Below are 121,896 nucleotides of genomic sequence, written 5' to 3'. Positions count from 1 at the left end.
AGGTTTCGTTAAAGACCTAAGCATATAAATCTGCAAAATACTGCTTATGTGTATTCAGAAAGTATAAACAAATCTAAATTCTACAGCCACCAAAAGTTCAAAAACTTAAAAATGAGAAAAATGGGATAAAGCAGAAACATTTTTCACGCATGTGATATCACTGTAAAAGATTCAACATTCAGATGAGATGCCTGACAGATTAAGGTGTCAGGGTTGGATGGGTGTAAAAAAAATTTCCACCAAACGCAGAGAATCTCATTTGTATTTTAGGGTTCTTTAGCATCCTGTCAAGAATATGAATTAACATCTATCTTCCATTCAATTGAAAAAATACTTTACCACTCCTAAAAGGACATTAAATGTTGTTGTAACTCGTATTATTGAAGATTTGCCGTAGAATGTGACAGCTGTGGGCAGGAAGGCTCTCCTGTAGCAGTCTGTGCTACAGGAACTCTGAAAAAGCCGCTGATTGAAGACGTTCTTTTGATGTATAACAGTGTCTTTGAGAGGATGGTGATCGGTGGGAAAAATGCTATAATTTTATTTTTAATTTTAAAAAAAAACTATAGTTTTTTAAATTACTGTAAAGTGGTAAGATGACGCTCTTGAGCCAACGCTTGCTAGCAGTTAATAAAGTTATTGCATTTCATTGCAAATTTACAGAAATAAATAATCCAATCCCACAAAGGACATTCATTGTTTCTGTGCTTAAGAAGTTCATGAGAACTAATCAGTTTTTTTTTCCGCCTCGAGGTTTCTCTCTGCTGCCCTCTGGCGGCCGCTCTCCATAGTTGTCTCCCATTTAAATCCTTGGTGAAAGGCAACACACCAGGTGAGGTGCACCCACAATGAGGAATCCTCAGATAGCATAAAGCTGATGGATATTAATTATGACAGGCGGAAGTGAGGGGCACTCCTTTACTCCATTACTGAACAACCCCTGCCTACCCAACCCACTCTACTCTCACTGAGGGACGCGCCTTTACACACACAAGGAGAAAGAGAGAGGAGAGGAGAGATAGATGCAGGTATTAGCAGGAGGTGGGGAGGGCGGCGCTGAGACACGGCCGTCCAGTGGGACAAGGAGAACCACTAGTGTGGATGTGTTGCGGAGCTGCTGTCTTTCCCCAAGCACATTTACGGCGCTACTTAATCGGAACGCAGGTGTGCCCTCCTCCCCTTCCTCCTCCACAGAGCTACTACCGCCTATCCCAGTTTCCCACGCGCCGGGGCAGGAACAACAAGAGCACGGTTAGATGAGCGCGCGCGCTGCTTCTCTGATCCCGTGCGCCGCTGTGAATGTGACGCCGGGTCCTCAGCCGGCGCAGATGACCTAAAGGCACGCCGCTCTCCCTGCTCCATAAAGAGAAGGCTTTTATTGACCACCATGGCTGACCAGGTAAGAGGCGACGCACGTTTCCCACCCGCACTCTCACCACAGCTCTTGACACACACGCACACCCCGTGCGCTCTGCGCTGGGGCCGAGAATAGACGCACAGGTGGACAACACACACAGCTTCTCTCACATTATTTTTCCTGAAACACATTCTGCTATATCTCACGTGCTCACTTAAACAACCCGTGCTAAAGTGTCAGGCATTTGTAAACCGTAACAAATGGACTTTGAACTAACTATAGCATTTAAACAGTCACATTTTCCTTCCCAATTATTCCTCATAATTTATGCTCTGTTTCTGTGAGCATGCCAAGAATTGCCGCATAACGAACAGAAGCCACTACTCTGAAACAGAGTACGGGAGGAGAGAACACAAACATTGCCCGTGGTATTAATTTTGCATTGTCTGCCGTTGTTTGCCCCAGTTTCTCCCTGCAAGCCTGGTGAGGAGCAGATTAACCCCTGACACACTGCCTCGGCCCGCCCGGTCACGGCTTCCTGTCTCTGCTGCAGACACTCGAGGCATGCCTAATTGATTAGCTCGTTCAATTAGCCTAATTGAGGAACCCCCGCTGATTCCGTGAGAGTGATTGGGGTGCGCAAGCGTGTGTGTGGGTTTGCGTAAGAGATAGTGCAAAGGTGCTGTAGCTGCCACACCTCAGCTGGCATCTTTATAGACATAAAAGCGCTACAGTATACTTAAGTATATGCAATATTATGCTATATTGTTCAGTGAATCAGTAGACTGCGTGGCCTTAGTCGACATTACAACTATTTGTTGTACCCTCCTAATAAAATAATTGTAAGTAAGCTATAGTATAACAATATTACACACTAAATCCTGCTGTATTGTTGCAGGATTTAGTGCAACTACGACGTCAGTATTTGCATCTTTTTTTGGCTGAAAAACAAAAATCTATTCCTTCTCAGTTTGCTTTGCTAAGCTGCATTTATACTACACAAAGTGGGGCATTAATTGTGAAGGAAAATCACATGGCTTACAAAGTTTTCACATTTGCCGTATTTGTGTTATATCCATTTTACTTTGTGATACCACTCAGCAGATCCAAACACTTTTTACCTGCAGCGACGTAAGTATGATCGGTATGAAGAGATAGGAATTTATTTCCTATTTTTCATTCCAAAATAGGTCCAACTCATTCAGCTAGATAATAAGAAGTCCCTAAAAACATAAATTTTCAATTGTTGCCACTAGTTTGGTTTCATTCAGCCAGTTGCCTGAATAATTCTAACACATGAATCTGATTTGTTTTAAACTACTGCATTGCAGCTTCAGTTGAAAAGCAAAACCACTCCGCAGTTTCAAGTCTTTTCTTAACACCTGTTCATCCAGGATTGCTCTGTGTTAGGCATCAAGCAACTTCCTGTCAACTTGGACCAGCTTTCTTGTTTTACTGAAAAAAAAAGAACATCCCCATCTCAACTGAGGATTCAATCATTCGGATATTGTTTCATAACCTAACCATCTTTCTCTATAGCATGTCTGCTGTTTTGGTCTTCATGATGCGGTTTCCTCACTAAACCTCTGAACTTTTCACAGGGCGGCTGTATTTACACCAACATTTAGTCGCAAGTTATGGACGCTGTTTACTAATTTGGTAACTTCTGATGACAATTGCAGTGGATTTATTTAGATGGCATGAAGAATAATCCAATTTTTTACCCTGTACATTTCTACTGCGTACAACAGCGCACCACAATCACCGTATTTCACAGCTATAATCCACTCCAACACATAGTTACAAACAATATATGCATATCTGTTAACTATACATGACATAATATATTAAATTACACATCGGTTTATCCTTGGTTTATACTGTGTATTAAAGGTAGCACGTGGAGCAGTCACAGACTTGTCTCTCAGGCTAACAGGATCCAGGTTAGGGTGATTGATGAATCTAATTTAAGTTGTAGGTGTGAGAGAGCAGAGCTGCCTCTCTGTGTTAGCAAAGTGATGGACAGGCGACCTGTCCGCGATGTACTCTACTTCTTACTCACTGTCAGCAGCTGTAGGATCCACACTTCTGTGCATATATACATTATACATATAAACCTGATTGCTCCCTGCATCACCAGACATACTGGTGAGGGCAATGTGTTCCTTTATACAGTTTTTAACTAGCTAGAGGAAAATGTTTGACATGATAGAGATAAGCTTGCAACTAATGATTCATATAGTAATCAATTCATTTATCCATTATCTTGATTATAAATCAATTAATCTGATAAAATAAATTTGCACATATTTTACAGTCAGCCCCTTAATTTCTTTTATGCAATATTAGAAATATAGTAGAAGATACATTTTAGGCATTAAATTGTTTGCTAAAGCTAAAAAAAAATACTTTTGACATAAATATTTTATCTATGAACTGATTAATAATTGGACAGCAAAATGTACTTAATAGGAGATTTTTATTGTATTTTTTTTTTTACAAAATTTTAACTAGGTGTAGAACATATTTACAGACAAAGAAGGTTTTTGTTCATCTTAAATGCCAAATGAAGAAAGTTTTCAGGCATTGCTGGTGGCTGTGACCTGTGACCAGTCTGCAACAGTGCTTCCTGCCAGCCGAATGCAAACAGATGCAGGTGTATTGTTGCTCCTTACCGCTTGTGTTGACAGCATTATCCCAAGGACTGGGAACTAAATCTTGCTTCAAACTCTTAAGATGGCCTTAACTGATGGAGAAGATAAGCAAAAAGATTTACTGAGGTTCAAAAAGACCTTTCCAGAACAAAGTGCCAGTGTTTTATATCTCTTAGTGTTGTGTTCCTTTTATTTGCTGGGGGGAGAATGACGTGGTTGTTCCCCCATTACACAACATGGTCTGTGAAATAAATACTATATGACACTGAAAAATATTTTCAGGCTTTGTATGGTATTGCATTATTTATTATAACATACAACCACTGCTTGATTTTACAGTACACTACAACATTATGCAGTGCACTTAAATTATTTATGCACTATTTCACACTTAATGCTTCTTGCTATGCTGTGCTATTGACACACAAGCAATTTTACAACTGTGGGATATGTTTTCATTTATTCTAACCTTTGTCGTATTTTATTAATTTTAAGGCCAGTAAGGAAGCGCCGAGGTCCTATTGTGTACTCAGGGGATGCGAAACATAGACAAAGTTCTCACTTCATTTACACCAGAGCAGTCAGTCATTCTAATGCAGCCCAGCTCAGCTTCCCTGAGGTTAAGCCCAATGTTTCCTGCTTCTGTCTACTGTATCAACCACCCAACAAAAGGTCTTTACCTTCAGGAATTGTAAAGTCTGCCTCCGACAGAGCTGTGGTAGAGGAAATGTATTAACCTGAAACAATTGGACGAGTTCAGGTTTGGTATCGATCGCTGCCGTCTACTTTTGTACCTGTGTGGCTTACTTATTTATGGAACATGGTTCAACACAGACATTAAACCAGGTGGAATCCGGGCCGCATTAGTTGCAGTGTAACAATACTTTTAGCTCATGAGACAAGATGGTTCACAACATAAAGTTTGCAAAAGCAAGACATGATGTCCTTTTTAAAAAAGAAATATGATCAATCCATACAGTCTGAAAAAGTGGTAGTATCTTTAAAGCTTGGGTAAATTTTTTTTAGTATATTTGGTAAAGCTGTCACCATGTTGTGACAATATAATATGAGAGTCTGAAAAAATTGGGTTCCTCTGCCGTCTCCCTGTGCTTCCCCTGCTAACTATAGAAGTACAGCCTTCAGAAACAACCAATCAGCCAGGAGGATGGTCTTAGCGCTGTCAATTATGCTCGTGTATGTGCCTCACCCTTGCTCTCTGCAAGTTGTTTAACAGAAGCTGCAGCTTCTGTTAAATTTGTAGTGGAGGCACAAAACTCTGAACCAGATGCCAACTTTTCAATTCTTACCAGCTAATAGTTAGCTAGTCATGGTATTCCTTAAGTACTTTCAAATAATTTTAATCTGACTCAACTTGTGTTTTTTTATTCCTGAACACATCAACACAACAGGGCAGCTTATTTCAAAATAAAAGAGTCATCCATTGTCATTGTTGAACATAGTTCACAAGACCAAGTCACGAGTTCATGGCAAAGTGCTTCTCAAGACAGACTGGCTAATGTCAACAGATCTGGTGACATGAGATCTCATTCCAGCTTTCTCATTAGTAAACCTGAGCTTGTTTTATTATTTCATGCCAGAATCAAATTCTAATGAAACAGGTGTGTTGTATTTTACTGAACTGTTTATTTTTTTTTTTTTACGTTATCTTCCTCTTTTCTCATTTTCTGTGTCATTGCCCTTTGTTTAATTGCTGGTGGTGTTTGTTGAATTTGCCAGCCACAGACGCTGAGCCACAGACACTGGGTGGTGCTTCTGGAGCTGGATTAATAGCTGTATTAATATTGATGAGGGTCATCTACTGTGGACGTGCTGCAGTTACATATGCATGTGTGCAGAACCATAGATTCATCATGTTGACTCTCTGGCACACCACTGTTCAGTTATGCTCCACAGTGTAGAAATTGCATTTTCACTTGATTTCATGCTGCAGTCGCCATGAACAGTGTATAGTCGCCGGCGCCTCCGGATCACGCTTATACCTTTTGTTACACCGAGCAGAAGCCTCTCTGTCTCTGTCTGTCCCTTGTGATACTTCTCTTTTCTCAGGTCTCCACCTTATTCATTGTCTTTATCAGCCTGCTGTCTCTTACAATCCCTCAGCCCCTCCGCATGTCCAACTCATCTCACTGCCCAGCAAGCCAGCCTTACTACCTCTCATTTCTGTTTTGTCCTTTGACTCTGTTCTTGTCTATCAGGATCATCTTCCTCACCCTGGAACCTCACCTTCAGTGTTATCACCTCCCTCTTCTTTGCGCACACACAGGCACCATGTGAAGGCATCCCTTCAGCAAATTTTCCGCCGAGAACATTTACTAGAACAGACAGTGCTTAGCGATCTGACAGGTAGATGTGCTTCAGAAGCATTTTAAAGCTCGTTCTCCATCCAAAGAAACCATATGCCATCGACTTGCTCCCCTCCTTCCTCGTACTTGCTCTTACGTTTTCTGTCTGTCTGTGTTTAATTGTAGTACAGTATGTTTCTCACCACGGCGCCACCCCTCCGGCGAGGGAGCACGCCTCTACCCGTCAAGCACCAGCTGCGGCGAGAGGAGGCCGTATCCGACGACTGCGATTGGATATCGGGCCTGGAGGAGCCCACCACGTTGCCTATCAGTGACACAGCGGTGCCTCGAGACGACTCCTTCAGCCAGTTGGCGGCATCCCAGCCGACGTACCAGAGCCATGGAGGGGCGCTGAGGATAGTGCTGCTGGGACAGAACGGCGTGGGCAAGTCGTCACTTGCCTTATCCCTGGCCGGACAGTCGGACAGATCGCTCTCTATAGACTCTGAGACACAAGCTTGTGGTAATGCATTGAACATTGAGTGGGAGATCTTTATTAAAAATGCAGCACCTTTTGGATTTGTGGGCAAAGAAAATGTCAGATACATAATACATTTATATTTTGTCATTATAATCCCATCTTTAATTTCAGTACATTTATTATGTGAGAATACTGTTTTAACAAGAACATTGGTACCACAATTATTGGCACTGCCGCTATCAGTACTTCGTACATTCTCCTTTAAACCGTAGCACATCACCTAATTTTCTTCCATAAAGGTTCACAAGGGTAAAGCAAACAAATAGAGGTACCTTTGAACTTTCCTCTTTGCACAATATCTCTAGCTCATCCAGAGTCCTGGATCATGATGTACTTTTCTCTTCAGCATACCCTAAAGGTTTTCTATAGCAGCGGTCCCCGACCTTTTTAGTCACGCGGACCGGTCACCCCTTCGCAATTTTGCTGCGGGGGGCGTTGTAAGTATACTCATTCTGCTGCAAGTTGGCTCAATTTTGACGCGCAAGACGTAACCGGTAAAATCCGGTTTAGGATTTTCAAAATAAAAGATCCGGAAGTAGTTCATTATTTCTTGCGCGGCCCGGTACCAATTGGACAACACACAGCGGCCCGGTGGTTGGGGACCACTGTTCTATAGGATGATTGCAATGCCATGTCGACTACCTGTCCAAGACAGAGACCAGACTGCTGATGATGTTTTAGTTTATACACATAACTTTGCATAAATTTGGTCCAGATTCTAAATGTCAGTTTTGTAATTTCAGGCAGACTGAGTAGATGTTGAAATTAAGCTTTATTATCACAAATTGTACTTTTTTATTAAAAAGAAAAGTCAGTTGCTCCAGAAAAAGGCTTTTTGCTAACATCACTCCCAAATAAACAGTCGCCATTTAGACATTGTCTAATGATAGCAGGGGTAGGGATGTGTCCTGTAAGTGGCGAGTGGCTGGTTTGAAAACCCTGCTCCATTGGTTTCACTTGTTGTGTCCTTTGGCAAGGCACTTCACTTGCCTAGCCTGCTGCTGGTGGTCAGAGGTGGTGTGGATTAAACAGCAGTCTCACTTCTGTCAGTCAATCTCAGGGCAGGTGTGGCTAAACTGAAACTTACCATCATCAGTGTGTAAATGACTTAGTGCTTTATAGTTCTCAGACTTGATAAAACAAAATACAAATATAGTCTACTTACCATTTAATGGCTGCAATGGAAAATCGGAGGATCCCAGGATTCCTCTGTTTGTTTGCTTCAAGTCTCTATCAGTTAGTTTTGAAGAGATTTCTTCCCATTTCTATCCACAGTGCATAGTGGTGAGATTATTCTTAACCGCTCTTTAGACAAATGATGTTCATGGACATCTTTTTATGGCTATTTGAAATTGTCCAGTTATTTTGCTTAGGCAAGAAAAAATATCTTTTTTTTTTTTTTTTTGCTCATAGGTCTTACTAAAATACAACCTAAACATTAATACTGGCTGCTTTGTTCATCAATTCAATTACAAATATTTTTGGCCTACATTTAGAAACCACAGGGAGTAAGTGGAAGGGTGTGTTTTTACATCTCTTTTACGGATAATTTCCTCAGGTGGTAAAAGAAATGGGTCTTTGTGGCACCAGGTGTGAAGTATGTTGGAGATTAAAGCTTTGTTAGAACATACACTTTTGAAAAATATTCTAGCAAGATCAACTTATTTCTTCTCTGAGCCACAAAGTCAGTCATCTTGGTTAATCAGCCACTTCCTGCCCTAATGGGATTTAGATTAGGAGACTGCTTTCACATTTGGCATGGTGTGCATACCAAATAATCAACTAAATCCAACAGAATCTAAAAGTCTAAGCAAATAAACAAACATATAATAGACAAGATCATATGAATCAATGTCTTAATACCCTTTATTTTTTGTGGTCCTTCATTTTTGTTTTTGTGTTCCAGTTTTGAGCAGCTTCATATTTTCTTATCCAGCAGAGAGACATGTTAGTGGTCTGGATCTTGTCATCAGCTTATTTTAGACAATTGGCAGTCTTGCTTATGTTATTCTTCTTTAGACCGCCTGTCTAAAGCTGGCTGTTGTGCTTTTATTGAGCCTAAAGTGTCTTGTTTAAAAAGATTTGGAAGCAAAATCTTGTGGTAAGAGCAGCTGTGTCCACTCCAGAGCCAGATGTGTGTGTTAATGGGAGCAGAGAGCAGGCCTGGTGAAATACATCTCTGCAGTCACAAACCCTGATTCTACAGTACGCTATATCAGAGAATACACACTGGTATAGTCCTATAATACCTTACAAAAGTTTTATTTTTTTTGTTATTATTATTTTTTTTACAATTTCTGATGTAACAACAATGTGAAAAAAATTTATTGTGTAGTTTTTTTTCAAAAGCTTTCTGCAAGTAACGAATCGAGGCTTTGAACTACATTTCCCAACAATTAAAGCCGCAAGACTCTTAGTGTATCTCTATCACCTCTGAACATTTAGAAACTGAATTTGTTTCGTCTTGTTTTTAAAAGTCATGAAGCTGAACAGCAGTTATCAAGGCAACATTTTGATTGGGCCATTCGTAAATGAATATGCATGTAGCTCTAGCTTTTTGTTTGAGATTATGGTGGTGCTGAGAGGACCTCAGCTTCAACCCTTTTTGCTGCATCTAATGCTGCACTCCAGTCGTAATTGGAACTGGGAACTTCCCAGTTAAAGCAATCAACTGGAACACCCTGTGAATCTGGATTTCACACTGGGAAGCTGGGAACAACTCCGACTATCGCCCAATTACAAATTGTAAGGCAGACTTTGCTTTTCAGTATGGCCACTCTTTGCATCAACAATTGAAAAATGTGGTAGAAACATATTTATTTTACAAGGCACACAAACAAGAGTGCGTTGAAAATCAAGATTCAGTTGTGGTTGCAAGCCGCAGCTTGAAGAAGCTCTTTTTCACCCACAATGTGTGTCATTTTTGTGTGAAAGAACGCCTCGCTTCTTTCCTTTTAAGCGTATGTCACGTTAAAGCAGCCAAAGTTGGACTTTTCATTGCGCTCCGGTGTGGCATCTGTCAGTCAGCGGATCTGCTGACACACAGCTCAGTGTAACACCAGGGCTAATCAGCCGCGGCCCTCGACTCTTCAGCCAGCTAGTCGATCAGTCCTTGTCACCCCGAGGTGACAGCCAACATGCTCCTGGCCCACACTGGAAAGCATTCATTACATCAGCTCCTGTTGTGCTCTTGGATCACCGCACCATATTCAGAAAGAAGAAGGCACTTTCTAGTAATAGTTTCTTGTTTTTTTTTGCTACGCGTTCTCATATTCTAAATTAACTTAAAATTTGAAGTCAACAAACCTTATTTAGCTTCAAAATCTTTGAAAACTTTTGTATCAGTGCAAAGTTGAGAAAACGTCTTTTCAAATATGTAAGTGACAGTGTTTATAGCCGTCACTTCTTGGGATTTTTAGGAGAGATACGCTGTTGAAGATGTTCTGTCCAAGGCATTTATAGATACCTACAGTACTAGAGTAAAATTAACAAAATCAGTTCCACATATATGCTTAAAGAGCTAGTGGATTTAACGTGGTGTACTGTAACACACTTACATTTCAACAGTATTACACAGTCAGGTCATTACCAAAGTTTTTAATTATCTAGAGTTGCACAATTAATGGAATCACATTCGCCATTGGAATGCCAGTGTTTGCTTTATCAAAATGGCAAAGGACGACTCAGAGATAATATTGCCAAGGCCTTTATATTTTCAGTATGGATTCCACGATCTACTTGCCAATAATCTAATTGGCCATATGGATGGACCTTTGCTACCCTTGATACAAATACCTGATGTTTATTTTTAGTTGCTGAGAAGCTACAGGTCACAGGGTGTGAGCGCCATATTCAGCAATAGGACTGTACTTGCATGTTTAAGCATCACTTAAAGCTTGCACAGCCTTGGAATTTGTCTATAAAGATTCAGTCGAGCCCAGATATTATTCATAACCCTGGTTGATTTCGAGCTAAAGTAATGTAACTTTACCAACATGCTCCTTCTGACTGGAAAATAACACTGATGTAATGCCAATATAGACAATTGTTTGTTGAGTATATTTAACATGTATATATTTTTTGTTAAATAATAAAAAAAAGAAATTACTTTTATTCCGATAACCATTATACTTTGTCTTCTAATCGTTTGGAGGATGCCTGTGTCATTTTCAATCAGAAAAAAAAAACTTCTTGGTGGCATGAAACTGTAAATCTAAACCTGAAGGGACTGTGAATAATTTTGAGGCTCAGCTGTAGATCTGACTCGACACAAACGGGTGCAGAATGTCCGACTTTTTAATCGCCCACAGGGACGTGATGAGGGTATCTGAGCAGAATGTGCAGAACCTGCTGGACCTTCCTTTTCAACCTAAGTATTTTTGTTTTTGCTGAAAGATACTTAAAAGATCAAGAAAACCCCCTGTTTCTTATTGTGGGCCATAATACAGTTTAGCTAGTTAAATACAAGTAAAAATAAGTCATAACAGATATTAATCATTGGACAATGATTTGATATTTCTGTTAGAATGGGAACATGCCATACACAATATAGTAATTAAGAATACAGTAGTCAATTTCTTACATTTGCAATGTTTGATCAGTGTGACTAGAAAAGCTCTATATAAATTCACTTCATTACCCACTTGGATTTCTACTGCTTCCACTAATAAGACTTACATAGTTTCAGCAGTTTTAAAGATATCTGTGAAGGAATGTCATCTGGCCTCACTTATTTAAAAAATCCTCCTGACACTTGGATTCACTTTCAGGTCCAAGTGAAGGAACATTTGATAAAAATGGCATTAACCTGCTGCCACTCTAAGACTGTGCCTGGAAATCTGCAGACACTTCCTCCTTTAGCGAATACTGCTCTGCTTTCTGCAATACGATCTAGATATTTTCCCACTTTGTTGGTGAAAGGATGATTTTGTCACAACACATTTACGGCCCAGGAGTTGTGTTGTTTCTGAAGTGGTGGCGAAGCCGTGCTGATGGATGTGACACTGATGTCTGTTTGCAGGTGAGGGCTATGAGTGCACAGTGACGGTGGACGACGAGGACAGCAAAGTCATCATTTTTGACAACTGGAAACAGGTGAGTCACTGACAATTCAGCTGGTTTATTTCTTGCTCCTCACGTTGATTTTGAGCTTTTTGAGGTGAACATTTTCTCTGAGAGTTTGAGATGTGAATAGTCAAACTACTGTGGGCATTGTCTGTGTGTTTAGACTACAGTAACTAAATGGGAAGCAGATTTTATCTTAGTCTTCTGATCAATTCGCTTAACATAATGTCATAATTCACTTAATTTTTATAATACATTCAAACTTTTTGATGATATATTGTATTAGTAAAGAAGGACATAAATTACATTCATGGACTGCAGCATTTTAAGCAACTTTCTGCATGTTTACATGGGGTCTTGCATACCTAATTCAGTTCTGGGAGGCTTTTGCATAGATCGATGTAGATTTCGGAATTTAACAGCTGAACTTTTGAGCTTACCTTATTTTTAACCGCATTCACTTCATATGTAGTAATTGCGGCAATGATTCTAAGCCCTTAAGCTGAAATTTTGTTTACATGAACAGCTTACAGCTGCGATTATGTTGATTATGTTGCAGGGCAGGAACGATTTGTCTCACACTTTACATGTTTGGACAATTGTACCCTCTGGTTTTGGACGCTGTGCAACTGCAACTTTTTGGTTGTTCTATTTTACTTTCCACTTTTGCTTAAGTACTTTTTCAGTGTAAGTTGTTTTAAGTTTAAACTCATACTCAAAACCAGCTAAAATAGGCGCCCCTCCTGACAAGTTTGGTGTTGACCAAAAACATTGACAAAACACATCCTCCAATTTTCCAGATAACAATAATCGGACAGTATTTATTTGTGACAATGCTTGATTCCAAAAATGTCTTGAGATTTTACCCTGAATGTTATCTTTGACAAATTACCTACCTCATTCAGTGATTAGATTAAATGTTTCTGAACTGACTTCTAACGTTCCTTTTCGAAACGTGACATCTGTTAGCGTGGAGCCGAAAAAGTCTGACTCTCAGGATAACCCCAGATTGATATTTCTATTCCAAGGTAAAGTTAGAAGAGAAAGTTTCAAGGCTAACCCCAGTTGGCTGACTGACAGAAAACATTAATGTGAACACCGAGGCAAGGAGAACGTCAAGCCTGATGCTAAAGAACCCGCGGTTCCTCCAATGTCGGCCATCCTTTGCCTGCGCTAATGAAACGGGGAAGGCTATTTGCTCCATTTCTCTGATGGCCATTCGTGTGCTTCCGAGTGGAAGAGTTACAGGAGCGGCTGCACTCGCACTTTTCAAACTCTTTAAAGTTTTCTCATTTGTAAAACTGGAAAGCTCTATCTTTTAAAAATCCAATTCTAAATCCATGCTAAAAGCATGTTTGTTTTTTGGGGGTATTTTTTTGTTATTGCTCTGCTTCATAATTATACTGCAAATCTGGAGTGGTGGAAAATTGAGCCACAACAGGCAGTGAGGGGGGGGAGCAGCAAAAGCTTGTGAAAACTGCACCTTATGACATTATACCGGCTCAAACAGCATGTGGTTATTTATGGATATTAACGAGATAATCGGGCAGTAGAGCACTCTAATTACTCTGCAGGGAATATCATCCTATTCCTGATGTCCACTGGGCCAGCAGGAGCCCTTTTTCTTCTTCTTCTTCTTCAGGTTGAATTATTCACATGGAGGTACATTGAACTCTGAAGAACCCCGGAGAAAAACCTGCTCATTTCTCACCAGTAATCTAGCTGTCCTTCCGTCCTGCAGCTGTCATCGCTCTTAAGTGCCCCAGATGGCTTCATGTTTGTTCTTGCAGCGTTTATGTAGAGACCCCCCACCCTCCCACCCCCGCCTCACTTTTAGTTAATTACATCTGTTACTCTTTGCATGTTAAAAAAAAAAAAGAGAAAAAAAAGTGAGGCAGGGCATAAGGGATGAAGCAACAGCGGTGCACGTAAGTTTGGAATGACTCCAGAGAGGACTGGACGGCTTCCCGTTCCTGATGTTTCTTTCGTTTGTGTGTTTCTGGAGATTGTGTTGAAAGATTAAAGTCATGCACACAAAACATCCAACAGTTAAAAAAAAAATAAAATCCAGAAAATCAGGTATGAAGTCAGTGCCAGAAACCAGCTTGCGATGGCACTGGATGCTCTGCCAGCACTCGCAGTCCCCGAGAGGTAGGGCTTCCGGCCTCGAGTGTGCTCCACAGGGCAGCCCGACCTACACCCCGGTTACCACGGCAACATGCACAGACACGAGCACACGAGACGTGCACGCACAAGGGCAGGATTAATCACTCATTCACGCATGGCATCATGCTAGAATGGTCAGCATGCGGCACTGCTGGCGGTGGAGGGGGCGGGTGGGGGGTCGCTCTCTCACCGCAACAAAATCAGCGCCTTACCCCGCGACACAAACTGGGGGAAAACGTTGAAAAAGCTGTTATGCTCAGCAGTTGCTTCTTTTGCGTTTCAACCCAGCTGATTGACGGCGAGGTCGAGCAGTCGAAGGAGGAATTTTCACCGGACACAACAAATCCCAAGTGGACTAAACTGGGAAGGCCAGATTTCCACACAGAGCTGTGAAAAAAGTATTTGTCCTCACAGATTTGTTTAATAGTTGTTTTTTCTTTTTTTTTGGGTCGCATTTACGTGTTTCAGATAACCAAGCAATTTTTAAACAGAAGAAAAAGAGAAACAGAGTCCGTACACAGTGGATTTTTTAAATTGTTAATTCAGTTATTAAAGGAAAGAAGTGACCCAAACCAACGTGCAAGATTTCATTTATATTGCTGCCCCATTCTTCTGTTCAGAATTGCTTTGATTCAGTCTCTTTGGAGGCCTGTACAAGGTCATTCCACTGCAAGTCCAGAATTTCTTTGAGACATTCAGATGGGGGACTTGGAGGTGTGCTTTGGATCATTGCACTGTTGGATGAGGTTTCCTTCTGTATAAAACATGCCAAGGTCCTAAAGCAGCCACACTACCACCACAGTGTTTCTGTCAAGATGATGCTCTATTCCTGAAATACCATTTAGTTTTAGCTTTACATCAAATGACACATGAGTTATGACATTATCCAGTGTTTTGTTCTGGGTCCGTTTTAGGGTAGACCTGATCCAATATCGAAAATCGGTCAATATCAGACAAAAAATGAATATCGGATTATATCAGCCGGCACCTAAATCAGACCTATTGATTAACAACAAATGGGTCAGTTGTTCTTATTATTGTATTCTACTTGAGTAGCATCACTTGATCAAGCCTTTTCTAACACTCCACACAACAAAATAAGTAATAAAATCATATATGATTCGTGCTGATATCATATCGGGTCGATATAGTACCAGCCAATTCTTACAGCTACGTTATCTGTATCGTATCAGAAGTGAATAAGTTGTATTGGGACACCCAATATAACTTGGATGTAATTTTTAGTGGCTAGCCATTCTCTCCACCTGTGTATTTGGTTGGCATCTCACTGAGAAAAGCCTCAAATATTAGTGATAAAAGTTTCTGAATTCCTTCAAATAAGATTCAGATGTTTTGCTGTTTGAGATTTAATAGCCAAAATTGTGTTTTCAGAGATGTTCCAGTCGCAATTATTAATATTTAATTAATATATTTTTTAATTTTAATTCTACAAACAGGCATATGAAACTGAACTCAGCTTTCCAAGAAATTATAATTTACAATTTACACTTTAATTTTGACTTACGGTAGTTACTTTACATACATTACTAACATGGATGAGATTGCCTTTTTTTTTTTTTACTCTTAATAAATGAATTCGTCATCTAAAAACTGCTTTTGTATTTACTTGGGTGGTTTTTGATAGTGAAATTTGTTGGAGCCAAGCAGATGTGTATGTGTTCATCTCCAGCGTACATGCACAGAAGGCAGAGAGTCTGTTCAGGCAGACGCCGGGGCGTTGTGAGTGTTGTGGGTGTCATGAAACGTAGGATGGTTTAAATAAGTCATCCATGCACCAGAAATAGAAACGCTGACATACTTGGCCTTGACCTAGCTGGTCTGTGATGTCCTCTGCATTAGATCGACAAGAATGTCTTAAACAGCTCGTTGTTTACGGAGAGGCCCTGTCATCATTCTCTTTATTGCGTTTGGGTGAATTCATATCAAGCTTGAATCACTTTTAGCCTTTTCATTATTATTTGATAACTTGAAATTAAAATATTTATCATAGGCAGCAGATTGGTGCTGCCAGAGGCCTGGGAAAATGTAAGATGCACATGCATGCGGTTATGAAAGTGAGCTGCTGACCTTTTTAAAAACTTGGATGCCCTATTATGTTTTGGGAGGTTAGAGAAGAAAAAATTAAGGATGTAATTTAGAGGGCAGCAATTGCTTTGCAGCTACATTTTGTTGTTCACTTAGAAGAGGGAAGCAAAAATCACTTTGCCAGTTCTTGGAACTGAGATAGGCTGATGTTGAATCCAGCCCAAGGAAGGAAGTTTCTCGACATTTAATCTTCTTCCTGTCAGTGCTGTACTGCGCTGTTTGTATTGCTTGCTAGGCAGTTTAGTTTGTTCTCTTTTTTTTTTTTCTTTTTGTGGGCTCTAGTGTCCGTCACACGACAGTAGACCGACAGGAAACGGGGAAGGAGAGGGGGAAGACACTCGGCAAATATCCTCGGGTCCGGGAGTCGAACCCGCAACGTCCGTGTTGAGGACCCAAGGCCTCCAAACATGGGTCGCGCCAACCACCACGCCACCACGGCACGCCCCAGTTTGTTCTCTTTTTGCTGTGTACCAAACTCAAATTGGTAGAAAATCCAGTTCAAAGTTCCAGCGTTTACACCATTCAACAGAAATATTTAGTTGTAATAAATAATGTTGTTGGACTTCTGTGCTCGTCATGGATTGTCCATAACGAACACCATGTTCAAGCATAAGGGTGTCCTTATGTGCACTTGGCACCAGGACACCCTAGGACGCAGTTCGATGATCGACTTTGTCATCGTTTCATCGGATCTGCGGCCGTATGTCTTGGACACTCGGGTGAAGAGAGGTGCGGAGCTGTCCACTGACCACTACCTGGTGGTGAGTTGGCTCCAGTGGTGGGGGAGGAAGCCGGTCAGACCTGGCAGGCCCAAACGTGTTGTGAGGGTCTGCTGGGAACGTCTGGCGGAATCCCCAGTGAGACGGAGTTTTAATTCTCATCTCCGGCAAAACTTCGAACACGTCCCGGGGGATGTGAGGGACATGGAGTCTGAGTGGACCGAGTTCCGTGCCTCCATTGTCGAGGCGGCCGATCGGAGCTGTGGCCGCAAGGTTGTCGGTGCCTGTCGCGGCGGCAACCCGTTGGTGGACACCTTCGGTGAGGGATGCCGTCAGGCTGAAGAAGGAGTCCTATCGGGCCTTTTTGGCCTGTGGGACCCCAGAAGCAGCTGATGGGTACCGGTGGGCGAAGCGGCATGCAGCTCGGGTGGTTGCTGAGGCAAAAACTCGGGCATGGGAGGAGTTTGGAGAGGCCATGGAGAAAGACTTCCGTACGGCTTCGAGGTGATTCTGGTCCACCATCCGGCGTCTCAGGGGGGGGAAGCGGTGCAACACCAACACTGTTTATAGTGGGGATGGTGTGCTGCTGACCTCTACTCGGGACGTTGTGGGCCGGTGGGCAGAATATTTCGAAGACCTCCTCAATCCCACCAACATGCCTTCCATTGAGGAAGCGGAGCCTGGGGACTCTGGGTTGGGCTCTCCAATCTCTGGGGACGAGGTCGCCGAGGTGGCTAAAAAGCTCCTCGGTGGCAAGGCCCCGGGGGTGGATGAGATCCGCCTGGAGTTCCTTAAGGCTCTGGATGTTGTAGGGTTGTGTTGGCTGACGCGACTATCGCATGGACATCGGGGGCAGTTCCCCTGGATTGGCAGACTGGGGTGATGGTCCCCCTGTTCAAAAAGGGGGACCGGAGGGTGTGCTCCAGTTATAGAGGGGTCACACTCTTAAGCCTCCCTGGCAAGGTCTATTCAGGGGTCCTGGAGAGGAGGGTCCGTCGGATAGTCGAACCTCGGATTCAGGAAGAGCAGTGTGGTTTTTGTCCTGATCGTGGAACACTGGACCAGCTCTACACCCTCGGCAGGGTCCTGGAGGGTGCATGGGAGTTCGCCCAACCAGTCTACATGTTTTTTGTGGACCTGGAGAAGGCGTTCGACCGTGTTCCTCGGGGAGCCCTGTGGGGGGTTCTCCAGGAGTATGGGGTACCGGGCCCTTTGATACGGGCTGTCAGGTCCCTGTATGACCGGTGTCAGAGTCTGGTCCGCATTGCCGGCAGTAAGTCGGGCTCATTTCCGGTGAGAGTTGGACTCCGCCAGGGCTGCCCTTTGTCACCGATTCTGTTCATCACTTTCATGGACAGAATTTCAATTTATGATATTATGGGAAGATTTCTTACTTGGCCTCACTAAAATCATGCTTAACAATTCTGAGTTTCTCATAAATCCTTTATTGTCACTAGCTAAATATCATATTCATTGTTCCAGGTAGAGAAAGTCATGCCTTGCTGCATTTTACAATGAAGTTAAGTTTTATATCCTGACTATGAAAGACTCTGACAAAAAATAGCCACTAAAATAATTTAAATCTGTATTGCTTTGAGTTGGGAATCGAAGCCCCTTAGCTTTTTCTTGAATATGTTTATCTGTATTTGTTTTTCTTGAGGCATAACAAATGTTTCACTCTGTCGTTATACAGGGTATCTGAGAATAAAGTTTAAAAAAAAACATCCCCCCCCCCCACCCCTCTCCCCCCGCCCACGCAACAGACTTCTTGTGGCTTTGATGTGAAGCAGTGATGTCACTCATCCTGTCTGTGACATCACTGGTCACTGTCTCTGTATTCCCAGATTCCACAGAAAAATTCATTTGCGGTTTTAGGTTCGACAGAAGAGACAAGTATCATGGCAGAGATGAATTGTTTTTCGGCAGGAATAAAAACCACTGCAACAGGAGAAAACGATTTCCTGTTGGCAGGAACAGACATTTTTGAGAGGAACTGCATAAAGTACAAGCGTGAAAACAAGCAGCTTAAAGAGATGGTGGCAACGTTGATGAAGAAAATCGAGCGTCTTCAACGTAACCAGAACACCAGCGACGTGAAAAGCTATGAAACAGTGAATGAGATGCTTCGAAGTCGCAATGAAGATTGCAAACAAAAAATCAGACGTCTCAATTCAGATTTGGACGAAGCTAGGAATACGGCACAGCGATTACAAACTGACTACGACTCCATGGTGAGAGCCAATGTGCTCCTGGAACGGACACAGAAAACTATAAGAGAAAACACACAGGATTCGCTGAGAAAGATGAGAGAAAAGATTGAATTTCTGGAAGCAGAAAATGATCAACTTAACAAAGAGATTGTTGTTTTAAAAGTGAAGCTGGACAGAGTCAAATCCAGGATGGCAAAAAAATCAGAAGATGAGACGCTGATGCTGGAGGAAACGCCAAAGAGAACAATGTTTCAGAGAATCGGGCGCACTTTTCTGGAAATATACGAGTCGGGAACGATTGGAAACTGGTTCTCATCATGGATCTTTTAATTTTTAAAGTCTTCTGTGTCCGTTCCAGGAGCACATTGGTTCTCACCGTGGCCTGATTCAATTAGTACGACTGGTTCATTATTGTCATTCAACCATGTTTCTGTCAGAAACATAACATTGATGTTAAGCACATTGATGAAATCATTAATTAATAGAGCTTTAGCACAGAGAAATCTGGTATTTAAAAGAGCTAGTTTAAGTGCCTTTTGAGGCCAAAAGTTCTTCAGTCTGAGGTTCCTTTAGGCAGGGGAACAGTCTGATGTTTGAATTAGGACAGTTTTATTTTATATTTCTGATTTTTGTAAATTTTCTTGTAGTGATACGGACAGGTAATGTCCTGTTTTGCTGTGCCGGGGGGCCAGACAGATTCTGGAGGAAGATATGTGTAAAGATAAAATCTGGACCCCGGCCTCAGACCTCAGAAACACAGAGTGGTGGATCCTCTGGGAAGTTAGAGATTCTTGTCACCGATTCTGTTCATCACTTCCATGGACAGAATTTCTAGGCGCAGCCAAGGTGTTGAGGGGATCCGATTTGGTGGCCTTGGGATCTCATCTCTGCTTTGTGCGGACGATGTGGTCCTTTTGGGTTCATCAGGTCGTGATCTACAGCTCTCGCTGGAGCGGTTCGCAGCCGAGTGTGAAGCGGCCGGGATGAGAATCAGTGCCTCCAAATCCGAGGCCATGGTCTTGAGCCGGAAAAGGGTAGAGTGCCTTCTCCGGGCCAGGGGGGGTGTCCTGCCCCAAGTGGAGGAGTTCAAGTATCTTGGGATCTTGTTCTAGCTTTTCGGGGTGGATGTGTTGGTCTTGCCTCATTGTTGATGTTTGAAGGCGAGGTTTCACTCAGAGGCTCAGGCTGGAGTGCAGAAAATCTGTTTTTCAGTGGGATTCCCATGGAGTCAGAATGTTTTGAGGCCCGGGCTGGTCGCTCTGTCCTTGGGAGCGGGGTCTGTGGAACTGTTTTGGTTGCAGCTGCTTGTTTGTTTGTTTTTCTTTGGTGGAGCAGGTGTTGAGGTTGAAGGTGGGTTTCGGCTCAGAGCCGGCCACGCTGATTCGTCCAGGTGAGGGATTTCTCCCTGTTAGTCGTCTCATCGGATCTGCAGTGTGAGGCTTTTGTTTCGGCTTGGCACCCAGAGTGTTCCAGGGTGAGCTGCTTGATGCGAGGCGTACGATTTACTGCATCGATTACGATCCGTTGATTTGAGGAAGAGTTGTCTCATTTCCACAGGTAGCGTTGATTTCAAAGTTCACCTCCAGCAGTTTGATTTTCATTTCTATAGACTGAAGTCATTGTATAATACTGCTAATGTCCCTTGGGGTTAGCTGGAGGCATTTTGTCCTGGTTCTACTTGGAGATGAAGAAAAGTAAGGTAAAAATAAAAGTAAGAAAAAACCCCAGTCCTTAGGTTTGAAGTAATCCAGTTAAGATGTCGATAATGTAAATATAACTATAAAAACTGTCACTTTAAAAGTAACATAAATTCAATCAGTGAATCTGTGTTTATTTCTTAAATACCTTTTCTCGCTGAGACTTAGTTACATCTTCTATCACTGGAAATTAAAGGCAATTAATTATTAAGGTCATAAATCACTCCATTGATTAAATTTTGACATAAGGGTGACTCTATATTGTTCACTTATTTATGTTGTTGAAGCCTGATCCTAATGCTATGAAGCATTATATTTAGTATCTGGGTTAAGGTGTAGATTAAGTTTAGACTGAGGTTAGGAGTAGTTTTGTGTTCTGGTAACGTCAAGGTTTGGGGTTGTCTAATGGTGCGTTCACACCAAATGCGTTACGTCAAAAACGTGCCCAAAGCTTCAAGTTCAACGCGTGTTCACTTTGCTGCGTTCACACCAAACTCGTTTTGAGCGTCAGGCGCGTCTGGTTTACAGTCAAAGTCTATGTGGAGGCTCGTCGAAGGCCGTTGTGCGTTTTGAATCGTTTGACGCGTCAAGAGCGTCCAACGGAAAACAACGACTAGAGCTGACGTGCCCTCGACGCGCCTCCACAGTCTTTTAATGTACACCAGATGCACCAAATGCTAGTTGTCAAGCATTTCACGTCAAGCGTCTGCATTCAAAGTGCACAGGCGTCGACCTTGAAGCATCGGAGGAAACTGGTTGTCATCATGGTTCTTTTAATTTCTAAAGTCTTCTGTGTCCGTTCCAGGAGCACATTGGTTCTCACCGTGGCCTGATTCTATTAGTACGATTGGTTCATTATTGTCATTCAACCATGTTTCTGTCAGAAACATAACATTGATGAAATCATTAATTAATAGAGCTTTAGCACAGAGAAATCTGGTATTTAAAAGAGCTAGTTTAAGTGACTTTTGAGGCCAAAAGTTCTTCAGTCTGAGGTTCCTTTAGGCAGGGGAACAGTTTGATGTTTGAATTAGGACAGCTGTATTTTATATTTCTGATTTTTGTAAATTTTCTTGTAGTGATACGGACAGGTAATGTCCTGTTTTGCTGTGCCGGGGGGCCAGACACATTCTGGAGGAAGATATGTGTAAAGATAAAATCTGGACCCCGGCCTCAGACCTCAGAAACGCAGGGTGGTGGATCCTCTGGGAAGTTAGAGTCAGGTGGCTTAAATGAAGAGAGGTCTGCTACGTGAGCACTAAGGAAAGACGTGCCGAGGAGAACCTGCTGATTCATTCCACCTGTAAATTTAAGAAACTCCGGTCCAGAAGACATTTCTTCATAGGTATCTTGTGAATCCTGTGAATGAGTAGAGGAGCAGAGAGGGGCGGGTAGGGGGGAAGGAAAAAGGGAACCAGTCTCTCTGTCTCCAGTCGATGTATCAGCTTGTTTTTTAACGGGTTGCTCCTGATATGCAGAGGGTTCCATATAGTCAGAACTCCTTGATCCTGCCCTTCTGAAGCTGCTACCCCCGCGACCCGACCCCGGATAAGCGGAAGAAGATGGATGGATGGATAAATAATGTTTACTTTTTTATTCACCTTTTTTCTCCATTAGGAGCATTTTGCTTGATTTGTTTGGAGGTTTAAAGCCTCCTTTTATTTCTAATACTGTGAATATTCTGTTTTGTGATTCATTTGAAGCAGCTAATAGCAGTGTTTTTGCATGTTGAATTATAATTTTAAGACCATTTTTGAAATTTTTATTTTTAAAATTAGGCCTACTCTACTGCAATGCAGTGTTATAGGCAGAGTAAATTTTATAAGCAAATTGGTATATCACTTGTTGGTGGTAAGAGACTTGACTTGGACTTTGTGTTAAAAGACTTAATGGCTGAACTTGCCCTCTCTAAGGGTTAGAGACTAAAACTGGAATTGGAAAAACCGTGCTTGAAATCGAGTCACCGCTTGAAACGACCATCTATCATCCATCTATAGCCACTGTTTCAAAAAGGAGGTACTGAACCAGAACCAGTTGAAGCGTGTCCACAAAATGGTTCAATGCTCATCCATGGCTTTATTTCTTTATTTGTAATTCTTGCACAATCGTGGAAAAAGATGTGAGCATTGTCTTTGTCAGCTTCCCATCTGCTTAGCTTCTCCATGGTTCTTCGTTTATACGCTATGAAGTACAAGATATTAATGGAACCGCTGGGTAAAAGCGCATGCCATTGTTGATCAATGAGGAATCTATTGTACCCTTAGGCTAAGCAGTGAGCAACCATTTCTATCCAATAGGAATGCCTTCAGATAAAAACAAAAACCCATAGGTGTCATCTCTTTTCTTTAGAGTTTTGTCTGAAATGTGTTGCTTCACCTTGCTTGTTTTCATAGTTCAGTGGGTATTTGGCAAAATATTATAACTTACATATTCTGCATATTTAATCAGCTGCACTGAATCAAGCTCTTTCAACAACACTTTCAATAGCGCTTCAAGAAATATCTGAATAGCTAAGGTTTCAACCAGCAATTAAACTTTGGAAATTTTTATCTTAACATACTTCCAAACCTTTGCATGCTGCTTTTCTTTTCTTAATTTTCATATCTTTATATATGTAATATAAAGCTTTAGTTTATTTTCAAAAATAAACTAGCATTATAGCATGTTGCTGTCCTTATAGCATTTGAGCTAACATTTAAAAACAATACATTCATTTGTTTTGGCTTTTTTGAAAGAACATATTATTAAAACAATCACTGTGATTAACTAGGGATAATACATCTAGATTTAAACTGTCAAATAAAATTAAGTTACAGCAGTATAATTTAGCCTTGTTTGCTGAATAACAGTCATGTGGAAAAATGTGGATCCACTACAACATTCTGTAGTTTTAAAAACGACTGCCATTGTTCCTCAGTCTTACAAAGTTCACCCCAAGAGCAAACCACAATTTAATAATAGAAATTGTGTGACTTCCTGCACACTATTTGTCAATATAATTTGCTTAGTAAATAAAATATGTATCATTTGTGTTGTTAATCAGCAATTAATCAGAGATATGTAATGTGATAATTACAATTTAAGGAAGTCTGGTAATTTTTCCACGACTGTCAGATGAATATTCATAAAGGTGAATTTCAGGACAGGTTTGCAAAGTTACTGACGAACAATTGTGCAGATAGAAGGAAAGTACTCAAGAGACACAACACCGTATGGCTGACAACTCTAAAGCCCATTGTGGATGTTTAGGCAGATGGATTGGAGAGCTGGAAAACAGAGGAGGATGGGAGAGTTTGGCACATAGGGTAAGGTTAGAACAACTCAGAGGTACAAAGGAGTTGGATTATGGAGCTTGTCACGTGAGGAGGAGATATTTAACAGGACGAGGAGGAGGTGTTTAAGGATTGTAGTATTGTGTTGAGTGAAACAGGTTCTGGTGATAACGTGAGTGGCTGAGTTCTGAACCAGTGGAGGTTTGTGGGATAAACCACAGGAAGAGACCAACAGCTGTGATGATCAATACAACAATGACAAGAATCTGGTGTGAGAAATTAACAAAGGGTGGCGTGAAAATGAAAGTATGAGGAGAAAGAACGAGTACTGATACATTTTTCAAAATACTGGGCGCTGTCAAGGATTACACCTACATTCTCAACATGAAGTGATGGATGAATAGTTACTGCCCATACAGCTTCTTAGAAAGAGTCGACCAAGAGCAGAAATGTTCTTTTTCATCTGTGTTTACTTTGACAAAATTTTCATCAAATTCTATCTTAATTTAATCTAAACAACCAGACAAAACAGGCAGGAACAAAAGAGTTGGCCATGGCAAATGGGTACAGCTGTGTGTCATCTGCATAGCAGTTAAACTGAAGATTAATAATTTATAGACTGGGCCCTTGGACTGAGCTCTGTGGAACACCGCTGGTTAACAGTAAGGGTTTCTGACTCAATGCAGCTGTAAATAAATAATGTGAACCAACAATCAGAATGATTGCGGTACTCGTGTGACCAACAAGACATTTGGTACCTTAATTGAAGTGCTTTTGTGGTGTAGGGGGGATGAAAACTAATGAAATAGCTTCTCATATTTATTATTGATTACTATGAATCTGATTCGCTGCTGTCTTTTTCATTATTAATCTAGACAATACAAAATTGGGAGTGAGTCAAAAGTGATTTTAATCATTTGGATGAACATTAGCATCTGTTGCAGAAAATTGCAGAAAAAACACAACTGCATATGTTAAATAATAAAGACCAGAATTATTGAATCAGCTTTCAGTTCGCATATGCTTGGTTTCCAGCAGCTTGATGTTTTATTCATTCCCTCTGACATAAGGAGGGAAACAAAGCAGCTGTACTTGTGTGCTCATCATGTTTACATTTATTGATTTTATGGAGAGATATTGTAACAACAAAGTAGACAGAAATTAAATGGATAAATGCACTTAATTATTATAGCACTGTAGACCACTCACTGAAATTTGTACCATAGCCCACCTCCACACATACACACTGCTACAGCTTTCTTTAGTCGATATTATGTTCTGTTGAAGTGCTTTTGTTGGTATTAAACAAGAGAATAAGGTATAATAGCTTCCATCTTCTTTTGTTGGTATGTGTAAGGACACATATTTTCCCTGAATCCACAACCTGCGAAAAAGAAAAAAAATTGTAAGATAAACTCACTAACTCCAAGATTACTTGCCAAAAATGTTGCAGTATATTTAATTTAATGTTCCCATAATGCTTTTTCTACTTATACTACATTGTTGCCAAGACACAAATCCTCTTTCATCCTCCCCCTAAATATGAAGGTCAGAGGTCGGGCGTGAACAGCATGACTAGTGCGCAGGGATTCAGGGATTTGCTAATGGACAGGCTGGAGGCTCCACATGCCAACATACTGTATGAAGGCTCAAATCTGGGTCATACAGAAACACTCACTATTACGCCGTGCCTTAGAGTGTGCACCATGCGACTGTGTGAGGAGGTGGTCTGACACGTCGTGCAACAGCGTGTATTGTCGTACAGTACATTGCTTTGAGGTCGGTTGAATTCAGCAATCGCTGGCCTCTGAAGGTTGGCGTATGTGTATTAATGCACGAGCAGATGTGTGTTTTGCCATTGCAGCGTATGCAGCTATGACCTTAGTAATGCATTTCCTGTGGGGCGCTTCTCCTCTTTGTAGGAAAACATGGAAAAAAGAGGAAAAGTACCAGCTCAGCGCTCCGTCTTCATGGAGCTTCGTCATGCTGTCGTCAGGTTTTTGCCTTTGCCACATAGCGACATTCTCTGCCTCCTTTTTATATCTCTACTCTCTCTCTCTGCTTGCTTCCTTTTCCTGTCCTTTTTCAATCCCTCCATTCATCACCCCTGTGTCTTTATCAATCTCCCCGGTCCTTCATTCCGCTCAGACAGCCAGTCGGACTTGCAGATAGATCGCAAACCAAAGCACCAGACGTGTGCAAAGTGTACATATTTGCTTTTGATAAAGCCAAATGGCAGCAGGAGCGCCTATGCATTTATCGGTGCATACAAGCTCGTGTTTGTGAAGGCAGGTGGAGATACGCGTGACCTTTTGTGTTCCATGTAAAGGCCCTGAGCTGCTTTACTCTTGTATCTTGTTTTGCAAAGCAAACAGCTTAAAAGCCAATAGATTGCAATCAGTTTGGCTCTGTTTCCCAGACAGAGAGGAGTATGTTGTATAATGACGGATGCATGCTACACATGCGCGCTCAAGCACTTCTCCAAAAAGGGTCAGAATGTGCTCTGGTGTTTGTTTTTTGTGGGGGTTTTTTTTTCCCACAATCAGACAGAATAATAGTTTGAGCGCTATTACAGCCACAGCTTATTATGCAAATTATGTCTCATAGGTGATTCATTGCCCTTAATGTTAATGGTTTCAAATGTTGTGTTGGACTCCAACAGCTAAGTGTTTTTTTCTGGATACACACTAATGTATGTGAGCAATGCAGTTATATGAAAGCATCTTGGGGCCCAGGAATGACTGGCTTCTATGTCCAATAATCTGCAAATGAGGACAAGAAGTCAGTCACTCAGCAAAAATGCAGCAAAGAAAACTCTTTACACTGACTACAGCTTTATTTGAAGAGAGACAGTTAGAAGCAATAAAGAAGAGAACCCTCGGTTGTTTTTTTTATGTGAAGTGTAGAGTGTTGGATTGAAATATCATGGAGATTTAAATGGTTCATTGAGGTTTCTCTTTGAGTGCGTCCAATAAAAACTCCTGGGTTATGTTTACTCAAAGTTATTGGGTCTGTAATGCCAATCCCAAACCCAATGCACACAATCAAGCACAGAAAACGTGTTGTTTCCTAGTGCATTAAAGATTATGGTTGTAACGTTACTAAATTTGAAAAGGTTTCAAAGCACACATCAGCCTTTCATTTCTTTATCTCAGCATTTGTGTTTTGTTATACTTGCAGTAAACTGCATTCTACCTCAGTCTTATTTTTTCCTTGCATGTCAAATTTGTGCAATTTTGTCTGATTTTGACATCCAAAGCCGCAGGATGGGCCAGAGGTTTTCAGACTTTCTTTTTGCATCAAACATGATGCACTTAAGCTGAATTTGCTTGGGGTAGCCCACACTCGACAAATTCCCAGTCGTTTGATATCAGAAGAAAAAATGGAAGATTTTGCTCAGGACCTTTTAAAAAGTCCGTCTTTTAAAAATATTATTTCTGTTCCCCTAATCCCAGAAACAGTTTTGATGTGTGTGCTTTTGAAGCTTTTATGAAAGGATTTGAAAGCACCCATATAATTTTGCTGCAGATGAATGTTTTGATTGTCTGAAAGTCAACAGTAGAGACAAGATAGATAAGTGATGAGCAGAAGCATGAAGCATATGGTGGAGTTATTTTGGGATGCGGCCCCAAGCAGCAGTCATCTGCCAAATTTAAATACATGATTTTAATACAGAGTCATGATTGAGTTCCTACAGATGCACATTGGCATTCAGTGTCCACTTGTTAAAGTATTGTCAAGAGTTTGCAATATTTTATTTTAATTATGCCTAATTGAGAGATTCAGAATTCTAAAGTTTTCTTCATTACAATGCAACAGTCTCAGCAATGCAAGGGACTGCTTGGACTGCAATGAATGGGTCGGCTATTTCATTTCCAAGTATCATACTGTATGCTCTTGCCAGTAATATATCTGGCGAAACAGATGGACCCTTCCTGCCCTTGATGCCCAATCCTGATTTAGATAAAACTTGTGGGAATTCAGTTGTACTGTCACAGCGACGGATTCCTAATATGGTGCAACCCTTGTTAGGATGGGAAGTTTAACAGCGCGTTCACGGTGAAACATCTGCTGGAAATAACTTTTACGATCTGTCCAAAACCTCAGTAGTTTAAAGGGTTTACTGTTTCTAGCTTCAAGTTAGCTATAAAAAATATGCAACTCAAGTGGAAAGAAATTTCCCACAATGTTGCTAAGTAATTTTAGATCTTCACCCTTTCCTTATTTTTCCTAACTTGTTAAACAAAGATACAAAAATGCACCAGAAATGAGAGAATACACTTTTTGTTTCAAAATCCTGAGCCTGAGAGGTACCACTGTGTCATTATTGGCCAAAAATTGGTCAGTGTATTGTGCAAAACTGTCCAAGGTAATTTTATTTTATTTTATTTAAAAAGCATTCAATAGTAAATCTAAAAAACCCACATTTTCAGCTGTCAGACTCTACACAAACTGATTTTTATTTCTCACCATGTGCTGTAACTCCAACAGGAAGATATCCATCCTCGTAATTTTCTGCTTCTCTTTTCACCTCTCTCACTAAGACGTGTCCTCTGTGATTTTAAGGGACTGTTTGGATTTATTCAAGTGAAGTTCTTTGACGTTATCGTGAGTAATAACTCCATCTACAACCCTTACCTGTTGCAGATGGACGTCATGTCTCTGTGAGTTAGTCAGACGGTTTTAGCTGAGTTTGGCGATTTAAAACAGAAGAAATTCGTATGCACGGGAATCCACCAGTGTATTTGTGGATGTTATTCAGCGCATACATTTTCATAGGAGACCGCAACCAACCCAGCCAGCTATATATATTTCTACTCCATCAGCTCATCTACCATTCAACTGACTATAAGTTTTCTGGGGTAATTTTAAGACATATATAAGTCCTGTAAAAGGACATCTTCAATGTTGTGTGTCAAATAAGGATTTGATAATAAATTAAAACCTTTACTCCACTCTTAGTTAACTTAAAGTGGGCCGACATTGCAGCTGATTGGATGGATTGATACAGTTGGTGGTGAAGTGAGGGTTAAAAGGGTTAAGGCCCCTGACATACTTCATCGGTTCTCATTGACGTAGACATGCAACAAAGATTCCATCTATTTTGATAGCTCTGTGCGATTCTGATTGATCACAAGTTTGTTCCTGTGCTTTTATATGGAAATGCGTTCGGATAACATTGTTGATACTTCTCTTCACTAGGGTCTGGGTTTTGTATCTCCAGGAGACATGAATACTTGTGAAGAATGTTTATCTGACGCTGTGAGGAATTATCTACATTTGTATGATTCTTCACTATCTCACTATCATAGTAATCCTGGAAAGTGGTCTATAAGTCCTGGATAACAATTGCAATGTTGTTGTTCGCAGAAAAGTGTGGCGTTAGCTCCTTGATCTCTTCGTCAAAAGCAAAACAGAGGATTTAGGGTCTGTGCTGTTGTATGAACAGTGTTTGCAAAGGCAAACAGTCCACAACCACATGACTGTTTGGCTTCGGACAAAGCATGTGGGAGCCTTGAGGATCAGGAGTTAGCCTAACCCAACCCGAACAAATTGCTACCACCAATTGGTTGCTGACAAACCCAATAGATTGAATGACGGGTGCCATTATGTCAATGGTTATTGTTCTAGTAAAAATACGGCACCTAGAGAAAACATTGAGGACACCCAATGAAATATGAAGTTGCTTGGCCAGTGCATCCCACGCTTTGAGAACCACCATCATCTATGTGGTCGAGTCAGTCGAGTGTAAATTTTGGCAGATTCATCATTTCAACAATCAGTGCATCTCTGAGACTGAAAACGTAAAATCAAAGGCTAAATAATACTAAGCTTCTCTACTCTAGTGATTGAAAAAGCCAACTTAGCAAGGAAATTTACATAAGAACAATTTCTAACTTTTGTTTATAAGTATCGACAAACCAAGAACTAAGGAACCTACCTCAAATCAAGCAAAACAACCAGCGACTGCAGGAGCACCAAAGTATTTCATATTTGTAATTTCAGCCAATCACTTCTGTATTTAGCAACTGTGGGACAGTAAAGCCTGTGTTCATGGTGAACTGAGTCTAAAATAACACAGCCCTAATCAGCATGGAGTCTTTCCTTATTAAAGTATTTCACTGTTATTCTCCTGATTGCTCAGTGATGACTGACTGTATTTACAGATGATTTAAATTATTCTGCGTGTGTGGGCCCCGGTGGCTCTGTGTTTGTGTGCGTCTGCGCGTCAGAGGGGTATGTATTGACAGATGGCCTGCTCTCCATGAGCTGAGCAGAGCTGCTTAATCGAGAGAAAAAAGAAGTGGAGAGGGAGCATTAGTTGGCTCTGTCCTGAGTTGCTTTGCCTTCGATAGACAAGGAGACATATTAACTCGGTCGCAGCGTTTCTCCTGAAGCACTACGTTGTGATCCTAATTGATGTCTGTGTCTTTACTTGTTTGTTTACAATGATTTATGTGTCCCCTCAATCCCTCTCCGTGCATTCTTAACCTCCATCCCTCTTCCTCCTCCACCTCCTCATCATCTTTCCCCCCATCTCGGAGGGTGACAGGTGGTCGGTAGCTCCCTCTCCTGCTGCCTTCTCGTCTCACTCCCTATTTCCTGCGCTCCATCAGACATAGAGAGTGCGGAGGTCTTGCTGTGGGAGCCTTGTGAATTTTTCAGCTGTCTGAAAATCTCAGGAGGGCAGAAATTTACAGTACCGTCAGGGCAGCGGAGCGGGGACAGGGGCATCCACACATTTACACACGGAGACACACGCGGTCAGCGAATTTGCGGAGATCTTGCCGTCTTACAACACGCGTTCAAAACACACTTCAGACCCACAGCAGACAGACGGGATTATTTGTGCTATTGTATTGATCCACTCAGAAGTGTTTATGGCTCCAGAGCCGTACCTCCTCTGGAAATACAATTTGCATTGAGTGGATGTGGATTTCTGACAGGTTTATAGAAAATACAGTAGGAAGCTGTAAATATGAGCTCACTGCAATCCTTATTCTATAACAACGTCAATTTGCACATCTGTAAACCTCAAATTGTTTCCTCAGGTGTACTTTTTCTGGCATTGCCTTTACGGGAGGACATAAGTACGTTGGGTATTAGATGTGAAGTTTCCAGGTGGCTTTTTTGTGCTGCTTTCCTACAGAAAAAAACATCTAGATCTTCAACTGTTGCTCAAATGTGCATTTTACTTTCAGAATGTTTCACAGTAAGATTTTGGAAACTTTCATTGTTTCTGTTTTGAACCAACTGGGCATCTGTGACACTAGATTAGTTACAGGAAGGATGACCTTGATTAATAAAACATCACAGTTGCATAGTATAAGTTAAACATAAGACTGTATAACATGTAACATGTTACATGTCACCTATACCAACCACTTGATATCAATTTCTCTGGAAACTGTAGCATAACAAAATGCATGAGTGTTCAAAATATTGTTTTCTTGCCTTCCTGTCAGGACCTATTAATTATATATACGAGAAGCAGAGACGTGTCACACCTTATGTGCGAGTAGCCACAGTAAAACATTGATGCGGATAACAAGGGCAAAACAACTTTAAATAGTTCTTAGCATCTTATAGTAGCCATTAGCAAGGCTAAAATTGTTAGTATTATTAAAACAACTGTATTCCCTAGACACTACAGATTATTTCTTTATCTTTTCCAAAGAGTTAACAAAATGTCAAAATCTTGTATTTTGTATGATAGATAGAATTAGAAAGCTAAAAAGAATAAAACAGAGCATGTTTGCTGTACCGTGTTCAGCCTTCCTGTCATCTGCTGAAAGTATTGCTCTCTCTAGCTCTCTTGCAGCCTGAATGACCCACAGACATTTTTCAACATATATATCAAAATAATATTTTCTTTTCAGTTATTTCTTATCTTTCTGTGCTTCATTTGAGTTCATTTTAAACACCTCTCTGATACAGAAAATCATAACAGCGAGTTTGCTTTCCAACTTAATTGTTTCCACACTAAACTGTTGGTTTCTCTGAAGACCTGAAAGCTCTCAAATATTTGCAGTTGAATTCTTGGTGCACCTTTAGCTAAAGAAAATACAAAATATTTAGATGGATAGTTTACCTTTATGGAACAACACAAGTACAACAAGCTGATTTTAGCTGGGTCTACTTTAATTTAAAAACAGCAGTGCCTTAAGAGTAATGGGTGCTACTCCTTTAGTTCCCAAGCAACAGCTGTCAGTGATTCTCACAAATAGAAATATTTCTAACTAGCCAAATTATTTTTTGTTATAGGTTAGGGAAATGTGTGGGAGTCTTTTTTTTGGCCGCTAACTGGCAATGTACAGCAATAGAAGTTTTTGCCTTTTTTTAAACCTACTGGTAATTGACCCTTGTCTAACCTGGATCATTTCCTGGATGACCAAAGTCTCAGAGGAAATGCGGGAGGCAAAAATTCAGACGCTTCTACTCTGTGTTTGGTGTAAAACATTGTCACCAGAGAACTTTTCAAACTCACAAACGATTCTGTAAATTTATGCATGGAGAATCCATTTGAAAATGTTCTCACTTTTTCAAATTTTTCATGGATTTTCACTTTTTTGTTTGTCAAAATTATCCTTGTTCTTTAGCCCTGAAAGTCCTAAATGGAGCGCCGGCGATCCAGTCAAATTTGCAGTACCATAATTCCCACACTTTGTGCTATCTGAATATTCCAGTGGTTTCTGAAAGGGGAGATGTTGCGCTTTCCAGCCAATATTGGGCTATTACGGTAATTTCACCCCCGCCGTAGCAGGGGCACTCTTTTAATAGACAGTAAATTGCGAAAATAACTTGCTAAATATTGAAAGTTCCAGTTTTTATGTATAAATGGGCAAATATATTTACTCATAGGACATTTAAAGAACTGCGTACAATTAAAATAAGCAAAAATATCCAGAAGATTTTTAATTTAGGACATAAAGGATTAATCCATATTTAAAATATAAATATCTACTAAAACTCTTTGTCATCAAATATTTTTTTGTTTTCTCCACCAGGCTTTTGTTTACATCTGCTTTAAACTGAGACCGGTCTGTTCACATGAAGTTTTTTTTAACATTGCACATACCACCTTTAATGAATGTTTAACCAACATTTAAAGGAGGTCACAGGTTTATCCACAATCGCTTTGCATTTAATTGCAAGCACAGGACTCTCAGCTTGTTGAACTCTTAATCCTTCGGTATTTGCCACATATTAGATTTTTTTGACTAAACCAGATTAAGGAGGTAATATGATTTAGGGACTGTGATGAACAACCAGGTCAGCAAGTCGTCAGCTGGTCTGCAGGTGATCTCTAGATATGATTACTTCTTTTGTTTTTTGTTTTTTAAGATCTGCTGCATAATCTTTGACTAAGTCAGACAAACACAGAAGCAAACTCAGAAATGCACAAATCTCCTCATGACCCAATTCGCCCTGATAAACTTCATTCAGTCCAATCTGAACTCAGCTGTCTGAACCAGACAGGGAGAGCTGGGGAGCACAGAGATGCTTGAAGGCAGTTTCTGAACTGCTGTTTCTGACAGAGCCACTCACATTAATTGAGCCTCTGTGACAGAAAGTGCCAGTGGGCTCTTAGTGGTCATTGTTAAGAGGGTCAGGAGAATCAAAGTGAAGCATGACACGCATGCAGTCATGTTAACCAGAGCTTCCACGGCGTCCTCATGGGACGGTGCTAAAAACTTGAGTGCTGCCTGCTTGGCAGTAGCTCCAGTGTTGGGGAGAGAGAAATGTTCAAGGACGAATTTTTAATCCATTAATGGCATGTAAGAGATCCTGTGTCGCATGTAGCGTCTACCTGACATTCCACACCTGGCCTGGTGTAAGTTGATCCCTACTCAGTGTGTGCAAACTATTCTTGTCCAGCAGAGTCTTGCAAGCATTATACATTCGTGTATGTGTTTGTGTGTGCTTTGCGATCCCCAGGACCTGTCCACTCTGCAGTGTGATGTGTGTATCTTGGTGTTCTCAGTGACCGACAGGCGAAGTTTCCACCGCACCGCCCAGCTCCGCCTCCTTCTCAGGGAGTCCCAGCCACAAACGCCCATCATCCTGGTGGGCAACAAGAGCGACCTCGTCCGGTCCCGTGAAATCAGCTCAGAGGGTAGGTAGAGCTCGGATCTTTAAAGTTGTACGCACCCACATCTGCTGATGACTTTGAAAATGCTTCACGGCTCAAGCTAAACGTGAAGTTTGATATTTCTCCATACTCACCTAAACACTTTTCAGGGGAGTCTTGTGTTTCTGATGTCTGCCCTGCACTCCATGAAGGTCAGGACTCAATGTAAAACAAACCTCGAAAGTTTTTTATGACATACCTTTCCTACAGTTTGATGTTCCTTTAAAAAGACATCTTAGAAAGTTTTAGAGAGTTCAGTTTTTGTCCCAATTGTATAAAGCAGTTGCTTGGCCCTCACTTCCCTTTTTTACCGCTTCACCGGTTCCCAATACAGTTCAGTTGTTTACAAGACAGGAAGTTGGCTCTTTGAAAGGTCATAGTGCCTCCCATTATTGTTACCAAGGTAATGTTTCCTTTAAAAAGCACGATTAGCATTTTAAGGGTCTGTAGCCGCAGGTCTGTTACACAGCAAACTGCAGGCTTGCTAACAGATTCTATAGCCCAGCTAATAGCAGCTTGTTAGATTCCCAGAGTTACTCTACAAAATAACAAAGTGACAGGAAGCAATTGTATTCTGCACAAAAAGCCAACTTATTAACTAGTACTAGAGTCAGAGGCTGTCGTGTTTTCTGGCTTTGTGAATCAAAAGTCAAATGACAATATCATAACTACAACAATCAGCACAATATTTTCTTTCACAATGTAATGATAGTTGCTCTAATGTTGTATATAAAAACAATCACATCATGGTCTGCCTCTATGTCTGCATTTCTTGTTTTGTTTTTATTGTTACATGAAACACTTTAAACCATGGTTCAGTTTCCATTTTGGTCATGATTCTGTCAATCCTGTAAAGTGGTCATTTTGAGAGAAAGCAGACCCAGCCATCATACTATAAATGTCTGATCTTCTCTCTAAAGGCTGTACAGCTAAGATAAACACTGTTTCTGAGCTAAATCACTGCATTAGTGCCATGCATTCATGAATCTATATTTGATAGAAATTATAGCTAATCCATGCTGTGAAAACCCAATTTGCTGTATATGCAATAGTATCCTATGCCAGGGTTACCTTTATTCTTTTAGAAGGTTTTAATAGTCCGCCTTTAACCAGGGAATAGATAGAATATTCAAAATAATTGGTTTGCCCCCTTTAATATCTCACTTTAACTTCTTTCCACAATGTCACCTTCTACTCAGCAGAGGGCACTCTTACAGATTGCAGATAGGATTTGGCCTTAGTGCCATCAAATGAGTTCTTTAGTTGACTCTCATTGTTAAATGTGTCTGTTGTTGGGTGTAAAACATGATTCCTACCATCTGTTTCTCAGGCTGCCCAGTAATATAGATTAAAGAGCAAGGGATTTGTGCTGTTTTTGGAAACAATGCAAAGAAAACATTGATTTAAAGCCTTTGTACCACAGAGATTTTTGATTGGCCATGGAGGTGAGGATTAATTAACAGAAAAGGTAAATGCAGACACCTATAGTATATTTTATTTGAACATATCTGTTTTTTATTGTAAATATCCATATTGTGGTTTGTGTCATGGTTTATAAAGATTGCTTGCATAATGTGAGTTGTGCTAATGGTATGCTACGGTGTTTCCCCTGTTTAATAGAAAAGCTGGCAGCTCTATTCATTGGTTGCAATAAATTGAAAAATTGCAAACCATGCAAAGAAAATCACTTTCTCCACAATACTCATTAAAGAAATTTTGTTACCATCTGCATAATCCTTGCTAATGATGTTTCTGTAGCTCATGTAACTGGTGTTTATTGACACTGACCATGAATATTTATTAAACAAACTGCATTAGTGGTTTTTTAAATTATTTTTTAAAAGGGGACTACTTTGTGAATATGAAAATTATAGCGTGCTACCAAGCATTAAATAATTTATTTTTTGGTCTGCTTAAGAGGGTGGTTGAATAAATTATTTTACAAGCTTATAACTAAATATTATAATAGTCACAAAAGAGGGTAAGAAATATCAATGCTGCAAATGTTATATTGTGGATTTACTGTACAGTGTGTAACTTTTTTTTCTTACTTAATCTTTCTTTTTTAAATGTGTCCACAAATCAAGTTCTAAATTAAGTCATTATTATATGGCTGTATTATCCCAGTTAAAACTTAATTTAAAATCATACTTTTTTACAGACTGCAAAACAAATACAAATCCGAGATCCACTGTCAATTACCTTAAATTCAGTGATATGTTTTATGGGACTTACACTTAAATCTTTCTTAAATGCATGAATGCATTAAATTAATTTGTTCATGCAGTGTTGTAAAACACATTCATTTCAATGCAAAAAAGTCTGCACGAAAATCAGAACGTATGGAAAGTGTTTTTAACATTGGTTGTTAGAATCACAGCAGCTTTATAGTAAATTTGGCTAAATATGGTATATATTACAAAATGAATCATCAATTAAACAACTGGAATGATGTGTGTTGTTTTACTTTATTTTAAGGTTAGAGTTTTTCACAAACATGCACGGCATTGATTTTATACATTGCATTGGATTAGGACTGTCATCGGCCAAAGACCTAATCTTATACCATTCTAGCAAAAAATCCCGACTGAATCTATGCCGAGTGGCAGAGTGTGAACAATCTCCAAAAATTATACTCTGTATTGCTTTGAAATACTGACAACTGTGGTTAGAGCAAGAGGTACAATCATGTAGTTGTTTTAAGTTGATTTTACTAGTGTATTATCATGGTGGGGTAACAGTTTGACAGGTGCCCCGACCTTAAACCTCTGCACCTCAAAAGGGTGCAAAGGCTTAAGGTTTGCCCCAACCAGAATTTCACAGGTTACTGTGTGAAGAACGCAAGATAAAAAATTTAAAGCAGTCTTTGTTTCTTTGTGTTGCCTTCAAGCAGTTCTTCAAATGGAATATCTTGAATGGAACATCTCTTGTAATTATAGTTATCTATCCTGACATTTTTGCTGCTGTTTTCAATAAGGAGTGCCTAAAAGCCCAGAATAGAAGTGTGCAAATAATACATGCCCTCTCTCCCACACATAACACACACAGACATATCCGTTTTCCAAAAAAACAAACCTTGGTTACTAGCCATGTACCAGACTCTGTCTTTGAGCAATAAAATTTATGTGGTTAACTTTTGGCAAAACAAAAAATGTCATGATTTTGTAAAATATAGAAATACATATTTGTTTTTCAGGCATTATGGGTTGTTAAACCCATAATGTGTAAGACTGAAGCAACATGACTTTAACAGCATCTAGATCTGAATTGTTTTATGAATCACTGCATTAAATAAACAACAATCTAGTTTTTACCAACAGTAATACACGTCTTATGTCTATTTATTGATTCATTGACTCTATAATTGACATTTATTTGAATTATAAAGCTGCTTATTCTCAGGTATTTATAGTTGAGAATGGGAATAAATGAATCACAACTTACTGTATGTAATTTTTTAAAATGAAGTACCACAACTATACATAATGCACACTAATTCCTCAGAGTGAATAAAATTCAATGTCTGCTGCCTTGTTTATGCATTCCAACTGAGAGCTTTATCGCTTAAATTCCCCAAATCTTGTTTTGTTCAAAAACATATTTGAGCAACACTTATTGTTGTTATTTGCATGTTATTTGTTATTGTTATTTGCAAAACAGGGATGCAAAGATGGGCAGTGTTATGTCTACAGTTTAAGCTTAACTGACTGTTCAAATATTTACATGTTTAATAGATTTTGCATCATTTTGCAAAAAAGCATCATTTTTATTATTTGTACAAAATAAAAAAAAAACTCAAAAACCTGGCGGGCATGAGAGTCACAGTCAATAAAAATGATAAATCATATTAATAAGACATTTAAACATTGTATAAATAATGAATTTTTTTTATTAAGAAGTGACACACTCAAAGTATTTTAAGATTTTATTTAAGTTTTGAACTATGGCACTTTTGGCCTTCCATAGACTAGTGCGTGTCACTTCTGCTATCCTGCTGTCTTGTTGTTGTCACTGTTGTGGCATTTTAGTTGACTGTTAATTCTAAATAATGACGGCTATATTGCTGTCTTCAAAGCTTTCCCATCAGCCTCAGCTGCACGCTGCTACATCATCCAGGTCGTTGTGAGCTCGTGACAGCAGAATATATTCCTTTGTTTATGCGCAATGTAGTTTCACTGTTATGAATCAATCAGAAATGAACTCAATAGAATCATCTGATGGGATGTTTCTGAGTAAATTCATTGGGCTCTTCGGTGAATGTTTCATGGCGTGCTGCCAGGCCGAGCTATTTTCTAGATTTCATTAATGTTTAGAATAGAAATTAGTTCACAGGGGAGTCCAGTGGGAGGAAAACGATTGACCTTGATTACAATTTGAAATCAGTGTGCGCACACAGAGATGGAAGAACCTGAAACATCCGCCGTAATCTCAGCAATTTCAGCCGCATGTCAAGTTAGCAAAAGCAAGTGCTGTCGCTTTGTCCCCTTTGGGTTTTTCCACTTTTTTTGTTTTGTTTTGCTTTCCAGATGGCAGGTCTCTATTTGCATTATCTGCCTCTAGCAGGACCACAGCTCCTGCTATCTTTATGTTCTTTTGGAGCCACCATATGTGCACGAGCGGCTGCACGTCCACAGACACATTCGATGTGCTAACGAGCGTTCCCACCATCTCTCTCCCCATCTACTCGCTGCCTGATGTCGGCGGGGCTGTTGTAAAGCGAGGGCTGTGATAAGAAGGATGAGAGGAAGAGGAGTGACACAGGGAAGGACGGGTGTACGAGAGTGATATGTGTGTGTGTGCGAGTCTCTGAGTGGGAACCTCATCTTTAAAGGAGATGTGTGTGATGCATTGTGCGAATGTCTGGTGGGAGAGAGTGAGGCCTATTCTGCTGTCCTTGAAAGAGTCACAATGAGTTCCTAAACCCTCAGACTGAGCGCAGTTTAGCACAGGAAGGCGATGGGAGAGTTTTGCAGCCACGCTATGCTTATGGCTAACCTGATTTTACATTCTCAGCTATTGTGTCCAGCAGACTTTTGTATTTTGTGGCATATATTTGGAACAATATGCCTGACTAGCCCGCCAAGTTCACTGAAAATGTTCTTGTTTTTCATTATACCTCCATGAACGAGAGTTGAATTGTAGAATTTCTGCTGTGATTTTTAAAAAGAGTCATAAAAGGAATCTAAATTACAGAAACAAATGCAGATTCAAACTTAAAGTGAGGTTCTGTATCATATTTCAGCTGCTCTTATTTTGTCAGTTGCATCTTACCATTTCTTCATTAATAGTCAAACGATCTCATATCCTCGCTGTTTCAAAATGGATGACCCTCACCAGAGTGGGTGATGATAAACATTCCCTTAGAAAACGCTCTCTTTGATCTGCCTTGGCACACACTGTTAATCATTTACATTTATTTTCTTATTTTTTTCTACAAAGGCTCTACTTGATTTTAAACAGCAAATTAACATTTCTGTTATTGCGCTAATAAATTCTGCATTAAAATGTATTACATGTATTCATATGAATAAAGTGTAGTTATTGTTTTTCTATACATACATATATGTAGAATATAAATATACAGTATAATATTGTAAATTGGCATTTGATTTATTATTAAGTATCTTTAATTCGTTGCTCTTCTGCTCTTTATCCATCTTATAACCCATGATGCCTCACATAAACTTCATCAAAATCCACTACATGCATGATACGGATGAAAAATGTTAGAGTATCAAAGTTTACTCTTTAAATTGGATAATTTAATCACGTCTTTTGTCCAAGATTGGGAGGATGACCTGAAGAAATGGTCACTGATGATGTGAAACATTATATTTATCTGCCACATCAACTTCACTGCTGCGGACAGAGAACGAATGTAAAGCTATAATAGAATTTGATATTGTCCTGTTGTTTTCTGTGCTCTTAGCTTTTGTGTTTTGCAGTGAAGCAATTTAATTAGCATTTGTCTAATATCTTTGTACACTTAAAATAAGTAAGAATTAGCCTAAAGGTAACTTCTAATATAATATTAAGGAATGATTTACTTTAAAAAAGCTCCTATATTTATTGAAAAGTTACTTGTAAGTTAGTTTTCTCTTATTTCAAATGTACTAAGATATCTGCACTAGAAACTAGTCAAAAAAAATACTTGCTAAGATTTCGTTTTTGCAGTGTGGAAGCTTTTAGTTGTGCAACAAAATGACACTCAAAGGGATGGATGAATGGATGGAAAAGCATGTTCATGATTTAAAGTGGATATTATCATTACTCTCATTCAAGAGATAAATTTAAATTTAAAAGTGGGGACCTGTGAAAATGCTATGTGCAGTAGATGCAGTCCTAATGGACAAAATTTGTAAAAAGATGTCCTCATAGTTGAGGAAGGCTAATTGCTAATCAGACCTTAGCCCCCGTATGGAGTAATTTCTATGCATATAAAACAACTTGCACTCAAAATTCTCATGAAAAGTTATATTAGCTAATCATAAACCTCATTTGCATGAGACCATTGTTTAGTTTGGCGTCGGCTTACTTTGAGTCATAATGACCCAACTGATTAACATTCGTGATTATAGGCCTCAGGCTGTGAGCTTCGTCATTCCACAGATGTTTCAAACCAGACGTTAAAAAAAATAGAGAGAGGGAAAAATGAAAGATTAAGCTAGAAAGGGACCCTGTTAGTGTGGTTAATTCCACAGAGAACACAGTACTTGATGGTGCTGATGGGATAACGGTTTCCCCTGGCATCACATCTAGAGTGTTGTCGCTGCCACGAGAGGAACTTGACAAGGACACAACTTCATGATGCATTTAGCACGGACAACAGAGCTTTCCTGTCCACATTAATTGTTTCCATTTGTCCTCATTTCTGGTGTTTTAATGACATTATACAATTCCACAAAAGTGGAAAAAACATATGAAAATTGTCCAAAATCAGCTCTGGTCCCGATCGAGTTATACTGGCAGAGCAACTATTCTCAGCTGATTAGGAGAGATACAAAAAAGCAGTTTCAGCACACAAAATTGAGCATGTAAAATGAATGCTGCTCAGTTGAACAGCAACAAACTACACAGTGCTCTCATGGGGAGCCCACACTGGCATCGCTGCACTGCGTTGTGCTAATTGGTGCAGTGCAACTGGCTGGGGTTGTCAAAATAATCTACATTTAATTGATAATCAATGACAAAAAAAAGGATTTCTTCCAAAATACCCATATTCATTCAAATTTATATGAACAAAGATATTTTCTTCGTCCAGATTCTGAACTTTTCGGAGTTGCAATATGTACACACTACTTCCTAAACTAAAGCAACTTAAAGACGCCAATTAACCTAGCATACATGTTTTTGTAATGAGGGAAAGAGCTGAGGTATGGGGGGATTTTGCTGCAATAAGTCAACAGCTTATATTTTCAATCTGAAAGTATAAGCTCTATTTTGCTCTGTTTCAAAACTTGTAATTCTTTGAGCTTAAATTTTCAATTTGAAAGCATCACCTTGAGAGAAATCGCATATGCACTATGAGAACATGCAATCTGTATGCAGACCAAATGCCAAAAGACACAAACGCTGGTTCTCCTTGCTGCAGAGCAGCGCTGTAAGAACAGTCACCACTTTATCCTTTTTTTTTATTTAAAGTGTACATAAAAGCTGACAAAAGTCCACTAGAATCTATTCAAAATGCAACCTATGTAAAACTACCAGAAACAGAAATTTAACAGAGCTGCTACTGAATATATTCACATGAGCCAGATCCTTTTCTTAGCCTGTACTATAATTACTTGTTCGGCTTTATTCAAGGTACATTCTTCACCTTGAATAAGGTGAAGTGCATACTTCACCTTGAAGATGACAAACATCGACAGCAATGACTGTCATCTTGTCCACTTTCTTGTTAAACAGGAAAGTCGGTATGTTTTTGCTAAGTGACAGTTTTTCTTATTTGTTTGGAACTAATTATGAAAACAAAATTGTCATACTGTTAAATATGAACATGTTTTCTGATATACATATAAGAACCCTATTGCTTTATTAATGGGATACTGAGAATTTTAACTTTATTATTCATTTTTTGTCTTTATAATATTTCATAAAACATGCATGGATGCAACATGGGAAGGAATATTTTAGCTTTCAAACTAAACTCAGACATAAATGTACCTTTTTAATGCGTTATACCAGATAGTAGATTTCAAATTCTGATCAGAATAATAAAGACGTGAATTGAGTTTCTTAAAAAATATATATCTCGTATGATGCAAAAGCATATAGCAATTTCATATCTGCTAAAGTACCATCCATGTACAAAAGTATTTAAAAAAAATAGCATTTCTGTCAGAAATGGATAAATCTGAGTATTTCTTCTTTTTGTTGTGTTGTGAAAAATCCCTTCCTCTTCTGCACTTTCAGTTACTGCTGACTACTATCCACTGGAGGAAAGGTAGTGACTACTGATAACTAATTCATTCAAAAGAATATCAAGCACAGCATAACTATGGGTGTGGCTTAAAATTAAGATTAGCATGTTGCTCGGGTCATTCCAGTCTGGATCCAGACAGCAAATGTCTTCCACTCTGCCCAGTTTAGGCAGCTTTGCCGTTCCTTCAATTACCCCTTACCTTGCCAGCCTCTTTGAAACCCAACTGCACCTTCACTTTCTCCTTTTCATCCTGTTGGAGTGAATCGATCTTGGCACTGTTGCTCTCATGCTGCTCTGCTGTTCACCGACGGAGAGGTGTTCCTTTTCATCTTTTCCGAGCAACATGAAGGTCTTAGAGAATATAAACAGTGCTGAACAGAATAGGAGAGGAGGCTTTTGGCACAGCAAACATCCGGCATTTGCCTTTTTGCTGCATGATAATGAGGGTGCGGAATAAGGAGTAGGAATACTAAACAGGAATTTGAGCGCGTTTATAAAATCTGACGTTTTAAAAATCTGAATGGGCAAGTTGTTTCTCAATATTGCCTCTTGATAGACAGAAGTAGGTTTGTTACATCTTATTACATTTTACATATTACAAATTACATCTTGTTGTAATTTGCCTTTTGAAGTATTTTCTAAAGGAGTAACAAATCTTTTTCCATTGTAGGATTTATGTAGACAAACGCTTAAAAAAAGGAAAAAAGAATCAACATCTGTTTCTCCTTATCCTTAAGCTATGGTTGCTTTTTTTTCTCCTCTGGAATCTATAGATTTACAGAGACTTTCCAAAGTATTTATATCCCTCCTTTTGATATCTTAAGCTACACTTTACTACAATTATCGATACATTTCATTTCGTGGTAGGTCTCCACAAGTTTTGTTTATCTATAGACTGAAAATTTTGCCCAATCTTCTTTGCAGAATAGCTCAAGAACATGTTTTTTTTTTCTGAGTGATGGCTATTGTGTACAGTTGGACATTAGTGGATGGGGAAAGTCATCCACTGACAAAGTCAGTCAGAAGTCTAACAAAAAAAAACTTGTTTGTTTTCCTTTTTTTCTAACCGTGTCCTCAGGTTTTCTTCGATACAAAATTCTGTTGCCAATTTCCGATTGGCAACTGTCGGAAATTGGCCTTCTGATTCTAAATTTTAATGATTTCTCATTAAGGAAGACATAAAAGCAGTCTTCAAAATATCTTTTGAGCATCATCAATTATTTTGCACCAGAAGCAGAAGTGCTGTCACACCATGTGAGAGAGTAACAAAGTCATTTACTATAACAAAGGCAAAGACAATAGAGAGTTGAGATTTAAAACCGTCTTCTATGTCTGCAGCGTCCATTGTAGAGAAAATACAACTGTACTCTGAAATATGCAAAAGAGAAACTAATTTGAAATCCATCCTCTTCAATTTCTAGCAGAGGTTTAAAGTAGTAAAGTAATAAAACGTGTGAGCAACCTCATTGTCAGTCTTCCTGTCTCAAATCCTGGAGGATGTGCAATAATGTCTCAAAATGCAGTGAAAAATACTGTTTTCTTATAAATAGCTTCTTCCACCTCAGTTCATCCTCTGATATCACTTGAGACACATTGCTAAGATTGTAGATAACCAACTATAGGTCTCTTTTCTTCAGGAACATCTAGGTGTGTTGTGATAACAAATTTTGCTGGATGATAAATTGTTCATCCAGCAATAATGCAATATTGCAATAAAATAATCATTTCTGATTATTGCAATCAGAAATGATTGCAATAAACGATAATATCGTTGTTTTGAGACCATTTTCAAGTACCATATCATCACCTTCCTAAAATAATGGCCTAATTAATTTTTTTTTTCCTTAAAGTAATTTTGGAAGGAAAAAAAAACAGTTTGGAAAACAATGTCTTATGCCTTTATTTTAGGCGACAATGTTGATAATGGTACTATAATTCAAGCTTGCCCTCTCAAAGACCAATAAACTCACATTTTTTAAAGAGCACAATGCTGGAACCGAAAGATGCTTTAAATATTCAAAATAAAACACAAAAGACAAAAACATTAAACAAAAAAACCAAACATTTTATCATGAATTAAATGGATTATGAAGTGTCTGCAAACAAAATGACTCTTCAAGAAATATTAATTGTCAGCGTGGAAATGATTGAGCTCATTTTAATTTATCATGCGATTAATTGCTTATTGTGACAGGCCTAGCAGCAGTATCTCTAAAAGACTGTTCTTGTCGTTTGAACCTGGCTGCGTCTAGTACGGCACGAACTAGATACGATTTTTGACATCCCATCTGGCCGGTCAACAGTCGGGTTTGTTGTCAGCGCATCTCTAATTCATACGCTGGTTCTCTCCTTTCACCCGGTGCCGTGTTTTCACTCTTCTCCTGCCCTCACTTTCTCCTCTTTTCTGATATTGCACAGCATTAACTCCATCTTCCGTTTTTATTTCCCCTTGCTTGTCTTCTTGCCTGTCTCTTCAATTCACTTTCCCAAGTGCTCTTGACAGATCATTCAATCAGCTGCTGCTGGTATTGGGGCGAATCCATTTGCTGATCCAGTTTGGGATTTGCTTTATTTCCTCCCACCATTACTTCTGCCGTTATTATGTGCCAGAGCAGCGGTTCGACAGCTGCTGAGGTCGGATTAGTACACCCAGATCAAATCTGTGCCTGTTTTTGTGTCTGTGCCTTTCGTACTGAATGCTCATGCCATCAAAAATCAGGTAGATAAAGCGCTTGCAATGCTCAAGGATATGAACATTGATAGATACAGGGTTAAAGTTCAGACTGTCCTGTTAGACCAGGGTCACAGAACTGATACCAGCTTTCTTTTAAAACTGCATTGAAATCCAAAGAAACCTGACTGTTATTTCCTAATGTACAAAAAATAACTTTATTATTTCCCAAATCAAATAATAAGATCGATAAAGAAGGACTTTTTAAGAGAGAACATCTATTAATGTTCATTGGATCTCCTTCAGAATGCATCAAACATGCAGTGTGTATTATTTTTGAAATTTCCAAAAGAGAAAAAGAACCATTTTTTTTTTGCCTCTGCTTCCCATTTCTCCACTTTGACTCTCATTTTAATATTTTTTCAGCTCATAACTGCCTTTTTAGCTCCCCTAAGCTCACAGGCTATTCCAGTAACCATTCAGTTTCTTGCTTATATGTTGCATCATACATTTGTATCATGTAGATTACACTTCAGCTGCTTAAGGAAAATAGATGAAAGAAGCAAGTTGTATGACTGGATTATTTGGTATTTCTAATCTAATTAATAATGATTGCGCCTCAGACAGTTTTACTCTTCATAATAAATGAACATGGGTCCAGGATCTTTGGGTGTTTGTAAGATTATAAGGTGAGCATATGCACAAATTACAAGCCATTGGCAACATGGGAATGTGAATTGACCAAGTGTATCATACTTGTGTAGTATAATGCAACGTTGCTAAAAACAAGCTAAATAAGTTTTGTGTTACAGTACATATTCAAATGTTATTGCAATTCACAAAGTTATTCTCCATTTTCAAAACTTCATTATTTGATTTAACGACAAGGATTTATTTATATAAATTCCACCTCGTAAAATTTTCAAGAATATTGTCAGATGGCTCTGGCATTCGGTGCATGAAACTGGGTATAGTCAATGATGGCATAGTTACTTTGAAAAAGTAACTTTAATCGGATTACTGATCACTCCTTGAAAAGGTAACTTAGTTAGATTACTGATTACTTGATTTGGAAAGTAACTAAGTTACGTTCAAAGTGACTTTTTTAGTTTCAGCAGCTGCTAACAACAACGCTCTGCCACCTGTGAAAATTACATTGAGCTTTGCCAAAACTTCATTGCAAGTTATTTTATAAAGGTAACATCAACAATGTGTTTCTACTTATAAGGTTGAACTGAAGGGGAGATTGTTTAATGGCTACAACAGTACAAAAAAAACTTTAGTAATTTGTGTGTGTTTTTGTGTGTTCAACTACTGTCTGGAAAACTCTAAGTAGTCCCCCCCTCTCTGCCCCAGCGTCCAGGTTCTGCGTTACGGCCCTGCGTTGCTGTCAGAGCGCAGCGCACAGAGCTCCTCCTGCGGCTCCACAACTCAGATGGCTGCTGCACAGATTTGTGACATTTATCTTAATATTAATAATTATAATGGCGTTTAGTTGCGCAACTTTACGGACACGTTCATTCGTGGTTGTTTTCACGTTTATTGCGAGGTTCATATTAGTCTCGATGTTTGCAGTTTGTTGTAGCGCAACGCGAAGCTCGACGTCATTCACAGCAAATATATTAACTTGACATTAACAAAAACACAGCAGGACGGATCATCCGGGAAACGATGGACAGGGAGAGTCTGACTAAAACTAATTGGAGGTCAGACAAGTTCTGGGGTTTATGTTTGCTTATTTCCAAGCCCAAAAACCGCAACCAGCGACTCATTACATCTGCAAGCGACTTTAGAAAAAAAAAAAACAAGCCGAAAGTTGCTTATAATAATCAGACTTGGCGACGGAAACTCAAAATAGTTTCTGTTTTTCCAGCAACAAAATGCCCATCTCCCTCCATTGTTTACATTTCTGTCGCTGCTGATACTGTTGCATAGAAACGGCGATCACTGGACAAGACACGTAGAGGAAATTAAATTAAATTGCAAAAGAAAATAGTAATGCAAAGTGATTTTGATAAGTAACTTTAGTCTGACTATTGGATTTGAAATAGTAACGCGTTAGATTACTCGTTATTGAAAATAGTGGTCCGATGTCAGTAACTGACATCACTGGGTATAGTTTACAAGTTGTGTATTTTTATGAAGAAAAGCGCATTTTTAATCTCCCAGTATGATACCAGACAACACGTTCGTAGAAAGATTGAACAGCAGCTGGGAGGTAATGGACATTTCAGGATTGCTCAACATTTTTAAATATGTTCAGAGTAAAGTGACAACTACACTCCACCCCCACCCCCACCACCCCCCCCCCCACCCCCGCCGCTCATAATTGGTGCTTTCAAATACTTATTTAATATACTTCCTTTTTTGCTGTTCTGTTTTTATTCCATTTGAGTGCTTCATGGATTAACACAAAAAATGGTCTCTTTATAACACCCACCCACAGTTCATGTAGGGTTGACCTGGTCCATCTGCCACCCAAGTGTTACCCTCTTACATTCTTATACCTCATAGTCACTGTGAATTGGAAAACTAATAATAATAGTACTCAGTACAAAGCAGCTCTCCTCCCCCCCTCTCTGTTTAGAGCAGCGGTGAACTTAAAAGCACACGACAAAAAAAAAAAGCAGAAAAAAAACAGTCATTTGTCGTGACAGTGTAGCCCATTTGTTGCGAGATGATCTGTATCTGTCAGCTTTCCTTATCGTGGTGGTTTGTTTGACCAGGCTCAAAAAGCCTCTTCCAGCTCAGATACACGGGATTGTCAACAAAACCCTCCGTCACCTGACCTCATCCTCCGTTTACACAGGAACCATTTTCCCTATCTGAGGCGCAGCAAATAGATTTCACCTTATGCAACACATACAGGCAACATTAACCCTGTGCAATACTGACTGCTTTGCTTTTTTGTTGTTGTTTTTTGATATTTATGTCTATATGTGATTAATGCAACGGGGTGTAGAGATGCATCCAGCTCACAAGATTGGAACGATGGACAATATTATAGTCACGAAAACAATGATGCTAAGTCTAATGTGCTTGTCTAATATTTTTGATATAATCATAAAAAAGATAATTAGACATTGCGATGTCAACTTTTCTTTTGAAAAAAAATTATATTTGTCTTTTTTTTCTGATATATTGACACTGATCCTGTTTTAGCACTAAACTTCAGCCTCTTCACTCAATGCATGCTCTCTGAAAGAAAGGCAACAAGCCAAAACACCCAAATCTTTGTAGTATGATTTTAATTTTTTTTAATTATTATTAAAATGAAAAATAAAGAAAGGCTTGAAACTGAGCCTTATTGGACTCCTTTTTAAAGTCTTTAGGAAATTTGATTCATGACCATTTGCGAAACTAATCTTACTTTTTTTTAACAAACCAATTATAAATAAGTAAATACATTAGCAACAGTGGTTTACGGAATATGCTCAGATCATAAATAATGAAAAAATATTGTTTGTCATATACTGGGCAGAGGTAAGCTCAACTTTATCAGCTTAGTTGAGTTCACGACATTTACACCAGAATTTGGGAGTCAAACTTCCACGAAAAAGACTCATCCTTTCCTTCAAAGTTTCTACTTTAAACTTCAGATGCACAATACACAGTTCGATTTTTTCTCAAGAATCAAAAACCTCATTCTTGCAGAAAAAAGAAAAAGCTGTTACGAGACTCTATTTGTTACAATGAGGTGTGACAGAAGTGACAGATACTTCTGTGGAGATTGAGTCTGGCAAGCAGCAGCTGATCTGAAGGTGTTACCAAGCGGTAATGTATATCACACAGCGGGGAGGAACATTTATGTGCCACCTTCATGATCCTAACATTTGTTTGATTTCCAACTGCTGTCTCTAATTGGCATCTGCAGCTGCTGCTGCGAGAAACTTTGTCTTAATGAGCAGCAGGTTTCTAAAACGAGATCCGTCCTCCTCTCTTTGGTTTTCTTCCCCCTCCAGAGGCCCAATCCAGCGCCATGATGTTCGACTGCGTCTACCTGGAGCTCTCCGCCTCTTTGGAACACGGCACGAACGAGCTGCTGGAGGCGGCGGTGCGGAGCGCGAGAGGGGACTGCGTGGGCCCCGGGTGGACGGACGGCGACCCGGCGGCGGGACGCCGAGAGAGCCTGACGAGTCGCGCCAAGCGCTTTCTGGCCGGGCTGGTGCCTCGCTCGTACGGGCGCGACCGGGAGCGTGGCCGCTACCGGGAAATGAGCCGCCACCGGGGCAGCAAGATCTTCCGGCAGAAGTCCCGGTCCTGCCATGACCTCAGCGCACTGTGACCCGCAAACACAGACAGAGACGAAAGCACACTCCACATTAACACAAAAATATAACAAACTGAAAGACTTTTTTTCTTTAGGAGGCGGGTGGGGGTTTGTAAAAGACAGAGCAGACAGGTGAGAAGAAGAAATCGGACGATGTGCAAGAGGTTTGATTACAGGGTGAAACGCGGGATGACAAGGGCGAGAAAGATGAGAGGTGAATGGTTACAGCACATAGCCTCGGATGGCAGTGAACCATCAGCGAAGGCAATTTTGGGACAAACGGATGAGGAGGTGGGCTGTCTTTCAGCTCCAGGTTTCGGTGAATCAGCGAACGCTCATTACCTGAACGGATCGAGAGAAAGAAAATCAGCAGCAGAATCAAGGTGCCGATTTTAAAGCCTAATCAGACCGACGGACGGTTGAATGGCGTCACAAACACACACCCAGGTAGCACGCACTAATGTAGAGACTTACAGAATTTTATTATATTTACCTGTTAAAAACAATGTTTTATAGCATGCGTATTAGCAGAAGCTAACCCTATAGGTTTTACAGTGCCCAGTTTCGTGACTTTACAGTACCTCAGTGGCCAATAGCACATGCACAATCCCAAAAGTGTTTGAAAGGCAAGACTATTATTACATGTCCACATGTAATCCACCATTTTTCTGTCCGCACTGCTGTTGAGGGTTTGTTTGTTACCAAACCACAACAGTTACTGCAATCAGTGAGTTCATCTCAGACTTTTATATACCAGGCTAACACATCAGCACTCAAGCCATATTGTTACTGAATGCACAGCGGGCAGCCAGCACAGCGAACCCTTTACTGCAAGACGCGAGGCGAACGATGAAAGAAAAGGCAATAGTGACTCTTTGAATGACGCTGAGTCACGGGCCACAGGGAGGCTCTTGGAGGATAAACGCGCAAAACAAATCTACCTGTGGCTGTTTGATGTTCTCTCCCTATTTTATTGTTTTGATTTTGCTTTTTTTTTTTTTTTTAAGTTACCTGTTGGAACTTCTAAATGTGACTAATTTCTTCAGGGGTTTAGGTCCAGAGGACGCTGTGTGAACGATGCCGAGACATCTCGAGTGTGCCGGCGTCACCGACACACATCCCCGCTCGTTTGTCACCGTCCACTGAGCACGCTCATCCCCTCCACTGGGAATAAATACAGTTTGGTTTGACATCTTTATGAGCGTTTCTGTGATGTTTTTCAAAGGGTGTATTATGAAGCGACAGCAGCCGTTTTACCCAGGTGAAGGAATTAAACGCCTTTGAGGTCCGGTGAGACCTCAAAGGACCTCACCGCTCTTATGTAGGTCAGAGCAGCAAAAAGATGCAGTGTCAACACAATGTGGGCTGACTTAAATTGTATACTGGTTCAGGAGGGGCGGAAATATGAATGAGTTTATATCCCGACTTCAAGATAAGCAGTGAAATAAATGACCTATTTATTTGTGGAAATTCTTTTATCTACTTTGGTGAGATTCTCCACTTTTTCCTTAAGACCCTGACCTTAAGCTTTTTAAATTCAGCTGATTTTTAAGCTTGAAGTTTTTCATAAAGTATTGATTTTAAAGTTCTACGATAAGGAGCAAGTTTAAGTGTCCATAAGATGTTGTTTAGAAGTTCTAAAAAAAAGGGGCTTTCACAAATTAATCTGGTTGAAGTGAACAAGCATTGCTTTGAACACCAGTATAGGTACTTAAACCAGTTTAACAGTTTGCTATGTTCTAAACACAAACTTGAATACATATTGTGGATTGTTTATTATCATCACAAAATAGTGCATGGTCATGAAGTTGGAAAAAAAAAAAGGTTTTAAAATATTTAAATAAAAATCTGAAAAGTGTGGTGTGGATCTGTCAGAGTCAATACCTAGTAGGACCACCTTTTGCTGCAATTTAGACATATTTTGGCCTATGTCTCTACCAGCTATTGGCTATTCTGTTTTGCAAAATAACTAATGGGATGGAAAGCATGTGAATATAAATGTTCAAGTCTTGCCACATTTTTCAATTACATTTTGGTCTATTGACTGGACTTTTATCTAAACGGTTCCACTGTAGCTCAGGCTGAATATTAAGCTTTTCCTCCCGAATTTCTTTTTCGACCTCTAACAACTTTTCATTCCAAATGGCTCTGAATTTAGCCCTATTCACTACGCCATCACCTCTGAACTTTTATTTTGTTTGTTCTCTTTCAAGAGCTTTCCAGATTGGTTTGCTCTTTTTACTGATCGAATGATCGGCTTATGAAGGAAATGGTCTACACTAGATTTCATTTCGCGTCAGACTCGGCTTTGTTGGCCAGGTTGGCGTGCACACGCAAGAAATTTCTCTTCGGCTTCACACATCCACAGCATCCCGGTTATGTATACATTTACAAGATGTAGAAGACCCGCATCACTTTTTGAATTTTCATTCGTACATTTTAATATCCTTAAATATCCACAGTAGGTCCCGACCCAAACTTTGGAAACCATTTTGCTCCTAAGCTACAGAGCATCAATCTAACCACACAAAGTGTGAATCACATAGCCACTATGTTAGAGTAACCAATGCCGTCTCCTTTGAAGCTATTTTCATGTCCTGCAGATATGGATGGAACGACAAGTTCTGCCTTTGGCAGAGCATGCTAAGCTGGTGAACCTGTCTTGTTAGCGTCTTGCTAGCTTAGCATCAGTTATCTGACCGAGCAGTTCGATTCCCTCCCAGCTTTACTCTGTTTCTAACAGATATGGCTGTATAACTCTGACATTGTGAAGATTTTTAAAAAGCAGGGATCTATAAAGATGTTACGGGTATCGGATAGTCGATAACTTGCTAGCAGAATGTCACTGCTAGCATGTGAACTCCAGCTAGTTTCTTGTGAGCGCAGGACCAACACAAAATCAGATTCCTGCCATTTTAAAGCTACTTTTGGTAATGCAGACCATTTCTAAATATTTAAGCTGATCTGTAAAGTTTAAACGATCAGTGGAGGGGGAGGGGTCACTAATGTGACGCCAATTAAAGCTGAGGCAGCTTTTTAGTACAAGTAAGAAAGTTCCTTAGGGACCCGCTACACCAGGCGGGACCCCAAGTTCACACATCATCCAAATCCCATCACAAAGACAATAATCTACAGATAATTTACCTGCTGGTAATCTCTCAACAAAAGTTCAACTTGAACTATCTGAGGGAAGAGTCTGGATGTGTATACTCTATTTTTTCTCTCTCTCTCTCTCTCTGAGATGAGATTTGTAGCAATCGCCACGGTTATTACTCACTTCACTGCACACATATGAAGTTTTCTTGTAAAATTACTTTTCCTTATTTCGCTGGCTTTTTGTTGATGTGGGCTCTTGGCAAGAATCACAGTTGTGATCCATTTATTAATTGCTTTTTTTCCCTTTCTCTCTCAAATGACCTTTTAATATAAAAGCATCACACGAGGAGAAAAAGTATGATCAATAACATGAGATTTTTTTAACTTGACCAACACAACGGCATCAAAATACTTCCCTACACTGCAATAAAGGCTGGGAGTAAGGTAATAACATTGCTTCGCTTGTGTGCCTTTTTTAGTACGACAGTCGAAAAGCTAGATAGTTAAATAGAAGTACTCATGCAAGGTGACAGAGATTGATGGTAGAGAGCTGACGGGAAAGAGGATGAAGCTAAGACCTCGTTCACATGGAAACAATTTTAGGTGTATCCACAAATGTTTTTTTTTTTTTGTCATTTTGGTGCATCCACATAGAAATTGCCATCTTGGCAGAGAAGCTATTCATTTTGAATTCCAGAGTGGATCAAATTCAGAATGCCGGTTTTATGTTTCACTTTCACAAATAAACATGGCTCCCTTTGGTGTTTTTTGTTGTTGTTGTTGTTGTTGTTCTCTGGCAACAGCAAAGATGTAACATGCTCCTCTCAGTTTGTCTAAACTCAATGGTGTCAAACTCATTTTGATTTTGGGCCAAATCAAAATCATGGATGCTCTTAAAGGGCCGGCTGTGCCAGGATGTATTGATAAAACTTGATCACAAACTCTTAAAATATCAATTAATTCTTAAAATTAAATGATACTGCTCAACGTCTTTCTAGTCCTTCCAGGATTTCGTGATCCTTTTTGTGATTTTTTTGCAATAAAATTCAAAGTGTTTGTGGTACTAATCTGGGTATATTCACGGTAAATGTGACTTTTTATTACTCGCGCATAGACTATAATCTGACATCAATTAAAGCTGAGGCAGCTGTTTAGTACAAGTAGGTAAGTTTTTGACAATTTTTGAGAAAAATCTGAAACAAAAACTCCCAATTAGCGCAAAAAAAGTGTGAGGATTTCCCCGATAATTCTCAAGAGCGTGGAAGGTCTGATTGATATAATTTGGCAGGAAACAAATAAAAGCTGCATTGATTTGATTGATAAAATAAGATTTAAGCACACTTAGTGTTTAGTCTAGAATCTAGAGGGCCACATAAAAAGCTGTGGCGGGCCGGATTTGGCTCACGAGCCTCGAGTTTGACACGCGATGTAGAGGAATCGCACAAGAAAACCTTTAAAGTCAACAGAGAAGTTCAGACTTCCTGGAAGTATCTCTACTTTACAAAACTGGCAGCGATATACCCCAAGTTACTATAAAGTTGTTTTAATCTACACTCCCCCCCCCCATTTTTCTTTGTTAAATACCTTGAAACAATAATTATTTTCTTCCATTTAAGAGTTATGTATCACATAACTGTTTGTGTTGTTTACTCATGAAGAGCTGTAGCTTGTGCTCCAGAGTCTGGATTTAAAGACAAATCACTCCTGTGATGTTTGGGGTATTGCTTTTCTACCTCAGAGGAAACAACGCGCCGCAGCTAAAAATAACTTTGTAGCGTTTGTTTACCTGAAACGCCTCCGAAATTAAACTTAAGCCTGATGGATTATTCACGGTTGAAGATTTGGATTTGCTGAAAGCTTAGAATTTTAATTTTATTTTTATTTTGCATAATCACCACTTAGGTTCAGAGCATGAAATGTGAGCTGCTGTTCTACTCACACTGGGGGTTTTATTTACTCCCCTTCAAACGCAACATAAGCACACATCATTTAGAGTTACCAAAAGAAATAAAAAATATATTATTGCAAAAAATATATATATATATATATATCTGGTTACACATTTACTCCCTAGGTGCAGCAGCCAGTCATGGGGGCCCGTCAGACGTGAGCAGTCCTCGGGTTCTGGTGCTGGCGCGATCTGGAGTGGACGCGCTGAAGAAACTCTTTGAGAGGAATAAAAAACCGGCAAAGAAGCGGAGGGGTTGAAGGGAGGGAGCGAGTCAGACGGAGAGACGAAGGGGTTGGAAGAAAGCTTTGAGGAGTAATGGTTGCTTGGAGACTGTTGTCAAGGAGACAGTAAGTCCTTTGGCATCTGAAACGTCCTACATTTATGTTGATATTCAGAAGGAAGAGGGGGTTTTTATTTTATTTTTCATTTTTAGGTCCGATTTCACTTTTTAACCCCTCTCGGCTGGGAGGGGTCCACGAGACGGAGGAGGACTCCACGTCCTAGAAGACTCTGCTAAAAGGAGGGGGGGGGGGGGGGGGGGGGGTGGAGGTTGGAATAAAACAAAAGGTTTTCATCATACTTAAAACAGGTCAAAAAGAAAAAAGAGGGGGGTAAAAAAAACAACCCCGTCAGATAACAGCAGCCATGTGACAAAGCTGCTGACGCCCACAGGAGGGGAAAGAGGAGGGAACGGAGGGGGGGAAGATATGACAGAATTTGTTTCCGTGTCACCCTATCGGCGTTTCAAACTGTGACAGATATCCTCCCTCTTTGTGTTTCCCTGGCGCTGACTCATTCAGTGGGCATTTTCTGTGGTTCTTGGGCAAAAAAGAACACTTCATGCGAGCAAAGGGGGCGCGGAGGCAGAGGGAGAGCTCAGGAGACTCAAAGCCACCCACTGAGTACCACTGGAAAGCCTGTTGAAGTTCCTCTTCGGCTTCCACCGAAGACTAGACTATTTTCGGTGAGCACTGTGCATAGCTAATGAGCTGCATGTCGCTTTCCTTTGGGGAGGGGGAGGAGAGGCAGGGGCGGAGGCATTACCGATGATGGAGGAGCAGAGTTTGTAAAGACAGCAGACCTGGAAGAGGTGGAGGGGGCGGGACCCATCTGATTCGGTTTTCTGCTCATTGTGGCCCCAAAGGTCATTATTTCCCGGCTTTGTCTGAGCGCACAGTTACAGCGACAAAACAGCGAAGGGAAGCCTGAACCGTCGTCACTGATTAAACTTAGGTTGGTGGAAGCAATGATGAAAGCTACGAGTTGGGATGAACAGTGAACAGGATGCAGCCTCATCAAACCGTTCTCCACTAATCTGGATTTTACAGCAGATGGAAAGTTGAAGGGATGGCTATGTGCTTTGCCAGAATAATAACAGAGAGCCATCAGAAGATTAGTGCTCATGTTGTAAAAGGCACGTATGAGAAGTAAAAAAAAAAAAAAAAAGATAAATTAAAAACTATGTCCCAAGCTTTGAACATCCCTCAAAGCACAGCTTAATCCATCATTCAAAACGTGGGGCTGCAAACATACCAGGATGAGCATCACCACATAAACCTACATGCCAGGCAGTGAGAGCGTTAAACGAGAAACAAGCAACTTTGGAGGAGCTGCAGAGATCCCCCGGGGTTGGACAAATTGTCAGTAAAACGATATTTAGACAGAAGCTCAACTATCTGGCATTTTAATAAGAGTGGCCGTAAGAAACTTCACTTTTGCAGTTTTTAACGAGTCAGTCAGAGGGCGCTGGTCAGATGAGACCAAAACGGTGCAAGGCTTAGAAAAGGCTAATGTTGCTGATATGGCCTTGTTAAAGTCTAGACAACGAGGAATCTTTCAAATTATGGTTTACAACCACTTGGATGGAGCTTGAATTATGTGACAAAACAAAAAGAACGGGCAACAATGTCCGTCCACAGATGTGCACGTCTGGGGAGATTAATATAAATGCACACAATATTTCAGATTTCCCTTTGTGCTGAATTATCTTACATAAAATCCTCACAACCAAATGCAACAAAGGACATGTTACATTTTTTGAAAATTACTGTACAACACAGTGGCAACAAAAGCCTCCCCCTAGAATCAGACAACCAAGCACTGACATATATTCATAACAATGCTTATTTGTAACAAGAATATATACGTTCTTTTAATTTTGTTTAAATATTTTCCTAATTTTAGTATCTTTGCACCAATGGGAATCAAGTATCAGCCATAACCACAGTACAGCTGATGAAGTATGAGGACAACCTCACCATACACGCACCTCTAGTGCCACCTACAGGCTACATCTCTACTAGCATCGAATTGTGTATTAATAATCTAAAATCAGCAAACGAGTCAGAAGTAGCATTATACATATTTATTATCAAGCAAATAAACACTAAACAATTTTACTAATTTTGACTTTTTATTCCAGAAGGTCGCTGAAAAGTTTTCGTTTCTTGGACTCTCCCGTCTGGATTTCCTGCCAGTGGGCTCTCCTGTGGACAAAGTGGGAGAGGCCGAACTTCGCCCAAACGTGACGAGCGAACTGATCGGACCTCAGCTTACTTTCGCTGGGAACTGGAAGAGAAGGACGGGAAAGAACGTGAAGAAGTGCACAAAAAAATAAATAAAACTGAAAGCGCTAAAAACCGTCAACGTTACCGAGCTCCTGCGCGATGCTTTGCCTCTGGCTGACCGCAGCGCTGTTCCACGCGGCTTCCAGGACTCGGCTTCCGAGCCTGGAGCAGGCCATCTGCACGTACTGGCCCTGAGAGGAGAAACGGCGTTTAACTTGCATTTCTGAACTTTAGTGTTGGGTTAACCCGACACTAAATCCAGCGAACATGTTGTACCTCCAGTCTCTTGAGAATCTTGCCCCTGCCTTTGTCACTGGATGTGGTGATGAGGGCCTGCAGGACGTGGCTGCCGGAGGGGTCGGAGGCCATGGTGAGGAGGTCGGCGGGGCTCAGGGTGCGCAGGCTGCTGAGGAGGTGAGAGCGCTCCTTAAACCTGGCCAGCGCTTGGACCAGCCGGGAACCGTGGTAGCAGATGGAAGTCAGCGGAACCTGAAATACGACAATGAAAACAATCTGATGCGGCGCCGGGGGGGGAAAACACGCGAGATGAGATGTGTCACCTGAACTTCCTCAGAAAGTGGAAGTTACTGAAACAACACCAATGTATAAAGCGGGATGAAGATCTTGGAGGGGGAAAAAAAAGAGTCTTCTTCAACTTAATATTTTCATTTTTATCATTGTTCACAACAAAGAAACAACAATGTGGGCGTGGAGTGTCCTGGTTAAATTTATTAGGGGAAAATAGACTTGAGTCTGTTAAAAAAACAACAGCACAGGTTTTCAGTTACTAAGAATTTTATATGGAGTTCCCCAAGGTTTGTTACTGGCGTGTTTTTATTTTCTGCGTATTTTCTTTCTTTGTATTTTTTTAAACTGCCACAATTTTACATTGCTTACAGATGACACAAATCTATTTCGTTGTGAATACGATGTAACTCAACAACTGCACGTAATATTAGTTAGTTTAATATTAAATGTATTACAAATCTCACTAAAACAAAATATATTGGCTTTTTTTAACGCAACTTTAACTGAACTTGTCAATTTCAACTCAACAACTTTGAATAAATAGTGCTGACATGTAAAAATGAAAAAGAGATTCTTTAAGTACTTAAAGACAGGAAACTAACTAATAAAAAAAAACAACAACCCAGTAACGTAAAGAGTTTGCGGTTTACCTCTTTCTGTGTGCTGCCCTCTGTTGCATCAGTCTGGTAATACACCTCATAAGTGAGCAAGGACATAAAGAGCGGCAGGCAGCAGACGTGTCGAGAGCCGGGCTCGGCGCAGTGGAAAGACTGAAGGGAAACAGAGCTGGCATGACGGAGGAACTCCTTCGTATTTGTAGCAGGACAAAACCTTTTGGGAGGCTCACGTTCAGTAGGCACCGCATCATGTCGTCCTGCTTCTCGCCGCTTTCTGCGCAGCTTTCCGCCAGCTGGACGATCACGCCCATGTGACCCGCGGCCAAGACGGCCTCCACGCCCTGGACCAGCTCGTCGAACAGCTTCGGGAACTGAGGACGGGAAAGCCGTCAAGCGGCGAACTCTTCAGCCCCGTAGCTCCACAACAACAACAACAACACCACCGCTTACCAGTTTATGCTCGGCCGAGGCGGCTGTCAGCCTCTGGACGGGGAAGTTGGCGATAGGATGGAGGGCGAGGTCAACCAGACTGCCCTTGAAGTGGCCTTTGTAAAGGTCACGGAGAAGAGATTTGTGGGACAGCTGGATGATCGTCTCTATGAGGCGACTGGAGGCCTGGTCCTTCAGGAAGACCAGCAGCGGACTGTAGGAGTTAAAATGGTGTCCAACGTTATATCCCTGCTACAATAACCCTTACAGAAAAAAAACCCCACCTCTAACCTGACTCCGGGGGCCGAGCTGCGGCTGCTCAGGTACTCCATGGTGCGCTTCAGGAGCTGTTTGCACAGTTTGGGTCGTTTTCTGTGACACACAGTCAGCATGGTCTGGAACACGGCACTGGCAGCTCCATCTGTAACGCTCACTGAAGGACAAACAGATGGAAAAACAACTACAATGGAATCCCAACAGAATACGTACAAGCTAGTTTGTGTTTGTGATGTGACAAAAGAGTAGGAAGACTTGCCTGAACTGTAAGTAAAACAATCCGTATTCAAGTAGAAGACAGCTTCTTTGTGCCCTGACATTTCTGATTAGTACTTGCAGAGGCTTTACTGCCACCGACTGGAGACTAATGGGAAGGCATGAAATCTGCTGCTGGCCATTTTAAACAGTCGTTTAAAAGAAATAGAAGAAGAGTTGAGGTAAACACACCAGCTGTACTTTATAAAATAGTTTCTTCAGACAGTAAGGGTTTAGGTAAAGGAAGCTTAAATCTCTGCAAGAGCATTAGCAAAGAGGTTTATTGATTACAATCTGTCTTTTTACTACTGAAATGAAATGGTTGTGTCAATATAAAAAACTGTAAATTCATTCATTTAGTATTTATACTTTGGCTCTGCTGTTTTCAGATCTCAACAGAGTGAAAACCACAGGATTAAACGTCAGCAAATGGTTTCATCACTTCTTTTTAATCTGATTAATATTTCCTTTCCCACGGCAACATCGGCTCCTTTATGCCAGCGCAAACCGTTCATTTTACTGTTTTAAAAATAAAAACACACGTTTTATAGTCGATATGAGATTTTCCAGTCCTCTGTGCTAAAATGTTCTCTTTGTGATGGGAGTACAAAGAAGGAATTGCGTCAGCTATAATCCACGGAAAGGAAAAAAGAAAAGAGGCGAGTACAGAGATGGCGTGATGAAAGGCAGCTTACGATTAATATTTTCCATCAAGGTCTCGGTGAGGCTCTTCAGCTCGTACCAGAACGAGGTGGGAATCTCAAAGTCGGTCAGCTGGGGGGCCGCCCTGTGCTCCTTTACACCTAATTGGAACCAGAACATCAAACGAGAGACACAGACGTGAAGTCAGACGTCCTGACTCAGCCTCCATCACATATACTGAAAAGGAATCAAAAGCTTTATTTCGTTTCTCAAACAGGAATGCAATAAAAAAAAATGTGGCCAGCTCTCTCTTTCTCTCGCTCAGAAAAAACAAAATACCAAGCAATTGCTGCAATCTGCATCAAAACTCCCTCGATACTTCAATCGGAACACACACACACACACACGTTATACGGATTTAGTTGCTGTGAATGACATCCATAACCCAGGGACATCGTTATGTTTGGCAGGAATCAAACCAGCGGAGAGGAGACGTTATTTGTTAGTCTGGGCATGAACGGGCACTCTGCGGAGAAAAACTTCTGGTCGGGTAATTGGCCCGGTGTAACTCGTGCGAGGGACGGAGGAGCTTATAACTAGAGGGTACCTGGAGAACAGGGGAATTAAATGGAATTAAAGCCCTACTTTGAACGTCCAATTACTGCCTGCAAAGATGGGAGTGATTTGATTTAATTCACTCAGCAAAGTCACAGTCTGCATAAACAACATGCGGTATTTTGTGACACTTATTTTAAAAATGTCCTTGGGCTTTTACGGTTCACTTTGTCCACACTGAATTGGAACTTCTTCGTCCAGGCTGCCTGCTATGATTTTTAAAATCCAGCAGGTGTCACTGTTCAGCAACACACCAACATGGTCAACTAAGGATTCGCCCATATGAAAAAATGAGCCAAAGGCCGATAAGCCGACTTTTAGCAATATTAAATATATGTTGTTACACTTTGAAGAAAAAAATAAATAAAACTAATTTATTCACTTGTGATTTTAACTGAATTCCTTATTTAGAGGAACAACGCAATTGCAAAATTGTGTGTGTTTTTTTAGTTACATTAGCAGAATATCTTTACCAGGTCACACCGACAACTGAACTCTTCAGTGTAGATGCTACTATGAAGCAAAGATGACTTGAAGTTGACTATTTTCACTTCAGTAATGTAGTCAGGGAAGAATTTAAATTCAGCAGTAATCAATAATCTTCAATTCAAAAAGACTAATTTAGTTGAAAGCCTCATATTTATTATCATTTTGTATTAGTTTTGAAATGCTTTAAATGCTCTGCAACAGTGGTGCTGTCGATGACAGAAATAATAAATGACTGCTCAGAAACTTAAAGGGTGGAAAAACCTTAATTATATTGCTATATATAATTACACTACAGCTTTTTAAAAAGACACCTGGAATCAGGGAAAGTCCGTTTTACCAAGACAAAAAAATAAAAAATAAAAAGATTAAGAATCGGCCACATCCACCTCTCACTAAAACACGTCAAAGTGCCTCTGTGTGTTCACCTGGCTGGGCTTCGGTGCGAGGAGGTCCGACGCAGCCTGCCAGCACGTGTAAAAGTGTGCGGACCACGTGCGAGCCGTGAACGTGTCCGATGAATTCTGAGCCGTTGTCTTTCACCACCTGACTTAAAGACAACACCTGGCTCTCCAGCATCCCGGTGCTTTCCTCTTCTTCTTCTTTGGACGGATCCTTCTGTGAGAACTCTACAACAGACAATCAGGACATGTAAACACAGTCATTTATGTCTTTTATTTGTGGAAAAAGAAATACAACAATTTTATCCTCACACATGAACTAAATTTTAACCTATACATCGCCACATTTCTGACTTAGATCCTACTATGTTTTTGGTTACAATGGTGACAATTAAAGTCTTCATACAATTCGGAACAATTTTTTTTTTTTAAATAAGCAAGTAATCGCTTATTTTACACTTACCCTCCCACCTGGACATCTGTCTGAGCGCGCTCTCTACGACGTGGCCTCCACAGCGGTCGCATGAGACCTCCTTAAACCCCGCCCCCGACTCTCCGCCCAGTTCGGCCAGGACTTCCCCCACCTGGTCCGGGCTGGACAGCGGGAGCAGCCGCTGCAGAGTGATGCTTCCCGTCCGGTCGGTGGCCACCAGGCCGGCTTTGCCTTTCACCTCAGCGAGGACGTTCCCCACAAACATCTCTGTCCGATGTATTGCAAACATATTTACTTGAAACGCACAGCAACGCCACTGAGAATTCACACGAGGAATGATCAGTTTGGTGTCTTACCCCAAATAAGCTTATTTTATACATGCAAATTATACTTAATAGATACACTGGCTCTAAACCAGGTAAATTCCATTATTTATTAGGGTGAGAAAAAAACCCCATAACTTTTTCCACATTTAACCTAACACATAAATGTATGGAGCTAAACTGGTGCCATAAAGCTTGTTCAAAAGATATAAACTGACATTTTCTTTTTTTAATTTTTTAAACACTTTTTTTTCAATTTAAAACTGAAAAACAAAATTTAAGGAGAAAATAAAGATTTGAAACTGAAAAAAAATTTTCAAAATGATTTTTCAGATTCAAATCTTTATTTTCAGTTTTAATTATCTTTCAGTATCAAAGTTAAAAAAAAATATATATATATAATATTTATCTCTTTTTTTTTTAGTTTCAAAACTTTTTTTCAGTTTGATTTTTTTTAAACAAACTTTATTGCCCCAATGTAGGTCCATATAAATGTACAACCTACATGGACAACAAACAAATTCTGAGCCAATCATGTGTCAACGTTAGGCCTCAGTTTTCCTCATCTCTTTCTGGATTTAATTTCTTAAAAAGAGGAGGGAAAACACCTAAGAAAGCATCTTAGATCCTCGGGGACTTGTGTTGAATATGTCCAATGTTCATGAGTTAAGAAATAAAACCTAAATCCTAACCGCTGTAGCTTAGCTGAGGAAAAATAAAGTTGCCCAGCAGGTGTGTGAAGGACAAAGAAATAGAAATGTTTTCTCCATATGAACTGATGTTATGTTACACAGAAAAAGTCACAGTATGTGATCTCCAGATGCAATTCTAACTTTTTATTTTTAGTTTCCCCGACGAGAACCGAATCCATCTCACCTCTCTCCTCATCTTCCTCAAAGCCTTCACTCAGTCGTTCCCCAACTCGGCGGAAGTAGCCAACACTCAGAGCATCCAGTCGCTTCCTGCCACCGTCTCCCCGAGGCTTTTGTCCTGGTTTTTCTTCTTCACCTCTGTTCTTTTTCTTCTTCCATTCTGCTCTTCCTCCATCTTCAGCAGGGTGCCTCCTCTTCCTCACTCCTCCTTTCTGCAGCTGTTCTCCGTCTTTAGCCAGCATGTTAGGGATCTCAACACACGGCAAAAGTCCGGTTCTCTGGTTGAAATGAGATAAAGAAGCATTAGCTCACTTTATTCAATATCTTTTCGACGTTTAAACTGGGAAAAGTTCTCATAAATATGAGGCAAAGATTAGGCTTTATAGCTGGAAGAAGCCTTAACTTTGGAAGTAATAGTGATTTTAGCTACTATAAAAACCCACCATCAGTGTATTTTCTGCTTCTACTCAATCCATGCCGAATTTATCGTCGACAAAAATATATTAATGCTTCCTCTGAACTAGCAATTTATTTCGAGTTTCTTATAAAACTGATTAAATTTCCATAAAAAGACATGGAGTACGGCTAAAAAACAAACAGCACTTTGACCCGTTCTTGCTAGCCCGCTGCAACAAAACCGAAAAAGAGCGACAGCGAGATTTCTGTCAGAGAAAAGAGTAATATATATTTTTTCTACAAAATAAACGTTTTATTTGAAGAAAAAGTGCAAAATGACGACTCACGTGTGAGACCTGTGAAGCGTCCTTCTTCCTCTTCTTCTGTAAAGTTCCTGTTTGTGCGCCTGAAAAGTGGCCTAGAGCTGCAATACCGCCACCTACAGGACTGGAGTGATGATAGCAAATAAGAAGCTAAGCAATTATATAAAAAGCCATTATTTTCCATCTATGTCATTTTTAATCACTTATTCGTGACAAAAAATATTATTTAGGAACTTTCCTAAACAGTTAAATGATAAAATGTATTTCTTTCTTTTCCTGTTCTAATGTCAACTCTTTCTATGCTAACATATGTATTTTTAGGATTTGACGTTGCGCTCAAGATTCCCATCTGGTTATGTGACTTATTTATTAAATCCCGTCTGGTAATTTGCTTCAAATTCAGAGATACGAGCTCATAAACAACAGCTTCAGCAAAAAATAAAAAAATGTGAGGGTCAGAAAGGTCAGAGGCTTTTAAAAACAAACATGTTGAAAGAATCTTATGAGGATTTTAAGACAAGTTAGTGGATTTTTTTTTCCTTTTAATCTCAAAGAAGCTGAGCTGAGAGTCAAATGCTGTGATTTTTGTAAAAGAAAGTTGTGCAAGAAAATAATTATTCTAGGAAAGTACAGTCACACTTTGCTTCTAGTTGACACCACCAGGGGGCAGTGTAGAACTCCTCTGGTCTATTGTTCCCTCTTAACCAGTGACTCCTCTTCATCCTGTCCTGACAAGACAAGAAAATGAGACGTGAACATGAATGCAAATGTTCAGTCAGTCAACCGACCAATCACGCACTGTGTCAAGATCAAAAAAAGCAGAGGAAGAAAAACAAAGAGCTCAGACCACAGGCTCAGCTTTTAACCCCGCATGTGATCGCATCATGCTTTTGATATCAAACAGCTTGCACTTTCATTAGCAGCAGAAAAATCTGATGGGTGTGCCGGGTTCAATTTCAGGACAAAGCAAGCTGCTTTCTCAACTTACTTATCTGCACCAAGCGGATTAGTGAAAAACAGACTTGTTAACATTTTATTTGTTCGTTATGTTTCCTTTGTTTTAGTCTCTTTTAGTCATTTTTGTTGTTTTGGCAGAGTGGTACTGAAGAGACTTTACTACAGCCTGTTTTTTTGTTTTTGTTTTGTTTTGTCCCCCTCTGTGAGGTTAAGCTCAAAAGCATGTTTGAGACAATGACACCATCAAACAAGCACCGGCAGCAGACCATGGAGGCCCCCTGCCACACTGGCAAATGACCCCGTTTTTCACAACTTGCTTCCACGGATTAGTGACGTACGGTGTCCTTCTTTACTTACGGCTGACGTATGGGTGTAAGGTTCAATGAATCACAAGTAAGGCAATGCGAGATGTTGAAATTTATAATGGAAAGGTTGTGACAGAGCAGGAATTTCTGAGTCGCTCTGATGATGTTTGTGAAAAATGATAACAAATCCTCAGATTTCACTGCTTTCTCTTCTTTAATCCTTTGGCTCACAGGCCAAAACGCACATACAGTGCTGCTTGAAAGTTTGTGAACCACCTGAACATGGTCATTATTTTCTAAAGAAAAATTATAATAATCATGTGAAATGAACATCCAAATCTCAAATTGTAAAGCAAACCTTCCAAATAAGGGAAACAAAGAACAAAGGATACATGTTTTCATTATTTATTCAACAAAAGTATTTTATCTGTCAAAAAAATGAAAATCTGCCAAGTGCAAAAGTATGTGAACTCTTTCAGTTAGTACCTTGTAGCTCCTCCTTTTGCAGCCATTACTTCAACTAAACGTCTTCTGTAACCACAAACGAGTGTCTCACATCTGCTATTTGGGATTTCTGTCCACTCGTCCTTGCAGAACTCTGGCAGTTGAGTGAGGTTGGAGGGACATCTGGCATGTACTGTCCGTTTCAGATCTTGGCACAGCATTTCTATGGGATTAAGATCTGGACTTTGACTGGGCCAATCCAGAGTGTGAATCTCCTTTCTCTTAAGCCAATCTTTGGTACTTTTGCTGGAATGCTTTGGGTCATTGTCTTGTTGCATAATCCATTTCCATCCCAGCATCAACTCCCTGACTGATGGCAGGAGATTCTGGTCAAGAATTTGTTGATAGTCCTGGGAATTGATGGTTCCCTGGATTATATGGAGTCGTCCAGGTCCGGAGGCAGAAAAGCAGGCCCAGACTTTCACATTCCCACCACCATGCTTCACTGTTGGGAGGACGTTCTTTTCTTTAAATGCAGTGTTTACTTTTCTCCAAACATGGCGCCTGTGATTGTGGCCAAATAATTCAATTTTGCACTCATCCATCCAGAGAATGGACTTCCAGAAAGCCTCTGCTCTCTGGCAAAGTTTAAATGGGTGGCTTTGTTCTTTTTTGAAAGCAGAGGCTTCCTTCTAGCAACTCTCCCATTAATGCCATGTCTATTGATATTTTGCCTGATTGTAGACGCATGTACATTTATCCCAGATGCTGACAGAGAGGTCTGCAACTCTCTGGAGGTGATGCGTGGGTTGGCCTTTACCTGCATTATTATTTTTCTGGTGCTTCTTTGTGTGAGTTTTGACGGCCGTCCACTTCTGGGCAGAGTTGCGGTGATGCCTAGTGCCCTCCACTTGTAAATGATTTGTCTCACAGTGGATGGATCAAGCTGGAATCTTTTGGAGATGGTCTTATAGCTTTCCCCAGACTGATGGGCTGTTACTACCTTCTTTCTGATGTCCTCAGATGTCTCCTTTCCTCTCAGCAGGGTTGATCTGGTCTTTATGCCTTGACACAACAGTGGTTTGGTTGGTTTCCTCTCCCATTTAACCTGTGCACCTCAAAACTTTTCCCAAGGATGTCTCATTTGATTGGTCTGCTTAGTTGATTGCTTGAGCACTCACATGTGTTTCACCTGAGTCTTTTACCGGATTGTCTTTACCAGTGCAGCTGTGGTTCATTTACTTTTGCAGATGCTCTGATTCCATGTTTCATTTAGTCTGCTTGCAATTCATACATTTCCCTCAAAACAAGCAAATGGAATCGATGAACATAAACCTGACATTTCATATACAAAAACTGGTAATGAGAAAATAAGAAAATCATGGTTAAAAATAAGAAAAATCTAAACTACTCAACTAGTTCACAAACTTTCAAGCAGCACTGTAGATACTGATTTGAACGTCGTAAACACTTTCCATCCCTTGCAGAAGAATTCGTGCCCGTTGAACTTTTCCACAGTTTGTAACATATTTCAGTGGCCGTTTATGTCATAGGTCGACACAAAACGGGGCATATTTGCTAACTGGAGAGAAAATGATTCATGGTTTCGAAAAATCTTCACAAATAAAAACACAACATTAAAACATTGTGTTTAGGACCCTTTACTCTGATACTCCTTAATAAAATCCAGCATAACTAAGTGCCTTCAGAAGTCAGTTTGTAAATAGGGACCGCCGCCGATGTTTGAAGGGTTGCACAATTTTGTTACACAAGTAACTATGTTACTTATAATGTAGGACAATTTCAATTCAAGCCTGTAGAGGGGTATGAATACATTTTCTAAATGTCAAGTTTAGCAGAACAGGAATATGTGGAAAATCAGCCGTGACTTTTAGATAAACCAGCCGGGTCAGACCGGATCGGACGACAGCAGATAACTGGCCATTTTATCAATTTCTGCCCAATACAATGTCAGAAATTATTAATTAATAATGTATTTTGATAACAAGGTACATCAATGGAGTGTCTATTTAGGACACCCAACATTAGTATCAGTGATAGAGCAGGAAATAACTATAGAAGTAACGCATTACGTTCCTCTACTTTGACGTCATTCTAAGGTATTTAACTAACGTCTGAGTGCTAGAGTATTGCCTTTTCCAAGCTGGGGCTGAAACTTTGACATTACCTTTAATTTTTTTTTTTTTTTTTTGACAAATGCTGTTTATAGCAATCGTGACTCAAAAGAAAATTGACTTTGTAATTTGACGCCTTGAAATTGGTCTCATCACAACAATGTCTTTCCATTATGCCGTATGCAGGCGTTCTTAGGAGCGTTGGACTTTCATTGCTGAGGAAAAACTGAAGCTGGTCAGAGTTGATGGTAGGATGTTACTTTAAATAACAGGTAATCAAGGAAGAAACCTTATTGTTTCTAGACAAAATTGTTTTTTTGTTGTTTTTTTTTTTTTAAAAAAAAACCTTGTGATTTACTTTTGGAGTAGATCACTTCATATCTAGATGCAAAAATTTTGCCCGTCCCTCTGTGCAATTTCAGCATCTAGATAAATGGAAATCAACTCAAAACATAAACTGGAGGTGTAATTTCAGCATTTTTTTTTTGTAAAATATTGATTTAGAGGTAAGTTTACAAAAATAGACAAAGTGTTTTGGATATTTGTTCACACTTGTAAACACCATGTATTACTCTCAGCCAACTTCACTCTGCTACCACCTAGCTATTAAACTACACTACTGTCTGTAGCTATCAGCAAAGATGTAAAGAAAAGGTGCTACAGGCACTAAGAAAAACCTTTTCTTAGTTCTCTGCATATCATAACACTCTTTTGTTTTCTCTGATTCCATCTGAGGTAAACTGACAGAGAAGGGTCTTGATTCACTTAGGCAACCAAAACTTATTTTGTTTCTTTTTTTAAAAAGAGGAACCAAAAGAACAAACACTTCTTTTTATTATTATTCACACGCCTCAAAAACCATGTGAGTCATCCTTTCAATTTTCTTTCATTAACTCTCTCATATTTGTGGAACCAAATCGCAGAGTAGAGAGCATCAACCCAAACTGAGACGGGAACACTTCGCCAGAAACTGCCCATTTTCTAACCTTATCTCGCTCTCGTGACTTGGTTCACATTGCTAGAATCTCTTTCAGGATGGGTGTGTGGGGCAGCAATGCAACGCACAGGAAGTCAGCTGCTGCTGAGCCCATGGCCAAGAGGGTGGATGTGAGAAAGATGAAAAGGCAAGGCGAGAAAGAGGTGCGAGAGAGGAGGCAGGCTGAACTGCAAAACAAAAAAAAGAAGAAGCATCGGTTCCATCCTGGCGTCGCAAGGCGGCATCAGCGCATCAGTCGCTCTTGACAAGATATGAGCTTGTATCTATAGTGTACATTACAAGATTACGATAAAGATAGGGAGGGGCGAATTAGATCTGTTTGTCTCTGCTTGTCTGGATGTTTGCATGTTTTATGGAGCCGAAGTCGACGCCTCAAGCAGCGGAAGTGCATATTTTAAAACGACCGAGGTTGAGATCAAGTTCCCTCGAGGAGCTTTAAACACAAAAGACATTTATAACCTTGTGCCTTGAAAAAGTATTTAGACCTCTTGAACTTTTTCACACTGCTGGATTCGAACCAAAAGCTTTGTTGTTTATTTGGCGGGTTGGTGGTGGTGGTTTATGAGACAAACCAAACCAATGTTGTATTTTCACAAATGGCATTCATTTGGATTCATTCTCTTTACTCCGATGCCCTGAAATGAAATCCAATGTATCTGATTGAGTTGGTAATAAACCATTTCCCTAATTACGTGGTAACTGGGTCTCTATAATTAGAGCTTTTCTATGAAGTCCCCGGAGGTTTAATGTAGACCGATAGTAAACAACCAGCATCAGAAAAACCAAAGAACACAGCAGACAAGCTATGACTAAAGTTTTAGACAGGCTTAAGGCAAGGTTAGATTTTAACACAATGTCCCTAAGCTTTGAAACTCTCACACAGCTCCATCTAAAATCGAAAGAGCAAAGTTTCAGCTGCAAACCTAATGTGTCAAACTCGAGGGCCAAATCTGGCCCACTGTATTTTTTTATGTGGCCCTCTAGACTTCAGCGGGACCCACAAATAGAACTGTCAGGACAACAGTGTGCTTAAATATTACTTTATCAATCAAATCAAAGCCGTTTTTATCTACTTACTGCCAGATTACATCAGTTAGTCCCTCCAGTTTCTTGCGAATTTTTGTGGAAATTTATGCAAAATCAACAAACGCCCACACTTGTTTTGCGCTAATGCAAAAATTGTGAGTTTATTGCAGATTTCTTGGCAAACATTATGAAAATCATCGGGTTTAATTGATGCTAACTTCCTGACTTGTGCTACACAGCTGCCTCAGCCTTAAATTGGTGACAAATTGCAGTCCATGGTCATTACGGTGAGGAATAAAACGCTGCATTTACCATCGTACATATGTGCAATTATCGCAAGTGTTTCTAAATTAGTACCACAAACATTTGATTTTTACTGCAAATAATCACAAAACCAATTGGAAAACCCCAGAGGGACTGATCAATGCGAAAAGATGGTCGATATAATGTCATTTTAAGAACTTATTAGTATTTTTAAAAGTGTGTTCAGGGGTCTTATCAATACATTCCGGCACAACCGACCCTTTAAGAGCGTCCATGTTCTTGATTTGGCCCAAAATGAAAATGAGTTTGACACCCCCTGCGCTCAGGCTCCGGCTGGGAAGAGGAGCAGTAATTTCAAACACAGCCTAGAAGTCGATGGAGGAGGCTGGAAGAAATCCAGAGCTCTGTCAGGAGAAGCTGTTTAAATAAATAAAAGAAAAAGATACTTGAACATTTTAGCACGACAAAAAAGACTTTCAGAGGTAACTGTAGTAAAATATACATGTACTGGTAGTGGAGGATTGAGTGCAAATGCATGACAAACTTTTTAACCAACTGTGGTTTCCTTAACCTTTCAGAAAACAAACAGACAAAGAAAAAAATCAAACACAAACACGTTTTTATCAATGGCACAATTTTATGCAAAAGCAGAGTAGTTTTTAATCACAAACACAGGGCGTTGTGAGCGGATACCCTAGTCCCAGATAAATCATTTGCACACCTGCAAAGCTCCCCTCCTCTGTTTGTGTTCGTCTCCGTAGCAACAGCAGCGGGCGTGCATGAATCAGTTTGTGTAAAGTAAGCCGTGAATGAACGCCGCAATCGACAAAACTGAGCAGATGCAGACACATATTTCCTCACACTACTGTAATCATCCACAGCCGTTGACGTCACAGCACTGATTCATAAAAAAAGTAGGTAGGGAAATCAAATACGGCACGCCCGCTACATTTTAGGAATGTTCTTTTAAAAACACCAAAAAAACAGTTTAAATGGTGCCTTTACTTCAAGGAAGAATGATTCTATTTGTCCCAAAGCTAACCATCCATCCATCCATCCATCCATCCAATCTTACATTACCAACACATTGCGTAAACGTTACACTAAATTGTAGTAGTTTTAATGTTCAGCCATCTTTAATCCGAACATTTTCCAGTGTCGGAGTTGAAGGCCAGCTACATCACCCAGTTCGAAAGCTGGCTCCTTATTGCTCAGAGAACAGACTTTAAAATACTTTATAAATACTAATATAAATTTATAGACTAACAGAATACCAAAGTATATTAAAGATCTGCTGTTCTCGCATCAACCTGCCATGCCTCTCAGGTCACCTGAACACCGAGTTTCTTTAAACCACCTGTTTAAATTTGCTTTTAAGCCACAGCAACTGAAACAGTGACCAACATATTTGATGTGTATCAATTGGTACTTGACAAAATGCAATGTCTGTCACTGATGTTCACAATTGTTGACTGCGTGATGTGTTTATGATGTTTTTATGTTTCCGTTATGTAAAGCTCTTGGAACTGCCTTGTTGCTGCAATGTACTATACAAATAAACTTGACTGATTGACTAAAGCCTCAGGAGTTGGTTGTAGAGTTAGGCAACAGTGTTCAGTCTTGTTTTTTTTTTGTTTTTTGTTTTACTATATCACGGCGTGATGCCAAGCGAAACACGTAAGACGAATCTCTTCTTGCAAAATGACTTTCCTCCTATCAAGCAGAGAGTCGGACTAAGGTGGGAGTCAGTAGACGCTCAGGAATGAATTGCCTAAGTCACTACAGTTCACATGATGTCATGATGGGATTTAGACAAAAAACACAAAGGTACTGCTGAGCTTTCTGACACAGACTCACGCTGACTGTCTGATGTAAGTTTCCGATCCTTTTTTTAGGAAGTTTTCCATCAATGCTTTGTTCCAGGGGTTGGTTGTCAAATCATCACATTATGTGGTGGAGTAAAGATTTGGTTGACACCACACAGGAGTGTATTTTATTGGACATAATAACTTTTCATGTTGTTATTGTACAAGAGCTCACAGTTTTAATTATTTACTGTCAAATTCAAGTTCAAAAACACTTTATTGAGCCCAGAGGGGAATTAAATGTCGTTGTAGCTCAACGAGTTGTAAATAGCAGCTTGCATTTAATGCACAAATATTTACCCTTTTTTTTTCTAAGTTAGCTAAGTTTGGTCAGTGAATTTTCATTTTACTTTTCCGTTTTCACCGAGAGAAAATATAAATAAGTTTAGATTGCTAAAAGAAAACAAACAGGAAAGGGCCTTTAGCAGTGAAGCTACAGCTTCAGATCAAATATCAACTTAAGCTAACCGGCTGCGATGTGCGGCCAGCCCTAATAAGATGCCGCCCTGGGCAGAGAGCCACCTAGTTCACATCAAAAACCACCAACTTTAAATAGATTCAGGGTCACCATGGGATTTTGCTTGGAAGTTTTCTGTTGGCTAATAAATGGAGGAGAAGTGAAACGGGAAGTTGCTCTTTTTTCCCCTCCTCTTTTTCTTTTGTAATCAAGTGATTCCCCCAAAATAGAAGGTCATGGGAAGGTCATGGGTTTCTCAAGGTCGAGTGGTCACACAACTCAGAATGTTTTATTTGATCCAGCAGAAAACGGATAAAGCATCGTATCTGCCCGCTCTCCAGTTTTCCCCTCTGCTTTATTATAAGGTTATTGCATAATCTTGTCGATTTCACATACTGACACATATTAGCGCATACGTGTTCGCGCTCGTGCTGCTCATCCCTCACCGCGAGCGCGCACACTCGCCCTCTTTGACGCACCGGTTACCAAATCTTGCTTACTGGACCGGGACCTCCCGGCCCCGGGGTGGGGTAACGTCCACAGCCCCTCAGGGTGGGGCTCAGCATTGAGGCAGAGGGGCGTGTTCTCGCTTTAAGTACAGCTGCTGCTCCTTCTCGGACGTGGAAAAGTTCAACACGAGAGCGGCGCACGTCACGAGAAAAGTTTTCAGCCAAACTTGAATAGAGCGCCGCACTGACACCCGGGAGGAATAAGACGTTTCACCGCTGACACGAAGAAGAAACCAACCAGGTCAGATTCGATTCAACCCCTTTTTATTTATGTGTTTTTTTTAAAAATTCTGTTTTATGTTCAAACAAAGCTGTATTCTGGTGTCCTGTAAGGACGTAAAATCTAAGACAACGTGAGATGCCTGAAAGCGTGCAGTGCATGAAATCCTCGCAACCCGTGGAGGTTCTCAATTTGTTCAGACCACCGGCTGTTTTCTGCTCTCCTCATTTTCCAAATTCAGTGTGAAAGTCGCAGATTAAAAGTCTTATCACTTCTTGGGTTGTAGCCAGCGAGCAGCGGCTTCTCCTTCAATTTTGTTTTATTTTTTTTAAAGCTACAGTATTGTTTGTAGCCCTATTGAATTCAACATGCATACATTTTAGGGCACGTTTTTGAAAACTAGAGCAATTTTGTACCAAAAATGAAGAATTTCATTGGTATACTTTACAACAAAATAAACATATTGATAATGTTTTTCATTTTTGTAATCATCATAGGCTGCTAGTTCTTAAAACTATCTATCTATCTATCTATCTATCTATCTATCTATCTATCTATCTATCTATCTATCTATCTATCTATCTATCTATCTATCTATCTATCTATCTATCTATCTATCTATCTATCTATCTATCTATCTATCTATCTATCTATCTATCTATCTATCTTTAGGGCTGGGTTGGTGGGTTGGTGAAAAGGGAGGCCTTTTGAATTTTTCAACCAGGAATGATCAGAATTTTACTCCAAAAATGCAGGAAAGAGTCCAACTTTTAATGGTAGTTGGAAAACCTACCGCCCAGTGACTTAGTACGCATCATAAAAAAGGTGGAGAATCATACATAAGAACTACTGAAATGCTTTTTGACATGTCGATGCCGATGGATGCTTTGCATGTACGACTCACTTCACCAAACACTCAGGTCCAGTCATTTGTCGTTATTAACAATATATTGAGTTGAATGGGAGGACCAAAGGGAGGAAGAACGCTTCATTTCAGGCTCGGCTGATGCCTGCAGTATAAGCAGGAGCGTTAAAGTGTTTTAAAAACAGATCAACACTGTCAAATACATCAACTTTTTGTCATAGGATTTAATGGTTTATTTTAGTGTTATGAGTAGGAGATAATTTTCAGCATTTTGCATAAATGTTTTGTGAATGTTTGTTTGATCTGGAACGCAGCGGAGGAAGAGAGCTGTGTGATACACACACACACACACACGCATACATATATGCATTTGACCTTTGGCCTCCGCTACATAGCTTTACTTCCACGGCCCTTTTTCCAAATCAGCCTGCAAAGATATCTCAGAAATACTCGATACAAATATTTAAACAGAGAAATCAATAAGAGAGCCCTGACATATAAGTGGAAGTTATCAGTGGATTTGTCTTTTTAAACACAGATTTGGTCTTTAGCTGGAGGTGTGCCGAACTATGGCCTCTTGTTGGAAGGTAGGCATCCCAGAAATGCTTTAAATGATAACATATGAAGACAGATAATTATTGTTCAAGAGGCACCTCAGGAAATCACATGTCTTCGATTGGTTGGCTAGCTTGGAGGAATTTTCATAAACGCACGCAAAGCAAAGCAACACATTAAAGTATTAAGGGCATTTTTTTAAAAAAACATAATAAAAATGTAATTATCTCTCTAAGAGCCAAATCTATTGTGTTGAAGCCAACAGGTTCATGTCTACAATCAAAGGAGAGTTTAAACATTACTAAAGCAAAAATGTACCTCTGATGCCAGATGAAGTCGTTGTATTGAAAGTTGGAAACAAAGCAGAGAGTTAACCCCCATATTTGTAATTCCTTAGCGTGCATGAAACATTAAGCTTTAGATTTAGTTGGCTACTTGGCAGCAGCAATTGAGTTAGTGAAGCACTACCTTACAAAAAGAGAGGCATGCTGTTCATACACTGGAAATGGAAAATGTAGTTGCAGCAGAAGCAAGGAGCAAATCGCTCAAAGTTCTAAGAAAACTTTAGGCTAATTGCTCTGAGTAACGCCTGTGCAATATAGGGTGTTTGAAGTACTGTCACAAAATATATCCAGAGTTTATCACGGAGGAAAAGCGGTGAGTGTAACAACGTCGATGCAGAAGGGAAATCAAAAAATAGAAAGTTCTGCGCACAGTTAAAGTCCAGATCTTTAGACGTTGCATCAACTCTCTCTTTAAAGTCATTCCTAATATTTTTACGTCTTTGTTTGCTTTTGACAGAACCTCTTATTTCAGTTCAATAAACTGTTAAAACGTCTTGTTTTGCTGATCATGATTTTCTAAGTTAATTATCTTACTGAAAGTGCCAGGCTCCTATTCCTCCTTAAATCCTATGGCAGCATCCATTTCTTCTGGTTTTTTCTTTTCTTTTTTTTTTTTTTTGCAAATTGCAAATTAGCTTAGGTTTTGTTTAATGACTAATGATGCAGTCGACTCTGTTCACTGCTTACATCTGCTGAAAATTAGACATAAATAATTTTACAACTTTGTAAAATCTGGATGGTTTTTGTTATATAGAGAATTAAGTGAAAATGCTTTCTTTAAGTGTAGTTTTGGTGTCTTTGACTAGGACATTGTTTAAAATCAGCAAGATAGATGTTCTCCAAATGAATCTAAACTATCAATCGCTTGCAGGCGCACTAATAGACGCAGTGATCGCGCAAACTACATTACTTTGCAGTTTACGTTTGTGTGCAGGCGGGGTGTGCGGCAAATGAAACCCAGCTGCTCGTAAGAGTTACGGTAGATCACACAGGCAGTGTACGCAACAAGGTCTGCAAAATCTCTCTTAATGCCTCGGGAATGCCTGAGAGTCTGTTTTGGAGCCGAAGTAATTGTGGGAAAAGATGAAAAAAAAAAAGACATTTGACCTTTTCATGATGTGAAAATAAAGAGAGAGAGAGAGCTTGACAGATGTTGGCTTAATCACACAAAGTGCTGCAGAGGTGGAATGAAATGTACTTCAACAAAATGTCTCCAATCCGAACTCTTTTGTCTGGTTTGTTTTGGGAGAAACGCAAACAAGCCCCCTTTTAGATTTCCTCATTACAGGGTTATGGGTAGGTTTTGTAAATTTTGAGTCAATTGACTGCTGTTTAACAAAAAAGCAGGCATAACAGATGTGGGTTGCAGCTGTGTGTTCAGTTAGTTTTACTCAAGTGTTTCTTTGTCTGGAAATAAAATACCCATTTAAAAAAAAAAATGTATTCATTTTTTCAGAATGCCAGGTGAGCGATTGACAGTTCGAAGCTCGTCGGAAATCGGGCGTTTCCCCGGAGCGGCCCCGCCCATTCGGGTGGAGCTGACCATTCAGAGTGAAGTGGGGAAGAAGCAGGAGGAGGGAGGCTGCCGTCGCTGGTTCAGGAAGATCTGCCCGTGCTGCTGCAAGCGTCAAAACAGCGAGTCTTACGATGTCACGGATAAAGTGGAGTTCACCAAGCCCCCGACCCCGACCCCGATCACGACGCCCGAGCCCGCTAAGCCGAAGCCTGAGAACGGAGAAATGAAGGAATTCGGAGGTAGAATCAAAGTCTCGTTCGACATTCTGAATTAATCGAGCAAAACCAGACGTTTTATTTTAATTTAATTTTTTTTAAGGCAAATAAATGTTTTTAAGCTCTCACCTGCCTGTTTTCTCTCAGACGTCAAGCTCTCCGTGTGCTCAGTGGACCTCCTGAGCTCCAAGAGTGGTGCGAACAGGACGGAGCATCACACCGATCTGTACCACGGGGACGAGCTGATCATCCGTAGAGGACAGACCTTCCAGATGGAGATAGAGTTCAACAGGCCTTTCAGTCCGGACACGGATAAAATGCACTTGGAGCTGAAAACAGGTAGTTAAAAAAAAACAAAACATGAAGAAATATTACTGTGGTGGGGCTTCCAAGGTACAATCTGAATCTCTCTGGTTCCTATTCCCAAATTTATTGACAGTGGCCCCAGCTTTGATAGTTCCTTCCTCAGCATGGTCCTGTGTCCTTAAATAAGGGCAATAACGTAAAGCTATAAAAACTTAACTCCAGCTCAGTGGGGCAGAAAACTGAGCAGCAGTCTGCTGCTTTGCCTGAAGGCAGCAGTTTATAGAGAGGGAGTGAAGAGTCTCTGGAAACATAAAAACCTGTTCCTGCAGGAGAAGGTGAAAGCAGTTAAATTATTTTTCTTTGCTCCCATCATTATCTTCTGTAAACCCCTCTTCTCCTCTTCAGAATCTCAAACAAATGTAAATCTAAACTCTGTCTACTGTATGGCTGCAGGTGCTGGTGAGTGTGAGTTTGGAAGTCGTTGAACATCTTTGTTTTGTTTCTGTTGATCGCCAGGCAATTTGGCCTCAATGTTTGGTCTCTTCGTTACCTCCACAAATGAGTTCCGCTGCTGTAAAATCGACTGATTTGGCAGATGCTCATTTCCCTCATGAGTGGATGCAGTCGTGTGAAAAGCAGTGGACTGAACACACAACCTTGAGGAACCCCAGTTCTTCAGATAATAGGGTATTAGAGATCCTGTTTTCAGTGCGGAGTGGCCGATTCTCTCAACCGGGAAGTTCAGAAACCAGTGTTATTGTCCCAGTGTTTCGGGTCGGGAGGAGACATTTTTCTCTTAGATGAGTGGGTTTTACTCAAAACAATCCCATGAAATAAAAGCAGCCGGTCCTCTACCACAGTTTACTAAAATGTCATAGCTGTTGTATTTGAAATTTGACCATAATTGCGCACTAGTGTGTGGAACACAGTGGGTGGTGGCAGCACAGAAATGGGACGGCTGGTGACAAAAACAATACAAAGTTAAAAAAAAAAAAAAAAGAACACTGCAAAAAATAGTTTTTCTATTGCATGTGTGACTAGAATTACCTGCATGTGAACTTATACGCTCAGTGAGCCCAGCATATGTGCAATGTGGTCACTGTGTATAACTACCACATGCATGCTGAGCTGCAGTCGAACCAGAGCCGCGGCACAGCATTTGGATTCCACCCAGCCATTCCTCTGAGTTAACAGTTTCCAGACCTCAGGACACCAGACACCCTCCCTCTGGAATTCACCGTCCTCATAGTACACACTTGGAAATAAACTGCCATTACACCACTGCACCAAAGCACTGATTTGCTGTCAACTACGGCTTAGATAACCACCATGATTTTCTCAGTTGCATTCGAAGGGGATGTTTTTACAGCAAGTGGTAGACTCGGCTCCAGTTTCTAAATTCTGGGCAACTGGACAGAGGTTGAATTTTTTTTTTTTCCTTCTTTTGTTTTGTGAGTGAAGTTGTTTCTTTAGATAAGACATTGTGTTTTCTATTAGATTTCCTTTTTGCGTAAATATTCATTGGGAGGAGAGGAAGGGCAAGGAGTCCTGAATGCAGTCAGACGGGGAACAATGGCTTCCCCGTAAAGTTAATGCAGGCGTCAAATGAACGTGATCCCCCAGCTGAGTTTAACAGAGTTAAGGCTTTAATGTTAAGTATTCAGAGTGTTTCAGAGTGACTAGTGGGCTTTTTTGTGGCCAATAAGGAAAAAAAACAAAAAACTTTAAACAACTTTTGAAACACAAACACTTGTGCTTTGTTTTCCAAATGGGGAAAAAAAAGTGCCTTGGAGGAGTTTCAGGCTTAAAGGTTTATTTGCTTAGAAAAATTGTGCACAGCTGGGAGAGGCTGGGATGCAGACGGCGGATTGGAGTTTACTGTTATCAAGCAGAACTCCCTGTCTATTACATTTATTTTTCCAACTTGAAGCTGCTGTTATCTGTCTCTTCTGTGCTGCAATTTATTGTATTTTATCAAAAGGAGAAATTTAGCTGCAATCTCAAAGGGAAGTAAAAAAAAAAAGAAAGCATCTTAAGCGAAATTGTGAAACGAGAAAAAATGGGCTTATTTTTCGTATATGGTAAATATTTTACAATAGAACTGGCAGAATGCCATGAAGCATTTGAACCTAAAGAAGACTGTCAGAATGGTAAGAGACATGCTGCAGAATACCATCCTGGGGAGTCACCAAATCTCCACTAGACGCTAGATACAATCATATTTAATACATCAGAAGATGCAATCCCTTGAGGTTTGTTTGTAAGATTCAAAATAATAACCCTTAAGCCGGTCTTAAATATGCTTTTCATTGGGCCATATTTCTCTAAGATGTTTTTTGTATTGATCTGGTGTAATATTCTAATCTTAAATGTCTTGTTGTCGTCTGCTGGAAGTGGAGAATCAACGTCATTGATAGAAACGAAGGCTTGAACACACCAGTCTGTGTGCTTCTCGCGATCGGTTGAGCTACAGAAATAAATTTACTTTTCAGTGATGTTTTAGTTTATTGACTATGACAGTCAATAAACTGAATGTTTGGAAGTAATTCTAAAAAAAAAAAAAAAAATTCTGTCCAACCATCACAAATGCAAACGTAGAATTTGTTAATGTCCATTGGGACTTTGGCAGTCTTTGTCTTCCTTTTGCGAAATAAGACTAATATTGAGTGAAATTATGCTACTATAATAAAAGATGAATTGCTTTTAATGGTTTTTACACATCTTAGAGATGTGGAGGTGTCAATAAACGTGGCCAGCGCTGTCAATTATGAAGAGTTTTAAACTACCAGAGCAAATCCAGCTATTTTTCGAACATGCCAATCTGTATCCAACAAAATATATTTGGTCTTGTGTCTCGTAGGTCCCTTGCCTATCGTGTCTAAAGGAACCCATGTCATCATTCCTCTGGTGGAGCACCTGGAGGACGAGCGCTGGGAGGCCAAGGTCACAGAGCAGACCTGCAACAAGGTCAAGCTGTCCGTGAACTCCCCGGCCACCGCCGTGATCGGCCTGTTCGGCCTCACCGTCACGACTCAGTCGGCGAAGGACGAGGAGCCAACAGTTCACAACCCCAGCAAGGACATCGTCATCCTCTTCAACCCTTGGTGTGAAGGTAAGCGGTTGGTGGTAAGAGAGGGAGGAACGGGCCAAAGGGTTTGCAGGGAGGTATGGTAGAAATGTGGAGGAGAGGAGGAAAAGAAGGGCGGGTCCAAGATGAGAAGAGGAGAAAAACAAGGAAGGAAATGAAAGGCAACTTTAGCCTGCATGCCTGGAAAAAAGAAATCTGTAAAATGTTCCAGAATAGTGTTGTTACTATATCATTTCTGCGGTGCTACAAGAACATTTTAATCAGACTGACAGCAAATACCTAAAGAAAATAGTTGACTGTTTGGACATTTAATCGCCGAGTACTGATATAGTGCTTCAGATGAGTGAGAAAGGTTAGCAGAGTCCAAGTGTGTGTTGCTGTCCGTCAAGCAGCAGCTACACATGCAGCATGACTGTGAGTAAGAATGTGAGTTATGTAACTCCCTTGGCGGTGATACAAAACTCTCAAGCGCGGCTACATTTGAGACCGAAAAAAGTTTGCTTTTGAGGAGAAACAGACCATAAGGTGCCACATTTATACACTCCGCCACGCTCTTACTGTTTCCTCAACAGACAACGCAGCAAATCTCATGTACAATTAATTTGATATGTAAATGGAACAACTTTGGAAAATATGCTCTTCATCCGGGACGAGCCTGAAATTAAAGTGCTTTGCAAAGTATCCACACCCCTTGAATTTATTTTTATTTTTTTCACAATTTGTCTCGTTTCAATCACAATGTCATTTATTATGGACACAATTTTGTCGCTGCCCTGTCTGCTGTATTATGTGACGCTTCAGGACCTTCAACGGAAAGACTGCACTCACATTCACATTAAATTACACGCAGGTGGAATTCACTTACAAATTCCTTTTATTGGGAAGTCAGCTTGATTTTATTTAGGGGTATCATGTGGTGGGAGCTGACAGAAAATCCACCTTGCAACATCAGTGCGGATGAATTCTTGTTTTGGTCTGCTTTAGTCTAGATGAAATTCCTCTGAGGCACAGTGTTTCAGGGCTGGTTACTCTTAAAATATTTCACTTGTTAAATTTAGGCTAGCTGGTTTTTCTGAGAGTTCAGTGTGTGTGTGTGTGTGTGTGTGTTGCTGCGACGAGCACGGTAAACACCCCTCTAAATCAGAGTGAAGGAGGAAAGCGCATTCGTGCCGTGTGGGTATTTTTTATTGGCGCCTTTCGGGCGTCTGCAGGACAATTTGAGATTAATGATTTTGCTCTCCGACTCATTCCAGAATTTCAATGAGCCCCCCAGTTTCTGCTGTTAAATTGAGGCGTTTAATGACGCGACGCTTCAGAATGTGGTTTTCTCTGAACTCCCTCCCGCTCCCTCTCACTGAGTCGAGAAGGAGAACCGAAACGTAGATTCTGTTTGCCAAAAGGGGTTTGAAAATATCCATTCCTTTGCTGCGGCATTTTCTAGTGCCTTGAAAAAAGGATGGAAGACCGAAAGGAGGCCCATGGTAACTCTGGGCGACGGCAGAAATGCACCGGTCAGGTGGAGGAATCTGTCGACAAGACAAATCTGGCCTTAATGGAAGAAAGATGGACACAAAGTTGTTTAAAGTTTTATTATAAAAAAAAAGAAAAAAAAACTAGCTGTTTAATTTTAGTTTCCAAAATGAAACGTGCATTTCTGTACATTCCCCTGAACACGTCATCTCCATTGTAAAACAGTAGAGTTACTGGAAACATAATGTTTTGGTTTTTATTCAGCAGCTAGAAAAACATGTTAAGATATACGGTAGGATCTACAGTGGAATAACTTAGATCAAACAAATGTATTAGAATGGTCCAGTCAAAGTCCTAATTTAGTTTTAATCTGATTCTCTGATAAGACTGGACTGTTTTTGAGCTGTTTTTGCAAAGTTAATGGACTCAAAATTAATTTTTTAGGTTTGAAGATCTGAATACAATCACATGCTAATTTCAAATTTCAGACCAAAAAAAGAAAATATGAAAGCTTTAAGTAATTATTTTTTGTTTTTTGTAACGCTGTACTGCTCTCTGTTGGACTATCACATAAAAATCCAAATACAATACGTTAACGTTTGTGGCAGAAACATTTCAAAATGTGGAAAAACTTTGAGTCCATTTCTATAAACCCACTTTCACAGTGTTAAATCTCCCTTTAGCTATGGCTCTAAAACTCCTAGCGCTTATCATTTTATTCAGATAAGAAAGGAAAATGAGCTTCATTATTTACTGGACTGGGTTTGGCAAATGATCCATGCAGGATATTTGAAGGAGAGAAGACCATGTGCAGTGGAGCAAACTAAAAAAAAAACCAAACAAACCTGAGTTTGATATAAAAAGAATAAAAATCTGCCTTTCATGATGGTTTTGCTTTTTTTGGAGGTGAGCCCAATCCACTTCTCTCCCTTCCAATCTCTTCTTCCTAAACCCAAGCTCTCCCTCATGCTCATAAAAAATCCAACAATCACCGTATAAAATGCCACGGGGCTGAGTTAAGAGTGATCTGTGCAGCTGGGGAAAACCTGCTATTTTTCCTGGCTTTTTAACACATCCATGTGTATTTCCTGCTTTTTTTTTTTTGCTATCTGCTGACCTGAACCTCACTCCCTTCAGTCCTGTTTGTGAGCCTCCTCCTTTACAGTACATCCTCCTGGATGTTTCTTCCCACATTCCGGGAATTTTCTTTTTTTTTCTGCAAGTGCAAATGGAAACAGTCACATCTGACACATCCTGCACTTTCACCTCTGCATGCTTTCTCCTTTAAAAGTCCCGAACACACACTGGGTTATTCTTCGCTTCCCCCAGCCCCCTCCCTTCCCGCTCCTCTCTACACTCCTAAACATAACTTCCCCTTTTTCTCCCAGTTGTCTCCAGTGACTGTTCAACCTTTTTTACTCTCGTGTCTTTTTTTTTTTTTTCTCCCAACACTCGTGTTTAATCACACAGCTGATGGCAAGGGAGGAAAATAAGAGTTGGAAAAAGCAGTCGCTCATGTGAAGTGGCCCACGCCCAAGTTTGTGGCACAGATTTCTGTCCAAACAGGCCGTTTCCCATAAGCCACAGAGGGCCCCACACGGCAAGGTCCATGGATTCATTGTGTTTCTTAACCGTTTCCTGACCTTGAGGACTTGGTCCAATAAAATGGGAGAGAAAGTCACATTCTAAAGCGGTTTGGTCACTGGTTGTTGATAAAACCGGAGATTTTGGGTCGTTTCCATGAACGGGCCAACCCTCAAAACTGATTCTACTGGATTGGAGGCGATCTGAAAAGCGCCAGCTGCATTTCCTGAGGTCTTGCGTCCAAACAGTTACAGCAATAGCTTCATATTTCATGGGTTTGTTTTATTTTTCCAGAGGAGACTGTGTTCCTGGATGACGAAGAGCAGAGGAAGGAGTATGTGCTGAATGACACTGGGAGGATTTACTACGGGACAGAGAAGCAAATCGGAGCCCGCACATGGAACTTTGGGCAGGTACGGACTAGTAGCTTGTCTTTATGAAGGACTCCAGCACTCTCAGCCTGTAAGGGTTCTCTCATCTACTGTAGCTTTAAAATAAATCAATGGAACATTTTTGGAAATTTTCCACACGGCCCTCAAAACAGAGCAAGCTGTTCGTCTGTCAGGACCTGATAAGTATGAGAGAAACAGGATGGCGTATGGACAAGTAGCATTAAAGCTACTTCAGCTCCAGCTAAGAGTAATTTCTAATTTTTAGAGGTAACAAAAACATTTCTCTCTCTTTTTTTTAACAAATAAAATTTGGAGAAGAGTGGAGTTAATTTGTATTCAGTCCCCTTATGTCAAAAACTTTTTCAAGCCACTTTTTGCTAAAATTACAGCCGCAGGTCTTTACATACTCAGAGACGCGGCCCATGCTCAGTCAGACTGGGTGGAGAGCACCGCTGGAAAACAATTTAGATGATTTAGATCTGGACCTTTTCCAGCTTACTCTGATTTTCTAACTCTGACCCAGTCCCAAGCTAAAGAAAAACAGTATTATTCTCCATCCACCATTGTTGCACTATGTTGGTGATGTACTTTTCAAATTTTTGTGTGTACAAAAACCTTCACAATTTCTTCACTTCATTGCATTTTGTTGATCTACCACATTAAACTCTAATAATACGTCACAACCGTTTTGTGTTTGGTTATGCATCACTCAACAGGAAGTGCAAGCTGTTGGAATTTAATCTCGCTTTTCTTTTTCATTCTTTGTGCTAGTTTCATGAGGGAATCCTGGACGCCTGTCTGTTCATCTTGGAGAAGAGCGACATGCCTCCATCCGGCCGAGCGGATCCGGTCAATGTGGTCAGAGTCGTATCTGCCATGGTGAGCAAAATGCATACAATATACACAAGAACATGGGATTTAAATGAAAACAAATGGAAAACGTGCAAATAAAATTGTGTTTTCAGATAAATGCCCAGGACGACTACGGAGTCCTGGTTGGGAACTGGTCAGGGAACTACTCTGACGGCATCTCTCCTGCAGCGTGGAGCAGCAGCGTGGAGATCCTGAGGAAGTACCACTCCTCCACAGGAGTACCTGTGAGATATGGCCAGTGCTGGGTCTTCTCTGGCGTCACTACAACAGGTGAGAGGGAGAGAGAGTGCAAAATAACACAGAAGCTGCACTAGTGGGCAAAGAGTGGCCAAAAATTGTACTAAAATTACATATTTTAAATATATTTTTACTCAAGTACAAGCAAAAAGTAGCCATCCAATAAATGTCTCAAGTAAGAGTAAAAAAAAAAAAAAAAAGGCTACTCAAGCACTGGTCAAAACATTAATCACTTAATATTTAAAAATTACATCAACAGATGCACCAAGGTATAAAGTTATGTGGAAATGTTGGTATTTTAAAAATCAAAATGAAATAAATTTTACGAAATAACAAAATCAGACAAAAGAAACATTTTTTTCCAAATCAGTTTCTTTCAATATGAAACTTCAACAAAAACTGCATGTGTGTGTCTGCGTCTGCGTCTGGCAAATAATTGCTTAAGATAAGCTTCTTCTTCATTCGGTGAAGTTACTCACAGTGGGAAGAGAATCCAGAAATTTTACTCAAGTAAGAGTAGCGACATTTCGTAATAAAGTTACTCAAGTAAAAGTGAAAAGCACAGCATAGTAAAGTATTTCCCCCCCCCAAAAAAAATTACTCCAGTAAATCTCACTAGTTATCACCCAACTCTGCTTGTGGGTGTTTGTGTGTAGGAGACTGCAGGGAGTGTTTGAACCAGAGTGGAAGGTGAAAGTTGTTCGAAGGCATCTGGACGGAGCGGACTCTGCGTGTTTTTTTGGAGTCTGAAGAATCTAGAGAGGATCTTGTGCAATGCCTTCTTGAATCCACCAGCTCAAACAGTCAACTCGATTAAGAATCCAAATATTTTTTCTGATCTTACCAGGCCCTGTGATGGGCTCTTTCTGTAACTCTGTGCTTGTATTCAGGGAAACTCACATGATGGCTCGCCGACTTTAGCGCGTGCCCCCGATAGCAGGCCGTAGCTCATCTATAGCCTAAACCCATCACACTGGCATTCCTGTCACACCTGCTACTTTTGTCACAAACTGAGCTACATGTGTTGCCTTCCTTCAGCCAGGATGATAAAGTTCACTCTGTGAAATCTGCAAAAACTACATGCAGCATCACAATCTGTGCACTCGTTTCAGATCAATTACAAAGTGTACTCGCAAATGTCATTTTTAACACATTCTCTGTCTTTTGTTGTTTTCAGTGCTGCGGTGCCTCGGCATACCCGCCCGCAGCGTGACCAACTTCCAGTCTGCTCACGACACCGATGTGTCCCTCACTACTGATGTTTACTTTGACGAGAACATGGAGCCAATTGACCACCTCAACAGTGACTCTGTCTGGTAAGATAATGAGCCTTTCACTGACAGGTCACCATTCCATACGTCCATACCATAAGAACCAGGAAAAGGCCAGCTGCTAAATACATACCTCTGGAACAGGCTTTAAATTTAGGTCCTCTCCAAAAGCACTCCCCTTACTCTGGAATGCTTAAGTGCAGTCATGTGCTTTAGTTATTTGCAGCTCATTTCAACCCACAGGACTCAATGTTCTGTGTGATATTTACTAATATTTCCCCATCCAAATATTACAAAATAATCCTTGGGTAAAACAAGAAAAATCTCCCTTCATTTCCTCCACAGATGATTTATGGAGAAAATAGGATTGTTTTTGCCATAAAGCAACCAGATATCCAATCAATACATCCCCAACATTTGCATGTTCTGGTGTTCCTGATGTATGACGAAAGTAGCTTTTTAATAAACCCTCATTCCCTAACAACTAGCAAGAAAGCAAGAAAGACGATCAAAACATCGTCTTTGGTTTATCTGCGATCAAACCTTCTGTTTCCAAAAACCCTGTATTAAAACAGTCAAGCGAACTAAAGGTGCGAAAAGTGGAAAGGCCACTTTATAAATAACAATGCTTCTGTTTCGTAATGACGGAGCTAACCGGGAAACATTTTCGGCTGTAGGAATTTCCACGTATGGAACGATTGCTGGATGGCAAGACCTGATCTGCCCCCTGGCAACGGAGGCTGGCAGGCTGTCGACTCCACACCCCAAGAGACGAGCCAGGGCACCTTCCGCTGTGGCCCAGCCTCTGTCAGCGCCATCCGCTCCGGTCATGTCTACCTCAAACACGACACGCCTTTCGTCTTTGCTGAGGTAAGCGGACTTTTCATAAGATCCCGATTGTAAACAGAATCTTCTAAGGATTTGCAGATAATCTCTTTGCCTAGAGAATCTTGCTATTGCAGTTTTACAGCCAATATTTAGTGCTGTTGGTAAGGAGATGCCAGTAAACATCTCCTTTAGAGGATTTAAGGATCATCTAATTGAATCAAAAGCATTGTAATTAATATCTCGAGCCACCAAGCTGCACAAAACTGAGCATTAAACAGTTTTCTGAGAGTTCAGCTTGATCATCAATCTTTAAAGCTGATAATCCGTTTTGTTATTTGACTCTTAGGTGAACAGTGATAAAATCTACTGGCAGAGGAACCTTGACGGTACTTTCAGTCAGATCTACAGTGAGAAGAAAGCCGTCGGGCACTTCATCAGCACCAAAGCAGTGGGCACTGATGAGCGTGACGACATCACACACCTGTACAAACATCCAGAAGGTGCTAAAAAGCATGTTTTACTTTAACTATATCAGTTTAATATTACAGTCATGCCCTAACGCTGGACAGAATAATTTCAGAAATATCTTTTGCTATCATGAAATGATCACTTTCAAGAAATTGTTTCCTCTCCAGTGATTCCTCCCAAACTACACAACTTTTCACGTGCATTTTAAAATCTGTAAATGTGTATCGCTGTCTGCCTTTTTTGGGTGTACAATTTCTGGTGTATAATTTGCATGATCTTGTTCACTTACCTCTTTTATTTGCTTCCCGGGCAGAGTCTGAGGAGGAGCGTATTGCGGTGGAGACGGCTTGTCGGTATGGCAGCAAGCCAGACGTCTACTGCTCCCCTGCAGCCGAGGATGTGAGCGTGGAGGTGAAGATTGACGGCGAGGGGCCTAGGATGGGCAACGACGCCAAGCTGAGCATTGTGGTAAAAAACCAGAGCTCACAGCCCCGCCAGACAACTCTACACAGCCAGGTGGCTGTCATGTACTATACTGGCGTGCTGAAGAACGCTATAAAGAAGGACAAGATGCCTGTGGAGCTTTTGCCCAATGAAGGTCTGAATTTCTTTCCACAGCACTGTTTTATGTTGTTTGTTAAAATGTGGTTCAAATTAATGTTTGTGATTTTTTTCCCCAAATCTCCAACAAAAATGGGGGCTTGTCCGGGATTTTATGTTATAATAATAATAATTAAGTCCTGCCACATTTTTCAGTGTAATAACAACTGATGAGCTATTTTAAGACGTTTTCCTTTCCAAGTACTAAACAGGCCTAAATAATTTCAGCATTCAAGAACAGAGTAGAGCCTGTGGGTTAAGCATGTTATAGTGATAAATTTAATTAACATCCATCATGTGGTTGTGAATGTCACTAAGTTTTGTGGTACATAGTTTGTAAGGTGTGTGTAGCAATTAATGTAAAACTGTAAAAGTATTTTCTGTTGGTCAAAAATGACAAAGTGAAAAAGTTACTGTAGGATCAAGAGAACGTTGATATACAATTATAGTACATTGTTAGGTCAGACAAAATAGTTTGCAATTCAGGTTTCTCTTTAGAGTTAGCTCAGAGTAGCTAACACAGGCCGCTAAAAATCGCCTGATGCCACATTTAGCTGATAAAAATATGTATTGACAAAAATGTAATTTTTGAAATTTGGGAGCGTTCAGTTGGTAAAAATGTATCTTCCTCTCTACATACAGAGAAGATTATTGAATGGGTACTGCCATACCAGCAGTACCAGAACCAGTTGGTGGACCAGGCTGCTCTGATGCTGACACTGTCCGGAAGAGTCAGTGAAACCAAGCAAGTGTTGGCCAACCAGACGACCTTCAGGCTCCGTACGCCTGACCTCCAGATTACGGTACAATCTCAATTTGTATTTGCATTTCTTTTTAAATCAAGCATAGCAAACACAAATTTAGTTTGACTGTTCAATTCAATTTCTTTTCTTTGATGAATTTCCACTTCATTTAAAAAAAAAAAAAAACAGCCTCTGGGTGAAGCTGTGGTTGGTAAAGCGATGTCAGCAAAGATTACCTTCACCAATCCGCTGTCACGTATACTGAAGGATGTCGTGTTCAGGGTGGAGGGCCTGGGCCTTCAGACGGGCCATGAAGTGGTCATAGGGTAAGAAGACTTCTTCTTTTTTTCAGTATCTCTGTTTTTTTTTACTACTCTTTTTCCTTTTTTTGACTAACGTTTGATGTCTCCTCGCGTGTCTCAGTGATGTCGGAGGCCGAGCTACAGTAACAGTGACAGAGCACTTCATCCCCACCCAACCTGGACCCAGAAAACTGGTGGCGTCACTAGACTGTAAACAGCTAACACAAGTGCATGGAGTCGCTGACATCGTGGTTCACGAACAATGAGAACTCTTAACTCTACAAAGCGTGCTAAGTTCCTGTACCTTAAGCAGTCCTATTTATTTTTTAACTGCTACAAATTTAAAAATGCTGTCATTGTGAACAATGAAATGACGATTAACCACTGTAGCACTATCAGTATTATTACTATTATTACTATTTTTTTATTTATCTATTATAAATGCAACACTTCTGACGTTCTCCGGCGGTGAATGCAGAAGACATTGAATACATGCAGCACAAAACGGAGGCTTTGATTAACAAGTATTAAATATGCAAACCTATTTTAGTGGAATGTAAAACACTGAACTAAAACTTGTGAAGGTTCACAGTGGGGCCACTCTGTGGTTGTGTAAATAATGTCTTTGTGTATTGTTCATTTAGAATGTCTTAATGTGAAAGTTACCGACAAACTGAACTTCTCACGGCTCAAATGAAGGGAGAACCTTGCGTCAGGTCTAGAAACGAACGTATGCAAATTATTGACGCTTTTTTTTCCCGGACATCTGCTAACACTTTCTTTTCTTTAGCCTCTTAAACTGCGAAAAGACAAAAAAACGAACTAAAACAGTTAACCAAGGGCGGAGAAATCAAGGCTTAAGTTGAAATTTTCGTGCCTCTTTTTTCATTAAAAAGTTCCGAGCCAGAGCCGTAGATAACCTGTGTTTCACTGCTGAATTGCAAATCATTTCCCCTCCAGAAGACGTTCTGGATTTCCTGTGTGCCTCTCCATCATCTGGTTACAATAACACTGACATCTTTGTCACACATTGCAGATAACTTGCTCATTCAAACAGAAACCACAACGACCGGAGTGCAGAAGAATATGATTCTCATTAGGGAAGGGCACGAACCTGGCTTTGGTTGAGTATATCGGTCTTTATCTCAAAACTTTATGTCTTCATTTAGATTTACTGCAGTCAGGACTACTGACCTTTTTCTGCACCTGGATTATTTTTTTTTAGAAATTGAGATTGCGCCAAAATTGCCTTTGTTTTAAAAGATGTGTGATTGGCCAAACAGCCCTCAGTGCCAATTTACACAAGAAAACAGTAGATCAGCCATGTGTTAGCGTGTGATTGCACAGAACAGGAACAATGCGATTCGGTGGCGGTATTAGTGATTAGACCAGTGGCTCCGGTTTTTCAAGTGGATTTTAAAAAGAAGCTGAGCAAAAAGAGAAAATCATAGACTATCAGATTCATTACTCCAGAACAATTTGTGAACGAGCTTTTTGTACAAACAGTAAACCTTGTGCAGAAACATGAACTTAAACAAAGTCTGAATGTATTGGTTTGTGATATCTGATTTTTATTTTCTATTTTTTTGTCTGAGAACTGAATCATGCATAATTCTAAAAAAAAAAAAAAAAAGAAAATCTGCTTTTGATGTAAGTTTGCATCCAGAATCCTTGATTTCTCAAAATGTCTTCCTGTTTTGGCCTCTTGAACTATAGCACTCAGTGTACAATGTGAAGAAAACTCTGTACTAATATTATTTATCTATGTTATCCATCTGGGAGGTTTTGTATCATTTTGTTGTGACAATAATAAAGTTCACTAAAACTTTGACAAGGCCTTTTTCAATTGTTTTTTTTTTTGCCTTTTAAACAAGACTGTAGGCATGGAACGAGGCTTCTCAGAGGAAACATCTATGCACTTTTTTGCATTCTAACTTTTTTTTTTTTTTCGCTAGATAATTTTGTGTGTTATTCATCTTTCGTCATTGCAGATTTTTTTATTTTTAAAAAGCAACATCATGACAGGGTTACTCGTCAGTGAGTATGGCGTTCTATGCAAGTTGAAACAGGCGGCACGCCTTAACGGCATCTCATCGTCAGGACGGCTGAAGTAATCCCAAATGCTTTGGTCTCTACATCATCCAATCACACATTTAACACAACAAAGCTTTATCAGATTTTAGAAGGGAGATCATTTTTTAAAAATGAACACACGCCAGAACTGTTCAGCTCCAAATCTGTTCTATGATGAACCCCTAATTGAGCTAGAAAAACGTCACCCGCTATCCACACAGTGAAACATGGTGATGCCATTATGATGTTTGGATGCTTTTCTTTAACATAGACAGAAAATCTATTCAGATTTAATGCAACACTGACGGAGATCAATTTGCAAAGTGTTGGCTAAAGTGGCTGATTACATATAAACATCACACTTACTTTTGTTTGTAAAACATTTTAATCACATATCACTTTCCTTCTTATTCTCAGTTATGCTCTTACTTCAAGTTGCTTTGTCACATATAACCATAATAAAATACATGAAGGTTTTGGTGCTTCCGTGAAAAAATGCCAAGAAATATCACCAGGTGTATAAAGTTTGCAACGAATTTTAGATACACAGTATGGCTGTCAAATGAATGCTACGAGTGGAGTCAGTGTGTGAATTGTCCTGTATATCTGTGCTGTCCCTGTAATGTGATCACTGGCTGACAAACTAATGACATTTTTCCTGCCACAATGACAAGGAAAAAACAAAAATAGACCAAACTGACTGGATTATGACGGCGGTCTTTGCTCAATCACCTGTTTTCGGCTGTTTACTACAGTCTTAATAACTGTAGTAAACCTGAGTGAAATCAGGGTTATGAAACGTACCTAAGAAATAAGTAAATGTTTTCCGTTTTTTCAGTGTCCCTAGTTTAACATGAATTTCCCGGTACTAATTGAGATTTAGATATATATATATTTTTTTAGAATCTAATTATACCATCTTTTTACATTTCAATGACACCAAAGGCCAGATTCCAAATACTTTCTGTTGGTTTAAGTTATTAAAAACAACCCTGGGGGTCTCTGTATAGGACACGTGCGAATTGCCCAACAGTCCTCTCTTGGAGTTTTTAAAAGATATTGATTCTGACTCATGTCAATTTTTTAATGAGTTCATCCCCTGACCTCGCACCAAACCTAATGAAGATAAGTGGTGGATTCTTACTGACAGACAGGCAAGCTGATTGAAGCGAAGCGACTTCCCTGCCAGCGCAGGTCAGGACGTGTGGACACAAAATGAATCCGCAATGAGACCTGGAGCAAACCGTCGTGGGTTTGGGTGAGAGGGGGGAGGGCATTATTGTCTGTGACAGCTTGTGGCAAATAAGGAGAAGCTGTGTGAAATCATCTTTTAAAGCTTGTTGACCGCTAATGTCTTCCTATTAGTCTTTAGCTAATGGGAAGACAGAACCGGGACATTGCTCATCCAAGTGCAGTCATGTCAAAAGAAGTTTTGTTTTTTTTTTTCCCGGAAATTATTTGGGACTTATGGATATTCAGAATTACCTTTAACAATACTAAACAATTCAAGCATAACAACAAAAACTGAAAAACAGACTCTTTATTTTATTTTTTACAAAATATATAAAAAAAAATCGACGTCTGTGTGTATTTTGGTTTTACGAAACAAAACGAGGCCAATTTTCGTGTGCAGCTACATCACAGAACGATTTAGACATCGATATTCGAACAGTTCTTTATGATGAACCTTGATTCAGTTAGAGTGAAAAGTAGAACCTAATGGAGGAATGGGGAAAATGCACACAAATATGTCAAAGATCTTACTTTGACAGACTAAACCTTTTAGAAATAGATTGCGAATGGAAGAAATTTCACTTAAAGTTTGTTGGCTCTTTGATTGTTGCATCGAAGATTCTATAAAACAAAGTTTTACTTTTATTAATGTTCAACAATGGCTTTAGTGTGTTATGAATCTGAACAGAATTTAATAATAAAACACTACATTTTCATGCTTTTTTAAAAAAAAATTGTTTTTCACCTCACGGATAGAGTCTACAAACTTTGTGTCTAATATGAGGTCATCAGATTTTACCTCTTGCCTACAATTCTCAATTGAATTTAAGTCTAGGCTTTGACTGAGCCCTTCTCACACATGGACATGCGTTGATCTAAACCGTTGCATTATAGCTTTTTTTTTTTTTTTTTTTTGGACAAGTTCTTGCCACTCTTCCATAAAAGTGAGATTCACTGTAGAACTTTATTGCTCAAATATTCACCGGTCACCATGTGATTAAAGTTTAGGCCCAAAACAGAATAAATATGTAAATATTGCAAATGTGGGGAGAAATTTCCTGTATGATTTCACTCATATTGAGCCGGAATGTTACGTAAACATTGAGTGCTGACCTCTAGTGGAAAGGTAATGTAGTACACCACTGATTGCTGGTTTGGGAAACTTGTATATACAGTACAGACCAAAAGTTTGGACACACTTTCTCATTGAATTCAATGACAAGGTGTGTCCAAACTTTTGGTCTGAACTGAGTACACACCAAAGGTTTGGACACACAGTTGTGTCCAAACTTTTGGTCTGTACTGTTTATATATATATAAGTTTTTAGTTTATAAATTACAGCTGTGCGATTATGTAAAAAGAAAATAAGACACACCGAAGGCAAAGTAAGAACACCTTGTCAGGCACATAATAAATTATGAATCAGCTGCCATCTGGCAGCTCAGAAAACAATAAAACACGAGCATTCTAAGAGGCGCCTCTGGATGTACTGCGTTAACCAAATATTCAACTCAATAAACATCTTTAGACGTTTGGTTAATGTTCTGTTTGAAGACAGTAACGAGTAAATCACGTAATACATACTAATGTGATCGTACTAAATAAACCAGCCATGAAGTATGAGCAAAAGAACTATTTATGGGAATAAATAAAAACGAAAGAAAGACAGCAGAATTACATTCAGATTCATTCAAATGCCTCAAAACAGAACAACTCAAGAGTGCTTCGCATGCACAGGCTCCGGGGCCGAGTCCGCCTCGGCGACTTGTGCAGATGCAACGCAGAACCTCCGGTCTTTTGCAGACACACACATGCCATCAGTCTACAGATTTACAAATGTTTTCTACCACTTTGTTGAAGTCGTCTGGCTGATCAGCGTAGACGTGGTGTGAGGCGTCGTCTACCAGCTGCAGAGGGGAATGGTTTGAGGGAAGCGACACAAAATACACAGCTAGTTACCGACCCGGATTTATGAGATAGACCAAGCTATTCCTTTACTTTTCACAATTTTGCACTACGGTACTCGCTCTTGCTTTGTCAAATAAAACCAAAGAAAAACATTGATTTTTGCTGTTGAAACATGCAAAAGCCCAAGGGGTATGAATAATTTTAGAAGTTCCATTAAGTATCGAGGCTCTCTTGCGTCCACTTACCAGCACTTTGGTGTGGGCTTTTCCCCTGATCTCGGCTGCTCTGTCCCCAGATGAGCTGTCCACCCAGGATCTAGCTCCATACAGCATGGTGACGGGCATGGAGGGCGGCAGAAGATGTACTCGCTGCAGCATTGGTCTCTTAGCCCAGCCTAGCGTTTCTGACATAGCCCGGAAACCTACCTCCCCACTGGGAGAAGCAGAGGAAACAAAAAAGGAACAACATTGTAATGCGTTACATTTTTATTTATGAAAATTGGTGACGGAAATGGGACTTCGGGACTTTACTCGGCCCTACCTCGGAGTCTGTGCGTTACAGTGGTAAATGTACTGCGTCATTGTGTCGTCATCAAAGAGATCCTCGAACTTCCTTTTGAAATCGGGGCGGAACCTGTTCACCAAGCCTGGGCCTGAACGAATGAAGCGCAGATAGTGAGATGACGGTGGTGGAACATTTGATGTAACACGTAGCAGAAGCAGATTTACATTTCCACATGCGTACCCCATGGGCCTGCAGCTCTAATAACAGCCAGCGGGTTGAAGAGAGAAAGAATCGAGACGATGGCTCTTGCCCATCTGGGAATGGTGGGCCTCTTCACCGCCTCAGCGCCCTGATCCTCGCTCTGCTGGGTCTCTGGTTTGGTTCGCTCAGGGAAACCCCAGGGGTCCACCAAGATAAGGTGCGACACTCTGGAAACATATTCAAATAAAGACGCTATGCGGCTTATATGTACATCAGGTTGTAAGCAGAGAAAGGCAGTAATGTATCACATTGAATGGCCACTAGATGGTGCAATTTTACCTAAGTAATTTTGCTTAACAGATCCTAGAATTTTTTGCACAATGATGTTACCACAATGGACTCGCTCTCTTGCTTGATTGACAGCAAAAGACCTGCAGACAGACTCTGTGGATGGGGCCACTGAGTTTTTCAGATTCCCCAGTGAGGGTTGTGCTAAATGGCGTCATCACTACTGACCCAACAGCAGAAGAAAAGTCAGCTCCAGTTTGCTCAAAGCTACATCAGTAGAACAAAGTGGCCTTATCTTTAGGCTTATGTTCTTTGGGAAAACTGAAACTTTTCAAATCAAGCACGCAGTACGTTGTGGATTCATTCACATATCAGGAAATCCTTGGAGGAAAATGTCGGGTCATCTGTGAAGAAGCTGAATCTCGGGTATCGTTAGACCTTCAAGCAGGGCAATCCTCTCAAGGAGCCACTAAGGCTTGATTTCAGCAGAAGTCTACTGAGATACCAGAAAGAACAGCTTAGTTACCTGACTTGAACTCTTTAAAAATGTATCTGGTGGGATTTGAAAATGGCGATTGCAGAACTCAACACCAAGAATGTCAATGAACTGGGAGGCCGGAGCAGTCTAACATTCCCCAGAAACTGCTATCTGGCTATGAATCATGTTTGCAGCGTGTTGGGACAGTAAATGGTACTCCTGTTTATTGCAAACAGCCAATAAACTTAATTTGCAGAGGGGGTTAAATAATTATTTGCAACTACAGGCCAGATGATGCTTTGCAAGCAGGATGGTAATAGAGGTAAAGCATTTCCGATGAGAACTGTTGGAGAACTGAAGTAAAGGGTGTCATCTTGGGAGTCTCCATAGCAACTGATATGCTACGGGTAGACTCTATTCTCTCTCCTACTATCACAAAGGAAAACATGAAGAGTTTACTTGGACTTTAAATGAAACTGGTGCTTAAAATCAACACAGTAATGTTTCACCAGATATTCTTCCATGGCCAGCTCAGATAACTAATCAAAGATTGTTCTCTCTGTATGCTGTCTTGTGAAAGGTTATTGGACAGGCCTAAGGAAGGTCCAATCAATACAAAAGGTTTGTGCAAGGTATAGATGGTAAGGATACCACAAATTATGCCAAACACAGATTTGTTAAATAGTTTTACCAACCATAAATGTAGCTCAATCAAAGGTTGTTAATATTGGTCTCTAAACCAAATCTCAAGAAACAGAGAGCTGTGGATGATTACCTGGAAGGGTGCTGAATTGCGTATGAGGTAGCCAGGTAGCCCCCCAAACTGTGCCCCAGCAGGATCATGTTCTCCAGACCAACAGCCTGCCTCCACTGCTCAATGGAGTCCACAAACTGCTCCTCTGCCTTGGCAGCATCTGACGGGAAGCTAGGCCTCGAACTCCTGCCAAAGCCCAAAAGGTCAAAGGCGTAGACGGTCCGCGAGCGGCTCAGGGCGTCCAAGTTCCTGATCCACAGCCCTACCCCTCCTCCAAAACCATGAACCATCACCAGGGGAGTTTTAGGTGCTGGGCGGGGGGAAAAAACAACAGGAACAGGAAGACATGCATCTTCTGTGAGCCGTCTCTTATTGTAAACTCTTGTAGTTTATGTTTTCACGCCTATTTCCTTCTTGTGAAGACTACTTAAAAATCTCATTACCTTGTTCTGCAGATTTGGGAGTCCCCTTGTTGGTAAGAGACAGAGTCCATATGCGGTCCTGGTTGGCGAGGGTCACAAACCTGGCCCATAAATCATTCTTAATACCTGTAGAGAGGAGCAACGAAGCAGTGAGCTGCATTTTCTAATCAATACTCAGTGGTTACATAATCAGCCAGCATAGTATCTGTCAACACAGTCTTACAGGCAAGAATCTTAGACTCTGTAGTCTTCAACAGGGACATGGAGGTCGGACGCCAGGAGGGCCACCAGCTCCAGAGTGAACTTGACCTAATCAAAGTAGGTGGAAAGAGAAGCATGTAAAGAATGAGGAGATTGTAGATAGCACAGGAAGCGTTCAGCACATGCTGAATGCAAAATATCAATGCTTAAGGCACAAATCCGGGGTTAGTCAATGCTATCACTATTTGCATAGTATGCACACACACTTAGAAAGAGACAAGGGGGTGAGGGGAGTATTGCAGAGAATCACCTTTCAAAGCCACCATGCTTTAAAATCACGTTCAAGTCACACACCCACAGCAACGACAAAGTAATATTTAAACGGCTTTGCAAAAGTCTACTTGCCGCTTTACCTTTTCGCCTGTTCCTCATATTAAATACAGTTCTAATGGGTTATATTGAAATTTTATGACATACCAGCAAAAACTAACAGTTATGAGGTGGAAGACATACTGTAATTATTTGCAAAGTGTTTTACAAACAGCAATCTGAAAAGTGTGGTCATTACTCTGCTAGCCCCAAATAAAATCCAGTGAACAAACAGCATCATGAAGACCAAGGAAGATAAGAAAGTTTAGACTGACAGGTCATATATTGGCAGCGTCAATCAGAGAAGCAACCAGGAGACTCTGGAGGAGGTGCAGTGCTCCATGACTTTGTCACAAGACCTAAAAGGAGAACCATTAACAGTCCAACTTTACAAAGCTTGCCAATAATTACATTATAATACATTACTATATTACAGCGAATCTGAGTATCTTCAGTCAGAGGCTTCTTCAGATTCGCTGTAATACAGACTGCTACAAGAGATCTTTCCCTCCAACAGCCATCACCGTCTTCAATAACTCTTTGGAGAATCTGAATTAACGAGCCACAACATTTAACTTCCCTTCCCTGGGATTAATAAAGTATTTTTTGAATTTGAAGAAGACCACCGTTGTTAAAAGAAAGCCGTAAGAAGCTGGTCAGAATGATCTTCTTCTCCTTCCACTATATGGCTATGTACTATTTTGGGTTAATCTTTCTCAGAAAGGGGAAAAAAACACAACTGTGAACAATGTTTGAATGGATTTGAATGCTTTGCCAAGGGCAACATGCATGTTCCCATAGTCTGTTACTTCTTATTAGTATTTTATAACAAGGCAGTTCACTATAGGGTTCATCTCACCTGTTTGTTTTAGTCTCCAATCTGAAACAAAAAGAGTAATGAAACTGAACTGAGGCGATTCATTCATCTCCTTGATGAACCAAACTGATGAAATAAAGGAGTCAGCCATGACCTTTTACCATATCTACGCCACCTTTATCTCTGCTTCAGTTTCCTAACTTCTGTTGTAAAGATAGAAAATTGGGCAAAGGGGAAAGCCAGCAAATAGAGAATGCCTGGTGATGCCATCAGATAGTAGAGGGAGAAATCCGAGGCAAAGGTAAAGAGCTGCCACCTGTACCACCAATAAACAGTGCAGTTCTCTGAGTCACTGCAGATTAGTGTCAACGACCTCTGATCCCGTTTATACATCAAAAATCATGCTCGCGTTCTCACTAAAACCAGGAAGATAGAGCACATAACACCAGTTTTAAAGTCCCTCCACTGGCTCCCTGTAGCTCAAAGAATAGACTTTAAAATACTGTTGTTAGTTTATAAATCACTGAACAGCTTAGCACCACAATACATTAAAGATCTGCTGTTGTTGTATCAACCCTCCAGACCTCTCAGGTCTTCTGGTTCTGCTCTGCATACCCAGAACCGGAACCAAACGAGGAGAAGCAGCTTTCAGCATCTATGCACCACAAATTTGGAACAAACTTCCAGAAAACTGCAAAACAGCTGAAACACTGACTTCTTTTAAAACTCGACTAAAAACCCACCTGTTTAGAATTGTATTTGAAATGTAATCAATTACAAATTTATTGATGGAACTTGACTCAATGTCATGTTTTGATTGTTGATTCTATCTTGTATTGTGTTTCTGTGTTTGTAATGATGTAAAGCACTTTAAATGCCTCGCTGCTGAAATGTGCTATACAAATAAAATTTGATTGATTGATCAAAAGCTACAGGCGTGCTTGTCAAACACGTTTGCTCTGTTAACTACTATTAATAGTAATTAATACTATTACTGATTACCACCCACACAGGGGCTCCAGATTTATAATTTCTTTTATACAACATCAGATCCCTGATGCAGGGAAAATTGCTGATGTTGTATGACATCAGCAATATTTCAGATGACGTAATGTCACATATACAGTAAGCTACATGAAACCCAGGAACGTGTTCGATGTTTTAAATCCAAACTTGGAAACAGTTTCTGCCGCCGCGACACATCACTCTTTTTACTCCTTGGTGACATCGACAGTTGTTTCGATGCACCAATTTTCTTTTCCAGAAGTTTACCTAATGTAAGGAATGACGTTAGGCGGAATGGTGCTGTTAAAGGTAAGCGAAGTTACTCACTCTGTCTCACAGTCGGTCTGGATGGGAGCTGCACCTGGACCAGGATCCATTGGCTGTTACATTCAGATCAAACTAAGTCAAAGACGAATTATCTTCTATGCGTCTTCTATGAAATGACATTAGGATTCTGCCGTCTTGTTTGCCTATGTATATATGTTTTGTAACCAGCGCATTCCTACGTCATCTGACCGGGCGCAAAGATCGTCTCTTGCGTCCGCAAGCACTTCGAGACATTGGATTGTGTCTCGTATTTACTTGCGTCAAAAGCGTAAATGGCGTTGCGATTAAACACGAACGTGATTAAACACGCGGTGTTTTTGTTGATCGATAATCCGTTCGGTTACACACACACACACACACACGAAATGGGGGAAATGAAAACAATATAAAAACAACAACTATATAACATATTTTAGATCACGTTTTGCTGTTGTTTGTGTCCAAAAAAAGTAAACTAGAGGAAACATTTGTATTTAAAAGAGTGTATCTAATCTATCTATCAGCTCATTTAAAGCGCGAGCACACTCGAAATAAATCAACTGAATTGTATATTGAAATGATATTGGAGTACAACATCATTGTGTTGTTTCTACCTCTTTGCTCTACGTAGCTAGGCGACGTAGAAGACGTAGACCCTGGGATCGCTACGTCATCGCGTCTAAAATATCGTGAGTGGCAAGTTGGAAACTTCGCTAGCTTTCAAATTAATTAACTAATTTCTATAAATAGAAATGTGTGATCATAAGCCATGTGTTAATTGATATAACAATTGATATTGTATAAATACTGATGTTATTTACCGCTACTGATTACGAAGATCTAAACAAAACACATCCATAACGAGACACAATGTGGTTCAAATTTATTTAAACGTACCTTAGGTTTGCTGTTCTGTTTTTCTAAAAAAAAAAAAAAAAACCTTTTGGAACCCGTGTTGGATCTGTATTAACATAGTAATACCAAAAAAATATAGCAGATATATAACAGCAGCAAATGAAAGACAAATGGAAGCAAGCACATTCATGCAAAAGAAATAAATATAAAAACAAAGAAAAAAACACGACAAGACAGGAAGGACAAATTTACATCTAAAGAAAAAAAAAATACTGTTATTAAATATAGTATCGCAAAAGATATTTCAAGTATTGGAGTATTGGAGATAAAATTACACGTTAATTACACGCATCATAAAGTTTTGTTGTACTCTATATTACTTATAAATCGTTGCAATATTTTTGCAGTTGCCACTCACAATATGGCGATTACGTTGACGTACTAGTCACAGCCTAAAACGCTCCTTGCTCGCTGTTACGAGTTATTCGGAATATATTTTGTGTAACACCGGGGCCGCTTCCGGTTGGTGAGGACACGTCACTGATTGAAGAGAAGAAGAGGAGCTGTGCTAACCTCCGTCTAGATTTTTGAAAAAAAAAAGAAAAGAAAAATCATGTCGAACTCAGTCGTGTCCGTTATTTCCCGGTTTCTGGAGGAGTACACCACCACGACGCCCAACAAGCTGAAAGTGGTGGACGCTTATCTGCTGTACATCCTGCTAACCGGAGCGATGCAGTTCCTCTACTGTCTCCTGGTTGGAACCTTTCCTTTCAACAGCTTTCTGTCGGGTTTCATCGCCTGCGTGGGCTCTTTTATTCTTGCAGGTAGTGGTTTCTGCAATATTTTTGGTGAACCTTTCGGGTCACGGAAAGCTATACAACACTTCCGCTTATAATTTTCAGGTAGTTTCGTGGCCTCTGTGCATGCTAACTGGCTAACATAGCTAAACCAAACGGCCATCTGTTTTTTGTGTTCAAATTAAGCTATTTTAGTTTTTTTTGAAAGAGAATACAGAACGATTACGCGTACAAATAACCACATTTTATTGTTTTTTTAAAATCTTGCTATACTTGTATAGCAAGGTGTTTCCTGTATATTAAATTAGTAAATCAAAATAATCAACGTAGTACTTTACACCTACAATGTTAGTTTGTTAGACAAACTTCTGAACACCCTGTAAAATGATCAGGAATACAATGGTAAATAGCCTGTACTTGTACAGTTCTTTATTTAGGCCAGAGGCCTCTGAGGCGTTTTATACTACCACACTAAAATACTACATTTATTCACCCATTTATACACACCACTGATGGCGGTAAGCTAAGCTGTAGCCACAACTCCAGTTTAGCTTACCCCCAAAAGACTAACAGAAGGAAGGAAGCCACACAACCAACAGGAATAGGTGGTAGAAATGTCTTGTCCAAAGACACGACTGAGATGGACGACAAACCACCAGTTGCAGGACGAACTCCTGAGCCGTCGTCACCCCTAATTGAAATAAAATAATGAAAATATCCTTTATTGTCCCAACAGTAGATAAATTGACATCATGTTAAATGCACATCCATGTCGAAAAGCAAGAACATAAAAGTGGGTTCTCAAACATGTTAACATTTCAGGCCTCGTGTTCAAAGGAAGTTCATTCCACAGACTATATATGTAGGTGCAGATCTCAGTGATCTACTGGGAGTGAGTGCAGAGTTTAAAAAAAAAAAATCATGGCTACAGTGATGTTTCGAGCCATTTGGAGATTTCAAATAAACAATAAAATTTAAAATAAATTCAGAAACACAATCCCACTAGGTGTAAAGAAACCACTATATATGTGACGTACGGGGTCTCACTGCAGTGTGCCGATTTTAAAAAGTCATGCTGCAGCAATTTGGACCATCTTCAATGTACCAATCTGTGACACCCCAATGCCAACATACAACCAAAAATGATGAAATGGTGGCAAGGACAACCTTTTTAAGACGACTGAGTAAAATAAATCCTTTCAGTCCTACAACATTTTTCTGTTGGTTAAAGTTTAAACCACTGGTCAGAATCATTTGTTTTCTGGTCTACGGTCAGAACAGAACCGTAGACATCTTAACATCTTCTAAAAACCTAAAAAGGCTTGAAAGGGAGCGCTGACACCACATTTTAGTTGTAGGTAAGCTTTTGTTTTTCTTTTTTTAGTCCCATAGCAGTAAATTGCCACACTCCTTAAATGTTTAATGTAACTATAATTTAGCCAAAGCAGAAAAAGCAGGACCAATAATGAGGGACACCAAATGAAAGGGTAACTGTTGGAGATCGTCACTCGCCTTAACTGTAAAAGTTAAACTGTAAAAAAGATTTGGGTCATGGGAGTTTTGATCTTGCAATCCTAACTTTGCCTTTCAAGCCAGAAATGGAAACTAGAGGGTTATTCCTCAACTTTTTTTTTTATCATTTAAAGTAAATTGTAAAGAAATATACCCAATACTTTTTTGCACAGTACTAAAAAATGTTTTATATTATTTCAGCCTCAGCCTGGCCAGGTTCATGTACTCTTGCTGCCCAACGGGCTGACCGAGCAGGTTGCTGCTGAAGCGACCCGTGACACAGTTCAGCTATCCTTCCCCTGAGTGTTTGTGTTCTGGCCTGCAGAATAGGTACCTAAATAGTTGAGCAAAACTGGCAGCGAGAATCATTCCTCTGCTCGCTGGGAAGGGAATTCCACTGAGAAGCGTAGAACCTGCACTGAATCTGCAGCTGGTGGTGAAGAGCTTTGTGTGTCACGAAGCCAAGCTCAGTCGAGATGGAGAGCAGAAGCGCGACCAGTGCTGCAAGCTGCAGTTAAAGATGGAGTGGACTGTGTCTTTAAGAGCAAATGCCATCTGGAAGTAGTTGTTGATTTCCCAATCACTTTTTATTCCGATGGACACGGTTGCTTACTTTTTCAAGTTGTGCAATGGTTCAAAAACTGATCTACGATCAGCTGTTGAATGGCGAAACCAATATAAGGGTAAACTGGAGAAATGATCTCAAAATTAAATATAATTTTCATTTCGATTTCTCTCCCCCCCCACCCAGTGTGTCTTCGCATCCAGATCAACCCTCAGAACAAAGGGGATTTCCTGTCCATTTCTCCGGAGAGAGCCTTCGCCGACTTCCTGTTCGCTCACACCGTCCTGCATCTCGTTGTGATGAACTTCATCGGCTGAAACCAACGCAGATCTGATGCGCGTTACCCCTTCTTGAAGGTGTTAATTTTAGACATTTAATAAAAAAATAAAAATATTAAGTAACTGTTTTCAGAATCTCCTTAGATATTTTAATTTGGCATGATGAAATGCCTCCAACCATCATTGGCGATTTATTTCTCCACTATATATATATATATATTTTTTTTTTTTCTTAACTTGCCAACAGCAAAGACCACATTTCTTATCTCCAATAAAAAATAAACTTGAGCTCCAATTTGTCTTTTCTCCCTTCCTCCCCACAGATCTCTAAAGAAGTCATCAAATCTCTGAAAGACGACATCAGTTTTTCAGCAGCTGATCTGGACGACAACATCCCGGCATCAGCACAGTTGCATGCTACGTCTGATGCAGTACAATTTTCCTAAAGCAATGACTTTGTTATGTTGACATTTGTAAAGCATTCCCTTTTTGCACTGACATAAATAAAGCAAGTGTAACGGTGGCCTTGTCTCTTTGAGTCGACGGTAGAAGTTGCACAAGTGGAAATGAATTTTTCAGTCCAGATATGAGAATTTAGGGCTGAGAGAAGAAACTCTCAGTCCTTGGTGTTTAACGTAGCTGAGTAAATGTTGCATAAATAATAATGATAAAAGATGTCTATGTAGGTAGATGTCTCCAAAGTTTAATTGTATTTATTCTGTTTTTAAAAAATCAACTCACCACAGGTTCTCTAAAGTAATCAAATCTGAGGTGGCTGTGGAGGGAGGTCGATTAAACGCTTGTGAGCTGATTTGGCCATTTGTTCTGAATGCCGATGATCTGTAAAAGCTCAACTTAGCTTTCTTATAAAGACTACAGAATTCAAATTTTTTTTTTTGTTGAAAACTTCAATATTAGTCTCATTTAACCAAATGAACTGGTACATTCAGTGGTCGCTCTTATTTTAGTTAAACTTTTTTTTACTTCTTCTGCCATCTTGCCTGATATGCTCCCCCCTCCAAACAAACCTTAAAAAAAAATAAAATAAAAAAATCCAATCTTGGTTATAGCGTGAATTTATACAGGTACATCTCAAAAAGTTAGAATATTTTTAAAGATTTCAGTATTTTTATCTGTAAGCCGTAATCATCAAAATAACAAAAAATAAGGCTTGAAATATTAGACTGTAATAAATGTGTTTCATTTTGTTAAAGTAAACAAGTTAATCATTCTGTAAAAAAATTTTTGACTATCATAATTTCTTTCAAATGTACCTGTATTTATTCTATCACAACTATCATAAAGTTGTAAGAAAACATATTTTCTTACAGTTTCTAAAACCAGCAAATTCAAATAATCCCCAGGTTTTACTGCCAACCCTCATGGATTTCCCACTAAATCTGCAGAAAGTGGATCTTAGTTGGTTTGCTTGGCTTTCAAACCTGTCTGAAAACACAGTCTCTCACGTATAACTGATAGTGCTGGAAATCCTTAAGGTCGAGACTCGTCTATTTTTTGACGTCTACCTGAATTTTCTACGGAAATGTTCAGTAAAAAGTTGTCATTTGCAGCACAGAAAGCGCTACATTGCTCCATAGGCTTGCATGTTACTTTGTTGAACTTTGTGATAGGGAGTAAACCTTGTTCACTTAGGGACAAATCGTTTTTGGTGATGTGTTGTGATTTGGTAAAAAAAATTTAAACTGAAGCGTTTGGCCATGATGACAATTATTACATTTGGATAGGAAATGGAAGAGCTGGCAGCAGCACTTTGTCTGGGTGTGTTTGCTGCCAGGACCCCATGGGAATTGGTGCGCTTTGTAAAATATGAACATGACGAGCGTCAGCCTTGAAGTCAAAAAAAGTTGGACACAAATGGGCTTTCCAAACGGACAATTAGCCTTAGCATGCTGTCAAATTAGCTGCAAAGTTGCGTTACGGACAACAAAATGAATGTTTTGATGTGGCCTTCATTGAGATCTAATCTCAGTTTGATAGAAAACCCGTGTCCAGGTCTTAAAAGGCGTGTGTGTGTGTGGGAGGGTGTGTGTGTGTGAGGAGGCGGACAACAAACCTGACCCAGTTACTCCAGTTCTGTCAGACGGAATGGGCCAGAATTGCAGCAAACTATTGAAGGAAGCTTCAGGAAGGTCACTAAGAAAAGGTAAGCAAACTGAATTTTGATCAAGTGAATTAGAATTTCACAATTTCACCAAAGAATTCGTTAATGCTAGCTGATCCATAACAGGATAAGTTTATTTTGATGTAATGTCAGACAGTGAGGAAAATGTAATTTTTTAGTTTTAGGCATATCTAGTAAACATCTTGAATAACCCTCTTACTGAACTGCATATATCTTTTTGTCAAGTGGTCATACAACTTATGGAGATATTAAGTCAACGTTTTGAATATCCCACTGTGAACTCCCACCCCCACTAGGATGATGGACATTGAAGTCAAGTAGCTGGAATGACGTTCCGGCACGATGAGCATGCCGTTTCAAAATAAAACATTTAGGGAATTCCGGCTTTCCGTGAATCCTGCTTTTGATGGACGACCAAAAGCGCCTCTCGTCACGCAGTTACTTCTGTGACTTTTAACATGTTGCTCTCTTTCCCCAATGATTTCTCTCCTACATTCATTCCACTGCCATCTGAACACTTCCCCTTTTGTCCGTTTGGCACCTATGTGGTTAACATCTGGAACATCTGGATCCAGCTTTTGGTCACATGACCAAAGCGGGTGGGGAAGAGATGGACACTGCGGAACCCAGATCTCAAAGCGTCTTTTGCGCTGGGTGGTGAGTCTGCTTAACAAACTCCAAAAGTGAAGTCAAAACATGTCGCAGCTCTCCACGATCACCCTCTTCTTGTTACCATGGATTCCAGGTATGAGTGCTGAGGTCAGAAACTGATCCCCAAAAAAGAGAAAGAAAATAAAACCCACTTTCAGCCGTTGATGGAGTTTAACACAAAGGATGATTAATGCCTCTGCTGTTGCCTCCTCACTTTATTATTGTGCATTTAGCAAACACTGGCGCTTTGTCATAAGATACTCTTTGCGCTTCGCTTCACTTTATCATTTTATTCCATTTCTACATTAATCATTTGTGGGGGGAGACTGGCTTGAAAGTTGTTGAAGCTGCTGTTTTCTGCTGGAAGGCACCGAGAGATTTCATGTTTTTCTAAGACTTGCAAGCTCTCAGTGTTTGGCTGCAGGCAGTGGGTATGTTCGAGGCTGGTTTTGTTAGCCCTTTAATCCTGTGAATTATAGGAAAGGATAATCCGTTTTCAGAATAACAAGTAAAGGGAGGTTTTTTTAAAAAAAAAAGAAGAAGAAAGAAGGAACAAACTCCCGTGCCACAAAGGAAACCCTTACAACAAATATGGTCAAGGCCACTTTCCCTATTCCATGCAGCAGATTAAAAAAAAAAAAAAAATGTCCTCAAGAAATAACTTTCCTTTTCCAGCTGAACCTTTTCTGAAGATTAAACTTGTGCTCAGCATTCATCACATCCCCTTTCTGCCAGCCTTTCTCTGTAAGGTTACCACGGAGGAAGAGTTTTCCGTCCTGGAGGGGGGCTCCCTCACCATCCCCTGCCACTACGAGCCCCAGTACGCCAGCTATGTGAAATACTGGTGCCAGGGGCGGACCAGGGACTTCTGCACGTCGCTGGCTCGAACCGACGACCACCACCTGGTCGATCCGGCCGAGAAGAAAGTGAGCATTTTCGACGACCCGGTCCAGCTGGTGTTCACCGTGACCATGACGGACATGAAGGAGGGCGAGTCGGGGTGGTACATATGCGGCGTGGAGATAGGTGGCGTGTGGGAAGCCGACGACGTCGCTTATACAGACGTAAAAGTGGTTCACGGTGAGTAGTGGGGGGATTTTCCACCTGCGTGGTCACAACCCGAATCGGCTTTTTGAAGCACAAAAAGGGGACGCCAGTGATCGCTTGATTTATTTCAGTAATTCAGTTCAAAATGGGGAACTTGTGTTTATAAATTAAGCACAGCAAGAGCGAAATAATTCACGTTTCTCTTCATTTTAATCGCTCGCAGTGAATAAAAAAAAAAAAAAACCCAAACCCAGGTGCTTAACAAATGTAAGGTTACATAAAGCGAATCAAATTTAAATAAATATGTACGCTAATTACTAAATGGAGACATGTCATAGCAAACGTAAGCATGAGGTGGATTTGACATTTGCCGGGTAGACAGTCACTGACACCCTCCACAAAGAGGGTAAGCCTCAAAAACCAACTGCTAATATAGGTTTTTCTTTTTATATGCTATAAGAAAACATATAAACAGAAAATTGAGTGAAAGGAAAGAATCCCTGGTAAACAGTCTACCTGGTAATCCCTGCTAGACTGTTGTCAAAAATGTACCTTAAACACCCTCTGGTCTTCTTTCAACCCAGGAGGCACGTATGTTCCACGAATGCTGGTTGATGCATATTTTACACATATTACAAATTCCACTGGAAGCACTTTGCTGCTATTCTGCAGTCGTAGGCATGCCCAGATATGCCTACATTTGCCAACTAATTACAAATATCTATAGCTATAGCTAATGCTATGCTATGTTAAAAGACACAATTTATATTTAACTTAGCACCTGCTTCAAAACAAACTACATACATGCATAACCTTTAATATCCATAAATAAAATAATATACAAAGGGTTTGAGCACCTCCTAGACCTCTGAGTATTTTAAGGTGAAAATAAATGTTGCGTTTCATTCGGCGTTTGGACGATGAGTGCAGAGGCACATAATCCGTCTTGCTTGATGTCCAGCGGAAAGTTTCCGCAGTCAGTGATGATTTGTGGAGCCACCTAATTTTGCCTGTGTTGGTCCACTGTGTTTTGTCAAGTCCCAATCAGCAGAGCCATCTACCAGGACATTTGAGATCACATATTGCTTCCTTCTGCCGAGAAGCTTTATGGGGGTATTGATTTAATCTTCCAGCAGGACTTGGCACTGGCTCGCACTGCGAAGAATACCAAATACCCGTTTAGTGACTGTGGCAACACCTCGTTTGATTGGTGAGCAAACTGGTTTTGGCTTGAGTTCTATAGAAAGTCTGTGGATACGTTGTCAAGAGAAAAGACTGTAGGCACCAGATCAAACAATGAAGATGGCCTGAAGGCAACTATTGAAGCAAGCTGAGCTCCAGAACTACAGGCCGATTGCCTACAGGCCATGCTGATGCAGTCATTCACACGAAAGGAGCTCGGACCAAGTATTGAGTGCATGTACTTTACGGTGCACACTGCATTTTTTTGATTTGGAAAATGACATTTATTGGTCTTATGTAATAATTCTAAACTATTGCAGACCACATTTTGGGTTTTCATCAGTTATAAGCCACAATAATAAGCATCAAATAAACATTTAAAACATAAAATTAAGACCGCACGGCATACAAGTTTGTTTGACTTTTTGAACAAAATTACCGAAATAAATCAGCTGTTTTTGTTTTTTAGTAGTACTATTGTTATTTTTATTCTTGTTACTAATATAGTGCAACTAAGGGCGCTTTATTTTTATGTATTTAGTTTTTCTTCTCTATATTATACCAATCTTTTTTTTTTCCATTTATGAACCATATCAACTAAGACAGTCCATCCTATGTCTACCTAAAGGACTGATTTTTTTCACACATTTTCTTGTTGTTTCTGTTCACCGTGTCTTAATGCCTTTATTTGACTTTAAATAGACTTTTATTAACGACACGTTGTCCTGATGATTTCTGCAGGCATGTCAGCTGTGAACAGCAGGATGAGTGGAGCCGAGGGAAGCGCCGTCACAATCGAATGCCTCTACAGTGAGAGATACAGGCATTTGACTTTTTCTGTTGTTCCAAATACCATCGGCCTGATTTCATACGAGACCAACTTGCTAAAGCGCCGCCGATAACATTTCACATTCGTGTTTGACGACCAGAAATCTCTCCACTCGTGCGAGAGTACACGGTGGAAGACCGGCTTTCTGTGACTCCCCTGTGTCTGCCTGCCAACAGAGGAAGCGAGAAGAAATGGTGTCGGAGTGGCGACTGGAGATCCTGCCTGTCGACAGGTTCTGACGGGAGCTACGAAGACTCCTCCGTGGCCATCAGAGATGACAGAACTGGGGCTTTCACCGTAACCTTTAAGAAGCTGCAGATGAAAGACACGGCGTGGTACTGGTGTTCCGCAGGGCAGCAGCAGACAGCCGTGCACGTGCTGGTCACACCCCAACCCACCACCGGTAGGCAGGCGTTCAAAAAAAAAAAAAAAATTACGACATCTGCTTTCCTTGCAAATCACTGCGTTTGATGCATATCTCAACATTCAATTCCATATGATAAATTATGAGCCGTTGCAGTGCTTCTCTAAATTATTAATAAGCCTGGGACTTTTCCCACATTTTGCCATAAGTATGGCTACAAATGTTACTGTACATCGTTGTGATTCTGTGGTACACACACAAAAATAGTGCAATGTGGTAAAGGGAGGGAGGGGGGAAATTCTTTTAGAAAATTCTTCTTGCAGCTGAAGCTCAAACTAATCTGAAAAAGTGTAATTACATTTCAGTGTAAATCCAGTTTTTTTTTTTTCTTCTTCCTGTGAAGGCCTCAGGGATTTGTTAGAGAACATTAACTAACAAGCAGCGTAACGAGCACAAAGGAACGGAGCAAATAGGTCAGGGAGACAGTTGCGAACGATTTCGAGGCATGCTATTGCTTTGAACACGGTTCAAGGTGTCGTCTGAAAATACAGTATGGCACAAATGCGTGACCAACCAGCCTGCCGGTTTTGGCTGTCCACCAAAACCGACAGGCTGGACCACTCTTCTGGTTTGCATCCAAAACCAGAAGAGTTTTGGATGTAAAATAGGAACCATGCATGGTTCCTATGCATGGTTCCCTGAACATGCCATCAACCTGCCGCTGTGCTTTTCTTCAGCAGGAAACGGGGGGAAGTTTGACAGAGTTGATGGCAAAAAGGCAAAAACTAAGCACAGACCAATGCAGGAAAATAGCTGGTTACAGGCTGCAGGGCCACAAACATAAACATAAAGCCAGGCCTATAAGTCCAGGGCTACATCCAACTGGTAATCTGTGGCAAGTCTTTAAAACTGATCCTCACGGACATTCTCCATCCGGTCTGGGTGAGCTCGAGCTAATTTGCATAGAACAATGAACAAGAACTTCAGTTTGTAAATGTGGAAGATGACAGAAAGATGACAGAGACGAATCCAAAAAATAAGTGAAACTGGGGTTAAGGGCGCTTCTATCAACAACTCAGGTAAATGGACGCCTTCCTTTTCACATTTTTGTTGGCAAAAAGTGTTGGAGGCCATCTTACCTTTTCCTTCCACTTCGTGGTTCTCCTCAACATAGAATCTATCACTTAAAATTCTAGTAAAATGATTGACGTTGGTGCTAATAATGTGACACAATGGGAAAATGTTATATGCTGTATTTAAGTGGTCTTGATAATCACCTTAGAGTAAAAAAAAGCTAAAACCATTAAAGAAAGTAAACAGAAGGAATGGCTTTATGGGTTCAACTTGGGCATTAGTTTGGTAGCTATCTAGTTTACTCAAATCTACGTGAGTATAATGGTAAATCTCTAGCGACATTATCATTTTTCTGACTTTAATTCCAATTTTTACTCTTAATGATAAAACTGAGCCGTTAACTAAAAAGGTATCATTCTTACTGTGCTCTTCCATGGAAAATCTCATTGATGTATTCAAAATATTTAGTGTGCAAACGTCCACAGATCACTGCATTACACAGCAATAGTATTTTTGTGAGAGGCAAAACTGAAAAAAAGCACAAACAAAGCTTAACTCATGTCTGTAACAGTTTGCAGTGCAAACGTTCATTCCCAGACTAAAGAAAGGCTAAATGAGAATCTACCCCGAGGCCTTCATATTGTCTAGGGAATATTTGATGCTGAAAGGAAGAAAATGAAAAGCGCCTGGCTGTCATGTTTGGATCAGGTTTTGCGTTGTGTCAAGTTTGAACTGTTCTGTTCTTGCAATCAATGGATCCTTTTAGCTCTCGAGCTGCTACAGTGAAGCCGTGTAGCTAGCATGCCTTGTTGGACGCATCTATAGATTTTTGCATGTTGCTTCCGAGGTCTTTAAAAGTCGCCCATTTATTGTCGTTTTATTGTATTTGAGCAATAGAACAGCTTGCATGGGAAAACAAAAGTGAATCTGCTGCAGAGTTACTGTCAAAACTTTTGCAAGGAGAAAATGGGGATTGCAAAGAAGAAGCCAGACGATGCGCTCAAGCTAGCGGGCCTTTTTTAGTTTCCCCGCCATACTTATAAAGTCAAAGCTCATAGACAAAAACTCTCAGAAGTGCTACAAAATAGTTCCTACCAACAATATTATCTACATTTCTTTTGTGCGGGAGCCATACTGGATAAGTCTGAGTTACTGGGAAACCTTTGATTTTCGCAGTCAGAATTCCAACTCCGGAGACCTTTTTATTTTACAATCGGCAGTGCTTTGAATTAGACCCGCTAGTGCAAAGGTAATGCGTCTCGAAAGTCAGATTAGAGAGATAAAGTTAAGGATAATGCATTGTTCTCGCTTGTTGAAAGTTTTATTTTATAAAGGAACAGTCAGGAATGCCCTTGAAGTCAGAATTTCAGCTGGGGAAGTTCAACAAGCACTATGTCCAATATGGCTGCTGTGCAACTGCAGTGGAAGCTGTAGTTATAAACTCATTGTGAACTTAATAGCGCTTCCACCACTTTAACGCAACTTCCATTAGTTTCTTTAGCTTTGAACAAATACAATTACAAGAAAGGCGTTGTTGTTGGATTTCCAGTTCGGAACTGAGTAGGAAATCTCAGACGTCTTCCTACTTTTGAAAGCAGCTGAAAGCGCCATTCGTTCTAACTTTGTTCATTTTTCCCTGTGTCTATTACAGCATACAACTTATTTTCTCATTTACCATTTAAACATCTACTATTACAATAAACAATGTGTTTACTGGCATGTGGATTTAAATGTCTTGTAGGTTATCTTTTTTCCAATGGTTTGTATTCATATTTCTCTGGCTACGATTTTAATCTCAAATTATTCCTTTTTGCTAATCGATGTAATGAAATGAAGACGATTGACTAAATACAGCTAGTAACTTACTTTGGCAACAAAGGTCGGACAAGCTGTAAGTGGGTAACCATGGAGAACCAACGGGCTGCTTTGGCGTAGTCTGGAATTGGAAATCTCTGGACGCCGCAGTTTCGTTGACACATGTTTGTCGGCTGAGATTTTAAAATGACATTCATGTCTGCTAAAACAACATCAATATTGAAGAAAAAGCGCCGCCACATGGCTCAGCGGCTCACCATAGCCTCCAGTCCTTCGCGCAGCTGTCCCAGATTCAGTTCCTAGCCCCAGGCCGCGCTCTCTCTCTCTCCACCCTTCTTCCTGTCCATCCACTGTTCATCAAAGGCCACAAGTGGCACCGAAACCTTTAAAAATAATGAGAAAATAATTCACTTGAACTTCTTAATATTTTTGGTGTTGTGTTGCTACTAATGTCCATTTTGCAGCCATTAAAACGCAAAGAAGCTGCTCTTAGCATCAATATGTCATCATGTTGTGTAGAAGGAACATCTGCTGTTGTCAGGATCTGTGTTTTTCTGTGTTTATTTAGAGTTTTCTGTGTCCTTAAGTCTCTTCGTTGTCCTGTCCTCCCCTTGATTGTTCCCAGGTGTGTCTCGTTTCTGTGATTACCCTCCCATGTATTTAACTCCACCTGTGTTCCTTGTTCCTCGTCGGGTCCTCGTCAATGTCTAGTCCGTTCGTTATCAGTGTGTCCATGTGCCTGCTGCTCGTTGTTTTGGACTGTGAGTTTCATCATTAAATCATTATTCATCTTACCTGGGTCCACTGCGTCTGCCTCACCAGCCTTCACCGAACCACTTCATGACAGCTGCAGCGTACGGATTTTTTTCATAACACCTGTCAAGAATATTGATGCCATACGTCGAGTTTCTACTGCGCAACAAACTCTCTTGTGCTTGGCACATTACTTCGATTTTTCTTTTTCAATTTCTTCTTCTTTTTTTTTTTAACCTGAAATATATCCGTCTAATGCCGCATTGTCTCTTGCAGTTCCACCAGTGTCGAGCCAGTCCTTTGCAGACCTGCCTCCAGCCAAACCCATCACTAGGGAGACCTGGAGCAGCCACAGGTAGAAGCTTAGTATCGCTGATTTGTGCTGCGCCTTCAGTTTCAGAATCAACGTGGATTGCCTCAGCAGGCTGCGTGTCTGTTTTTTCTGGGTTTTTTCTAGTCACATGTTGGCATCTGTGGTGGTCTGTTCATCTGTCATTTTCCTGGCTGTCGTGGCCATATTGGCCATAAAGTTCTGGAGGCTGCACAGTAAGGCCACTCGCTTCCTTAAATGCAATTCCAATGCAATTGCGCAGTGATTTCATCAAACGCAGCGAACAAAAGTCAGAAAATGTGGCGATTATTCCTAAAAATACTCTCGCTGTTCACTTCCAGAGAGAGACCGGGTTCCAAGAGACGTCGAGGAGATGAGGGCGAAATTCAGCGTAAGCTCCTTTTAAACAGGGTTCTCCCTGCTGATACCAAACAAAAAAAACCCTGTTTTGTGCATGTGATTTATAGAATATTGTTTTGGAATGTCTCCTACAGGGCTGCTCAAGAGAAGCAGGTGACTTTCAAAACGCGGCAGTACTTTTCCTTCCCAACAAGGATTCCCAAGATGTGCTCGTGTACTGATATCTGATGTTCTGCGACGTTTATTGTTACTTTCACAAACCGAATGTAATGTTGTTCTTTTTTATTTCCTTCCACTTGTCAGAGCATGCACCCTCAATGTCACTGTTTTTCCTTTTGCATTGTGCGCCACAGTACACGCTCGTCGTGCGCTGCTTCCTACAGTTCAGCTTTTACAAATTTGCACCGCTTTCATGCATATTTTCCAAAAAGAAAAACCCGGATGATGTTCACGTTTGGTTCAAATCTGCCTTTTGTACTCAACAAATGACTCATCTATGCAATCAATTCTGTCTGAAACTGGTTCAGGAAGTTCAGAGGGTAATTTGATAATTTTATTACCATTTTTAGTTTATTTAAGGGGAATCTTGTGATCATAACTTTATAATCAGTGGGGAAAAAAACTTTGTCGGCTTTACAGCTGCAAGCTTTATTAGGTGATAATAAGCATATTTTGCATGTTTTCTTTGGTGTTCGGAGTATTATATTTTTGGTGTTGAGCTTTATGGCTTTGATCCATGTCAGGACTTTGGCTGGTCCACTCCAAAGTATTCAAATTACTTCCAGTGAAAATCGAACATGTTGCTAAGCTCAGAAGATTCAACTTTTTTCTCTCCCTGCAGTCAGTCACACTGCCTCTAGTAGCCTCAGCAGTGTAGGAGTCTCGCAAGTTATCTTTCTGGAAGAAATTATCTTCCATGTTAGGTAAAACATTTTGGACCAGAGGGTTGTTGAGCAGGAGAAACGACATAACTGCTTTTTAAATGCGTCAAGAGGCTAATTTTGAACTTTTAACAACCACTTCGTCAATACCTGAACCACAACCCAACACCCAACTGACTTTAATGAGCTTCACCATTTCTGATAATAATAAAACTAAAAAATAAAATAAAAAGTGTGTATAAATATTAATTTGGAATCATGCCCAGAGCTCGCTGGAACAAAATCGAGTTGCTTTTGATTCCTTTTGCTCACAAAATATGGGCCATGGGAACCTCTGAATGAGAAAGGGTCACGGCTGCCCAACCTACGCAAATGAGATCATAACATTATTTGAAACTCTGCATTGAATATTGCTGGTTACAAATTGATCAACCCCCCACAACCCCTTCTTTATTATCAAGCTAAAAGCAAAAACGAAGGGCGGGAGGAGTTAGTCCAGTCCATTACACAGAATTTCTTTTGCATCATGCAGACGACCTGGAATGTGTGAGATTTTTATTTAATGAGGCCGTGCCTGCAGGATGCATAATGCTACCAGGTCATCCCCCCCTAGCACAGCTCTGCAGTGCGAGCTTTTTGTTCCACCCGGGATGATCTCGTTTCATATTATTACTAGGTTTGTTTAGCGTACACGTATTTGGACGCTTCATCAACCGAATGGATTTTTTTCTTTCTTTTCTACCCAATTCAACCCTATGATTATGTATACTGCATCATTTATCAGCGGGGAGCTGGTTGGTGTTTTAGCGCTTCCTCTCTCCCCTCCTCATATAAAATCTATATTTTGCTAAATAAAAATGTGCATATTTGCTGTTGGAGTGTTTTTTTGTCATTCAGCTCCACGTATTGAACACAGGAAGGCGATCATATTTCAACAGAAAGAGGCGAGCATGAAAAATAAACTAATAAATCAATAAACACTGCAAAGACTTTTTTTTTCTACTGTTGTGGGAATTTATCTTTTCGTTGTTATTGCATCCTAATTAAATGAACAAATGGCACCAGTTATGATGCTGGGGAAGTTAATGAGTCCTTAGACTCTGATGACAAATGGCCGAATGCAGAGTTTACCTTTTATCTTAATATGAGGAAGTTCCGAGAAAAAAACAACAAAAAAACCCACCTTTTTAAACCGAAGTGAATGAGTCGAAGCCATTTTTTTCTTGTCGTTAACAAGAAAGTAAAAATTCATTCAATAATGATTAAAAAAAGCAGCATGACCAATTAAAAAAAGGCAAGCACGACGAAAATAGTAGGAGATAATGGGGAAGGTTCCCTTGAGACAGACTCATTTTCAGGAGGAAGGACAAAAAAAAAACATCCAAGCTACAAAAAGAGAAAAGAATCCTCCCTCCTTTTCATGCTTGAAGTGCCTTGTTCTCATTACCAACCGCAAACAACATGTTGGAATAGTAAATTGAACAGGCTAATAGAGATTGTCAAAGGAGCCGCTGAGCAAAGGCTGCACTCGATCCTGACCAACGTAAATCAATATTTAGCTCCTCTTTGAAACCCCCCCCAAAACAAATGCAAGTAATAAATATTGCTTGACGGTGCGTGCATGGACAAAGCCTTGAAGAAGCATTCATATCTGTTGGACCTCTGCATATTTTTGCTATGTCACAACCAGAAGCTTTGATAGCGATTAGTAAGGAAGTGATTAGCTGGTAAGGAAAAACGTAGGCTGTATGGTTTTCAAACTTACTTAAAAACATCATCCCAAAAACATGACGTGTATTTATACTCAAGTATTCTGGGTTAGTACTTGGTAGTTATGAATCTAGCACCTCAGTTAGTTAAACCTTCATTTAAACAGCATTAAGAGCAATTTCTTATTTACAGCGTTAGCTTGAAAGCTAAACGGGAAGCTAAGGGAAGAGGACAACATCTACACACACACACATACTGTGAGCAATGGGTTCAGTCTGCTAGGTGTCCTTTAGTTTGTGTTTAAAAGCAGGAAATTAAATCCAACTATCAAGATGAAGTGCATTTTGGTCAAAGTTTCGAAGCAGTAAAACACAAAAACAGAAGACTTGGTCTCATGGGGTTTCATGGGATTGAAGTATTTCTCGGCTTTTGTAAAAGCCAGATTGAACGACGGCTGCCTGCGGATCTTCATTTTCAAGTCTTGCTGCGGATTCTAATTTGGATTTAGGTCTGGACTTTAACTGGGCCATCCTATCACCTGACAATGCTTTGAACTAATCTATTGGTTCTTGTTGTGCAACTTTCTCCCCGAACGTATGTATTGTAACTCCTTGGTCTTCACGGTGAAGCTCGTTGACTAATAATGACTTTTAACAAATCTTCCCAGAACAAATGACACACAGGAGGACTCTCTTGTATTTAGAGGTAACAGAGTGAAGGGGGCTGAACACCTACATGTTTTTATTTGTTAAAGAAATAAAGGCGGAAAACATGTATCCATCCCCAGGGATAGTCCTGCAAAACCGTCGCGTACACTCACACCGATGTCTGCTGTTAATGCAATGTAAGAAAAAAATTTTTTTTTTTTTCTTTTTGGAAGCTTTTTAGTGTTTTGACACTTTTTGTTTGTGAATAATTTGCTGTTCAAGCCAAAACAAACAAACAAAAAACCCCGGGAGATTTCTGCTGGCAATGTTCAGAGTCGGCCAACAGCAATAGCGCCAGGCTGTTTATGCGGAGCTCTGTCCGAGCAAAGGTCAGCCAGGCCTGGTGCTGCTGCGGCCACCTGAGGGATTCTGGAGCTTCAAGAGTTCAGCAAATAAGGCGCGTTGGGCATTCTGCGACTATATGTTCAGATGAATATTACAGACGCCGAGTGAGGTTACTGTCTCTCACTCGGAACTTGGGCTGATTTTGCCATAACGTCGGGCGAAGCGCCCGGATTTCATTAGAATCACACGGTTCAGTAAATGTGACAGAGGAGCTCAATCTAACTCTGAAATGGGAGCTCTCTCTCTGTATTGTTTTGTACAATATTTCTTATTGTTTTTTGTTGTTGTCTGTATTTCAGTCAAACCTGTCACTTTCGCCGCCTGTTACGCGATGGTGACCCCGTCGCGGGGTGCAGTTGTAATCTCGCACGAGTCGCAGTTTCTCTCTCCCCGAGTCATTAAAAGCGTGGTAGTTTATTATTATTTTTTTTTAAATAGGATTTGTCATTTTCAATTAAATTCAACTAATTGTTGTGCTGCTCATTGCAGTGTCACAATTTGACTCCCGCTGCTTTCTCCGAAACTTTCAGCGAATCGCGCTGTTACATTCTTGAGTGTTCATGCGTCTCTGTTGTAATTTGGGTTTTATTCTTCATCTCTCTCTCTCTCTCTCTCTTTCTCTCTACATTGCGAAACCTCGGCGTTAGAGAAGCTCCATCATTCATCTCGATGCCGTTCAAGCTGAAGCGGTTCCGCCACTAGATGGAGGTCAACGCTGCATGAAACGCCTTCCTCCCATTGTGCGTCGTTGACGGCCGGTGCCCATTCATGCACAAAAGGAGCGTTTCTTTTGTTTCCCCATTCAAACGGGCGCATAAAGCGGAGGGAAAAAGCAGGGAGGCTGTTGCTTCTCCCCGCGGGCCTCCGTGAGGCAAACTGCAGCGTCTTAATGTTCAAACACTCGTGTTTTGTTTTCCATTCGTTCCTCCGGAAAACGCTCCACTTCGGGTTTATGTCCACATACATTATAAATTGCATTGCATTTTTCTTTTTTTTTTCTTTTTTCTTGAGCTCCGCTGTTTGCAGGCAGCCATAATCAATGCGTTTTCTGCTTGTTTGGTATATTGCCCCGTCGGATAATAGGGACGTCATTTTTGAAATTCCGGAAGGCCAGGCCGAAGGATAAAGACTTTTCTTTCTTTTGGTCGTTTCCTTCTGTCACTATCAGCATGAAGGCCAAGCATACGCGCACAACAGCAGAACCTCTTGTCCGAGTGGACGGAGCAACAAGATTGCCTCTCAGCAAACATGAAAATAGCTTTGTTGCCATGAGACGCATGAATGAGGAACCCAAATGAAGCATTTAAAGGAACACTTGGTTATAGCACCGGCATGTTTAAGTCACCTCGGTGCTTTTCATTTCTCAAGCGCGCTTTGAAAATGTACATTCACTTTGCTCGAATGCTCTTCGGTTTATGTCGGAAATACTCGCTGAACGTCCGAACCGCGTGTAAAGCCCACAGAAACACAAACATATGGAAATATGGGGAAAAGGCTTGGAGAAGGAAGCCAAGAGAAGCTCGAATGTACAGTCCTGAATATATTTTCCTGGGATTTTTATGAGGTCCGACACTCAGTAGTTCATGAATGGGAGGTGGAAGGAAAGGTATGCCGTTTTCTACTTTTCTTTTCATACATGCTTAAAATGTTGAAAAGAGCGGCCTGCCTTCTTGTCCAGTCCTCCGGGGCAAACACAGTTTCGAGTAGTACTTTGTAGTGCGTCTCCGTCCAACTTTACAAATCCAGTGAGTGGAAATTTTGCCCGTTCATTTTTATTTTTTTATTTTCAAGCTGAAGCTCAGTCGGGATTGGACGACTAGCATCTCTGAACGGCAGCGTTCGAGTCTCGCCAACGATTCTCAGTCGGATTTACATTTGGAACCGGTACAGACTATTCGAAACACATTTCCTTTGTGGCCCTGCATGGTTGAGGCGGTTCCCCTGCTGGAAGGTGGACACGTTTGGAGCCTCTGACAGGTTTTCCTCCAGGATTGTTCCGTGTTTATCAGCATCCATTCTCCCAAGCATCAGCAATGGCAATGTGCATCACCATTTTTGTGGCGTGAAATGATCAATTAGAGAATTTATTACGATGGTAAACACCAATCTATGATTTCTAAAGCTGTTTTCTTGAAGTTTTCTTGAAATATAAAAGAGTGATCACATTATTCGAGCTGTAGTGTCATTCAGGATTTGCAAAAATGTTTCCTGTGCCAAAAAACAAAATTTTTTGGTTTTATTTATGCATTCCCACAAATTGGTTTCCTGTTGGGGTTTTTTTTTTGTTTGTTTTTGTGAAAAAGCATTCAGTTTTGAATAAATGTTAAGTAATCCATCTGTCTCTTATACCTGTGAAATACATTTCAGGTTTGCTGGGGCCCTAACCGACGGGGGTATGGTATAAACCAAATAAGCCGTCGGTCCTTCAACACATGGGCAAATGAGAAATGCAACCAGGCACACACACGTGTTAATGGCTGCAGGTAATTTAGAGACAGAAATTAATCTTAACATGCATGTTTTAAATAATGGCGGAAAACCAGAAGACCTGAAGAGCTCTCCTAAATGCCAGAGGGCAACTACTCTTACACTTTATGCAAAACAAATCCCACCTTAGCCTCAAATGAAAGACCTTTGCTATCTGGTGATATGAGTGGTAACTTTAATTCAAATATACCTAAGATGTACAAACATGCTCTCTGTCTCAAATACACACACAGCCTTGTACTTAGATACAAACTGCGGAGTTTGTACAGAGGGTCTTCACCCTCGGCTATTGTGAATCGTCTGGTTGCTGGAGACATGGATTCTGTTGAAGTTAGATTTTTTACCCAATTGCTAACGTTGTTAGCCTGTGACATATGTAATGTGCATGTTCGACGCTATGAAGCTTACCTGACGGTGCCTGCGCTTCGCCCAGTGTGAACAGAGAAGCACGGGCCAAACAAGAAGGCTGTTGATGTTCATGCAATGTTTGGAAACGTCACGGACAGAACGGCTTCGTTCACTTCCTCCGCTGCCATCGCTTGAGCTACAGACGGACTACAGTTGCAGACAGTCAACAGTGATTTGCTCTGTTGAAATTGAACCGGAGAAATCGTGTTCAATGGGAGAAACCCTAGATGGAGAATGTGAAGGGAGATGAGAATATAGCGGAATAGCGTCGGAAGGAAATTGCCAGGCAGCTCAATACCGCAGTCCCCTATGTACCAAACCTTACTCTTGACACAGTGCAGCCAGGCGAGTGCTGTTCCCCAGGCAACAGGCAAACCCTGACCGGTCATCTGGACGGCCAGGTAGAGATGCCTGGTTCGTGCCTACAAAGAACACATGTCCTTCTCTCTGGAGTCCAGCAACGGAGTGCTTTACACTTTGCAGGTTGATGTAAGGCTCGGGTGAAGCTGCACAGCCATGGGAATTATACCATGAAGTTTTCTGCACACTATGTGCTCCTGAGCTAATCTGAAGAAAGTAGGTGACCTCTGCAGACTCCCCTCCATGAGTTTATGTGACCTACCATATTGTGGCTGATCTGCTTTCACCCGAAAACTTTAATAATAACAATAATAATACTTCTACGTGCAATATTTACCAGCATGGAAGGTTAAGGGCTGGACATATTGCACATGTAGCATTTTATTATGGCAACTATCCTGAGAACCATTAGAAACAGTCTGCATTTATGTGCTGGATTTCACACAACTGTGGGAATGGAAGTGATGAAAACGTATCTACAATGATTTGGAGGAATAGTAAGCCTATAATTTGTTTGTTTATTTGGATTCTATCTTCCTATTTAAAAATAGGATAGGAAATAATAGAATAGAAATATTATTTATTGCCCCACAGTGGGAAAATTCGTGTGTACTAGAAGAAAATTAAGGTTAGGTGGAAGCATACTTATTCACACAAAGGTTAAATATATAAAAATAAGATAAGAGGCTTTACAGTAAGACCAAATTAAAAAGATTATGAAAAATAATTAGGTACAGTTTCTTAAAATAACACACTCAGATCAAAGGAAGGGTCCAACTGAGGGTAAGTTAAATAAAGAAAAACGCATAAGATGTGCACGCATATTTTTGGATAACATTTACAAGCTGTGAAAACCAGCAGCGCAGACAACAGGGATGTACACATCGTAGCAGGGATGAAAACACTTATTGAGTTTGTTGGGATCATTCTTAGCATCCACGATGCCATTACGAATGGATGCAAAACTCTGTCAATACCCAAACTATTTCGTTATTGCTGTTTTTTCCATTACTTAAGAAACTCAATCAAAATCACGCGTGGAAAAGTTTGTTCGAGTGATAAGTCATTAAAAAAACATGCCGTGCCATCCTCCTCCTACCACTTGATGTCGCCAGTAGTACACTCTAAAAAGTGTATTTGGGCTGTAGTTCATGTTATGGACTTATTTACATTAACCTGACTTAATTCTTTTACTTTAGTTATGACAACTTGCTTTCATGAGTTCAATTAACTTAACAATCACGCATTTTAT

General features: G+C 40.3%; 6 protein-coding genes across 9 annotated transcripts; 4 read left to right on the top strand and 2 right to left on the bottom strand.

Annotated features, from left to right (window-relative positions):
- Positions 1–901: 901 nt before the first annotated feature.
- rem2 (RRAD and GEM like GTPase 2) lies at positions 902–53,446 on the top strand. Its single transcript, XM_005811041.2, has 5 exons — positions 902–1,399; positions 6,501–6,837; positions 11,876–11,949; positions 34,029–34,206; positions 49,277–53,446. The coding sequence occupies exons 1-5, from the start codon at positions 1,388–1,390 to the stop codon at positions 49,597–49,599; spliced, it is 924 nt and encodes a 307-aa protein (XP_005811098.1). The 5' UTR covers positions 902–1,387; the 3' UTR covers positions 49,600–53,446.
- A 3,535-nt stretch (positions 53,447–56,981) lies between these two features.
- nop9 (NOP9 nucleolar protein) lies at positions 56,982–63,918 on the bottom strand. The gene is made up of 12 exons (XM_005811047.3): positions 63,819–63,918; positions 63,080–63,353; positions 61,911–62,147; positions 61,475–61,675; positions 59,999–60,106; positions 59,064–59,205; positions 58,794–58,986; positions 58,574–58,714; positions 58,377–58,496; positions 57,475–57,687; positions 57,284–57,389; positions 56,982–57,199 (listed from the first exon to the last, which is right to left on the bottom strand). Exons 2-12 carry the CDS (start codon positions 63,315–63,317, stop codon positions 57,045–57,047), a joined length of 1,854 nt encoding a protein of 617 aa, XP_005811104.2. The 5' UTR covers positions 63,318–63,353; positions 63,819–63,918; the 3' UTR covers positions 56,982–57,044.
- An 8,795-nt stretch (positions 63,919–72,713) lies between these two features.
- tgm1 (transglutaminase 1) lies at positions 72,714–90,461 on the top strand. The gene is made up of 14 exons (XM_023335876.1): positions 72,714–72,994; positions 76,194–76,492; positions 76,616–76,807; positions 79,635–79,886; positions 83,211–83,329; positions 84,080–84,187; positions 84,274–84,451; positions 85,596–85,734; positions 86,367–86,559; positions 86,864–87,017; positions 87,299–87,583; positions 88,228–88,388; positions 88,518–88,654; positions 88,752–90,461. The coding sequence occupies exons 2-14, from the start codon at positions 76,195–76,197 to the stop codon at positions 88,894–88,896; spliced, it is 2,361 nt and encodes a 786-aa protein (XP_023191644.1). The 5' UTR covers positions 72,714–72,994; position 76,194; the 3' UTR covers positions 88,897–90,461.
- Positions 90,462–93,555: 3,094 nt separating this feature from the next.
- On the bottom strand, positions 93,556–99,861 carry abhd4 (abhydrolase domain containing 4). Of its 4 annotated transcripts, none has more exons than XM_014473311.2 (9): positions 99,212–99,861; positions 97,922–97,942; positions 96,716–96,801; positions 96,514–96,618; positions 96,092–96,380; positions 94,590–94,777; positions 94,386–94,497; positions 94,091–94,277; positions 93,556–93,844 (listed from the first exon to the last, which is right to left on the bottom strand). In XM_014473311.2, exons 1-9 carry the CDS (start codon positions 99,259–99,261, stop codon positions 93,755–93,757), a joined length of 1,128 nt encoding a protein of 375 aa, XP_014328797.1. In that variant the 5' UTR covers positions 99,262–99,861; the 3' UTR covers positions 93,556–93,754. The 4 variants fall into 4 exon arrangements, with proteins under 4 accessions (XP_014328797.1, XP_023191775.1, XP_023191774.1 ...); XM_023336007.1 differs by lacking the exon at positions 97,922–97,942 and adding an exon at positions 97,338–97,421 and having other exon boundaries at positions 99,212–99,845; XM_023336006.1 differs by lacking the exon at positions 99,212–99,861 and adding an exon at positions 97,338–97,421.
- A 683-nt stretch (positions 99,862–100,544) lies between these two features.
- Positions 100,545–103,720, top strand: dad1 (defender against cell death 1). Its single transcript, XM_005811042.3, has 3 exons — positions 100,545–100,869; positions 103,106–103,275; positions 103,521–103,720. The coding sequence occupies exons 1-2, from the start codon at positions 100,659–100,661 to the stop codon at positions 103,234–103,236; spliced, it is 342 nt and encodes a 113-aa protein (XP_005811099.1). The 5' UTR covers positions 100,545–100,658; the 3' UTR covers positions 103,237–103,275; positions 103,521–103,720.
- Positions 103,721–105,941: 2,221 nt separating this feature from the next.
- On the top strand, positions 105,942–115,496 carry LOC102235251 (CMRF35-like molecule 8). The gene is made up of 8 exons (XM_014473308.2): positions 105,942–106,085; positions 106,727–107,071; positions 108,962–109,043; positions 109,226–109,452; positions 113,332–113,410; positions 113,513–113,601; positions 113,728–113,777; positions 113,881–115,496. The coding sequence occupies exons 1-8, from the start codon at positions 106,037–106,039 to the stop codon at positions 113,965–113,967; spliced, it is 1,008 nt and encodes a 335-aa protein (XP_014328794.1). The 5' UTR covers positions 105,942–106,036; the 3' UTR covers positions 113,968–115,496.
- The last annotated feature ends 6,400 nt before the right edge of the window (positions 115,497–121,896 follow it).

Source organism: Xiphophorus maculatus, chromosome 6, assembly GCF_002775205.1.
Source record: "Xiphophorus maculatus strain JP 163 A chromosome 6, X_maculatus-5.0-male, whole genome shotgun sequence".
Lineage (NCBI taxonomy): Eukaryota > Metazoa > Chordata > Actinopteri > Cyprinodontiformes > Poeciliidae > Xiphophorus > Xiphophorus maculatus.
The sequence above is the reverse complement of the archived record's forward strand: the minus strand, read 5'-3'. Positions and strand labels throughout refer to the sequence as shown.

Coding starts and splice junctions, on each gene's coding strand:
- rem2 (XM_005811041.2), top strand. Junction 11,950..34,028: donor TTTTTGACAACTGGAAACAG/GTGAGTCACTGA, acceptor TGCGATCCCCAG/GACCTGTCCACTCTGCAGTG. Junction 34,207..49,276: donor CCGTGAAATCAGCTCAGAGG/GTAGGTAGAGCT, acceptor TTCCCCCTCCAG/AGGCCCAATCCAGCGCCATG.
- nop9 (XM_005811047.3), bottom strand. CDS start 63,317: ATGCTGGCTAAAGACGGAGAACAGCTGCAGAAAGGAGGAGTGAGGAAG. Junction 62,148..63,079: donor TGAGGAAGATGAGGAGAGAG/GTGAGATGGATT, acceptor TACATCGGACAG/AGATGTTTGTGGGGAACGTC. Junction 57,200..57,283: donor AAGCATCGCGCAGGAGCTCG/GTAACGTTGACG, acceptor CTTCTCTTCCAG/TTCCCAGCGAAAGTAAGCTG.
- tgm1 (XM_023335876.1), top strand. CDS start 76,195: ATGCCAGGTGAGCGATTGACAGTTCGAAGCTCGTCGGAAATCGGGCGT. Junction 85,735..86,366: donor CTCAACAGTGACTCTGTCTG/GTAAGATAATGA, acceptor TTTCGGCTGTAG/GAATTTCCACGTATGGAACG. Junction 88,389..88,517: donor CGCCTGACCTCCAGATTACG/GTACAATCTCAA, acceptor AAAAAAAAACAG/CCTCTGGGTGAAGCTGTGGT.
- abhd4 (XM_014473311.2), bottom strand. CDS start 99,261: ATGGATCCTGGTCCAGGTGCAGCTCCCATCCAGACCGACTGTGAGACA. Junction 96,802..97,921: donor TTGGAGACTAAAACAAACAG/GTGAGATGAACC, acceptor TACTTTGATTAG/GTCAAGTTCACTCTGGAGCT. Junction 93,845..94,090: donor AAGCCCACACCAAAGTGCTG/GTAAGTGGACGC, acceptor TCCCCTCTGCAG/CTGGTAGACGACGCCTCACA.
- dad1 (XM_005811042.3), top strand. CDS start 100,659: ATGTCGAACTCAGTCGTGTCCGTTATTTCCCGGTTTCTGGAGGAGTAC. Junction 100,870..103,105: donor GGGCTCTTTTATTCTTGCAG/GTAGTGGTTTCT, acceptor CCCCCCACCCAG/TGTGTCTTCGCATCCAGATC.
- LOC102235251 (XM_014473308.2), top strand. CDS start 106,037: ATGTCGCAGCTCTCCACGATCACCCTCTTCTTGTTACCATGGATTCCA. Junction 107,072..108,961: donor AGACGTAAAAGTGGTTCACG/GTGAGTAGTGGG, acceptor TGATTTCTGCAG/GCATGTCAGCTGTGAACAGC. Junction 109,044..109,225: donor CTCTACAGTGAGAGATACAG/GCATTTGACTTT, acceptor GCCTGCCAACAG/AGGAAGCGAGAAGAAATGGT.